This window comes from Mixophyes fleayi, chromosome 10 (genome assembly GCF_038048845.1).
Source record: "Mixophyes fleayi isolate aMixFle1 chromosome 10, aMixFle1.hap1, whole genome shotgun sequence".
Lineage (NCBI taxonomy): Eukaryota > Metazoa > Chordata > Amphibia > Anura > Limnodynastidae > Mixophyes > Mixophyes fleayi.
Genome location: NC_134411.1, coordinates 8520819 through 8664997, shown reverse-complemented (window position 1 = coordinate 8664997; position 144179 = coordinate 8520819). Strand labels below are relative to the sequence as shown.

The 144179-nt window shown below is 39.8% G+C and overlaps 2 protein-coding genes across 4 annotated transcripts; both read right to left on the bottom strand.

Annotated features, from left to right (window-relative positions):
• Positions 1–961: 961 nt before the first annotated feature.
• PHRF1 (PHD and ring finger domains 1) lies at positions 962–56861 on the bottom strand. Of its 2 annotated transcripts, XM_075187816.1 has the most exons (21): positions 56749–56853; positions 49129–49236; positions 41808–41925; positions 39084–39167; positions 37504–37721; positions 37102–37185; positions 36566–36687; positions 31878–31972; positions 30609–30775; positions 29860–29992; positions 29432–29484; positions 28456–28643; positions 27922–28041; positions 27589–27743; positions 12842–15582; positions 10224–10491; positions 9573–9880; positions 9187–9364; positions 3764–3831; positions 2405–2533; positions 962–1670 (listed from the first exon to the last, which is right to left on the bottom strand). In XM_075187816.1, exons 3-21 carry the CDS (start codon positions 41899–41901, stop codon positions 1521–1523), a joined length of 5355 nt encoding a protein of 1784 aa, XP_075043917.1. In that variant the 5' UTR covers positions 41902–41925; positions 49129–49236; positions 56749–56853; the 3' UTR covers positions 962–1520. The 2 variants fall into 2 exon arrangements, with proteins under 2 accessions (XP_075043917.1, XP_075043916.1); XM_075187815.1 differs by lacking the exon at positions 49129–49236 and having other exon boundaries at positions 56749–56861.
• Positions 56862–87299: 30438 nt separating this feature from the next.
• Positions 87300–135688, bottom strand: RASSF7 (Ras association domain family member 7). Of its 2 annotated transcripts, XM_075187813.1 has the most exons (7): positions 135496–135688; positions 108806–108888; positions 101128–101324; positions 96832–97721; positions 91497–91665; positions 89977–90072; positions 87300–88420 (listed from the first exon to the last, which is right to left on the bottom strand). In XM_075187813.1, exons 3-7 carry the CDS (start codon positions 101228–101230, stop codon positions 88389–88391), a joined length of 1290 nt encoding a protein of 429 aa, XP_075043914.1. In that variant the 5' UTR covers positions 101231–101324; positions 108806–108888; positions 135496–135688; the 3' UTR covers positions 87300–88388. The 2 variants fall into 2 exon arrangements, with proteins under 2 accessions (XP_075043914.1, XP_075043915.1); XM_075187814.1 differs by lacking the exon at positions 108806–108888.
• Between the last annotated feature and the right edge of the window lie 8491 nt (positions 135689–144179).

Below are 144179 nucleotides of genomic sequence, written 5' to 3'. Positions count from 1 at the left end.
TTCGGCTTACTTTTTCTTTTTCAGATTAAATCATTAGTGTGTCAATTACTCTGTACGTTATGAGGCTGTGTGACTATTTCAGGGTTCTAGGTTAGAGGATTTTGAAACTAACAAAGTTATTCTCTATTGTGAAACCTTTGGAATAAATAACTCTTTAGCTTACAAATTGCAGAGTAATTGTCCACCTTTATCTAAATGTATTTTAATTTCAATTGATTCCACTATGAATACCTTGTAACTGTTCATATATTAAGCATAGAGTTAAAATGTTCAGTGATGTGCCACTGCTCTTAGAAAATCAGGTAAAAGGGATTCTGAAACAGGTGAAAAAGCTCAAATTGCAAGCTATAGCATGTCCGCTATTCTTGCACCACTTGTCATGTCTCGGTGTGTGAATCCACCAATCTGTAGAGACCACTTTGTGAGTTTGTCTTTAAATTATGTAATTACTCTAAAGTTCATGCTCTACGGAACTGAAAATTACACGTTAGTAATATGTTCCCAATCAATACCATTTAATTGCCCCTAAATCCAGTCTACGAAATCAGTTAGTGACTGAGGAAGGATCTCCCTGGCTAGAAAAAAATCCCCCAAGAACCACCTGTTCTTGAAGAGGTTATTCACCTTTGATCAACATCACACCATTTAAAATTAGCCACTTAGGCAGACTATTATTAGACTAGATCAGAGTTTCCCAAACCCAGTCCTCAGGGCTCCCCAACAGTGCAGGTTTTCCATATCTCCTTGCTGGAGCACAGGTGTATTCATTACTGACTGACACATTGTAACAGATCCACAGGTGGTCCTAATTATGTCACATGTGATCCGGAAAACCTGCACTGTTAGGGAGCCCTGAGGACTGGGTTTGGGAAACCCTGGACTAGATCCATTACATAGAAAACTTGAATAATTTTGCAGAGTGAAATAACATTGACAATTAAAACAAAGAAACATCCATAGAAACAATTAAAATTAACTTTATAAATTGTCCTTTATACATATATCATTGTCAAAGGACAAATCTTAATTCCAGAACATTTTCTTCAATCGCTCTGATAACGAAACGCTGTGTCCCCTTTCTCAGTTCAACACCAATGAAAAGTGTACTCATAGCCAACAAAAATGTTTGTGACAATTTTTTCTGTGTATACTTTAGTTAACATTGAGACTACAAAGGGATAGGATAACAGCTCTCACAATGATCCCAGTTTTAATGACAAGTGTGTAATCTTTCCCGAACTTCCTCCATGCCTTTGTCCAGGGAGAACTTCTGCGAAAAAATTATGAAATGAACACTGGCAGAGTGGTGTACAGTATATGGCAAAACTGTTGAAGACTGTCAACTAAAAATTCAAGATGAATAATTCCGTAAAAAAAAAACAAAAAGAAAATGTTGTGTCTTTAAAGATGGACATCATCCTCTTACTGTGCAATGTATCCACTGCAAGCAGGGAGCATAAACAGATGAACTCCATTGTAGGTTGTCTGAGTCTACTTAGTCATTTCTGAAAATATTTTCATCATATTGGTGATTCACGCCCCAAGTCATGTTCCTCAAACACTCCAGATTTCTTTTGTTTATTTCTTACGTGTTTGTACTTGTCCACATACCCTTTGACCAAGTTGACAACTTTAACTGGGTTGATTTCTCCACTCTTGCTGTGGCAGATCTACATGAGATAAAGCAAACAATAAATGCATAGATAAGAATATCATCCAATAAATGAAAGAGTCCAACTAAGTGCCGTTCTGATGCCGAAGTCAAGAATTTGGGGACTGTATGACAAAGGGGTAACAGTGCCCACACAAATATGTATGGATGCAAGTTGCATGCATCCGAAAGATGCAAATGCTAGGAACTACTGTTCAAAATACTGGTTGACAGCAGTACAGACTTATTTCAGAAGAGGAGTTTGCCGATATTGTGGGAGGCAGTGATCTACATAACAGTCCTCATTTTCAGTGTAATGATGTGGGGAGGGGAATGAAGTCAAAGACAGAGGCGCAAGGTCCCCCCCAACAACACAGTAGTAGTAGTAGTAGTAGTAGTAGTAGTAGTAGTAGTAGTAGTAGTAGTAGTAGTAGTAGTAATGTGAGGTTCCTGTCAGACTAGAGCAAAAAGATTGTGGGGTCAAATGCTGTTCTATATGAAACAAATGAACTTGCATAGAAACATACATCCAACATGCCTTATATTTCACAGATTTGGACCATAATGAACCAAAAGAGTTCTGACAATATTAAAATAATATCAAATACACTGATAATAAAGTGTATAATATCAGCTGTATCATTAGATCATCTTTTTCTGCATATTTACCCATTTGTGAATGGTAAAAGGCAGTATCGCATCCCCTTCGAGAGTAATCTGAGCTACAGAATAGGACCTTAATTCTAAACTCACCTTCTGCACAGCTTTGCGCAGGATCTCTTTGTATTCATCCTTTGTGATTTCCCTCTTCTGGTAAAATGGTTTGATCGCCAGCTTGACCTCTTCCACTGCTCGTTCCTGCATGTGGAGTTTCTTCATGTACTGGAAAGGAAAACCACAGCAAACATATTGCTAAGCAGGGAACCACTACCAGATAAACTAAATCACTATTCACAAACTTGAAGTACAGTAGTCGACTATGTTATAAGTCACTTTGTCAAGTTAAAGTGACAACAATAATGAAACAATGCAAAGAATGAAGGAGATCTTTAAAAGGTTTATTAAATGCCAAAATTAAACAAAAACAAAATCAGACATGAATCATGGAGGTAGAATACATTGATTCCACAGTAGCTCTGTTAAAAAGTATTGAAGTTTCTTAAGTCTTTAGGACAGTGTCCTGATGAGATCTCCTAAAGGTAAAAAAGCAGATTCTGAAGGAGTTTGAGTTAATGGGACTGGCCCTGCCCCTTGTGTGAACCAGTCTGCACTGCATTTCTAAACAGCAAGTCTGCAAAGCTGTCACTCAAGCTCTGCCTGTTTAGCTAGACAAGAACCTTCTTCCTAACATAGTTACCTGAGAACAGGAATGAAAATAGAGTATTGTGGCTCACAGTCTTAGAGTCTACAATGCCTGCTTCAGGCTATACTACACTGAGAAGAAGTTTTTCTACGGAGGATATTATTTCAATGCAAGCCTGTGTCATGATCAAAAAAAAAAATCTAAGACAAAGCATTGACTCAAAGGGCTGCTATAAAAAGAGGTTACCCAGAAGTCTATTCTCTAGAAAAAGAAGTCTACATCCATACAGTCGCTATGTAGTAGCTTAAAGGTTTTAATAACTTTTCGCTTTATGTCTGCGAGACAGTTTCTACGGCACTTCATACGGTGACCAGAAAAGTTTATTCTGCACTTAAAAGTCCTTACAAACACAAAACAGCCTAGATGGCTATTCTATGTCAGCAGTAGGCTGTGTAACTACCAAACAGAAAAGGACTGACAAAAAGGGATGCAAAGTAAATAGCATTACCCAAAAGTTACAAGGTGACAGCAACAAACAGGAACCAAGTAACCATTAAGCTTAAAGTTTGCTGCCAGAGTTTTGGCATCTTTCCAAAAATGTATATGAATACTTAATTATAGCAGCATGTTAAATCCCCTTTGCCGCTATAGTACTTTGTTTTAAAATTCTGCTTTCTTAAATAAAATGTCCAAGGTTTGCCCAAAAGTGGAAGCAGTACTAGTGAGAGGAGAAAGGGGATTTGGGGTTAAACATCAATGATACTAATGTGCTGTGATAGTTATACTTCCCATGTACAATGGTCTCTTACCTCTTCATTCTTAATATTCTCTGCTTTTTTAGATTTTGTTTTTGCTTTTGCTTTTCCTTTACCTTCACCTAGAAAATAAAACAAAACAAAAAAAAGAACATGACAAAGTATAACCAAGAAGGCATATAAAAGTTAGCAAAGACTCAATTATACCAGAATCAGCTATTTCCCACTACACTTCTACAACTTGCAGAAGTCGTCTAATATTGCTTCCACAAAGCTTTCCATACATTTTATAAAGGAAATACATCAGCAAGACAATTGTAGTTCAGGTTCATACGATTTCTTACTTTTATTTATAAGAATGCCCTCCTCTGGCTGGCATCCAGAACAGGGGTTTACATTTAGTAGAACAGAGTACGTTTAGTGAGACACCTGTTTGTGTTGTGCACATTCTATATAGGTTTTGGTGGAACATGGTGTATAAAAACAGACAATGATGTTCCTTTAAAAAGTTATCGCGTCTGAAGCATATGTAACGGAGGCACAAACATGTGCCAGCACACACTCATATGACTGGAGCAAGTCCTAGCAACACCCCCTCTCTGCTGGCCAATCAAAGCCAGACTGAAAAAGATTGGAGAGAGAGACGGAAGGCAAAAGAGGGTGCTGAGAGAGGTGTGGGGAGAAAGAAATAAATCTATTATACAGTTAGAGGTTAATTAAAGTCAAAGAAAAACTATAATAAAACCAAAAAGAGTAAGTTACAGGAGAAAAAAAATGAAAGATTCTAGTCAGATTAGAGAGTCTGACAGCAGGAAGTAGCAAATAGTGAATATAAGAGAACGTTTGTAGTTAAAGAGAGGGAATCAGAAATAGAGGAGTGACAGGCAGTGAGGTAGTGCAACAGAGGAATCATAGTACACAAAGAGAGAACGAGACAAAGGAAAGCACTAGAGGGAGAGCGACGGAGGATAAGGGGAGAAATATAAAGGTGATAAAAGAGAAAGAAATTGTTAATGCAAGAGAAGCAGAAAGTAAAGTAAGGGAGAGAAGCGTGCAAGAGAGTGAGTGAGGGAGCGTAAAAGTGGCAGTAAGCTAGATTCTGAAAGCAGGACTAGACCACAGTAGAAGGCAAAGTTAGAGCAGAGAATTCAGGGAGTAGAAGCAAATGATTACAAAGATCCAGGATGCTATGTGAGATTCCAGCGATGGCTGCAGAAGCTGCGGCGACCAATTTAAGGCGTCTAGAGTATCACCCTGCAAGAAAGTCAACCCCGGCGAGGGAACAATGGCACAAACATCTTTTAACTATCTAGGTGTATGACTGGATCCAATAAGTGGTACTACCATATACATTAAAATGTTTATATAATCATATGTCCGGACCAGGTGAGGACTCTATTTACACATTTGGACACTGGTAATTAGGGATAAGATGTGGACAGCAAATAGTTTTCTGCAACAAGATACTGAGGGTACCATACTAGTGGTCCCTATAGTGACAACTGATTAAGTAACTGGATATTGCCTAAAATTCACACGCAGCTGGGACATATTGTTAAGAAGTTAAATAATGTAAGGATCTACGTTTACAAAAACCCACAGTGAGTATAAATAGAAAAAAAAAAGGGATTGATGCCTATGCTATCCCACAGTGAGTATATTAAAATTTCTTAAGATCCATCTTCCGCATAATAACCTAAGCCCCTGACCCTTCAGTTATACTGTGCAGAGTGTGAAATTTTAAAAATATTTTCTTAACTTTTGACAGGAAAGTTACATATTAATATTAAATTTGTTACTGTATGAAACTGTTTGTAAATAAGTTCTTCTAAATAATTACAGAAAAAACAAGAATATTGAACCTGTAATAGTTCTGGTGTAGAAAAGTTGAACTGTAGAGCTCTCTCAATCGTTTTAAATCATAGAAAGTCTATTCATATTCAAGAGAATACTGTTACAGCAGAACTGTTAATTAACTGGGTATTTAAAAATATGAAATTTCAGTATTCATATTAAAGCCCAAACATAAGATTGCTCTAAGCCTATTTAAATGTAATTGTCCATGCTTAAGCCCTCTATCCAAAACTCCCCACACCCCTTTTACTAATAAAGCTACCACTCGGCAATCTTGTCCTGCTGTCTTGCTCTGTCTGGGGCCCACCTATCACTGTGGTTTAAATTGTTGGCTCTCATGCTAAAAGGAGCATTCATCGCAGAGAAGGACTTCCTACAGTGCTACAAAAGTGTAACTTATTTTTGACAATAAGGAATCTTTGCATTTTAATTATTTAATAACCCTTTTTATGTTTGGACGTTTCTCTAATTGAGATAAAACGGGTCTCATTTTAGCAAACAAAGTAAGACTGCTCAGAATTAGTGAAGAGGTCACGTATTAGAGAGGTAATGGCTTATGCTGAGAAAAGTCACCCTAAGGCACATGTGATAATGAACTGAATTAAGGGTGTCCAAATTTCCATTCAGTTTCCCTGAGCCTTCCTGATAATGCAATTATCCTTTGTGTGACATTTGCTTAAAAGGGAATCAACACATCAGCATGCGTGTACATATGGCATAAATGTGGGTTTGTGAATACAAAATAAATCATCGCAAACGGAAATATCACAGGAGTACATGGAGTGTCAACAACAAATCCTGGATGACAAGATGTTCTGGAATTTGGTCAGCCCTACCCGCTGTCAGTTAAGTAAAGAAAAAAGACAAAAAAATGTTTCATACACTGCTTGGCCAAAAGTATGTGCTTATTGAACATCTCATTACAAAACAGTGGACATTACTATGACGTTGGTCCTGGGGCCACTCCCTTTTAATATATTTATTAATGAACTTGGTGATGGTTTAGAGAGTAAAGTTTCCAATTTTGCAGATGACACCAAACACTGTAAGGTAATAAAATCAGAGCAAGATGTAGTTTCTCTACAGAGGGACTTAAACCTCATATTCCATTTGGCTGCCCAATCCTCCAGTTTAACATAGGTAAATGTAAGGCATTGCAATTAGGGATCAATTTTAGGGGAATGTATAATGGGAAAGGATTTGGGAGTACTCATAGACACAGTCGACTTAGCAATAGTGCCCCATGTCAAGCAGCATCTGCAAGGGCAAATAAAGTATTGGCATGCAGAAAAAGGGGCATAGATGCAAGGGAAGACAGTGTAATTTTGCCACTGTATAAATTGTTGGCAAGACCTCATCTTGAATATGGAGTACAGCTCTGGGCATCACTTTATAGAAAAGATATTTTGAAGCTAAAAAGGGTTCAGAGAAGAGCGACAAAATTGATAAAGGGTATGGAGTCATTAAGTTATGAGGAAAGGTTAGCCAGTTTAGGCACGTTTATTTTAGAAAAGAGTTGTCTAAGAGGAGATATGATTACTATGTACAAATACATTAAGGGTCAATACAGAGAGCTTTCATGGGAACTTTTTAACCCCAAGGACTATACACAGGACACCCGGACACCCACTAAGGTTAGAGGAGAGGAAGTTTCACAACCAGCAAAGGAAGGGGTTCTTTACAGTAAGAGCAGTCAAGATATGAAATTCACTGTCAGGGAAGATTGTGATGGCAGATTCAATTGATATGTTTAAGAAAGGTTTACAAATTTTTAGCGGAAAAGTGTATCCAGGGATATGACTGTTAATTAAAATGAAGGATAGTAGTGGATAAAGGGGGAAAAAAAAACAAAAACAAAAAAAACCTGCAATATTGGGTCTGGAGAGATTTTTCCCGATTGAAACAGATTGGTGGTTGCTTAATCTGGATCAATTTAAAAAATAAGTGAGAGATCGCAGAAGTTCCAAATTGGTTGAACTTGATGGACTGGTGTCTTTTTTCAACCTCATCAACTATGTTTCTCTGTATACCACTATTCTGTTTCATAAAATTACTAAGATACCTACAAGACATGGTGCAGACAATAGAAGAGCAATGACTCCAAACAAACTTCACTTATATCTTCGCTATACAAGTATATATACACATTACAAACATAGCTCTTTTATTTCTCCTTAATAATATCAACTATTTGAACATTTATCATCCAATACTGCATAAGAGGAGATCATGAGATAATGATCTAAGGAATTAGTACCAATATTATAATTATCTTAGTTTATTGCGGATATTAGAATTCCAAACCACCTCAACTTGAATCGTAGATATGTAAGAGAACCGCTTTTTATAAGTATTATACATATAAGAAGGTATATTATCACACTCAGCAGATTGTTTTTAATCGCGAATACTTACACATTTTAACAATTCACCGTTTTGATTTTCTTTCTTGATACTGACAACATTTTAAATAGATAATAAAGGATTGTTTTTAATCTAGAAAGGGGATAGGACTAAATGGACTATTGTGGAACACAGTAAAACGGAAAAATTTGAATATCACTTGTTACAGTGCACTGTATTAATTTAACTCGTGTGTTTTGATTATTGATTTCAGATAAGTAGTAGCACCTCCCTTAGATATACATATGTCAATAACGCTCTCTAAACAACCATTTAAATTTAAGGGACATAACAATATGATTGTTTGCATTGGTATACAGAGGGATCTGGTTCGGCAAAAATATATATCTCTTCTCTTTCACAAAATTCTAAGAACACAATTCTCTAGAATGTCATTGTATGCTGTAGCATTAAGATTTCCCTTCACTGAAACGAAGGGACCCGCCAACCTCATGCTCCTCCTCCACCAAACTTTAAAATTGGCAGTACGTATTCTGGTAGGAATCATCCGCCAAACCCAGATTGGTCTGTCAGATGGTGAAGCATGATTCGTCACTCCAGATAATGCGTTTACACCGCTGCACTGTACAGACGGTGTGCTTTACACCACTCCAATCAACGCTTGGCATTGCGCATGGTGATCCTAGGCTTGTGTGCAGCTGCTTGGCCGTGGAAACCCAATTCCAAATGAGAACAAACAGATCAGATGTTAATGTTGCTTCCACAGGCAGTTGGAATAGTGGTAACCTGTGACAGTGCCACGTTGAAAGTCACCAAGCTCTTTCATTTGCTAGTATTGCTTGTCTGTGGAGATTACATGGCTGTATATTTGAATTTCCCTGTTAACAATGGGTGTGGCTAAAATGGACCAACACACTAATTAGAAGGGGTGTCCACATACTTTTGGCCACGTAGTGTACATTAAGGGTCTTCACATACAATATTAGGAATTCAAAACGATCTTTAATCTTTTAAAATGTTATGCTTGATAGCAGTGGTCAAAGTTGAAATTTAGAAGTGGCGGCATGGAAAAGGTAAGTGAATGCAATTTGATAGTTATACAATGAAGGCAGTATAAGAAGCAAAATGACATACTATATATACCTGCCCATGTCGACCACTGATTGGTAGACAAGTCAAGACTTAATCACAACTTTGCATACATCCAATAGGATTGGAGATCAGGAGGCATCTTCAAACATTAGACAATTAAATCTCACCTGTGTTTGCTGCTTGAATCTTAGGTTCGTTCGTTGTCGCCAGACTGCCAGTTTTTGGTGTCTGGCTAATCATTGTTCTGCTACTTTGGACTACAGAGGGCACTGCAGGCTCACTCATAGGGGCATAGGAAGGAAAGATTGGTGGGAGAGGTAATGGAGGCAGGGTCTGTGGGAATACCTGTGCAAAGATAGGACAGGAGAATAGTCAGACCTTATAGAGCAATACAGTGTAGAAAAAATTGTTTCTTAGCTGCTGCCAAAAGGATTATTCCACATTCCATTATATTATAGTCCCTCTCAAGCTTATCAGTTCTTGCCATCCCTCAAAATATTTAGGTTGGACAAGATTTCAGTCTAGTCTACAGGACATTAAAAGATTTAAGTACCTGAAGAGGTGTATCTATTGCATTCCAAGGGATCTGACCGCCCTCATTCAATGACCTGTCCCCAGCAGGGGCTACAAGTGTGTTAGGATTATCCACAACAAGGGTTGAGTGGCTTTCTCCAGCATTCCGTGAACCCTGACTCACTGACTGTAGCACAGAGCCCTGCAAGCAGGTGTCAGAGGGACTCCAGGTATGTGGACTGGAAGCCTCACTTGATGGGTCAGGTTGATCACTGGATGCTTGATTAGCTGTATATTTGGGTGAGGCTGGCCAACCCTCATCCTGCTGAGCATTGTAGAAGGGTGATGCTTTAATAGAAAGATACACAATTGTTCAAGTTACAATTTTGATACAACAGACATAATAAAGACATATTGACAAAATATAGGCGACTGGACATGTGGCACCAGTCAAAACCAAACGAAAACACAAATTACAATAAATCATATACGATCATAAACTACTGTAAGCTGCAACAAAATTACTTCTGCATTGTACACTATTCCACACTTAAATTCTGTGTTATGCTAGATTTTCACATTGCTAATAGAAAACACTAAAGCATCAAACAAATCAAGATTTCTCAAATTATGGTGTACAAGGATAATATTCTTATGGGCACGGAATGACTTCACAAATCAAAGTACTTACATATAGATTCGTCTGGGCTGTCGTCCTTCTCAGAATCTTTATGGTGCAGGTTCCAGGTGACTCTCTTTATCTGAGGTTTTGATTTTTCCACGGGAGTAGTTTCAATTTCTCTATCATCATCATCAGACTTGCCTACCTCCACTATGGAGCTACTATTTTTTGTGGTCTTTTCATCAATATGATTTCCTGCTTCTTCGTCAACTGAATTCTCATCATCTTGGATAAATGGTATGGCTGCCTTTTTAGAGAAGTTAATTATAGTTGGCTCCTAGAATGTAAAAAAAAAAAAATATGTTCGATTCCTGATCTGCATTATGGGGTCATATATATTAGCTGACCCTAAATATAATTAAAAAAAGTAAAAAGCTTGAGGTTTTTCCAAGTGTGTATTAAATAAAAGGGTTGTTGGGTTTTCCAGGACAGTCCCCTTATTCCACTCAAAATCTTTATATTCCAATGCTTATCTTCACAGGATGTAGACTGTAGCTCCTGGCAGGGAGCATCACCCAAATACAGTGCTCCGGGTGCCGACAGGCACAGATTGGGAAACATTCGTCTGCTCGGCTGACCGAGAGCAGCCGTCACAAGTGACCGCTTCTGCATAATGCAGGGAGGTCACGTTGTCATGGACAATCTAATCAGGGAAGGAGGAGGAGAGCTCCTTCCTCTGCGTGGACTCCAGCGGCATGTAAGGAGATACAATAGCATTTCGGGAGATCTGTTGGCACGTATGGGACATGTAGATGGGTCTGATGGCATGTATGAGGAATGTGGGTAGATCTCATGGGATATGGAGATGCTGATTGGCATGTAAGGGACAAATGGGTAGGTCTGATGGCGGGCAGCACAGTGGCCAAGTGGTTAGCACTTCTGCCTTACAGCACTGGGGTCATGAGTTTGTATGTTCTCCCCGTGTTTGCATGGGTTTCCACCAGGTGCTCCAGTTTCCTCCCACACTCCAAAGACATAGTGGTAGGTTAATTGGCTGCTGACAAATTGACCCTAGTCTGTGTGTGTGTCTGTGTGTGTTAGGGAATTTAGACTGTAAGCCCCAATGGGGCAGGGACTGATGTGAGCGAGTTCTCTGTACAGCGCTGCGGAATTAGTGACGCTATATAAATAAATGGTGATGATGATGTAAGAGGCATGTGGTGAAATCTAGTGGTAAGTGGGGAGGTCTGGTTGGTATTTGGAGAGGTCTGAATTGCATGTGGGAAGATCGGAAGATCCGACAGGCATGTTGGTAGATGTGATGGCATGTGGAGAGGCTGATGTGCAAGTAAAGAGGTCAGAGGTCAATGTGAAGAGGTATGCAGGACATGTTGGCCATTTATGACTTTTTTTTATCCCCACCTTAACAGTTCCCTCCACAGCGATTTTGGATGCAGAAGCAGCGCGAGCTAATGTGAAGAAACTATATGAGTCCCTTTGAACCCTCCTCTACTTCACACAGCAGAGGTAAGAGCTGTGCCGATTATTCTGAACATTCTGACAATGTTGGATATCTTCTCTGTTGCTTAGCAAGATATTGCAAATTATGTTAGATTTTCAATGTGTGTGTGTGTGTGTGTGTGTGTGTGTGTGTGTGTGTGTGTGTGTGTGTGTGTGTGTGTGTGTGTGTGTGTGTGTGTGTGTGTGTGCGCAGTATGTATGAGCATGTTTATACTGTGCATATGTATATGCACACATATAAAAAGGTAAACTTGGCTCTTTGCCGTATCTATAAATATTATTTGGCTCTTGGTCTCTGACTGGTTGGCCACCCCTGTACTAGAAGAAGCTCCATATTTTCCTAAGTACACCATTTTTATACCTAGTCTTGCGAAAGATGGCCACAAAAGCACCTAAATTGGCCCAAAACTATGGTAAATGCGGTCCCAAGATGGCATCTATCGGCCGGCTTGTATTTGGAAGATCCCATCAGTAATCATAGCAGAACAGAACAGCAGGTGTGTGGCCAGTATAAGCAAGGTAACTGCAAAAATATGCTTCAACACAGTGCCAGAGACTATACAAAATAATCCTTCAAAAACCTTACAAGTGCTTGTCAACAGGATCCTTAAAATTGTGGCACAAAGGATCTGAACATGGACTTGCTTAAACAATCTAAAAAACTCTCAGTAGGTCGAACCAGTGATCTAACAGCTCACTTATGAATTAGTTTTTATGGGAATGGAAACAGATTTGTAATACATGTGGCAAGGACATTTTTGACAGTAAAGATTCATTTATAATTGTCTATTTTATCAATGGTACTATGGAAACAGGATTAGGATGTTTAAATAGTCATTAGAACAAAAATAGTTAATAGATTATAACTATTTCTATATAGTTCTGAAGTTATAAAAACAAAGAGTTTGTACATATAATTAAAAATTGGTCCTACATCAACCTATGAAATCCATGTAAAATGCAGTCCCATTAGAAATTAGTTTCGATCTATATCATCGCAGTTCGTTTATTTATTTGTATATAGTTTGTGTGTGTTTTGGGTGCCCAGACAGCCAAGCTAGCAAACTGTATAACGAACACAACCAAGATGGCAATGTAATATTATTCCATAGAAACTTCTCCCCAAAGACCAATATTTTTAATGTTTGTTAAACCATATTATTTACCGTATAATCATCTTCTCTTTTCATCAATATAGCCTCTTCAAGATCCACGTCATCTGGGCTGGCAGCTCCCACTGAGCACACATCATCTGAAAGGTCATCTAGCAGAAGGTCATCTAAATGGGATGGTGACCACTGAAGATCATCTGCTTCTTTTTTAACTTGCAGAAGAGCAACTGGCTGGGGATCTTCTTCGTGAGAGCAAGATTGCGGACTATGAGACTTTGGACTAGGAGGTTCTGTGCCTGTAGACAACGGAGAAGCTGGAGGACTAACCAGAGACGAAGCAGGCATGTCATTTAAAGGAGAAGTATTTTTTGGTGACGGTGATTCTTGGATATTCTCACTCCCGTCCTCTGGGAGCAAGGAATCCAAAAGGGATGGTGACCATGGAGGGCTTTTTATTTCCATCTTAATCCCCTCATCATGATCGGATAACTCTACATCTTTTTCTTCTTCAATTGAAACCTCTCTTTCCAAGTAAAGTAATGGTTCTCTTTCCTGTACTTCCTCTGTCGGTACTATAAGCGGAGACTTGGTCTCTGGTGTACTTGGGGGACAATCCGTTTTAAAGCTAACTGTACATGTTATAGTTGTATCATTGTTATTTGGGGATAGCACAATGTGTCTAGTTATTTCCTGGTCTCTAACATGAGACATTTTTTTCTTTGATTTGTGAGCCTTGTACTCCTTGGTCATTTGTGGCGATTTTGATCTTTGCTTCCCCCGATCGTCCTTGGGTTTCTTTTTCTCTTTTGTCCTAAAGTTCCCTTCTTTGCTGGAACAAGTTTTTTCAGTTTTGTGTTTTCGCTTTTTCTCTTTTTCAGGACTAACAGAACGACCAACTGATTCAATCCTCGCATCTCGTTTCTTTTTCTTCTTTTTCTTACTGTTGTATGTCCTGTGGGAAGAGCTGCTATGACTGCTTGATCTGGACCGCTTTCTTTCCCTGGACTCTGAGAGCTTTCTTTTTTTCTCTTTCTTTTTCTCTTTCTGACGCTTTTTCTTAGAACGCTCACAACTTCCAGAGCTTGACCTGTCACTATGTGCTCTCTTTCCCTTGTGCGACTTTGTCTTGTATTTTCTTTCCTTTTCTCTATCCTCCACAGATCTAGAAGCAGATCTTGATTCTCGATCTCTCGAGTGGGTTCTGGACCTAGAACTCGAGCACACCTTCAATTCTGCCTCAACTGCAGGCTTTTTTTTGGGTGGTTCAATGCTATGGCTAGTGAACAAAGAGAGAGTTTCTGAAGGGTCCTCGGTCTCCCACACAACTCTATTAGTTGTGCTACTCTGGTGAAAAGTCCTGTTTGGAGGACTGTCTGGTTCAGATTTAACAGAAATTTTGTGCTGATTGTCTACATCAAAATGAAAGCCACGGGTGCCTCCTGACTTCAGGTCAGAAGTAATTTTTAATCCAGACAATGAACATGCTGTTCTAAAATCTGCATGGTCAGCCTTCTCTTCCTTAATGACTTCCTGTTTTATCTCCTTCTCCAATTTAATAAAAGATGAAAGCAGAGGGCTTACACTCACTGGACTTTTAGTCTCATCTGCTTCTTTGTTGCTAGGCGACAGTCCAGAAAAGTCAGGTCCAAGTTTACACAAACCCACTTTACTTGAGTGGGTAGTGAATTTAAAGCTGCGAAATGCTCCCACTTTCACTCCAGTAGACTGAGTTGTACGAGCTGTCTCTGTGGATGAGGTGGGTAGAGGGGGAGTAGCAGGCCTTTCTGGACTGCTACTGTGAGACCCTGAATCGGAGCCTGTTGGTTCAAAAGGATCATAAATTTCGTTTTTAACAGTTTTCTCTCTCTTGATGGTGGTGGAATATAGAGGTGTAACCTTTTGTTGGGCTTTATCTTCTGTAGTATGGAAGGGGTCCTTTGCACTAGGACTGAATTGTCTACAGGAATTACTAGAACTCCCGCTGATTGTAATCCGAAGTCCACCTCCCCCCGAATCAGATGAACCCACATTCCTTGAGCTGTTGGGATAAAGAGGTGTTTTGCTACTGTTTGAGGCTGAATGACTAGAGGAAATCCCACCACAGTGTCTTGAGTGTACTTGAGACTCTTGGCGCGTGTTTTTTTCTGTTGCAGTCAATCTGCCTAACTGCTTACTCTCCCCTCGCCCAGTTAGCCGATTCATGCTTGGCCTTGGAGGACTGGAATTTGCACTGCTGCTGGCTAAGGATTCCAAGCGTTTACTAGCTTCATTAACAGGACTATCTGTCTCTCGTTTTATCTTTGGTATCCGGGGGAATTCAGAAATGTCCAGTCTTTTTGCAGGTGGCTTGCATGGAAGCTTGCTTTCCTGTTTCTTGTGAGGTGTGTGATCATCTGAGCTGAGAGACTCGTGCTTGTGAAAAGTCCCATTGAAACGTGGTGGCTCTGCAAACTTTGAATTTAAACGACCAGCTGATGACTGCACTTGTACAACCCTCGGAGTAAAAGCATTCTTTAGTCTGAACGCAGACATCCCAGACATTGAAGTGTTGAGCACAGATAATCTATCCATGCCTCTAGAAGAGGATGATGATGATGATGGAGGTGGTGAAGGTAAAGGGGAGAGAGAGTATAAACCAGACAAAGGAAAACTAGGCTGTGATTGCTGTTCAGTGGGTTTCCATGTATTAATCGAGGAGGTGGTTGTTGGGGATCCTGAGTGAGACGGGCTTGGTACAATGACACTAGCTGGAGGTACCTCTTCCCCAGATGTGGATCTCTGTGAGGTTGCTTCACCTATACAACAATTAAAAGACAGAGAATATGTTTTTATATTTTGGTCACTACATTAAGGAAATTTATAGCAGAGCTAATCTAATAATACAACTTTTCATACATTAGGACATGGAATATTGGCTCACATATAGAGATGAATTAACCACATTTGAGACACGTAAGCCAGAATGTCTGGAATAAAACTATTTGTCATCTCTGGTGTATAACTGGTTTTCACATACTCCTCTACAAACACATGCATTACGGTTTAATATATCTCAACATTATTTCTACTCTGTGCCCTAACTGCTAGTGATAGAGGCACACATAACACTACTAGTAAAATGGATTAAGGATTGCTGTCAGGTTTCTTGTACATTGCTAGTATTTTATGTTCCAACAAATATATTTTCTTTTTTACACCAATCACTTTGCTGTTACGAAAACTCATTATTGAGATGATAAAGTGTAAAATTCTACTGCCCAAAAATGACTTCAGAAGGTTTTATTACTGTAGCTTCTCAGGCATGTGTGTTATATTCATATTATATAAACAGGTAGAAAGAAATTCACCCTCTTGGATTTCAGTTAATTTAAAATATCTGTCACAAGGACTATTTTCATTTAATGGTGCTGTGAAAGACGCCTGTTCCACATAAACAAAACTAATAAACTACGATGAAGAATAATGAAGATTTTATTTTAAATGGCTGTCTCCTAAGCATTGCATAGCTAGCAAATACTGTACAAGTAAGGATTATGAAGGCTACTTACTGACACTGATAAAAGAGGATATGCATGTTTGAGCAGTCTAGTTCCATTCAGACAATGTCTCATTGGCTGTTATGATTTTAGAGCAGATATGCACCATTGAGCACAGTTCGCAAAGGAGGGTAAAACAGGGTTCTAAGCTATAACTATTTATGGTAGAACTAATCCTCAAGTAAAGACTTAGGGGTATATTTACTAAACTGCAGTTTTGAAAGAGTGGAGATGCCGCTTATAGCAACCAGATTCTAGCTGTCATTTTTTAGAATGTACTAAATAAAAGGATAATTAGAATCCGATTGGTTGCTATAGGCAACATCTCCACTTTTTCAAGCCTGTAGTTTAGTAAATCTAGCCCCTATTGCAAACTTGAACTGCTGCTAATGAAACCAAGAGGTTTATTTGTTATTTACCAAGTTCCAAATGTTTTTTCTACTTTATCATCATAAACACATCCTACCATTTTTCATGATAATTTGGACAAGGGAATTTTGTTATTTTGCATCTTACAAATAATTTGACAACTTTCATATTGATTGCTTAACAGAGATCATTCATGTTAACACAAAATACGAAAGTGTAAAAGTAAAAAGTAATATTATTCCTATAACATCTTTAAGCTATAAAACATGTTAAAGTAAATTAAAGGAAGGAACAATTAAAAAAAAAAAAGACAAAAGAAAGGGGTTCCCATGATCAAACGGCTTTGGGGAGTTACTTCTAGCATGTAAACAGTAGGTCTGCAGTGGCTCACTTTTACTCATGTGCAACGCCTCACGGAGTTGTTAAAAGAATATATCAGTTTTAAAAGGAAATTATAAGATATCAATCTTAGGGGCATATTCAATTCCGATCCCGATCCGCCGGATCGCGCCGAACGGCCGCAAACCTAATCCGCGGTACCGCAATAACATGGATTTTCGTTCGCAGCTTATAGGGCTGCGTACGAAAATCCGCGTTATTGCGGTACCGTATTACCGGCAGTACTGCGCATTTTCCGCAGTAACGCGCGTTACCGCGGATCGGATCTGAATATGCCCCTTAATGTTATGTTTTCTTTTACTTACTTTCTATAACCATTCAGTGAAGTAGAATTCCAGCAGAGCTTCCCCATATCATGCTCATACAACCAATGGGATTAAGCCATAATAAAGTGGACTGGTGGCCTACACAAATTCACTAAGACCTAGTGTCATCATATTGTGCATCGGTGATTTCACCAATTCCTGACATGCAAAATACTGGTTGGGACATCAAAATAGGCAACGGGTACACTTTAAAGCACTACTAAACCTAAAATACGATATTCACCTGCTGTAGCATTTTTTTACATCATGGAATAAAACATAGATTTATTCAGGAATGCTTACCACTGATCAATCCAAAATTCTCAAGAGGTATTAGAAAAAAAAGAAAGAAAAAAAAAAAACAAACAAAAAAAACCACTCACTCTAAAGTTTTTTCTAATTACAAACAAAAGAAAAACAGTCAGCAATTGATTGAATAAGTATTCAACCCTTTGTTCCAGGGTTTAATTAGGTGTATATTAGCAATCAGTTGTCTTCAGAGGTCACATAATTAATTGATTGGAGTCTACCTGTGTACAACAACATTGTTTCAATTGATTTCAAAATAAATACACCTGTCTGTGAGAGGTCCCACAGTTGATTTAGTAGAATGCCAAACAAAAGATTCATCATGAAGATAAAAATATTCAAATCTAAGAAAATATAATTGAAAAGTACCAAATCAAAGGAAGGATATAATTTCAATGACCTCATATCCCCAGATCAAGTGAAGTCCATCATAAAGAAAAGGAGAGAATATGACAACTGTGAATCTGCTTAGAATTTGGCAACGGTGGGGAAAATGGTCCACGAAACAATAACTTGAACATATCACAAATATGTGCTTTAAGGGAGGGTGGCAAAAAGAAAACGGATATTAAATTTCACCTAGAGTTTGCCAGACAGTATGTGGGAAACTTGCATACAAAGTGGAGGAAGATTCTATGCCCCAAGTGAACTTTTTTGGCCTCAGTGCGAGAAGCCTACTGTTGGGTACGAGATAAAATCTTTAAAATTGAAGTTCATGGTTCGTACTAAACTATGAATATACAGATAAGGACATAAGAATGCATCATCGATTATTACTATGTAAAGTCCATGACCATATAACTTTTACTTTTCTTTTGTATTTATTTAGACATTTATATTGTTAGCTGTAGCTCTACTGCCATCTACTTTCTATGGTCATGATTTATTTTATTTGAAAGGAAATATCAGTGACAAGAAATGTAAGATGGAACTATTGTGTTAAAAAGGATCCATCAGTAAAACCAGAACCTCAGAAGAACATTGAAAGCAACCTTGTGTTTGTTGTATGCATAGACCTCTTTTTTGACAACTTGGTAAATAAGCATATTTTTGAAGCCAGTTTCAGCCTTCCGGTCAACATGTCGAGTCTCCCTTGCTAGGAGAACCAGGACAAAACTACATTTATTTCCAACTTCATCTCCCTCCACAATCCTTCCCACCCTCTCATCTCGGCCAATGACCACTGCCGCACCGGCCATCTTGCAACTACGTCTCATTCCCATCTCCACGACTTCTCCCGTGCTGTTCTTCACATCTGAAACACTATTAGACTCGCCTCAAGTGCTTCAAAGCTTCCTAAAAATTCACTTGTTCACCAAAGCCTACCAGACCTCCACCTAGTTACACTCTCACCCCTTACCAACTTCCCCTCTATGTGGCACCCTCTCGAACTACTCCAACCGCTCCCCCATAGAATGTAAGCTCCCATTTGTAGGTCCCTCTTTCCTCTTGATTCCTCCACCGCCATTTCTCTCGTTTCCGATCCTGTTTTTTTTCGTACAGGTTTCTCTCCTCCTCTCATCTGCTTTTGCAGTTGTAAACCTCTTTTATTCCTTCTGCTTTGTCTGTACCTAATGATAACATTTGCAATCAGATACAGATGCCCCCCTTGTAACCTGCCTTGAGCAAAACTGCTTGTATTACATTCTCTAGTTTTTGTTATACCACTTGTACTATGTTACTCTCTGTTTTCCTTGTCACTTGTGCTATGTAATGTTACTTGAGCGGTTTTAACCTTATTGCACCACTGCTCGGTACGGCACTGTCGCACCCCTATAATTGCCCTATAGTTGAATGTTAATAATACTTTTCATCATCCCAAGAACTCGATCGCTAAAGTAAAGCCCCAAGGCGGTGGGATACTTTTCAATATATAAGGCACAATGTATGAAGCAAGATATAGACAAATCTTGGAAGCAAAATCTCTTGTAGTCTTGCAGCAGTGACCTAGGACTTGGGAAAAGATCTAATGACCTAAAAAAGCCACATTATAATGATGTAAATAAAACACACCAATGTCCTGAAAACCATCCAATGTCCTGAAGTGGTCCAGTAAATAACCAGTCCTTAACCACATCGAGGATTTGTGGAATGATTTGAAAATTACTATTCACAAGTGGTGCCTAGGAAACCTGAATGAACATGAGCAAACCTGCATAGAAGAATGGGCAAAGCTTGTGTCAGCACATAGCTAAATAGAACCACAGTGGTAATTGAGGATAAAAGTGCTTCTGCAAAGCAAAATATCAAGGTGGTACATACCTATGTAATATATCGTCACTTTAATTTTTAATAAGTATGGAAAAGTTTTAGAAGGTTTTTTATTCTTTGAAATTGCAAGTATTGGATATTAAGTTTTGTGCTTAATCAGTAGTAAAATTCCATTTTAAGTCCATGATGTAAAAGAAAAAAAAAATACCAACTAGGTGAATACTTTTTATAGCTACTGTATAAACTAATAACAATGTTCCCATACCTAAATTTACACTGCGTTAACATCCTCCGTCATTAGCCATTTTCTAAAAGTGATTGACTGCAGTGGCCTTCAGTAGGATTATTATTAACAAAGAATATCCTTTATATAAGATGTAAGGTCAAAGATCTTCAGTTCTGATAAGCTTCCAGACACTTTTCTGTACATTCCCTGAGGAAGCCCCCGATGGAGGGGTGAAACGCGTTGGTCCTATACGTATTATTTTTTGTACAAGAAGAGGACCCTTCACCTATATGCTTTTAAATATTTTATAGCGCTGTGGCAAGTTCCGGCTGTCCGAAACCGGAAGTGCGGGATTTGGAACGCAGGCTTGCGTTCCAAAGCATCTTAATTAAAGGTAGAGCCATTGAAACTCACTACCATCGGCGGTGCACCGTCTCCGGAAAGAGAAAGCACTCATTTATAGCCCTGGAGGGCTCCACGGACTCTGGTACCTCTGAGAAAGACTTTATGACCGTTACCAAGGTACATTTTTTCTCTACCTTTCCATTTTCTTTTTTGTGATACACATTTGCATTACCATATTCTTTTTTAACTACAGTGTATACGATTTCACCATATGTACCTACCTGGATTTTTTTTATTTTTTTTCTGACCTATATTTTGGATTCAGTTTGGATTTATTTTCATTGTTTATTACTATTTTTATGTTTTGTTTTTTATTTTATTTTTTACATTAACCACTGGGATGTATCCATTTTCCCCTTTTTTTGTACCAAGCCAAAACAAATCTTTTTTGGTTATTTACTTAAGTGTTTTCTTTTTGTATATTACCATCTATGTTGAGAATTGTTGTATTCTGTTTTTATTGTGTTGCTGCTATTTCTAGCGCCGTGGGTCAACATTGTGTAATTTTTTTTATCTGTTTAAACTGGGAAGTTTTGGAATTAGTCCCACTCAGACCCACTTTGGCAGCTCTATACATATCTTTAGAGCAGCGCTGTTATCCCTATAATCCTTTTTTATCCTGATAAGCTTCAGAATTTTTTACATATCTATCTTTAAATGCCATAAAGCAATTTGCATTTTAGGTTTGGTGGTTGTCCTTTAAAGGGTTGCCGGCTCTTGCAAATCGAGAGGCATATTTGCATACAGCTTGTTACCTACACAACATGAAGACAGCCATTTAATTAAAAGCAACAATGGAAATATACTTCTTGGTTTTACTATAACAATGACCTATAGAAAAGCTAAGCTCTAAGTGAAGGTATATTGTTGATTTATTCAGCAAGAACAGCTCTACCAAACACACTGCTTTTACCATAAGTAATGCTTCAGCCATTTAACTGAGGCCCTAGGAATCAGTGTACAACAGCTTGTTGAACCGGCAAGCGCTGTATCAGTGGTCTTCAGACTCTACTTAAACACAAGGCTTTACAAAATAATTAAGCAGTTATTTTCTGAGCAAAAAGCTCAAATGTATGTCCGAAAGATCAATTTAGTTGTTAAATGTAAATTACTAATAAAAAAAATATTCTATTCTGTGTGTACTCAGCTAATACGGCTGACATTATATTTAAACAGTAGGATGAGCGGGGTGTTTACTAACTGGCCATGATCAAAAAATGAACGTCATACCTTTAAAAAAAAAAAAAAAAAAAGGACTACACCTAAAACTAAAACTATAGCATGGTTAGGAGCATTCTTTATCGAGACTCACGGCTGATGTTACTCCTTGATTCTCCAGGTGTGAGAAGCCTCCAATGGTCTCATACAGATTGTACCCAGGTTTCCCTTGCCCACACTCCGCACATGTTTTAAGGTGTTTTTTGGTACTAAATATAATGTGATGTTCAGCACAGTGCACCTATGTACAAAATGTTTCAAACAGTGTGAAAAAGGAAGATTTTTACTCACCGTAAAATTGATTTCTCTTACTCCATTGGGGGATACTGCAAGACACTGGGGTATAGTAGTGGGACTAGGAGTTTAGGCACTTAACTTATTTGATCTTCATTCTCCTCCCTTACTATGCCCCTCCTCTCCTGCGGATACCTCAGTTCTGACTAACCAAGCGTATTAGAAAAGGGAGCCCTATAGGGCAAAGAATATAAGTATAAAATACACACAACAGAACTATTTACAGAGCAAGAGAGGGTGCGTAGTGTCCCCCAATGGGGTAAGAGAAATTGATTTTATGGCAAGTAAAAATCTTCTGTTCTCTTTCCTACCATACCAAAGCTGCCTCTAAGGGAGGGAACGGCTGCAGGAGGAGGAGGAAGAGGAGGAGGAAAGGCCAGAACCACGATTTCCTGATTTAAGTGGAACCTTGACACAACCTTCGGAACAAAGGAGGGCTTGGTGCGAAAAACCACTATCTTCGTGGAAAATTGGGAAAAGAGAAGTGCAGCAGATCGCTGCTAGTTCTGATACTCTACGAGCGAATGGAGCACCAGGTTGAGGTCCCAAGGCTCATCCGGATGAACAAAGGGGGGGGGGGGGGGTTTGCTGCACATGAAGAACCCCCTGCAGGAAGGTCTGAACATCCCTGACGGTCGCCAGCTTTCGCTGAAAATAATTGGAGTGCCGAGGCCTTACCCCAGACGGAGAGTCCCTTATCTAGGCCGGCCTGCAGAAAAGCCAACAACTTAGGAAGGCTAAACCTGAATGTGTGGAAACCCTGGGCCTCGCACCAAAGGATGTATGACTTCCAAACTCGATGATATATGGCTGAGGAAGACAATTTCCTGGCCTTGATAAGAGTACCAATGACCTCTAGTGAAAATCCCTTGGCCTTGAGAATCAAGGTCTCAATAGCCATGCTGACAAAGTTAGTAGATTTAAATCGTGGCAGTGATGGGGACCTTGAACAAGAAGATCCGGTTGCATTGGCAGTCGGAAGGGGGGACCCCCTGCCAGTGTCAGAATGTCTGAAAACCAAGCCCTTCCTGGCCAATGAGGGGCTACCAGAATTGCGGAAACCCTCTCTTTTTAACTTTTTCAGTACCTGCAAAAGCATGGGTATTGGTGGAAACAGGTACACTAGCCAGACTTGCCATGGAACATGGCGTCCGTGAAAAGCGCTTGAGGGTCTCAAGACTGTGAGTAGTACAGGGGAACCTCATGGTTTAGTCTGGATGCCATGAGATCGATCTCTGGCATGCCCCAGCGTTCTAATAGGAGGGCAAAGACTCGCTTGCTGAGAGACCATTCGCCCGGGTGAACCCTCTGCCTGCTGAGGAAGTTGGCCTCCCAATTCTCCTCCCTGGGATGTAAACGGCTGACATCTGGGGTACGTGGCGCTCCGCCCATACCCTGATCTTGGCTGTTTCCCGCATGGTCCCTACACCGCGAGTTCCCCCTTGGTGATTTAGATATGCCACGGCCGTGGCATGGTCCGACTGAACTTGAAGAGGCTTCCCTGCCAGAAACCTCTGAGCTTGCATCAATGTCCTGTACACCGCCCTGAGTTCTAGGACGGTGATCGAGAGTGTGGCCTCTGTTGGGGGGACCAGAGGCCCTGAAATCTCAGTTACTGTGTTACTTCTCCTCAGCCTAGCAGACTGGCGTCTGTCGCAACTAAGGTCCATGGGCTGGTCCAGATTTTGTCTGGATAGCCATCACGCTAGGGAAAGACGAGTGGGAATTGACAAGCAAATGATCTGTCTGTCTAAATGCTCCTGAGATTCCGACCACTTTCGAAGAATCTCCTGTTGAAGAGGGAGTGAGCGTAATTGTGCGAAGGGCACGGCTTCAAACACTGAAACCATTGTTCCTAAGCATTTCATGCAGCTGAGGAGAGATACCTCTTTCTGCATAAGTTCTGGTTCTGCGCAAGAGAGCAAGAATCTTGTTTTCCAGTAGACTCTGTGGGTCACTGTGTCGAACATGAAACCCAGGAAGCGCATGTGCTGAGCCGGAATGAAGGATTGTTTGGGTAAATTCAAAATCCACCCGTGAAACGATTTCTTGTTTTGTCACATCCAGACCACTAGAGATGCAGACGGTGCTTTTAGAAGGAGATCATCTAGATAGGGAACTATTGTGAACCCCGTCTGCTGCAGGAGCCCCGCCATGATCTTTGTGAACACTCGGGGAGCGGTTGCTAGGCCGAACTGTAGTGCTCTGAACTGGTAATGGGAGCTTCCCACCGCAAAGCAGAGAAGGCAATGGTGCCCCCCTCCATATAGGAATGTGCAGGTAGGCATCCTTGATGCCTATGGAGGTCAGAAACTCCCTCTGCTCCATTCCGGAGATTACAGTCTGAGGGACTCCATTTTGAACTTTTGAGTTCTTACCTGCTTGTTCAGAGACTGCAAATTTGAAATTGGACGTAATGATCCGTCCTGTTTTGGCACTAGGAAGAGCCTGGAGTAAAATCCCTGACCTCTTTCCTGTGTTGGAACGGAAACAATAACACCGGACGCCAGCAAATTCAGAATTGCTTTCTGACGTGCACTGCACCTGACGGGACAAAGGGGGGTTGCTGTGGTGAAGAATCTTCATGGTGGAAACTGAACAAGGTCTATGACATAGCGCCGGGACACAATTCCTTGTGTCCAAACATCCGTGCTGGATGTTCGCCACTGGCTCTGGAAACGAGGAATGCATGCCCCCACCACAGATTCACGAGGGGAAAGACTGTCACGTTGCGGGCTTATCGATCGGTCTTGAGGCCCCTCTCCCAACAGCACCCCTGCCTCTGCTATAACTTCCCCTGGGGGCAGAGGACTGGCCTCTCGACGGGGTGCCCCGGCCTCGGCCAAAGGAACGAAGACGTCCCTGTCGAGGTCTACTGGAACGTATGGGAAGAGTTTTGCTCTTTCCTCTTGTAGCCACCTGAATGACCGTCTCACTCTGATGCGAAGAGTTGGAGACGGAGGCAAACCCTCTAGAGTTCGCTTTGAATCAGCATCTGCTGTCCAAGAGCGTAACCATAAGGTAAGAAGAGCAGCGATAATGAGGGCAGAGAAACTGGCATTGACAGACACAGCTACATGCCCTACATAATCAGAATTGTCAAAGATATGTTCGGCTAGAGAAAGAATTCCTGCGTGTGGGGTGTCTTCTTGGATATCCTTAACCAGCAGGTCTTGTTAGCCCAAGCAACCGCCATAGTGGGTCTAAACATACTGCCTGCCGCAACGTAAGCTGAACGGAGGAGGGCCTGATCGCACATTTAGTCAGTGGGATCCTTTAGTGCAACCCACTCCTGAGTCAGAATAGCCGAAGAGGAAGAAAACCGTGCCACAGGAGTGTCCACCCTAGGGGAAGCTTCCCATTTAATGGAGTCTTCTGGCGGAAGCGGGTAAAAAGATCTAAATTTACCCAGCATCATAAACTGCTCATTTGGCCTCTGCCGTGCGTTAGATACCATCTCTATCATTTGAGGGGATGGAGGAAAAGCAGCCACCTGCGCCTTAGCCTTTTTAAAAAGGGAGAACCCTGAAGGGGCCATGGGTTCGGGTTCAGCAAACCCTAGAGAATGTCTGATACCCAGAATAAGGTTATCTACATTCTGGGTGGGGGAAGAATCTACTGAGCGAAGTGAGTCATCCTCCTGCAGATGAAAGTCTACCTGACCTTCCTCTTCTGAGAAATGGCCAGAGTCTTGACCGCGGCTCTGAGATGCATCAGAGATGATTCTCTTAGCCCTGTGTGAAGCTGTAACTGACCCATAGCCTATAGAGGGTCTCAGCTTAATTAAATCTATGCCCCTATAGCTCGTCTCTAGGGGTATTGCCGTCAGAGGTGCCAGGAAGGAAGACTGAGCTGCCTCTTACCTGCGTCGGGACCCAGAGTGAACAGAGCTGAAGTCCTATTCACTCCTCTGGGTCTTGAGATCCACGCTTCACCTAAATGAAAAATGAAATAAAAACCTGAAAAATAACCTAACACTAATACAAGTATAGGCAGGATCCTATACCAAAGTGACCTATCTCCTAAGGCACTTAAAAAAAAATGAGGTATCCACAGGAGAGGAGGGGCATAGTAGCAGAGGAGAGTAAAGATCAAAGAAGTTGATAAGTGCCTAAACTCCTAGTCCCACTACTATACCCCCCGATGTATCGCAGTGCCCCCCAATGGTAGGAAAGAGAAAGACAGAAATAAAGAACTTACCCTGGTGGCGTATTGCAAATGGGGCAGCCAGTGGGGTTATGTCACCACACCTTTTGGTTTCCGATCGCAGGAATGGTAGTAGGCAGTACTGGAAGGTGCCCATTCCTTACTAGCCAGGGTGAAGGGGCCACAGCAGCAAACCCAGGAAGGTCTGGAGGTGGTTGGTAATCTCAGTTCAGAGACAGTAAAGTGGCGGCACCCAAAGACCGCTTACCTTAGCGTTTTGACTACTGTACCCCGGTGCCGCGGGCAAGAGAGAGAGTAGCACTGCAAGAGCCTCTTCTGTTAGCGCCTCCTGGATTCAAATTAATTCAGAAGATGCCTCCTAGGATGTTCGGGAGACCACGCAAGTTCTGACTCTTACAGCCAATTGTAACTTTGACCCCCAGATAATCAAGTCCTGGAAAATATTCTGGGCTGGGAAATTAAATCTTTAAATCTTCCGGCCAAACTTTAGTGTAGCCGACCCTGGCAGCATGGGACCTGGGAGAAAAAGGATACAGCCCACCTGCCACTTTGTGTACTTAAAATTAAGAGCAGGGTCCAGGCTGATTCATGCAAGATAAGTAAATGAACATGGACCTGTTAAAAAGACAAGGGAAGGGGTTGTATTATCCTCTGACAGAATGCGCATTTATAGAACTGTGAGTAACAACTATCTCTGAGCAATAAACCTCACCATTACTAACTACTCTGTCCGTACAAGATACCTATGCTGTGATCTACAGATAAGAGGCAACACACTCATCCATATCCCAGGTTGCCCTGGGGTGAACCCAGCTTCCCCAGTCAATGCTCTGGCTGCTGGGCTAATCCAAACTAAGCTGTCAAGAGGAACTATCCCTACTCACCATAGAGGGCTACATACCATCCAGGAGCAAACCGTTCCAGGTGCAGCAGTCTAGTGATGGCTCAGACTATTCTGCTACAATTGGAAGTATCATGTTTACACCAACATTCAGTAAAGGTGGCCAGCAAATCGCAGGTTACCGACCAAAGAGAAACTGCAAGACAACACGTAAAACCCTTCCCCCGAGAGTGTGGCCAAGTAAGCTCATGATTTCCTATATACTAATCACTTTATACTAATCCCACAGCTGAAGCTGATGTACCCTCCCAGTGCAAGAGTAATTCCCATGCACTGGGAAGTACACAGGGAAGTTGTATCGACAAAGGCGAGGTTGATGTACAGAAGACCACAGTGGGACCATTGAAGGCTTCATGAAACTGGTGGCTCAGGTGAACAACACATCAGAGGTAAGTGAATACCAGATTTAACACAGGTCTGCAACAAGCACAAAATACATGCTAGATTAAGTGATTTCTTACCGGATTGTTTAGCTGTTAAAGATCCATCCCTGCTAATAACAATATCAGAACCCTTCATCATTAGCATGCTCTGTCCAGACAGTATGCTTCCTAGAAGATCCGGCACAGGTTCTGCCACCGCCACTGAGCCAGGGGCTACAGGAGCCGCTCCACCCCTGCATGATATAAAAAATTTTTTTTTAAAAAAGGCACAGAATAAATTATCAGGTTATCTCATCGGATGCAATACAGTGCATGCATTTACATGCTCAAGCAAATAAATTTTCTCTGCAGTAGGCAACATATAATCATCATCATATCATATATCCCAACTTGGTTCTTTTTCCCTCTTACCGTGAGAGAGACACAGAGATAGGCCTAGCAACAGGCTGATGGGATCTCAAGGCGGAACGAGATAAAACTCTGCGCTTAGCGGTGAGTGGAGATGAGGGATTACTGGCATGACCCTCGTTACTGTAAAACATGGAAATGTTACAATTAAGTAGAAACCAACGTATTCTTAGTTTCCAGAACGGATTGTCTCAAAGTGTTGAAATTACCATTGGAATGACACATTTCTCTAACCTGAAGCAAGCATTTCTACACCATGCAACATATAGCAAGCACACACAAAGACACAAGGTTAACCTAGTGACCCCATTGGACTGCATGCTGTTTCCTAGATCTTCTAAACTCTTTGACCCTAATGTACGATGAACAGTTATATATCTACAGTATCATCCCTTCTTTACTGTAGTTGCCAGGTTTACTGGCGAACTATTTTTCCAATACAAAGCAAGAACACAGAAAGCTCTTGTTTGAGTGACTTGGCCAACCATGATAGTCTATAACAGTGTCAGTATGTACAACAGAGTGTGAGGAGTTTACCTGTCAAATGGATCTAAGTCATAAGAGTTTCCAAACACAGACAGAGTGGTAGCTCCAATGTCACGTCTCATGGAGCCCAATGTCTGTTCAGGTGCCCTCTGTATACGAGGTAATGAAGACCCCCGGGATGGTTTGCACAGACCAAGCGATTTTGCGATGCGCCTATGAGAAGTGGGAGTTTTTCTAAACTGAAAAGAGAAGACACATATTCAAACACACATTAACAATCCCGAGAGTCACATATGTACAAGTCTTGATTCTTAATGAGCGTACGAACTAGTTACAGGACATTTCAGCTTTCAACCACAGAGTGTTTAATACAATATCTCAATGAACTGACAAGGGCTGTATATAAAACCACAGAGTCCATGCCAGTGACAGTGCCTGAAAGGTAAATATACAAAATGGGGATAGGGGACATAGGGAGAACAAAGTATGGACAGCCAATAGGCACTTGGATGTATTTAGCTTGGACTGCAGTGTAAATGCATAATCTGCAGAAGGCCCGTCCTAAACTCTGGATTTATGGTCAGACATAAACTTGACTAGTAAAATAAAAGGTCACATTTCTCTGCTTTTCTATTACTGTAAAACAGTGTCCTGATGTTATCATTTTTATCAGATTATGGGTCTGACCATGAGAGTTATCAGCAAAGTCTGATTTAACTATCTATTCGCAATATTAAATAATAACAAAATTCAAATACTTTATATTTTATTGAAAGAAATATATTTATCATATATATTTAATGAAAGTCATGTTTGAATACAAGCACACACAGCAATGAAGGAAAGATGTACAATAGGGGAATGATTATCCCACAAAACTCTTCACTATAGAAGTTCCAGCCAGAGTTCAACATTCATTAACATAACTGCATGGGAACATGATCGGAATCTCGCTCTCCACGTGCATTCCTCACACCCGTCACATGAAGGACACAAGCACAATATTAGTTGGTATTAAGACACTCACTGTTTGCAGTTTCCGTCCCTTTCGTCTCTTAAAGCGCCGTCTGCGCCGCTTTCCTAATGAAAATGCAACAGGAAAATGATTACAAGTGGTGAAAGTTGCCAATAGTGTATACATATGATAGGAAAGGATTTTTTTGTAGAGTGTACTTGTATTGTTTTGAATGTACATTTTCAGTAGTACATTTTGTTTAAAATACTGTCTCTTTGAAAAAAACGATTTAATTATCCACGGTGTTTCGCCAATTGCCTCCGGAACATTCACAGAAAAATCTGCGATGTTGGGTACTGTAGTACCTGGAAATGCTTGTCATCATAACAGAGATTTTTGGTGGCAGAACTGAATCCCCCACCCCCCTCCCCTCAAGACATATACACCAAAAATTATCTATTGTTAGCGCAACGTGCTGTTCCTCCCCCCATGACACCCACCAGTTTTCCTTTTCCTCCTAGTGGTGGCCACACGAGGTGTCAGATTTCGCTGGTAGACAGCACTGTTGAGTCCAGCCACAACCGCCTCAATGGTTTCATCAAGAAGAGATGACATCAAGTACCTGGGAACATTCTAGGAATAAATAGAACAGGTTATAGAACCAAGGTGCAGAACTATAGCTAAAAATGTAATTCTCACCAAGGACCAGAGCTCAAATGGCTAACGCACAAAATGGATTTAAAACAATAAAAAAAATAATTGTAACCACAACAGTCTTTTAAACCATTTAAAAGTCCACCTGCTGCCTACACAGTAGAAGCAGACACTTTGTAGGCTGAACCAAAATTCAGGAGAATGCACTATGACAGACTGGTTTTTAATAAGTATTTATTTCTCATTATTTTGAATGCAATTTATGTCCATATGTTCCAGTGAGCCGTTCAAGAACAAAAAGAGACTGACTTCAAATCTTTGCTTATTTCCCCTTTAAATAACTTAATGTGTTCTTTCTACTGTATTTCCTCTTCACTCATGAACTAGGTTTTAACTGTTCTTAAAACCTGTCGCTATAAAATCATAAGCAGCGCCTTCTTTGGCCAAAATTGTACTTTGCTGGTTCAATCCACCATTATACTCCTTCACTATATAATATCACAGAAGTGAAGGGAAATTAAAACAAATAAATTAATTCTACAAAAAAACATAATCCATGTAACCCTGAAACAATTTCTCCATGGGCAACCCTTACCTGGACATTGTGTGCTGTGGTGCGGATCCTGTTTACATTGGCCCTCACCCTCTCACTTTGCCTGGTGCGAGCAATGGCACGAGTCCTCACCACATTGGTCCTCAGCTGGCTTGTGGTGGGAACTACATCTGCCAGCAGACCTGACACTTCTTCCTCACTCACTTCATCTGTAGTGACAAGAAAACATAAACAAGTAAAAAAAATAACATTGTAATGTATAGGGAGTAATATTATATGTATAGTTTAAGAAAATATATAATGACTTTCTACTGGATAGATACATACACATTTTAAATACACATACATATTTTTTTACTGTACCCAATCCAGCTACAGAGAGACCAAATCAGTAGCAATGTTTTATTATTGACAGTACCGATCAGTGTTGCATAAAAAAAAATTGTAGCAGTAATATTAAAGGTTCTCGACCACCCAGAATTCAAAACTAAATACCAATGTGTCCTTATTGACTGTAGCTGTAATGGCAAGTATTTTTTACTGACACCAATTTCCAGCATCGGCCATTTGTTCCAACCTTATATTTGAAAAGCGTCTAAGGATAGACTGATCTAACATTTATGTTCTTCCATGCTCTGACTCGCCACAAACAGCAGAATACTACTCTTTGTTGTACAAACTTATATTACCCTCCAGTCTTAGCTGTTCACTCACTGTGGTTTTTTTTTACCTATAAATACCAACATCAACCTAACATTTTGATTGGCTGCTTCTCTGGCCCTGGACCACTGAGAGCTGGTCAGTAATTCTGGAAAGCTGCTTACATGGGGCACTAAAGGATATAATTGTTGTCCACTGCACAAGAAGATTCGCGCCACGCAGTATTGATGATGGAGTATGTGCCCTTATTTGTCATGTTTCTGATGACAGCCTTGCCACAGAGAACATTAGAACACAACCTATTTACAAAACCATATTTGGAAATTCAAACATGAGGCTTCAATACAATTAAAATTTAGTTATAGGACAAATCATAAAAATTTCAGACCTACAAAAATAGATCTTAAAATAATCCCCTGCTTGACAGTTGTGCAATTAACATGAATAAAACTTTAAATGTTAATGAAAATAAAGGTCTATTGCTCTATCTGATCTGCAATTTCACCAATAGCTGAGACCGAGCAATTACACACAATTATAGATAGTAAAATTCCTACTACATCTGTCAGAATATTATTCTACGCATCTACAACTGTTGTAAAGTTTAAGCATATGTCCAAGTATTAGTGTGCCTAGCCACATTATAATTACCATTCTCTGGACGATTAATAGCAGCACATTCTGGACAGAACCACTCATCCACAGGAATAGCGTTCAGAGCAGGTGTCAGACATTCCATGTGGTACCTAAAGTAAGCATTACAGGAATAATGTTACACATCCTTATACATGCGAGAAAGGAATACATTATAATTATAGCTGTGCTCCAAACTTCAGAATGACTTTTTAGGCATAGTACTTGAATGGTGAGAATATCTGTTCAATTAATTGTGAAAAATATCATCAATAGCACGTTCAGAATATGTGAAAGAATATTGTCTGCTACAGGTCAATAAATTAATGACATCCTTCCACACAAACGAAAACAATTGAGCTGCAATTGTCTCAGTCACTATTTCTTCTGTCTGCACGTAAGAAATCACCTACATCATAGCTACTATGTCTTCTCTTAAGTCACTGCATACAATTCAAGCGGCTACACACTTTGGCAGCTTTGCTCTACAAAAACCAGCAGCATAAGTTTATTCAGTTAGTGCATCAACTGTTATACATGTCCGCGTTCTAGGTTCTTTATCGTTGGATTGCCAAGGTGGATGAAACATAGTACATTTATAAATCCTAACTTGTGTGATTAGGTTGTATCCAGCATTAGATCCCTATGTAGGTACAGCGTCGACGATAAAATGGACGCAAGATAATAAATTAGGTTATTGCCACTGTTATACCTTCATTGTCACCATCCAGGCTTCTACTCTAGTCTAGGTCTCATATCTGTTGTCTATGTTTCACGTCTGCCCACACTCCGTCCTCCTCTTTTTCCCGGTTTTGTCTTAGGCGGAATGTTTTTTTTAGGTCATGCGATTTGTTCTGTTAATCATCATCATTTATTTATTTATATAGCACCAGCAGATTCCGCAGCACTTTACAATTGGAAACAAACAGTAAGAAAAACAATACTGGGTAATACATACAGAGAAGAGGGCCCTGCTCGCAAGCTTATAGTCTATTAGATAATGTTCGATACAAAAGGTAAGTGCTACATCATATTGAATATTTGTCCAGCTAGAATGCAAAGGTTACAAACTATTTAGTAGGCTCTATGCTCAGTCACACAACTATGTTGGTCAGAGGGTTGTTGTCATGTGTTAGCTGTGTAGAGGGTGGTAATAGGGTAACCTAGGGAGATTAAGGGGGTGGCAGAGAAATATAAGCTTGTCTGAAGAGGTGGGTTTTCAGAGAACGCTTGAAGGTGTGAAGACCAGAGGAAAGTCTTATTGTGCAACGGAGGGAATTCCCTAAAGTGGGTGCAGCCCAAAAAAAGTGCTGTAACCGAGAATGAAAGTAATATGAGTGGCATAGACGCAGATCTTGTGCAGAGAATGGGAAGGTGTCTAACATGTCACGCAAAAAAAAACAACCCATACACTATATGGACAAAAGGATTTTGTAATACCTGTTAATTATTGAATTGAGGTGTTTCAATCCGATCCGTTGCCAGAGGTGTATAAAATCAAGCACCTAGCCATGCAGTATCCATTTGCAAACATTTGTGATACAAAATGGGTCATTCTGAAGAGCTCAGTGACTTCAAGCGCAGTACTGTGATAGGATGCCACCTTTGCTATAAGACGGTTTGTGAAATTTCATCCCAGCTGTATGTCCCACAGTCAACTGAAAGTGATATTATCAGAAAGTGGAAGCGTTTAGGAACAACAGGAACTCAGCCACAAAAGGGAAGACCACGTAAAATCACAGAGCAGGGTCAACGAAAACTTAGGCTCATGGTGTGTAAAATTTGCCAATGCTCTGCTGATTCCATAGCTGAAGAGTTCCGAACTTCCACTGGCATTAATGTAAGCACAAAAACTGCTCGGCGGCAGCTGCATGCAAGCCTCACATCACCAAGACCAGTGCCAGGCGTCGGATGGAGTGGGGTAAAGCACACCGTCACTGGACTGTGGAGCAGTGGAAATGTGTTCTGTGGAGTGATGAATCACAATTCTCTATTTGGCAGTCAGATGGGCGATTCTGGGTTTGGCCAGATGCCAAGAAAACGTTACCTGCCTGACTTCATTATGCCAACTGTGAAGTGTGGTAGAGGAGGGATAAATGGTAAGGGGCTGTTTTTCAGTGTCTGGGCTAGGCCTCTTACCTCCAGTGAAGGGCAATCTTAATGCATCAGCATACCAAGTCATTTCAGACAATGCATTGTGGCAACAGTTTGGGGAAGGCCCTTTTCTATTCCAACATGACTGTGCCCCATTGCACAAAGCAAGCACTACAAAGACATGGTTTGATGAGCTCCATGAGGAAGAACTTGACTGGTCCACACAGGTCAACCCCATCGAGTACCTTTGGGATGAATTGGAACGTAGATTGCGAGCCAGGCCTCCTCGTCCAACATCAGTGCCTACAGAATGAATGGGCACAAATTCCCACAGAAAAACGAGAACTATGAAAAATCTCAGATAGAAAACTCCATTCCTCAAACAAAAGGCCAAGTATGATTTCCAAACCCTTATAATAAACACAGGGAGAAGCGTGCTTTTGGTCCTGCAGCCAAAACTTCAAGCAAAGATCCAAATGGTATGTACTCTCATTATGAGCTGTATGCAGTTTTGGAGCAAAGAGTTATGGCGATTATTATCAAAGATTGTCACTGTCCACCAGTCTCTCATACACCTGTTTCACTGGGTATTCCCATTTACTGCAGGTCATAAGATCAGCTGAAGATTATAGATGGTACTGTAACTTTTACTGTAAAAAAACAAATTTACAGGAGCTGTATTAAGTAGCAAAATAGGTGGTGGGGTGGTGCAGTGATCGTCTCCCCCAAGAAATTAACACTATGCCCAATCAGGTGCACATCACAGCCAGCATCATGGCAACGCGGTTAACGCATGGGTCTTCGGGTGCAGTGTGAATGAATGCCGGCATACTAGAAGAGAAGCAAATGGAAAAGTGTATTTTGAATGCAGGAAATATGGCATTGCACAGCTTCCAGGATCAAGTACAATATAGTATCGGGTGGTAGTGCATGGTGGGGATGTTAACTCATGTACAGAAAGGATTGGAGGCCCAGGAACACCATGAAGGTTGACATGGAGCTGGATAGCGAGTTGGAAATTGTGAACCACAAAGCTTCCTGGATTACGTCTTTATCAGGATATCATCCAGATATATGACAATCATGACTCCCTGGATGCCTATGAACTTGGTGAAAATCTGAGAATCTGACAACAAATCGAAAGGGAGCACCCTTGAGGAAGAGCAGGTTTTAACTCTATATGGGGTATATGAAGGATTCTGGTTATCCAAATTTACGCCAGGAATCCACAGTCCCTGATAGCATGAATCACCATCTGAAGCATTGCCATCATGAATTGCTCCTTCACAAAGAATGTTGAGGGCCTTCAGATTCAAAACAGGTCAGAAGGAGCCATCCTGCTTGGTTACCAGGAGGAGATTGGAGTAGAAACCCCAACCATCCTGATGATCCAGGGTGGTTGGGTGATCCCTGCTTTTTAACTTAACATTTTAGTATCTGTTTCTGACCATAAGTGTTCTTTGTTTCATTCCATTTACACTAGGACCTGAGAACATGCTGCAATCGTTCATGTTTGTTTTTAATAGCATAAACAAAGCACTGCACCAAAAACTGATATAAGTGGTTACAGATGACCACAGCATCCATCAGCCCTTGAATGGCCAAGTGAAAAGCATTTCTACACTCAGGGGTAGATTTGCTAAATCTTCTAAAAATTAAAAGTGTAAATGCCTATAGAAAACAATCCGATTCTAGTTATGGTGTTCTAGAATATACTATATAAATGATAGATAGAGGGTTCAGAAAATATACCCCGAGTCTCTAGGAACCAGAAAGAAGAGGGGAAAAAAACCAAAAACAAAACAGCAGCGATGGAACTTCAAAACTTGTCCGATAACTCAAAACGACAGAGAGCACCCAGGCTCTTTAGCCAAGGTTATTGAGCTGTCTGTAATGGGAGGGACCAGCAATATTGTAGGGGTGCACAGTTTGCCCAAACCCTTTCCCACCATCGGCGTTAATGGGTTTACTTGATTAAATATTACATCTTGCCATTAATTTTAAAGCTACACTACCACCTGGTCAAATTTTTACATTTAAATAAAATCAACATTGAGCTTTTGACAATAGCAGCTTAAACTTTTACCTGAAATAAGACAAAATATACATATACACACACACACACCAAAGTTCTCTACAACATTTATAAGGCCATATACCCTAGATGAGATTTTAAATTTATATTTCCATAGACAGAAAAAAACACATTGAAGCCGATACAGACATGTAATATACACTGGTTCGCTTTATTTATTCACTCGGCAGCATTACAATCAAATCTATCTCCTACATCTGTAACCAGACGAGAACTACCCTCTGTCCTCCACTTTTGGTCTCCCCAATTCACATTACTGATAAATGATATTATTGTATCATCTCACATTACGCCATGTCCCCCTGGCTCCTCATGTCTCTGCATGTAAGCTTTGTCAAGCAGGGCCCTCTTTACCCGTCGTAATATTCACACCTCTTTGTCCACCCATCTGTTCTTGTACTTTGTTTGTACAATCTTACTGGATGTTTTGTTTCCATGCTTTATGTGTATTTTGTGGTCTTACAGTGTAAATACAAAGTTACACACACACACACACACACACACACACAGCACTTACCCAGCATCGCAGCCATCACAAAGCAACAGGCGGTCTTCGCGGTCACTGCGTCCACAAACTTCACAGTTTGTAGAATCGTCCTCTATCACCACTGTCTCTCCCGCTTTGTTTTGTACAGGAACCTATGTCAAGCACAGAAAGTCAGCAATCTGTATATTAACATTACTACAGTAGTATAATCATATTATAGAATATAATACCCAAATATATGTCCATATTTATATTCACGGACAAGCAACACCATGAACAACAATAGAGATGATGATGTAGCTGCAGTTATCAATTAAATAAAGTAGTATCCCAATTTAATTTCTAAGCTTGACCATTTTAATAGTAAAAAATATAAACATTACATTTTAAACATAACACAAGCATCTACAACAGTCTGGAACACAGACACTAATATATATATATATATATATATATATATATATATATATATATATATATATATATAAAATATACACACACACACACACATATACATATACACACCTCTCCCAATATTATGTGTTAAATTGGATAAACACACTCACCTTCTTTAGGATCTCGCCACCATAGTGTGCACGGATGTGAATGCAGGTGAATGTGATTCTGTCCACAGGGCATGAATTGGCATTCTATGGGAAAACGTGGAGAGACGACAAAAACCAGGACAAAGATGCGCATTATTAAAGGTCTACTTCTGGAAAGTTACATGGCAGTAGAAGTACTAGAATATAGAGAAGAAATATTCTCACGCATTCAAAGACCGTAATCCCAGTTATATCAATCAGAAATCATATTCACACACGGAATAATTAATAATGACCACACTAGATATATTTCACTTTAAGCAGAATCAGACGAAATTAATTAGGCCTCACATTTTTCCAAGTATTCTCAGGCTTTATGTATACAGTTTTGCTCATCTAGAGGTTTTACACAACGTTACTAACCTTTGACCACTCTAAGATGCAGTCCAGACAAAAGTAATGGTTGCAGTTTTCTGGAGTCCCTACAACCTGGTCTCTGAAACCATTCAAACAGATAGGACATTTTTCCGTCTCCTCATCTGAGCTCTGACCGTCGTTCAAATCCGCCGAGTACCGAGTGGGGTCTGAGCTTCCCAATGGTAGGTCTTCCTCATCTTCATCATCAGAGTCTTCCTCAGAACCTAACAGAATAAAAAAGTTTAATAATACCCATTCCAAACAGCCACTTGGTAAGAGACCGAGTGAAATAAAGCACATATATGCCATGCACTCAGTAAAAAACAAACAATCATGAGCACAGCTAAATTATTACACAGGCATCAAAGAGATTATCGATTCAAAATTGTATTTTTCAAAGAAACCAAAATAATCCAAACTAAAACGAACCATGTGACCCATTCCATGTGATTCTTGCCATTGTATAGAATTTGGAATGCGAGTGACGTTATCTCAGGGTGTCAACGACAGCTGATTGGCTGCAACCACATGTCTAGTCAGCCACCATTAATACTCTGGAGTTTGATATGAAATGTCGACATTCGAAAAGTCGACAGTCATAATGTCTACATGTTCATAAGGTCAAGATAGTTAAAATATTGACATGTAAAATATGGACAGGGTTGTAAAGACAACAGTCAAAATGTTGAAATAAATCACTAGATTTAAAACTGCAATACATGTAAAGAACAAATAAATGCATGCCCCCTCCTAAACAGATTAATAACCAACCCTAGTGCTGCCAGCCTTGTACCAGCAAAATTGAGTGGACAAAAAACCATGGGTTTCCCCGGATTTTACTATTACCAGCACTATAGCAGGTATTTTGCTTTTACTTGCCCAAATGAATGTGCAGAAAAGTGGCCTGTATCTTATAGTCTGGATGGAAACACTGGTGTGGTCAACACAGAATGCCGATTTGTAGATGAACACCACTCAAGTGACAGAATGATGAGGCAGGAATTCAGCTATTTCCCATAACTCAGTGGAAGGGGATATATTTTAAATGATTTAAACCTTAAGAGCCCAATCGTGCATTATGTACTGGAAAGTCTTATGGTAGGTCTCCTGCTTTATGCAGTTACCATGTTAACTAAATTAACTGAAATAATACCCACATGTACTGTAGGATCAGATGAACAAACTTAATACAAAACAAAAATAGCTCTTCCCTCTACAGTATACTAAAGAGGTTGTTTAGCTAGTCAGACTGCTATCCCGCATCAGGAAACATATTATCTGCAAATTTTAGACAAAACAATAAAAATGTGTCTAGCCATAAGGGAGAATAATGCAAGGCATAACTACCTGTGCCTAATATAGTACAAAAGTGCCTTGCAGTGACTGACATAGTGAAAATGCAAGACACTTGAAACACAAAGGTTAATGCTCACATTTAAGATGCCCTTTGCTAACTATGTCGAATGTGAAGCATCACAACAAATCCACAATACTGCAACATACAAAATGTGGTAGTGATCACAAAGAGAACAAATTCCAGATAAAAACAGTGCCTTGATTTCTGACATGTTTATTTTGACACTCACCAGATCCATCTTCCTCCTCACCGTCTTCTTCATCCAAATCCTCCTCCTCTTCACCATCCGATTCACCAGATTCCCCAACATTTTCTACCACCGGCAAAGCAGAAAAAAGTTTTAAAAAGCACACATAATATAACATACTAAAAAGTATACTTATTTGTAGCTTAGCATTTGCTTATTCCACAAGACCACAAGCATACTGCAATAACGTCAGGATCCATAGTAAAAGTGTAAAAATAAAGTAGTTATTTAGTAAAGATCACGTCATATGAATGAAGGGCAGGAGTACTGCATATAAAAAAGGAAGCAGATGAACGAAGGGGCAACTTTACAATGTACTTAAACAAAAACTATTTTCCTTTAAATTAGGCAAAGTGACTATAGAAATTGGTGGTAGTTACTTAATCGACTACATAAACCCTGACCCCAGTTAGGCCTACATGACAACACTGATGCAGGACATACCGGTACTCTCTTCCCCCGACAGCTTGGAAAAGAGACTTGAGACAAATGGGGCATGAAGAGCCCGTCGGCCCGAAATGATGTCAGTACAGAGGGCGACACTGACATTCCTGCTATTACAGTTCTTATTTAAAGAGGCGGCGGATGTACCGGCGGTACAATGGTTTTGTTTTGTTTTTTCACAAACCATTGTACCGCCGGTACATCCGCCGCCTCTTTAAATAAGAACTGTAATAGCAGGAATGACAGTGTCGCCCTCTGTACTGACATCATTTCGGGCCGACGGGCTCTTCATGCCCCATTTGTCTCAAGTCTCTTTTCCAAGCTGTCGGGGGAAGAGAGTACCGGTATGTCCTCCATCAGTGTTGTCATGTAGGCCTAATTGGGGTCGGGGTTTGGCACATATGTGTGTGTGTGTGTGTGTGTGTGTGTGTGTATGTGTGTGTGTGTGTGTACACGAATACCTTCCACAGTTCTCGAGGTAAAGCTGCCAAATCTTATAGTTATTTAGTATCGAAGAAGTAACCTATTAGATCATAAAGCCGCTGTGCGACAAATATTGAAAACATTATTTCTTGGTTGTAAACAATTGTTTGACTGCTGGAAGTAAACCTCACCACAACACGACATGACGACAATGCGACAAAGCAACAAATCTTATTTTCTAAATAGCATTTTTGGTCTATCTACCAAATAATTTGCGAATATATAAAAACTGCTACACATTACAAATCTGACTCACGCAAAGCCGGGTGATCCTGCTAGTACAGAAATAAAATAAAAAGTGACCACCACTAAAAAACTAGGGCAGAGCCCTTACAGCACGCCCTACTCCAAAGGCACTTGCATTAAAATGAAGATAGCTCCCATGGGAGGGGCAGAGTAGGGGAGAAGCTGGCTTTCAATTTAAAGTTTTAAAGTGCCCTTGCTCCAATTCCACCTACTATACCCTAATATCACAGTATCCCCCAATGGCATGACAGAGAGAGAGAGATTTTATATAGATCCTAATTTCTGTGAGCATGTTAGTCAGATTGCACAGCTAATCATTTAGTACAGCTCCATTATTTGAGTTCTCTCAATTTCCTTCAACTCTTTCTACAATACAATGAGTTGGAAAATGGCCTAATGGCAACGAATTCCAGGTGACAGAAAGCAGGGACAACCCCTCAATGTGCTCAGGGATACAATGCAAGACTGTTTTAAATTATCCTGTGTGTCGTATAACTGAGCAAAGAAAAATAATAATAATAATAATAATAATATTATATTATTATTATTACATTGTTTCAACAAACAGGATCATTTATAAAAATAATTCAACCAAAAATGCTAACTTTTGTGCAGTTTTACACGCACAAACTATACAACTCTGATACAAATATAATCCACACTTTGATGCTGGTGTCTTCTTAAGTAGCTCTCTATGCACACATTTGAAGTAATAAACACTTTTGTATTACTTAAGAAAAAAACAAGTTCACTTCAGATTTATTTTGTCATAAATAGGCAGAAAAAAAAGCATTAGTATATTTTAGTCTGATTACAGTTTCAATACATAGTTATATTGATATACTTCATATGTTTGTAAGGAATTACAGTTAGCTGGGTAAAGGACATAACACTTCTCATACATATCGGTAAGAACTACATTTACTCAATAGAGGACTGCATGTGTAACAGCTAACGCGTTCTACAAAGGCATGAAAGACTTAGTATACAATTTACCAACAAGTTTTCTTTAAAAGTAGAAACAATGAACATGTGTAATGAGCTACCTAAAGTAATTATTACTAATGTATGGATTCATCTCTCTAACAACAAAATAAATAATTTAAGCACATGTAGTTATTAATCTATATCACTATAAATAAATCATCACTAGGGTTACTAGGCTTTATGGAACTTATTGCCATCTTTGTACATGATCTCCAGCAGAATACATGATACTATGCACAGCAATTGTGTAATGTTCATGTAATTATTCATAACGCAACACCCAAACAAATCAAAATAATTCTACCCAATAAGAGTTTTTGTAAGGGGAGCAGGATATGCAGACTAAATACGAGGGTGTGCTGCAGACCCAAAGTGCAGAACAATGAAATGGGTGTAATCTAGGACATAAAAAATATAACACATGCAAATATTTGTACTTAATTTTTAACAAATACATTTTTCTAGTAAACACTTTCAAGTTTTCAAGGGTGTTGAACTTGTTTATTTAAGATCGCTGTGTCGGCAGTGTTATAAAGTTGGCTTTACCGTCATCGCTTGCAAGAAAGGGCCCTTGTCGGCGGCTTTTCCCCTGTGTAGTGTTCCTGTTTATCAGTTGATCCTGATTCTCCTCATCCTCCATTGCTCTGCATCAGTAGACCGTCCACTGTAAAGAATACAGTCAGTTACTACGAGAAGCCTGTAGAATAATATATACTCTTTTTCTTTTGACATAAGGTGCAAGCTCACATGGCTGAGTCCTCTCTACTCTATGTCTAATGTCTGTCCATCCACCTGGTTTGCCCCTGTGATGTCCTATGCTGTTTACTCATACACACATAATTCATTTTTTATTTTTTTTGTGCCATCTGTAATTGCTGGAGTATTGCTAACACTTTTGTACCATGTCTGCTATGATGCTTAATTTTATTTATTATTACACTTGTGTATTTATGTATTTGTATGCAGACTGTCCTGCACTGTGGAATCTGCCACACCTAATAAGCAATCATGATTAAAACTGGTAATAAATCATTTTCAATCTTTCCTATTCATAGCAAAAACAAAATGTAAGCATAAAAGCTCATTTTCTACATCCTACCAACCTCTGCATTTTTTCTGCATGTAATAGGTACAAAAGAGGAGAGACGTAAAAGTACCACGGTGGTCTGAGATGTTAGATTAAAAAGGGAAGATAAGAGAATCCAGCATGGGTAGGAGCTATCCTCCAACAGATTTAAAGTGCCATGGCTCCAATTCCACCTACTACATTGTCGCAGTGTCCCCCCTAGTGGCAGGAAAGAGAAATAGCAGAGCAAAGCGTCTATAAACAAAGTGAGAGCAGGACTCCACTACTTCCTACTTACCTTGAACTACGAGCCACCAAAGCTTCAGCCTATTGAGCTAAAAAGGTATATGTCTTACATAAGCCCTTTCTAAGAGTTTACATTCATCTGTTTCCTGGGCTCTTACTCCAAGACAGATCTGGCAGTTCTTGCCACCATACCAACAGCCAAACCAGTTTTTGGAGCCACCTTGGACCAATCACAGCAGGTGTTACTAATCTGAACAATCAGCCAATACTATACAGTTACAATTTAGCAGAAAATTAAGTAATAGGGGGGAATTCGATTCCCCCCGAAGTACCGCCGGGTTTAAACTATTACCGTTATTACGGTAGTTTTAACGCAGCTTTCTGAGCTGCGAGCAAATAGTCGGCCTTAGAACTACCGTAACAACGGTAATTACGCACACCATTACCGTAATAACAGTAATAATGCGCAGGCCACGTTACTTTTAACAGTAACGCGGCCAATTGAATATGCCCCATAATGTCATTATATTTCAATAATAAAGCTTTGCTGCTTCCAAGTGGCTATATTTGAAATTACAGTGCTATTTTCTCTAAAGAAAAAAAAAATAGAACTTCATTCCAGAGAACCTTATATCTCATTTTTACTCCATAGAAAATAAATAATTCCTGTCAATCAAGAACGGACATCTGAATGATACATACAACATATTTTAAAAGATTAAAATTTCCCCACAACTAATCCTATACTGAGCACAATGTAAAACTCAATAGGGAGACTGAAGTCCACCTATCTTTGGACTTGAGATTTTCCATGCAAGTGTTCTACGACACTTCTCTTACGCAAATGATTCGGAAATAAATTCCTGGCAAGATGCCTAAAGGAAAGAAAATCGTAGCTGAAGTAGTATCCAGCTATTTCACAACAGTATCAAAAAGACCACCATACGTGGTTCAAGAGAGAAGAGATCAGAATCCCCATGTGCTCACACAGAATCTCACTGGGTAGATGAATAATATGTCCCTATAAATTGAATTTTCAAATTTTATTGCATAAGAAAATAAATGCCACTAACGATGCATTCTGAGGTGCAACACGTGATGCATACTTTGAAAGCAGAGATCACTTCTATTGGGGAGAGAACAGCCCAAGTAGAGAAAAAGGTTGATGAAGTGGCCTTGTACCAACACAAAGTAGAACAAGAACTACTCCAAATCCATAAAGACATCTCTCAGCTCCAAGGAGGTCAGGAAGACCAAAGACAATAGAGCCAGATAGAACTACCTAAGAATAAGAAGCATACCTATAACTACACAAACACTTTGCCCAAGATCCCAAGACTCATCTCAACTAAGATGTAATGCTCAGAATTCACTATTATAGTGCTAAAGGCTCAAGAAGAGCCAAGGAAGAATGAAATTGACAACTTTTGACAGCTTCACTCTACAGATCTTCCAGGACATTTCCCCACCACATTAGCTAAAAAGAAGGAACTTAAAGAGATTCACCTGGCAAACTGAATAACCTCTAATGTACCCTACACAACATTTATGCTCCCAATCAAAATCAACAGATATTTTGAGAAATTTGGATGGTAGGAGACTTGAATGTAGTAAGGAGTGGCTCTTTGGATAGATTTACCCCGGTGACCAAAACTTCGGACAAAACAGACATCCAAAAACCTAAGTCTCATTTATTATCTAGAGATCACATATATTACTTGATTGTTCCAAACAATAAATCTGATCCTACTCAGACAACATTAAAACAAAATGCAGTAATTGTTCACCCAACAGTCTTGTCGGATCACAAACCTATTACAGAAGATCTTCATGATTTAGCACCTCGACCTCTTACCATCATCGGGTGCATTAATGGAAAAAGATTACAGCCATCAAATTCAACATCTCCTTACCAAGTACTCTGAACTAAACAATCGCCCTGACATCTCTCCTACTGGTCTGCTCATAAAGAGGCTTTAAGGGGACACTTGATAAAAAAATAATTGGCAAAAATATTTCTGCTGTGATCTTGTCGCCGACAAAAAACGTTCCAAGAGTTTCATGGCCTTGACTTCAGAAACTGCCGGAATCAAAGATTTTCGGACAGGTATACTTGGTTTATACGCCGGTGCTTCAGCACTAATAATAAATACAGACACTCCCTCGGATAGTAATAACATTCAAAATGGTACAAGACAAGGGAGTTCATTGTCATCCCTGGTTAATGAATCCTTCAGCTGTGATTATAAGACCCTCACCAGACATACATGGGGTGTAGGTGGGACACGATAATTCCAAAATGTCACTACTTGCAGACAATATCCAGCTAACAGACAACCTAGAATCTGCCCCCCTAACCCCTATAACGTCATGCAGAGATAGAGATTTCTGTCTACAAATATAATTACTCCAATGCTATGCTCAGTGATGTTTTCTCTCAACAAAACAAGAATGTTTAAACTAACTTTACTTTGAAGTGGCAATAAAAAAATAAAAAAAAGTAGTAGTAGTACTTGGGGATATTTATAACATCTACCTAGGACCGACCAACCATACCTGGAATGCCCCCAATCTTTTCTAAACTACAGGCTAAACTGTCGTTCCCTTATAAATGTCATGGCTGGTCAGGATCATAGCAATAAAAATTTAAGTTTTTTCCCAAAATTGCTCTATTTATTCCAGACCCTCACAGTTATGTTTGGAATCGTCCTCTTGAAGAAATCGCAAGTGTGCGATGAAACGCGTCAGGGAAAAGATAATTGTTGTTTATTAACACTTATTGGTCCCGTAGATACACAATTCATCTCCTTATTGCTCTTCTATAAAAAAAAAATTGCCGGCAATACAGATTAGTGGGATAGAACACTGGATCACGTGAACGGAGCAGAGATCCAAGCCTTGTCAGGAACAAGGACTGAGACACAAAGTTACAGTGTACCATGGAGATTCGCCAGCACAGTAGCTGCATTTTTATATTTGCTAAAAGGTGACTCACTGAATTGGACAGACTGGCTTTGTAGGTTTTGATATAAGAATAGAAGTGCGATCAGCTGTGGTTACTACCTGAGTTTCTGACATTGTGCTAAACAAAAAAAAAAAAAAAACATACAAGTTGGGACAGTAATACAAATATAGGAGATAACTAAGGAAATGTGTTGCTTAGTTTTATTCAATAGGACCCGTGTCCTGTTAAGGACACAGGTCCTATTAAGAAGGAGACCCCAACAACGTTTATTCTATTACGATTGACCACCAGTTATACAGATATATGGTTATAGCCGATCTTGACTTTTAAGCAGATCAGTGCACTGGCCGAAAGCATACTTTTTATATATATATTTCAATCTATATATATGTTGTACATCTCATCGAATACATTTTCTATTTTTGCTTATTTTATTTACATTTTTTTGCAATTTATATGTGATAAGTTTTATCTGATATTTTTTATAGGTATCTTGCTCTGCATGTAATAAAGGTGTTATATGTTTTTAATTCCACAAACTCATTATTCAAGATAATATTGTCCCATTTGCCAGCGCTATTGTGGTGTTCGTGTTTGCCTCACAGTAAGAGTACCATTTTCTATATTTGATAACAAAAAGCATTAATAAAATGTGTGTGGAATGGCAGACCCTTTAATGACTTTCAACATTAATCCATAGACAAATCTAGAAATACGTGGAAGAAGTTTTCATGACCTCCAATCATTTTCATTGGCCTCCCAATGCACACAAATAGAGGCTACCTTACCTCTGCTTAGATATTGAAACTAAATATTTAATTTTACTATCCTTATTACCCCCATATGGTTACATGAAAAAAGGATGAAGATCTTCTTTGTCCAAAGTACTGATCACAATACACCAATAGACCACGCAGCCGTCCCTCCTCTGTGTAACAACACAGGTCCCCCCCCCCCCCCCCAGGCATGTCTACAACCCGCTCTGCCCAGTGGATCTCTGCAGGACTTTTGTATGTAACTGATATGGTAGAGCAAAAGCAGTTTATCACTTCCTAATATCCTACATCCAAATTAAACATTTCCTAGCCTCTCTTCCACCAGAACATACTCCGAGAGACCCATCATGTTTTGAACAAATTGGTCTCAGATCTCCCACACGCAAATGCACAATTTCAATGGTTTATTAATTGACTCGCTTAATATATCCTAAAGTCATGAGAGAGAATTGGAGAGACATAGATCCGACTCCAGGTGACAATGGATCGGAGGAGATTATAGAGGGCATAACTAAGAGCTAAAAACACTCTGGAGAGATTAAACAAGATGTTACCTACTTCTAACTAGAGGAACTGTGGTCACAGAGGGATATTTCTTCACATATGTTGGACCTGCCCTCGGATCTTCTGGAATAAAACACAATCCATTCTGAACTCTATGCTTGAAGCTCATGTACAAAAACATCCCTGGACCTTTCTTTTGTGTTACCCTTTTAATTCTGCATTGTACTATGAGAGACTTTTTATGTCTGTAGAGAGACCATGACTTTTCTTACTTTGCACGTTTCCCATTTTAAAACTTTATTAAAATTATGGCTTATTGTCCAGTCTCGTTGAGGTATATTCAGTTCACAGGAAAATTACACTTGCTTATGGCCGCTCTTCTTCCATGTTACTGTGAAAGACAAAGGGCTAGATTTACTAAGCTGCGGGTTTAAAAAAGAGGGGATGTTGCCTATAGCAACCAATCAGATTCTAGCTGTCATTTTGTAGAAAGTACTAAATAAATGAAAGCTAGAATCTGATTGGTTGCTATAGGCAACATCCCCACTTTTTCAAACCCGCAGCTTAGTAAATCTAGCCCAAAATGTCCTATATCCTGCATAAAGCCTCATAGCCAAAAACGGAAAAAATTCTATGCTGCTAGAAATCCTTGAGGCTCTTAGATCCTCAAGAACGGAGCGCAACACAGAACTTTCTCCGATTTCCTCAACCATGTGAATATTCTTATAGTATCCCCTCCTTTTTTTTATATATTCACTGCCCCACCTATTAATATTGGTACCCAACTATGATACCACATTCCCTGTGCCTTAATCTATGCAACAGCCTACTGTTAGAGAAAAATTTGGTTGCACAACAGTTATTGGTTATGTACTTTTACAGAAAGAAAATAAAAAGTTATGGTGGTCAAGGAATCAAGGAGAATTTAGAAGCAAAAAGTGGCCTTTAGATTTAGCCATCATCAAGTCATTAACCACTTTATTCAGCGCAGCCAATGTAGAATTCAATAAAGGTGAAAAGTACCAAAGAAGGAAAAATTACAGATAAAAATGGGACAAGCACAGTATACAACGATGACCGGTTTGTGAAGGGATAGGGTGGTGTAAACAGGTGGTAGAGTGGAAAGAGAGAGCCTTCATTAACATTTGCAGAATCAAATGAAGAGAAAAGTACTATAGGGCAGCATGGTGGCTTAGTGGTTAGCACTTCTGCCTTACAGCGCTGGGACCATGAGTTCAATTCCCGACCATGGCCTTATCTGTGTGGAGTTTGTATGTTCGCCCCGTGTTTGTGTGGGTTTCCTCCCACATTCCAAAACATACTAGTAGGTTAATTGGCTGCTATCAAAATTGACCCTAGTCTCTGTGTGTGTATAAGGGGATTTAGACTGTAATCTCTAATGGGGCAGGGACTGATGTAAATGAGTTCTCTGTACAGTGCCGCGTAATCAGTGGCGCTATATAAATAAATGGGGATGATGATGACATAGGGTGCAGGAAAAGAATTGTCAAGTTGTTGCTTGGGGAAAAGGATACCATTTAACATCAGCTCTTGTAATTATTAGCCTTGACTATATAAGCCTAAATGCACCCCCTATCAGTTATAGAGAATGAGGCACTGTGAGTAAAGCCACCAATTCAGTGTTGTTGCCAGGTGGGGGGTTAGGCAGGCACTGGGTTACAGACTACAGCAAGGGAAGAGAAATCAGGAGACAGTTAAAGGGCTTCGGGTGAGCTGAGGTGCAGTGGTGTGTGTTTGGAGGTGTCTAGCGCTAGGAGTGCTACATTCACAATACTAGAAAACAAAACAGAAAAAAAAAAAGCTACATTTCTTTGGCCTTTCCTGGGAAATAAAATAAAGTTTTTAAAATATCATCATCATTTATTTATATAGCGCCACTTTTTTCGCAGCGCTGTACAGAGAACTCACTCACATCAGTCCCTGTCCCCATTGGAGCTTACAGTCTAAATTCCCTAACACACACACACACACACACACACACACACACACACACACACACACACACACACACACACACAGACAGACAGACAGGGAGAGACTAGGGTCAATTTAGATAGCAGCCAATTAACCTACCGGTATGTTTTTGGAGCGTGGGAGGAAACCGGAGCACCCGGAGGAAACCCACACAAACACAGGGAGAACATACAAGCTCCACACAGATAAGGCCATGGTCGGGAATCAAACTCATGACCCCAGTGCTGTGAGGCAGAAGTGCTGACCACTAGGCCACTGTGCATGCAATGAAAGAACACAAAATGTAATTTGAAAATAAAATAAAAGCTCATGTACCTTTTAAAATTGATTGTGCCTGAGACCTTCGTTAAAGCCTTCCTTGAGTAAAGGATACTGGGTTAGTGTGAAAGCAGGTAGCACAGTGACCACAAGAGCCAATGACCCCTGGGTTACCAGGTGTTTGTCAAGCAGTTGATATGCAGACGTGTCTACAACACATGTAAAACGGATTCAAAACCATAGTGTTCTCAAGCACTTGTGATGAGAAATAAAATAGAAAATCCCCACCCATGTCAAAAAAAGGCCATTACTAACAAGAGGTGTCACTCCATAGCATACCACATTGTCTGCACTACAATAGTGGCAAATGCAGGTTATCTGGGGCACAAAATATATGTTTATCATCTGAAAAATAGAAATACAGTATAAAGACAGAATGGAAAAAAAATTATACAAAAGATAATAAGCAGGGAATAATAATATTTTTGATATAGTATTAATTTAAGTGTAAATAGGTTCTATAGTCAGATTTTATGATAAAATATATATATATATTTATTTTTTCACCTTACTTGGGGTAAATTTTCACATTGGTCAAAATAAGTACAAGCTACAATCCATAATTGTAAAACCCCTAAAACGGTGCTAAAAGTAAGACCATGAAATAAAAAATAAAATCTTAACGGCGAGGTACTAAACCAAAAATTATATTACTCTGACTAGGGAAAATTTAAGTGAATATAATGACTGATCAGTTACTAAATGTCCTTATAGATGTGTAGATAGTCGGACACAACATATATATTATACACATAATATATATATATATATATATATATATATATATATATATATATATTACATAATATATACGACATGGCAAAAGATAAAATCAAAAGTGGTTCAATCGTAAAAAAAAAACAATAATCATTTAAAAATGTCCCTGTACAACAAGATTCATCATTACAGTCATCGATAATAATTCTCAGAACTCATCTGAAATGACACCAAGGGGTCACATTTTAAGTCAATAATTATTTTGCATGTTCTCACACAAAAAAAATCCCCATTCATTAGGTTGTGTATGATGAAGGGGGAAAACAAAGCAAAATTACAGTCTAGTGACCCAGCTATTGTTTAGTTTGGCCACACATGTAGTTGGCTAAATCAGACAAGATATAGCCATTAGCCTGTCGGGTTAAGTGCCTGATTCAATTATGTTGTCCTTCCAGCCTATTAGTGCTGTTCAAAGATAACCGCATACACAGGCCAAAAATGTTCATCTAAGCATCATATTTCCATTATAATAGTCCTGTTCAGTTATATAGTAACATTCTCTGGCATTGTGGTCATTTGAGACCAAACACACGGTTGTATCTGGCCAAATACCCAATATCGGGTGTGTATTACATTGTGTGTCACCAGCTTTACAGACTCCACAATTCACTTTCAGGAACATACAGTTCAAGGCCACATGGTAGATAAACAAATAAAACAAGAGTTGGGTAGATGCATCTACTACCAAAACTGTTTGGGGGGCAGAGAAGGTGTCAAGGTGCCAAATGAGAGATGATGGATGGTGACTACTTGCCAGTAGTTGGCACGACTGTACTAAGAGGCTTGAATTCTAACACGCCCCCTGTATTCATCAGGGACCCCCACAAGGAGGTATGGGCTCTGCTGCATGGGACGTGCAGGTCGCTGTTCTCAAAGTCAGTCACTGGTGAAGCAGGTACGTGAATATAGAGATGTCAGACAGTGCAGGGTCAAAAACCAGGCGGGACTGTGGTACCAAATCAACAGCTGTCAAGAGGGGTCAGGAGAAGCCAAACAATCAGCGTCATCAGAATCAGGATCCAGGAGAGAAGTAAAATGCCAAGCCGAAGTCACAACCGAAGATTCAATCCAAGTTTGGGAACAGGAGAGAGGAACTGGACACAGGAGCAGGCGAGTAAATGCTGGAGCTAGAAGGGACCTGATACACTGGCATCCTAATGGTGCCAGACCCTCCTTTATATAGAGGACTTCTAATTGATGCTTTTACGGTCAATGACGTCACTGACCGCCGACACAAACAGAGAATCATGTCCCATTGCTTAGTGACGGGACGCACATGCGCGGAAGATGGCCAAGTGGAAGTTGCGTTCCGTTGCTAAGCAGCAGGACGTGCCCAGCCAAGAGAGAGAGGCGCGTCCATCCCGGGGTAGATGCAGGGACAGCGCCTGACAGAAGGTACTCGATTCTGAAACCACAAAAGTTATAAATTAATGGGAAAATACCCATGAAAAACAGGGTTATTTTTCCCCTTTTTCTATAAGCGTTCAGTAAGGCAGATGGGGAATAATGTATTACGTATAATCCCCATTTGCATATACCATATTTCCCCATGTATAAGGCACTCCCATGTATAAGACGCACCTTACTTTTGGCCCCGAAATTTGGAAAAAAAATATTACGGTAGCTGTCAAAAAAGGCAGGGAGAGTGTAATGGTCCGGCTGCTCTGATAGTGATCAGAGCAGCCGGGCAGCACACTCTCCCTGCAATCGCTGCCACTGTGCCTCTGTCCCCCTCCTCCTGGATCCCCGCTGACACTCTCTGTCTGTCCCCGCCTGCTGGATCCCCGCTGACACTCTGGCTTCTGCATCCCCGCTGACACGCTGCCTGTCCCCCGCCTGCTGGATCGCGCTGACACTCTGCCTTCTGCATCCCCGCTGACTGTCCCCGCCTGCTGGATCGCGCTGACACTCTGCCTTCTGCATCCCCGCTGACTGTCCCCGCCAGTTGGATCGCGCTGACACTCTGCCTTCTGCATCCCCGCTGCCTTTCCCCGCCTGCTGGATCGCGCTAACACTCTGCCTTCTGCATCCCCGCTGCCTTTCCCCGCCTGCTGGATCGCGCTGACACGCTGCCTGTCCCCATCCTACTGGATCACCCCCCCCCCCCCTCCGCTGCCCCTGTAACGCTACCCCTGTATAAGACGCACCCAGGTTTTGGACCCAAAATTTTTGAGAAAAAAGTGCGTCTTATACATGGGGAAAAACGGTATTAATAGTTCAAATTATGTCAGGCACTCGCCTGACATAATGTGAACTATCCGCCATAAACTCCAGGGGAACATTGCTTCATACATTCTCCAGGAAATGCTTGTTTCATTAATTTTTGAGGAAAGCATCACTTATCATAAGACAACCCTTATTTTAATCAGCAAAGATGACTAAACAAAAAAAAAAAGATTAGTAGTTTTAAAAGAAATAAAAATAAATCAAATTTCGGCTGCGTAAAAGTGGTAGGAGTACTTTAATAAAAGCAGACAATGCAAAACGACAAGCATATGTTACGCTATATATTATTTCCCCAAAAATTATAATTTAAATCCAAAAATAAGAAGGAAATGAAAGCAAACTCCCCGTCAGCTTTTATCAAACAAATCAGTACTTTTACAGCAAAATTAATAACATATGTATACAGCATACAAAGCAATTGCTCAGCATAGATATTCTTCTCACCCAAAATTGTAAATAAATAGATCAAGGAGATTTATGGATGGTGGGAGGACTCACCCAACTGGTCACAGTGATGTCATAGTAGCCAATATTATAAAATAGATTCCAGGGACGCTCTGCTTCAGAGCACATAAGCATGTCACATGCAAGTCTTGGATCACTGCAATCCCCATATCATCATGTATCTTCAATCTGACTCGAACATATATCTTTGCATTTTAAATACTCTTTATTAAATATCAACTTATAAAGCTTTGAAAATAAGAATAGCTGATCAGAATCATGTCTATGAGATATGAGGAATTGTATTGTGCAATTTGCCAATATTGAAAGAAAAGGACATTTCTGGCAACTATTTGATGGGGGTTTCTTCTATTCTCTACATCAGACACATGCAGTGATCTCATCACTCTTGACAGGAATAATCCAAGTTATAAGCCCAGTAACACATGGCAAAGTCATATCTTAAATGGTTTTAAATGGAATAACATATGCTACGCGAGTTACTTAGCTAATGTGTAACACCTATTAGATAATTCCTGCTTCAATAGGTCAAGCATAGTTTATTTATGGATTTTCTTGGAACCCCGAGCACTATGGAAGCTGCATCCTCCATGATCCCCCTCTCCTCTTAAACAAGAGGCCCTGGCCAGCTGCCAGCCCATCTGAGCTGAAAAAGCATACAAGATGTTAGTTCTGGGAGGTTCAGTTACTCAAGCAACATCTCCTCGTAGGTACCTATTGTTCTAGGCAAGGGACAGGTAGTCTGAAGCCAACCCAACAGCTGATCTAGGGAATTCTGGGTCAAGAAGGTATCAGACCCTTTGGGACTAACAGCCAATCCACGGAACCCATATATCCAAGCTCTACCCTAGGTGGATCTATAGAGAGGGGGAATTTAGCTCCATTTAAGAAGGGGGGGGGGACCTTGGATGTGCTATTGCTGATGCTTAATATCAGGATGGTGGAGCTCTGGCTTCTGTTAGGTTCAGCTATTATGTACTATTGGTACTGACTTTCGGAAGACCAGGAATCCCCAACACCCGAGATTGCTGGAGCAAGCAGATTTGGGAAGGGGTCCTATCAGGCTGATACGGGAATCTGCAGCTTCATACACTGTGGGAGTAAGGGTCGTTTTGAAAGACTGGCGACTTACCTCACTGTTATTTAATTATTGTAGCCATTTTCAATACTACTATTACACTGTATTAGACTCTACTAAACATACAGTTGCATATTTCTTATTTGCCTTGCCTGTGTGATCCAAGAACCCTAAGGGACCAGGATTATCCCATTAGCTCAGGCTTTAATATCATGGCTCTTGAAAAAAGCAGTTTGGAAAGTTGTGGTTTTCTGATTAGGAAACCATTGTAATGAAATAATGATATTCCTGGGGCTCCCCACTTTGCCTTACAGCCTATACTGAAAATGTGTGTAAATTTGCACGTTTGTGATTGCCTACCACTCATATCTGCCTTCCTTGCTCCTCCACCACCATTTTAAAGTGGCATGCAGAATTTGTTATTTCTGTATCACAGAACTGACAGAGCCCTGGGAAAAACAGCTCCATAGAGCGACCCCAAGGGCTCCAGCTGGGAGCACTAAGTTTCTCTCTTATAAGAATGTATTGAAATTCCACATATAAGCGTTTAACAGCTTCATGTCAGCTTTTCAGTGCTACATAGACAATAAGAGAGAAAAACAAAAATATTAAAATGTTCTGCAAAATGCTAGTATTTTAAAGCTCTATAGTACATCAGTTTTAGGGTAATGGTCAAACAAGGGATTTAAAGAATGGTGTTTCATTGCTAAACCAATAATACATAGTAGTGAATGCAGACTCTGAACTAGAGTAAGTATGGTCTACAATTTCTTGCTCTGTCCATTACAACAGTCAACCTTTAAATGCTCATGTGACCTTATCCTTAGGAATGAAATATTTGTAAAAGCCTTGTTTCTTCCTCATAACACCTGTTCTCCATTCCCTTCCCTGGCTGCCTATGAAATGAAAAATTTGTTTCAAGATTGACTTACTGGCATTCAAAGTAATACATAACCAGGGTCCTAAGGTCCAAAAGCAGCTTTTGAATCCTTATACTTCCACACTTCGACCTGCAGATGGCTCAATATTTTAATTTTACAATTTGTAATTTCTGGAGCTCGCTGCCTCGCACAGTCTGAAAGGCCCCCAATCTACCACTCAAGACTTATACACTACAGAAAATTACTGCACGTGTTTTCTATAATGATTTTACCAATGGCATGCAGATTTATGTGTATACACCTACACAATTTACCTTCAGATCTGTGCTCTTCATCTCTCATAACCATCTGCTGAAAAGATTGTGACTCGTCACACTCTATATAGATCTGCCTACACTGCTAGTAGTGAGTGCATACACACTTCCATATTTGACCGACATTGTTCCATCGTTGATCGGGATTTTTACAAAGTCAGACGATATGATGTGCTTTCGGACGACAAAACATGATCGCGGGATCGTACACACTAATGAGGTATCTTACCAAACGGTTGTTTATCGTGTGATCAGCGTGATAACTGGATAAAAATCCTGTACTGTGTACCCAGCTCAAGTATTTCATTAATCACACTTTATTTTCTAAAATCCCAAATGCTTAGCTATCTTTTCTGAACTCTTTAAACTTTATAACGCAAGTTATTTGAGCCCTATTGAGAGAAAAGCGCTATATTATTAAACATATTGTCTTCTGTGTGCTTAAAGAGTTAACAAACAGCTCCCTTTATCCAACCCCTGGCTGATGACTGACTGTTCACAAAGAAAAGCACTGGAAAAGATTGTATTTAACGAAAAGAATTATGCAGTATAAACATCCTTTTGTTTAAATTATGTATTTGGGCATGCACAAAGCCTCACATATACCAAACCAAAGTCATAGACTATATAATACAAAGGATAGATATGATTATACTGAATGTAAGAACCAAACAGTTATGAACCTGTGAAGGGTTTTATACTTAAAAAGGACCTGTTCATACATTTTGTGGGTTTATACCCTGTGGACCCTATCAATCTGCTGGGAAAAACAACATGTAGCACTGCCTCACATATTAATAAGATACTGAAAAAGAATACAGCATAGCAGAGGGATGTGTTCGCATGTGATGCACACAATACACATTTAATTTATCTTGATGGCTCTGAACATTTTACAAATATAGGTAGTACTCTACATCATCATCATTTATTTATATAGCGCCACTAATTCCGCAGCAATGTACAGAGAACTCATTCACATCAGTCCCTGCCCCATTGGGGCTTACAGTCTAAATTCCCTAACACACACAAAGAGACAGAGAGGGAGAGACTAGGGTCAATTTTGATAGCAGCCAATTAATCTACTTGTATGTTTTTGGAGTGTGGGAGGAAACCGGAGCACCCGGAGGAAACCCACGCAAACATGGCGAGAACATACAAACTCCACACAGATAAGACCATGGACGTGAATTGAACTCATGACCCCCAGTGCTGTAAGGCAGAAGTGCTAACCACTTAGCCACCGTGTTGCCCTCTACATGCATTCACTGTGCTTTACAAATAGCCAGTTTTGTATAACTAAGATATTTGTACTATGGCAACATGTATGTACAAGATGTAGATAGAAGATAACTATAAATTACACTTGAAAACCTGTGGCTCTGCAGATACTGTGGAACTACAAGTCCCAGCTAGTCTAAGCTTGATTTAGAGAGGAGTACTTCTCCAAACAATCAACAAAGTAACCTAGCACACCAGTACAGGACATCCTTGCTGGCCTAAAGTCAGCAAATTATATTAAGTATTAGAATATATATATATATATATATATATATATATATATATATATATATATATATATATATATATATATTAGACTGTGTTAAGATAAGGACGTCCTAAAACTCCAGCAAGACAGGGATTAATGTTATACACTCTGAGTGATCTCGCTGAGGCGCTGATATGTGACGACATACTAATTAGGAGCAGAAACCACATAGCTGTCTGAGGGTGAGAGGTTAATGGACTTCACCCCGAGCAGTGCTGCCTTGAAGGGGTGACGAACTAGTATAACTGACGTCACCACACCGGCGGTCTCTGCCCGTGACGTCACGCTGCACACGTTTGACGGGTCTTACATCACACTGTCACTCACCCTCCGGGGTCTTCTCACTGCATATTTCGTTTGATGGGCCCAACAGTGACAATCAGCGTCCGGAAACCACCAACACTAGGGGATCTGCTTCCGGGGTCACAGCTGGAGGTGGTGACATCATGCTAGCAGTACGGCCCGCCTTGGTCTGACGTCACGCCGCTTGGTAAGGTTCCCCGGTTACCATGGAGACGGAGAGGGCGGGTAAAGGGTCTGTGAGGATCATACCAAGTGCGGAGTAAGGAAGGGGAGAACTGAGCGGATGTACCTGCGCTTAGCAAACCTCAGTGATCACACATGTCAGTACTCGCTTCAGAGTAGGCGTATTGTCAGTTATCTATGTATTAATAGCATATAATGTCATGCGGATACTATGGAATAAACCAGTGTTGGCTAACCTGTGACACTCCAGGTGTTTGTGAAACTACAATTCCCAGCATGCTTTGCCAATATATAGCAGCTGATTGCTGGAAGGGTATCCTGGGACTTGTAGTTTCACAACACCTGAAGTGTCACAGGTTAGCTAACACTGGAATAAACTATTCGTAAATTGTCACCCTGGTTACGGCACACGTGACTTCTTGTTCCTGAGAAAGCAAACTGCAGCGCAGCACTTGTCTCCTACACACTGTGGAGGCAGCTATGTAGTGATTTAGCCATTGCTATTGAGAATGCAGCCCATTGCTTTACTTGGGAATTCAGATATCATTGAGGCATGAGTCACATTTGCTAGTTTGCAAATGCTAAGGAAGTGTTAATTATGTTTAAATTGATATAACCATTATCAGCGGTTGGTGGGTTTCTCCTTTAAACGAGAGTGCAGAACAGCATCTATAGCAGTGTTGGCTAACCTGTGACACTCCAGGTGTTGTGAAACTACAAGTCCCAGCATGCTTTGCCATTATATAGCAGCTTATTGATGGAAGGGTGTGCTAGGACTTGTAGTTTCACAACACCTGGAGTGTCACAGGTTAGCCAACACTGATCTATAGTAATATTTGTGAAATGTAATAAGCGAGGCTTGCTTAGGACAAAAGGCAATTAGTGACAAATATGGGCAGGGAATGATACAATGTTATCATTCAGCATAGGCCCAATTGGTTCACAGACTATTCACGCCAGAAAGAACCTGTCCTGTTCTGTGAAGCTAAACACTGCTCTCTGTGGCACACACTGCACTTCAAAAAAATAAACATTTAACTGGCGGTGTTTATTTAGTGAAAGCATCCCATGCTTGGTACAGTGACATTTGGTGGTAGAGAAGGGATCACCTAGCCCTTACCACCAAGAGTAGGCACAATACCTACAGCAGTTTGCGAATCAACTATGCCTGTCCTGTTCTCAGGGGCTCAAAGATATGGGAGCCACTGAGGTTGTCCGCCTCATGGTCCTGATTATTTTGGAACAATTTCTGTTCAAAGTAGCTCCAGAGATATGGGATCGGGTGGCAGGCAAGAAGCCAGTTAGTCTTGAGCAAGTAGCCAGTCTGGCAGTCTATTTGTCCAACCAGCCTCGCCTAAGATACACTCCAGGATCTGACAACCACCTTAGTGGAAGAGTTGTCCTGAGCCGCAATTATTCAGCCGGCAAACCTCACAATGCAGTGATGGCAGACAGACCAAACCTATGGACCTCCTCTTGTTGAGGCAGCCAGCACAAAACCACAACTCAATCACCTGATGGATCACCAATGTGCTTCCAATGCCAAGAACCTGTGAATTATTGTAATGATGAACACCAGTTCCTAGAAGTGACCATATCAACAAGATGGGATATCAGATGGGTGCTTCTTAGTGAACTGGGGTCTAGTTCTATCTTGCACTTGATGTCCATGAGCATAGGAGTGGATCTGCTCTTGGGTCTAGTGGGACTGGTACTAGGACCTTCTGTTCTACATGTAGCTCTCAGGAATGTCGATTGTAACCTGTGCTACATAAAGATTGGAGAAGGTTAGCTCCGTCAAGCTCCATAAATGTTCACTTACCTATTCTACATAGTTGATGATGGGGTCCTGGTGTGAGTTAAATTTCCTTTTCCAGCTCTCTCGGACTCAATCCAGTGTTCCTCAGACCTTTAGGCCATATAGCAACATGAATGAGGAGAGGCTGGGGGATTCCTGCTGTACCTTGTGATAAGTAGCTGCTACAAGGATCACTTTGTTAAATATGATTTTTTTGTTAAGGCCTCATAAAGCCTTTGTTCAGCCATTTTATTGTAATTTGCATGGAAATATTATTTGCTAAAAAAGATTATTCATTTTTCTGCTGATTTGCAGTCTTACAAGATGTGAGCCTATGGCCTTGAAGTTAAGCTGACAAAGAGAACACCAAAATAATGTATCAAGATATGAAAACAATAGACATTTTCATATTCAGCTCATAGTATGGGAGCTGTGCCCTTGATGTTGGACATAGCATACCTCTAGCTCCCCTTGAGATAAAAATAATAGGCTCATCTGTCCTTAGAAGGGGAAAGTAAACATCTCAAGAATACGTGAGAAAGTTAATCAGTGGTGCTTCTCATAGACTTGTATGCTAATGACGTAGGATTCATTTATCCAGTAGGCTATAAAAACTTGTATCTTTGTATCAATAAACTAGAGAATATTCCTTGTATACAGAACTTGGTCTGTGTCAATTCTCTCCAGCTGATTGAAGCGCTTCCAGATATACTTGACACCACAGGCAGACTTGGGTCAGAATTTTAGATCTAACAACTTTCAATCTTTCCCTTCTGAGTGGACATACACACACAACAATTGTTTGACCATCCAACTGCAAAGTGATTAGAGCCCAGATTTTTACCATAATGTCTGCATCAGTTCCCCCTGAAATGGGTGCCCATGATGGCTGACTACCACTGGCTGAAACCCCAACTGGCCAAATATGCCCATAAGAGCATGGTCTATATGTTTAACAGGTATGGATACCAGGGCTACCACTTTGTGAAATCTAGGGGTAAAATTGATGTTGATAAACCACTCTCTGGTTCGGCTAGGCTTGGGATAACTGTATCTAACTCTACCCACTGGAACGACTCCGCTATGATTGGCATGGATCATAGGCGATCCTAAAAATCTTCACAAAGTAAGTAATCCCTGGCCTGAAGTTACTATGCGATCTCATATTTGCCAGTATATCAGGTGCACCCTGAGGTCCAGTAGTGCAGTCTTGGTGCCTAAGAAGGCCTGAACCACTGTTTAGCATTAACTACCACCAGTTAAATATGTGTCTGCAACTATCATGGACAGTCATCATGAATAGACAAGTTAGTGGACCAGCTGGGGGGAAACCTGGACTTAAGTAAGGAATGTTGGAAGATACCTTTACAAGGGAGGCTCAGGAGAGAACAGAATTTATCACCCTGATTGGGCTGTTAGATTTCACTGTGATGTCCTTCAGGATGATACATTTTTCCAGCCAGTATCCAGCAGTGCACATACTTACATGGTGACGGGAGTTTATCCAATCTTTATTGCCAGTTCCTGTGCTAGCATAGTCTCTGACCCTGCTGTGAGAGTTTCAAATGTACTGAAAGCTTCACTGATAGCATGTAGGTGTCACCATTTAAAATCATGCTTTCTAACATGGCACAGTTGCTGCCACATTATATAGCATAGTTTTTTGTGTCACCACCACCAGCAGAAAGATGATGTTGCTGGACTTGAACCGCAAACTATGGGATAAAGCAGTGCAGCCTCGGAAAGCATTTTTTTATATGCTTCGATTAAAGAGATACTTATCTACTACCTATCATTTATAGTCCAACAGACAAATGGAACGAGTACACCCGACCTTGAAGCAGTATCTCAGAACATATATCAATATTGAGCAAGATATCAGCTCTCGGCTATGCCCAGGATCCTACATTGGTTCTTCTAATATCTTAAAGAAACTCTCCGCAGGTTTACACAATCTGAGGCAATGAAATATAATAAACAATGTCTCTGAAGCAATGCTGGTGCTGGTTTATACAGTACAAGTTAACCCGTGCATGATACTCATGCATTCTAGTCAAATCAAGCTACTTAAGGTGTTAAAAAGGTTCTTGTCATGCATTTGGGCCTAGCCCAGGCCTCCTCAGGGGAAGAGCGTTACTTCCCGACGCAAGTGCCCTTTTTTAACGTGGTTTTGTCCACATGTCACCACCTCATCATTTTTCTACATCACCTCATCCTTCATCTTCATCGCCACATCCTTCATCAAGCTACTTAAGGTGTTAAAAACTCCCCACTGTCACCCCCGGCAACCACCAACCACTCCCAACTGTCACTTTTCCTTCAAGAAATATATAGGTCAGTGTATAACTCTGCCCAGCAGGTGGTGTTGCAGCTTGTTGTTTTTTTTTTCACACACGCCACTAGGCATTTATATAGTATTTATACAGTATGAGGCAATGCAATATAATAAACAATGTCTCTGAAGCAATGCTGGTCCAGATTTACAAAGAGTCCAGTAATCACCGTGAAGCCCCACAGAAGAGCAAAAGATAGTTACCACAGTCCGTGCCTGGAGATTATGAGTAGAGCTATGTATGAATAGCATGTAGATGCAGACCAGAAAACAGGAGACAAGTAGAAGCAGAGCCAGGAACAAGCAGACTTTTATGATACAATCGAGGAATCAAGAGTCCGATATAAGCAGAGCCAGGAGCCAGCAGACTTGTATTATGCAATCCAGGTATCGGGAAACAAATTTATGCAGAGCCAGGAACAACAGATGCAAGGTCAAGAACAAATAGAACACAGGCAAGAATCAGGAAGCTACCATGTCCAATGCTATCACCAGCAATGAGTGTATGACAGGTGAGGGTTTAAATAATGAAGTCTTCCAATCAGCTTACAGAGGAAGACACAGTTGAGGTGCATAGCAGATAGAGTATCCAGAAGCATGCAAATCAGATATAATCAGTACTTTTTAGCATGATATCTAGTTCCCTCCCAGTTCCCCAAAATTTCCCACTGTGGGAATTGTATCCTAGATAAAAGGTAGAACCCGGGGGCTTTCAGGAAATTGAAGTTAACAATACCGGCTGGGTATTATGGTTGCTCTTGGACTAGTCAGAAGCAGAACAGCAATAGGAGCATCCCTTTAATTTTGTCATTATCTATCTCTGTATGGGTCTTGTGGAGGTATGTGTCTGCCAAAAGCAGGGTGACATCAAGCTTGACCATTGCCATGGCAACAGAAGGAAACTAGAAGCAGATTCCAGGTATGGCTTGCTAAGCCATGGGCCTATGAGTTGAACATATGCTTGTTTGCATAGCATAAATGTCATAAATGGTATGACTTCTCTCTGTGTATGTCCCTATGCAGAGTTGCACACATCCATACTTGCGCTTGCTTGCACTTGCAGATGGGCGACTCGGGAGGGAAAGTGTGTTCTAACATAGGCTGAGTACAGTATTGTTTTGTTTGTTGAATTGCGAGCTGATGCAGAACAGAACGCAGATGTAGCTACGCCTTTTACAGCAGTATACTTTGCACCAGTCAAGGTGGTGCAAATACACAGTGATGATGATTGCCAGCACAAGCTAACCTCTTTGGGCTGGCTGATTGCGATTTCTACTCTGAGGCTACTAGGTGCTTTCTTCATTGCTTGTGTATATATTACAGGATTGTACAAACTATTTAAAAAATGTATTTTTGCTAATTTAATGCATACACAAGAAGGAAGATTATATCTGCTGTATTATATGAAGCCCAATAACAAATGTGTGTTTCTCTATGACAACAATGTTTTGTGCTTACGATCTGATTCTGTTGGTCAGTGTAAGTATGCCTGCCATAAACCTGGTGCATATGCTACAGCTGCATGTGTGTGCATTTTTAGGATGTATATTGCGCCCAAGTTGTGTTCAACTCTGCATCAGTACCCTTATGTTGTACAGTTTTCCCTGTCTGTATGATATTGCTATTTGAAATGCAGCCAAACCATAGTCGTAATGAGGGTGGTGCGATCACTCACTCTCAATAGGAGATAATGTCTATATTAGTAATAATAGTCTGTATTAAATATGGGGGAACTGTTTAAGCTATTAATTTGATTTAGGGACTCATGGGGAAATATATATTTTTTTTAAATGGGAATGTTATTAATTTAATGTTGGGGCTGCAGGCACTGGGGGAATATGGTTTATTAAATGGGAATGCTATTAATTTAGTATTAGGGCTGGTTGGGAAGAAGAAGGCTTAATTATCATGAGGGCTATTAATTTAATGTCAGTCCTGTATGGGTGGGGATCGGCATATTTATGAAATGTTATTGCTATCAATTAATTTCTGGGGCTGTCTGGGTGGAAGACAGGTGGAAGGAGACTTGTTTATTAAATAAAAAAAGCTACTATTATAATGTCCAGCTGGTTGAGGGGAAAGGAAACGTAGATTGTTTACTCACTGCTCAGCTTTCCAGGAGGTGAATAACAACTATTTATTTTCCAAACAGGTCTCCAACATTCCAGGATGACCAAGCAGCTACTGAGCTTAAGACACCAGCAGTAGCGCCAGATAGTCAAAGTGAGAAGAACAGGTATGTGAGTGCAGCAGAGGGTTCGAGAATGGTCTTGTGTTTGTAAATGGCTAGGCATATTCCCACCGTAGGATGGCTACACCTCCCCGACGGGACGCCACCAGTGAAAGGCAGCATCTACTGCCACTAACATTCAGGTGCGCGGCAGTGTTCTCTGTAGCCCAGGGCACTAAAATATCTACAAAAGTGGAAGCTGCTCAAATCAATTTATAGGCCATAACAGGTGCTGAAAGGGTGGGGTTATCCTGCAAGGAACATACACACAACATTTTTTCCCCCAGCACACTGCTATAGCCAGCAACAGATCTGCCATTTCTACTGTAGATAAAAATGCAAAAGTCTTTGTTGCACACATTTGCAAATGTATGTTTAAGCCATCCTGCCACGCCAAGGCGCTTTTGCTAATAGGATGGTCCTACTCTAAACAATGAGAGTCCCTATATTTGGGCCATACATATGTGTTTTTAAATTGAGAGCTAACTTACCAAAGAGGTACCCCAGAAGCCTCCAAATAGCAATCCAATGTCAGCACTCCCCCTCAGCTACTGACACCAACATGCCTCTCAGACAAATACAAAAGTGGAAGCTGCTCAAATCAATTCTCTGTAGCCCAGGGCACTAAAATATCTAGTTACCACTCAGAACCAATCTAATGTTGTCATTAAATGTGCTATAGCCATTTCAGTTATTTGTAATAATTAAAACATTGGTTTATTTTTAAAGATATTTTCCTAGGTGCTAATTTGTACCCACAACTGGCAGTACTCTTAGACAGCCACGAAAGCCCAGCTGTACTGATTTAGTGTTGGAATTGTTCTAGGTTAAATCTAAGAGCTAGATGTAGTTGACACTGCCAAAGAGCCCTGTTATTGTGACGCAGTGTTTGTGGGTTTAGTCTAAGCAGCAAGTATACTGTGTCATTTAGTATTTGGGTTGATGGAATGTTTATGAACACAGTAGTATACTGTGGGAGGTTTTGTAGCATGTATAATGATGTTAATATTGACAGTAGGGAGCATTTTTTGTGTATTGTTTAGTGGTCTGTGTTTGGAGATATTTATAGTGAAACTTCTACAGGTGCTGCTGCGCAAAGTAATGTGTGAGAGTTTACAGGTGTGTCCAGGGCCTTTAGTTTACCATACAATGGATGCACAAGTTAATGTGAGATAGTTTACAGATAAAATACATAGAATAATATTAAATTGTTTGTTTAAGGGTGCTTCTGTACTGTAGACAGTGAGGGCATAGTGTAATGTGGGTTTATTAAGGGATGTGAATATGGGCATCAGTGTAGAGAGTATATGGTACAATGTAATATATGCTGTTTAGTGTTGACAGAGGAGGGCATACAGGAATGTGGAGGTTTGGTGGTGTATATACCAGTTACTATAACTAGTAGTCAGCCGTGTTTTTATGTGGGGTTTGATGTGGTTTTAGATAGCACTCCTTGGAGTGGGGGTCATAATGGAATGTATAGTATTTGTATATGCATATCTTCCAACTGTTTCAATTTAGGTGGGACAGTCCCGATTTGAGGGGGTTGTCCCACTGATCAGGACTTTTTTCACAATTCCATGATAATTTGGAAATGTGCCCTGCTATCAGGTGCCTTGTGCACCTACCACTGGACATGTGCATTTAAAGGTGTTTCTAGGGGAATGGAGGAAGGTTGGGGGTAATGGGGCTGCCAATGTCCTCACATTGTCCCGATTTTGATCAGTTGGGAGGTACAGTATGTGATTTAGTGTAGCCAGTCAGGCACATAGTAAAGATGTTGGCACAAAGTGGGGTACAGTGTAATGTGTGGGTATGTGGGTACATTTTACTAGTGCATGGGGGATAGTTTAATGTATAGTTTCAGTGTATTAGAGTATGAAGTGGGGATTTTACCTTGTACTTTAAATTAATGTAGGGATATCAAAATCCTAAAGCATTGCCTGTTGTTGATTATGTTTTTCCTCCAAAGTTCCATGCTCCATTACCTTAGACAATGTTGCTCATGAAGCCTTAGCACGTTTTGAAGTGGTGGTATGGAAATTTAGAAGTGGATGGAATTACATAGTTTTACAATGATGTCAGTAGAAGCGTGGTGGTACCCTACACCAGGCTACTTTGTCCACTGCATATATGTAGACAAAAAAATGAGGATATAGAGCAGCTGCCAAAAAATGGGAGTCTGCTCTCTTTTCATTTCTGAGTAGAAAAGGTACAAATTTATATCACCTTATTTGAATATTAGTTATTAATAAAAAATATTTAATTGCAGTAAGAAATATATAAAAGCATTACATTTATTTAATAATAAATATCAGATCTAAATCCAATGTGAGATGTGCACAATCATAGCTGGGCAAAACAATGTACGAACAAGCTAAAGCAACTGGTGGATTAGTCAATTAAATAATCCAGCAACTGAGTCGCTTAGAGAGTATCATCATCATCATCATCAACATTTATTTATATAGCGCCAGCAAATTCCGTAGAAATCGCGACATTTTAGCCCCGCCCCCGTGAAGTAATGACGCAAAATGCGTAATTTTACAGCAGGGGCGGGGCAAAACGCTGCGATTCCCGGTGAATCGCGGCGTTTCAACAAAATTCTGCCCACTTCACTAGGAAGTGGGCAGATCAGGGAGATTGCCACACTCTCCCGGGAGTCCGGGAGACTCTCGCGAAATGCAGGAGTCTCCCGGATATTTCGGGAGAGTTGGCAAGTATGGTTAAAAGGACATGCCAAGGCTGGTCATTGAAAGAGTTGTAATGTGAGAGGAAGGATTTGTACTGGATAGCTTCTTTAGTATGTGTGGTAGATGGTCCCAAGGGGAAGGCTGGGAAAATGGGGGAAAGGAAAAACCGCTCCGCACTAGACAACAACCAACCTCGCTACTAAGTTAACTTAACTATGTGAGGGGGTGCTAAGGTCATATATATAACATATGGGTTTGAAAGAAAACAGGATCTTGACCTAAGTAGCACTCCAGGTGTATTTTACACCTGGAGTGCTACTTAGGTCAAGATCCTGTTTTCTTTCAAACCCATATGTGTGGTAGATATCACATGTTTGAAATCTTGTGTCTAGTATACAACAATGAATGTTTATAGCCATTTAATTGTACACAGGAATGCTAAAAATATGACCTCAGTAAAACAGTTTGCACAGGGAAAGGACTATCACTGGTATGTGTGACAGGGCAGCTCACAAACCTTGTACGTGCTCTCAGTCACAGCATGCACAGGTACTACATACATACCTGGAGACTAACCAATAATTAATTCCAATGTTCTGCATTGTTCTATCCACTGTAATTTACCTACCAACCTACAGAGGGATGCAGTAGACATAATCCATTTATGAACCTTTCACAGTGTGAGCTGGGAGTGTCCTGCACCACTACATGGACAGTCATTCTGCTATTTATTTAGAAAGGGTCTTCTCACTGTGTAGCAGTGTTTCCATGACTAGGCAAACATGGAACAATTATCATTTAGTAGCTGTAAATGTGTTTTAATTGCAAATAGCATGTCATTAAATGCAAATGTAATGCAATGCAAAATCAGAGATAAATGTTTATAGTCACTGAGTGCTGGCGAAAATCTATACAATATCCCTACTGTTAAAACTACTGCTACCTCCCCTATTACAATTAACTACATAACAAAGGTGTAAATATATCTACGTGTTTCTGAGTTCAATAAAGGTACAGTCAGAGAAAAGGAAAGTCTACGAAATTGTTTCAGGAACACTCCATGCACTAGTCTTTAAAAAAAGAATGTACTACCATTATTAAATTCTGGATGATTGAATTAATATTGCTGCATTGAGTGCAATACCCTTTTTACTTATAAATCTTCTAAGTACAATTGTACCCTACTACTTTTTGTAAATATAAAGCATGCAATACATTTTAGCAAGTAGGGGCCTGATTAATTAAGGATCTTAAATTAAGAAGTTTCTTATTTAAGTCTCCTGGACAAAACCATGTTACAATGTAAGGGGTGCAAATTAGTTTTCTGTTTTGCACATAAGTTAAATACTGACTGTTTTTTCATGTAGCACACAAATATCAACTTTAAATGTCAGTGTACAAATAAGCTATCAAGTATTTTTGTGCCTAAAAGAGAGACCAGAGTTACCATCATTGGAGATTTTGAAAGAATAGACTGTCTCTTTATATCTTGCTTCTATAGGTTGTTGGGGCTAGTAGGACCACACGTGTTGAAATGGATGGAAGGCCTATACAATAACCTGTCAATCTGCATTTAATGGCAGTCTCTTTATACTCATTGACATCAGAAAAGGCAACTGCCAGTGGCCAATTATCTATGGTCATCAAGAACAGGATGTTTGGGAGCCCCTGACATAAAAGCTTGCTACATGGCATGCCACCTCAATAGGATTTGATCATGGAGAGCCTTTCAAATCTTGGTCCTTGCTGTCCTCTGCGGTGTTTCCAGGTATCTGTTTTTGAAATTGCCCTTTATCTGGTCTCAGTTCTGCTGTGGATTTTTAACCAATAGTAGTGATTTCTTTGCTTTTGTTACTGTGTGGCAACCAGCCATTGAAATCTGCCCAAATGACGGTCAACTTGCTTTCTAATTCAGGAATAAAATCTTGAGATATTGCATTATTGCTTGAAGTCTCTGTGTTTCTGCCTGGAGTCCTGACACAACGTTGCAATATAGGTATGGCCCCCCTTTCACATTATCACATCCTCTTTGGGGAGTTACAGTGGAATTTTGGAACTGTGCATTGGAAGATCTCAGCTCAGGGGATCTGACGAAGTCATAACGACGAAACGCGTAGGGCCCAATGAGAGCTGAGATCTGTTACCGGGGCAACCAAACCCGGAAGTGAGAGACCCGCTGTACGGAGCTGAGCCGCTATACTGACCACGAGCGGAGGACTTCTATTTGAATTGAAAAAAACCTTGATGTGCATGTAAATACTTACCAAATGTAAGTTCATTTTATCCTTTGTTTATTAAATATTTCTTAAAGTATCACACTATCGGGGCACCGTTGTCTCTTCTTGTCTCCCTTCTTTATGTGGGATAATTCGGTGAGAAACTTGAAAAGACATAGGAGGCTCTTGCTGATCAAAATGAACACCATTGAGATGCTTCTGTGAAAATGACTTTAACATTTGGACTTGTAGCTTGCAAGTTATCGTTTATTATGATTATTCTCATTCTGTTTTTACATTTCAGCTATTAGCTGCTTTCAACTATTCACATTGTTTACCATATATGCATATTGGCACTTGGTACCTGTTATTTTACTTACCGTCCTATTTGCGCCTTATCCCGATTTTTTTGCTTCAAAATATGAGCAGTACCTGGCATGCTGTGGCACAGAATTACTGCTCTGAACATTTTAACAGGTATTCTATCTATCTGGCTTATGATGTTCAAAATGCAAAATAGAAGTTGGTCAGCATCAAAATGGAACATACAGCAATATATAACTGCAGGTAACACTACAAATATATAGAGCACACTTACGCCTACTAGTTGTGCAACACCATGATCTTGTCACGACTCTGAATGATTTTGTAGATCCCTTGCTTCTGCCAGGATTATTATTATTATTATCCTTTATTTGTTAGGCGCCACAAGGTTTCCGCAGCGCCGTACACAGTACAAACAGTAGACTAAACAGGGTAAAACAGTACAAACCAATAAACAAAAATACCAATACTTCAGAAACTCCAGGCTGGCTGATGTAGTAAACAAGGAGCACAAGAACGGTAAGGAGACAGGAGGGAAGAGGGCCCTGCTCATGTGAGCTTACATCCTAAGGGAGGGAAAACAGACCGGCACAGGGGGAGCCAGATAAGGCAAGGGGAGAGCGAGTGGAGTTTGTGAAGGGGTTATGTGGATGGGACCCAGGAGTGCGGAGTCTAACGGGTAGGAGGTCTTCACCAGGGATCCCCGCAAGGGAATATGGTCTGCGCTGCTCCTGTCCCGCAGGTCGCCGTCTCCCAGACAAGTACTGGCAGAAGGTAGTGGAGGTTAGGACACAATGTATAAATGAAACAATTATATATTTACAAGTTAAGATTCATGGCTCACAAGCATCACTGATAATGATAACACTGGAAGATAGTAGCTGTAAGCTGGGGTGTGCTGCAACGTAATATCTTGACTATTCATATAAGTGAGATGAGAAGATTATATATATATATATATATATATATACATACACACAACGGCAGGCACTGGACGCACGGCAGGTTGGTCAAGAAGAAGAGATGAATCACAATATGCTACTTCATGGTTGGTAACCCTTGACAACTGCAGGAGATGAGTAGAATAATAGTTCAACGCAGAGGATGATGAATAGAGAATGCTAGATCCAATAAAGTAACACACGGCAGAGGAATGTGAATCACTGGTACAGCCACAGTCCGAACAGAGTAATAATATAGAACTAGCTGATCCGAAAATGAAGATGATTCAACGTAGCAGGTGAGTTACTGGCATAGCAATAATACTTATAGTAGAAAGACAAAGGCGTTGAACTCGTAGATTCTACAGATAACAATCCCAAATGACTAGGATGATACAAGAACGTCAAACAGTTCGTTACCTAGACGTAGAGGAGGAATGAAGTACATCTAAGCCGTGCGTGGAATTACAGGTGACAAGTAACACAGCAGTAGATCCAATAGTAAAGCCACAGCAGTGTTGAGCCGGCCTGGTATAGATGAGAAACTTGAGCTGTGGAAATAGACAAGGTGCAGCAAACAGTTCACGATAATCACACAGCGTGCAGGCTAGAAGCGGAGTGAAGTTTCAGCTGAGCCAAGTGTGGAACTACAGATGACAGGTAACTTGGCAGTAGATCTCACCGAGCAGTGATAATGATGTTGAGCCAGTTGAATAAAGATGGGAAGCTTGAGTTGTAATAATAGACACAGGTGCAGCAAGCAGTTCCCAATGATAGTTCAGCATGCAGGTAACAGCGGAGAGAAGTTTCAGCTGGATACAGACAGCAATGAACGATAGGGAGATCACACTATGGAAGCCAAATCCTAGTACTGAGAAAGTAACACGAAGAACAGGCACTGAGCAGAGACCATGGGAGGTTTAAATAATAGTCCAGAACCAATGAGAATCGGGAGGAGGTCCAGATCCAGGTAACAAGGAACACCTGAGTAAAAGTGATGTCATCAGAACCAGGAGTAAGTTCAATCACCGTATACAAGAGGAAAGTCACAACGCTGATACCTGTCTATGGGACCGGCGTGTGACAGATCTATTTTTCCAGGCACATTTGCTTCCTAAGACTTAATCCACACATACTATATAAGTAGACTATCGCAGATGTACATCCGCTTCCTTGAGAAAGTCCCTAGACTTGGGATAAAACGCATTGGTCAAACTTTAAGTCATGGCATTGATCTTGACTGATCAGCCACTGCTGATTGTCCGTCATACTAATTACCCACAAGCTCAAAAATTTTGTGGATGCGCAAATCCCTCTGGCAATGGTCACGGCCAACTGAATTACTCACTGCCTGTTTTCTGATGGGACAGTTCGTCAAAGATATAATTTGTTCTATTACGGAAATTCTGCTTGAAAATTATGACAGACAAAAAGTGATATAATGCAGTACGAGGCTAAGTGCTTAGCACTTCTGCCTCACAGCACTGGGGTCATGAGTTCAATTCCCGAACATGGCCTTATCTGTGTGGAGTTTGTATGTTCTCCTCGTGTTTGCGTGGGTTTCCTCCGGGTGTTCTGGTTTCCTCCCACACTCCAAAAACATACTGGTAGGTTAATTGGCTGCTATCAAAATTGACCCTAGTCTCTGTCTGTCTGTGTGTGTTAGGGAATTTAGACTGTAAGCTCCAATGGGGCAGGGACTGATGTGAATGAGTTTTCTGTACAGCGCTGCGGAATCAGTGGCGCTATATAAATAAATGATGATGATGATGATGAACTCCAAAATTTACAACTGAATAATCAGGAAATTGCTTGCAGAATGCTAGAATTGGTGCACAATATAAAATGCTGCTTGAACATTTTAAAAACTTTGTTGCGTCCTGTTCTCCCTCCCAATGCACAGCTACTTTTTTTAGATTTATTTTATTTCAAAAGACTTGGGAAATTCATGAAAAATGAATTGCTATTTTTGAAACCCTGAATTTGAAATAGATCTGATTTGTCTTTGTTGTGACGGATGGTTCACCAGCAGTGATTGGACACAGATCTGGTTAGTGCAGTCTTTTTTAAACAGGAACAAGTGAATATTTTGGCTTACTTCCAATACCGCTTACATCAAGAACATCTTTGTGCTCAAAGGACAGGAAGAAATTGTATGAAGAGTGTAATGGACACAGTAATTAAAGTTGTGAATTATATTCAGCATAATGCTATGAATCATCATTGTGTAGAGTTATTGAAAGAAAAAACTATTTTAATGATGTTGTGTTCTTTGCAAATGTGTGTTGAGTCAAGCATGAAAAAGTATATGTAGTGTTCTGTAACTGTATCTCTGATCTCCAATCTAAGATTTCCATTGCCACAAAAGAAATGCTAAACACGTATTCTATAATCGGCAAGGAAAAATGTCAATGCGACTAACGTTTTCTAACTGATATTACTTTAGATATGAACAGCGTCGGACTGGCCCACCGGGATACCGGAAAAATCACCGGTGGGCCCCGCTGCCTCGCGGCCACATCCCCTTTTAAAAGTGGAGCTGCCCCTTGGGGCCCGTTGTCCCTACTAGGGAGCCCGCTGTCCTCCTCCACGTCCCCCTTGCTTCAAATGTGATCGCAGCTGCGATCATGTGACCCACCCCCTCCCCTACCCCTGTCAGCTGATTGCCTGATGGATGCCTAGACATACATTTATGCAGAAGAGATAGAAAAGGCGATCCATCCTTTTTTTTAAAAAAAAAACATACCTGGTTGGTCATAAAAGACCATGGTGAAGCAATATCTATATGTGAGGTATAGGTGAGGTCTCTTAGTCCTGATTGTCTTGACTTTTAGCGGAAGTGCTAAGTACATTAAGTGTTATATAATTATGTTGCATCATCCTGTATGCTTTTGTTGATACTGCAGGTGAGGTCTCTTAGTCCTGATTGTCTTGACAATGTGCTGGGGGATTTTTCGGAGTGTTTCTTTTCTTGATAGCCTCCTTTCTAGCACCTGCTGTACACTTAAATAAATGGATTCATCATCAATTTATATAGCACCACTAATTCTGCAACGCTGTACAGAGAACTCATTCACATCAGTCCCTACAATCTAAATCTCCTAACATACACACCCAGACCGAGAGACTAAGGGCAATTTAATAGCAGCCAATTAACCTACCAGTATGTTTTTGGAGTGTGGGAGGAAACCAGAGCACCCGGCGAAAACCCACGCAAACACAGGTAGAACATACAAACTCCACACAGTTAAGGCCATGGTCAGGAATCAAACACATGACCCCAGTGCTGTGAGGCAGAAGTGCTAACCAGTAAGCCATCGTGCTGCCCACCATTTTTTGTATTATGGTCTATTAAGCTGGTATTAAATCTGCAGCTGATAGGAAGTGTTAGTCTTTCTATTGCCATTTTGGATACACTTGGGATATCTCAGTGTAAGTTAAATTTCAATAAAAAATACATGAATATGTGACCTCAGCATATCGACTATCAGTGATTAGATAGGACCATTCTATAGCAGGAGCACCATGATACTCTGACTGGCTTATATTTGCAAATGTGTGCAACTAAGATTCCTGCATTTTACGTTCAAATATAATAGCAGCTGTTTTATTGGTTCACAGCAGTGTGCTGGGGGACTACTTTTTATTTATTTTCTAGATAACCCTTTCAATTTCTAGTATCTGGTGTAAACTTATAGCTTGATTGAAAAACTTCCCTTTGCTATATTATTGTCTTGACCTTAAACAGAAGTGCTGACTGTCCAGTGTTACATAAGTATTGCAGTTGTCAGTGTTGACGATGCACTGCCACCTGTAGACAGTATTGTTGTGGATCCTCACATACACTGGTCAAACTAGATTTATGTCCTGCAGATTAACATTAATCAATATCAGGTTCTTAAATAACAATTGCTAGGCAATAGAACCATTGGCTCATCTGCTAAGTCTGCACACTAGGTAGGGTTCTGCATATTAGATTTGGCACCAAAGATTGCTCTGCATATTATAAAATAGGCACCAGCTATGGTATATTATATTGTGCGGCATACAAAGCTCTATAAATTAGACTTGGCACTAGATATCTGCATGTCATACCATTTTTCGGCTTTGTATAGTTGGCACCCGGCATGCCCTTTATAAAAGGTACCATACATGGGTTAGCTTTACAAACTTGGCACCAGATAAGGCTCAGCATATTACATCTGGCACCAGTTATGGATTAGCTAACGATTGATAGATTTGTCAACCATGCTTATACTGTACCTCCATCATGTTTCGGCTTTTTTAGCCTTTCTCAATGTTGTGGTAACTGGGTGCTTGTAATGACAGCAAAATAAGTCAGTAGTAGGTGAAGAAAATACATATTTTTATTGTGTGACAATTGCAAAAATCATGGAGTCTTGATGTTGCAGATGGAACATGACAAAATAAAACACAATGCAAGAAAAGCAGGGTATAAATAACACTCAGTCCAGGTACTGCAGGACATAAAGAAACACAGTTCAGAGATGCTGAACTGCAGCCAGGGCCAAATCGTGACTATCTTTTCCTTCACTTCCTGGTTCATTTAAACTGTGTACTCATGTGATCTCTTGCTTCATTCCAGTCATCTGATTACAGATGATTACTGAGACATGACAAACCCTCTCAGCTATTTCAACCCCATTCCGTGCAGTAATCACTGTCAGAGTGGGAAGTCTTGCCTGCTCTAGCTTTCCCTGTTATTTGCTGCATTACTGTATAACTTAATTTTGTCTCTTGATTTGAACCTGTGCTTCTGGCCCCGACTCCGGCTTATCTCGTTTGGAACCTGTGCCTATGACCCCCACTGCGGTCTATTGTTTGGAGCCTGTGCATGTGGGACCTCAACCTTCAGCCTGATTCCGACTCTGCTTGTGTCTTCTGATTTGGTGCCTACCTCCTGATATCTTTTCCCAGCTAGTCACGTCAGGTGGCAGTTAGAAGGCTGTGAACTGCGGGCTCCCGGCAGAAAGGTCCATACCAAACTTTTAATCCTAATCCTTCAATTTGAAGCATGCCAGGTACAGCCATGGGGACTAGGTGTGCCCCTAGCTATACAAACTTGTTCATGAGCAAGAGGAAGGAACACTCCATATGGTCAGAACATAGCTATGGAGCAAACCTGACTCTAGAAAAGATTAATTTGTGATGTACTCTTCATTTGGAGAAGGACAGAGGAATCTTTCCTTGAGTTTATAGGATATTTAAATAGGAATAACCATGATTTAAAAATCCCCAAGTAGTTTATCAGAAAATCCCTACATTAGTGTGAAACAATATGGATTTCCAGGACGTATTTTCATATAGTCTTGGCGGGTGCACCCAGACACTGATATACAAAGATACAAAAAAATTGGTTTATTGGTTATAAAACAATAAAGCCACTAAATTGAGGCTTAACAAATAGTTTCCACTAGGTCATATTCTTCTAGTGTTATAAAAGAATCCTATCCTATATTCCTCTAGATTGAATAGTACCGTCAATATAGGTAAGTGTTACAGTATCCTCTCTATAGTCTATTACCTTGATCGTCCCCAGAACTACAATAGACCGGAATCTCTCACATATACCCACGATCACAGGCAGATAGCTGCTGCCCTTTATCTAACAGCCTGTCCAAGCAAAGATGTTATAGTAGAGTTTATAGTAAAGTGATAGCGATCGCTATCACTTTACTTTCAGGTTCTGACACAGTCTATTCACTGTGCATGCGTGGCCAATAGGCCTAAAAACAATCAGTGATAGGAGGGAGAAGATCCCTCTCTGGTGATGCTCTCCTCATAGGCTATACATGCGAAAGCCATCATCAACTAAGCTTTTTGGAGCTTGGTAAATTGGTCAACACAACAATCCCCATTGATAACTATGGGGACTGTAGTATTCTGCTATAGCTAGCCTAATGCAGGAAATATCTGATATCTCCTATATTAGGCTTTTGTTACATAGCCTGGATACTAAAATATGCCCAAACCAAGCAGAAACAGTTTAAAACTTCATAAATAGACCCCTAAAATAATCATGTTTTTTGTGTGGTAATTCTCACTCAAATGTGACGAGGCTGAAGTTTGCTTCTTATTTAGAAAACTTTTATTTTTACAGGATTAAATCAAGTTGGATTACTGATTTGACATTAGATTAACACTAAAGGGTGTCCCTTACACAATTTGAAATTGTATTTAGCCTGGCCCAACATGGGTTAGAGCATGAAATCAGGTGGCAAAGTGGGTACAGGTCAGCGACAGACCTAGAATATTTTTTTAGGCAGTGACAATCTGTGCTCCTCCCCCTTTCTTTCGCTATTAGCTTTGACTAGGCAAAGCAAATAGCGAAACGCGCGTCGACGGATGCCGCGATCGCTGCTCTGGCACTTTCAATCTTTGTGAAATTGTAATCCTCAATTCTAAATAACTAAAGCAGAAAGTATTTAATTAGTTGTTGGTCGATTTGCCCTGTATATTGCTAGGGCATGTTAGCGCTGGTTGAGATAAAGGGAGGCACATCGGCTTATATAAGACGTTAGTTAATTAACATTAACCTCTCAGTGGGTTAATCCCAATAACGGCCCCGAAGGTGGAGGTTTTGTGATACCTAACCAGTCTACATTCATGATATTAGAATGTGGATAGGAGACTTAGCGTCATTAGATAAAGAGAACCTGAACATAAGGGGAATTATCTCTACAACAGCATTATAGGGCATAAATTCCAGTCCAGAATCTGCAGATTTTAGTGGGCAATGTTAGGAATTTAATTAGCCCATCAAGTTGCTATTAACAACGACCAGCAGTGTTAATCTTTATGTTCTTATTGTATTAAAGAGGATGATCTATTTACGTGTTGAAAGGTTATGAAATAATACCTATACTTGTTATAAATGGCACACAACCTGGTACAGTAGATCAGTATAATAAACAATCCAGAGCAGCGTCGCGGCCAGACAATTAATTATTGTCTTTTTTAACAGTATTTACATTAAATCCAGTGTGTGTTTCAATTGCAACTTTTAATATTTCGCTACTAGATCTCTTAATAAAATATATAATAAAGATTTATTCAACAGAATTTATTACATTTAAATACAATACATTGTTTTCTTTCCATTTCGAGTGCCCCATATGGTCATTCTTCTCTTTTTCTTCCAGTTCTTGTTGTTACAGATAATGCTGCTCGCCCACACTGTTTGAGTTACATGGCGCATCTAGACAATAATTTTACCAGGGCGATTTAGTCCCTCTCCCCTTTTTGACAGCTAAGGCTGCCGGCGGCTGCACACTATGTGCTGGTCCGTTCGGCAGACAGGTGCTGCTCTAATTATTTTAAAATCACAATTGGGCAGAACAGCCGGGCAGCACACTCTCCCTAACTGTCTCTGCCAAACGGACCTGCACATAGTGACCAGCCGCCGGCAGCAAGCCCCTGCTAGGGTGGGGGGGGGGCGACTGCCCTGATCGCCTCCCACCCTGTGGATCCGCCACTGTTGTGTTAAAACACAATCAGAGCGGCAGGACAGGATTCCCTGCCTGCCTATCACCTGCCGGAAACATTAATATAGTGAGCTGCACTGCTGCAACTGGAAGCCCACTGCTGCTAGGGGGGCACTTGACCTTTTGGTACAGATACCATTTTGAATAAGTAGCTGTAGTTTTGCAAGAGTTAAACCTCATTAGGCCAGGCAAAATACGAGTGGGCTGTATGTAACGGACCACCCTGTGTAGATTCCCACTATCAAATTTGTGGCCCCAGGTGATTTAACTTTTGCAAAACTACAGCTACTTATTTAAAATGATCAGAATGGTATCTGTGCCCACTTTGCCACCTGATTTCACACCCCAAACTTTGTTGGGCCAGGCGAAATACAAGTGGGTTGTATGTAACTGGCCACCCTCTGTGGACTCCCACTATCAAATGTGTGGCCCAATGGAATTTAACCCTTGTAAAACTACTACTTACTCAAAGTGGGATCTGTTCATGTTAGGCCAGGAAAACTACAATTGCAATCTGTGTAAGGTGGCCCCTTTGGTATTAATCTAATGTTAAATCAGTAATACAACTTGATTTAATTCTTTAAAAATAAAGTTTTCTGAATAAGAAACTGGAGCATGATAAAGAAGCTAACTTCAGCCTTGTTGAATGTGTTTGTTTATCCCTCATAAGCACCACTGCCAGAATGATTGTCAGAAAGCTTTTGTTTATTCTTATTTTACTAAATATTTGTCGAGGCGCTCACAAATTATCTTATAACAAAAACAATTCAGTGTCTGAAGTTAAAAAACCACAACAAAATAAACTAACGTTCGAATCTCGATAATAGTAATAACATCCTGGGGGGGTAAATGTATCAAGCTGAGAGTTTTCCGGCTGGGTTTGAAAAGTGGAGATGTTGCCTATAGCAACCAATCAGATTCTAGCTATCATTTTGTAGAATGTAGTAAAGAAATGATAGCTACAATCTGATTGGCTTTTCAAACCCGCCGGTAAACTTTCAGCTTGATACATTTACCCCCTGCTGTCTTTTCTAAATGACGGATTGTGAGTATTGACAGCAGCGAAACCGCACTGTAAAACAAATCGCCTATTAGCCCGGCTCCCACAAGGTGCTGTGTGCCTTCCAATGACACCACAGCTGCCCCTGTCACACCAGGCGAAAGTATTTGTCTTTCATTGTCCCGCGCTCCTGGATCACGCCCCCCCTGAGTAAAACCACGCCCACCAACGTCACACAGCTTCTGGGGTACGTGCGCATTGACACAGTACTTATGGCACAAATGCCGAACCACTGGCTTGGAAACTTCCATCTAAATGGAGGGATCTATTTTCAGAATTCATAAAATCACCCGTGGAGCATCCATCATATTAAGACCTGAGTGTGCAGTTGCTATGTTTGTGATAAATCAACGTCTAGCTAGATGCTACCGTGTCTGAGGTGGAGGATTCTTTAATCGGCCCACATTGAGGGCAATCAGGTCACACCTATGGGTGGGGTGAGCATTGGTACACTCCTCACAGTAAGACGTGCAGAAACGAACGCGCCGCACCTCATCCAACAGGATGGGAGTGGGTTGAGTGGGTCCGACACGCCCTCTTCAACCCTGATTGGTTACTTGGAAAATGGAGGCGGTGAGGTTAGGTGGAAGTCTGTAGTCTGATTGGAAGATGAGCTATAGAGGCAGAAGGGCGGATGAAGCTGTTGTGGGCGGCAGGTGGTGTGGGCAGGGCTCTTCCAGCTGCAACTTACAGTCTGTTTGATGCATCCCAGTCTACATAACTTTCAGCTTTAATTCCACTGTGATATCTCTGTAATCAGAAACATTGCTATATAGGCGAGTTCAAGTGAGTAGTATTATATGTATTTGAAAATATTTTCATTGAATTTGATCCTTTGTGGCATGCATTTTTATATTCTTTATCTGTATATATGTTTTTTATATTGTTATATATTTTGATAGACAACACTTGATACTATTATAGTTATTACATTTGTAATTCCCCAATATTTAGATGTAAAATGGTATTATTGCATTTCCTGTTCAAAAGGTTCTCCTGTGCTGCACACACCATTTCTTAAAACATGCTCATGCCCTATATAGGTTACAATATATATCTATAGAAAATGTGTATTACTGCATGTTTTAGTCATACGCAAACGACAAAGTTAGTTACAGCTAATATTCGCAGAACTCACAAGTGTTGAATAATTATGAATGTATAGTGTGATTTTTTTTTTTTTTTATTTCACTGTCAACTTTTCACTTTGCTTTCTAGGAACACTTAGTATTGATAATAGCTGTGTATCATATCTATCTTTATTAAGAAAAGAAAGTTTATATCATGATTGAAGTGAGAGTTAAGCATAGACCCACTCAGGAAAAAACCAAGCGGATTCCTGTCATGTCTATAATGAATGTATATGTTGCCTGGCATGGTGTCAAGCCCCCTGCAGTGGAATGTGGGAGTTTCCAGTAGGCTCTGTAAAATGAAAGCGTCTGCAGAAGTCTGGATACAGTATCAGTGTATGGAATGTGTGTTTGAGAATTGCTATATACAGACCTGCTAGCTGTCACTGACTGACTATATGTGGTGGGTGCAGCAGTCCTATAACACTATTCTGCTAATCTGCAAGAGATGTACCTCAAGTGTACTTGCATCATGGAGAAAAAGCGTCTTTAGAACACATTACACTACTTTGTCATGCTATCTATGCAGGTACACCAAACTTATCAGAGTGAGAACCATTGCAATTTGTGTGTGCAGAAATATGTGTAATATATGCCCTTCTATTCCTTTTACATTTGTATACTGTATTGGGATGTAAGACGCTGATAATCAAATATTCTTTGCAGTTAAACTGTGAAAACAAATACAAGTCCGTATTTACTTGAGGGGCGTGAGCCGATGTCAGCAAATGCATAGGGCTCCCATAATTTATTATTCCTAAACGGCAACACCTAGGTGATATGAGGTTTGTTCAGGCCATAATGTCCACTATCTGCTTCCTTGTGGATGGCAGTTATAGCAAACTCCTTATTTATCATGTTAGGTACACACTATAAAATTTTTCTCCCAATGCATGTCGGTTCATGTATACACACTATACACATTTTACAAGATTTGCCTTCAGATCTATGCTCTTCCATCTGTTTTAACTATTGACTAAAAAAAAGATTGTGACTCTGCACACTCCATAGAGATCTATGGACACTGCTGGTAGCCACTGCAGAATTAGAAAGACATCGTTCAATGAGATATTTAGTCCTGTTTAAAAATCAAATCAAACAATAAGTTCATTGCTGGAGAGTACACAGCTGAAAAACCTGTAGTGTGTACCCACCTCACTCCTTATAAGGACATTGAGGGGCAGATTCAATTGGCTGCGCTTTATTACTGTTTATCTGGTAAGAAGTAACACTTTTGCTCTGAAGGGCCACAACAAGTACAAAGAGAAAAAAAACCCTGAAACTTACCAGCACTACCAAAACCAACTTCTCTTTGTAAGTAATGTTTTGAGCTGATTTTTACTTCGATTTAGAGGTCGGAAGTTAACATTTTTGTTGACTACAACTCTTTGAATTTCAAATGAAAGCAGACTTCTTTTTCTGCCTCACAGAACTGCATCAGTTTCTCCTTGTATCCCCTGCGCTGTGTACGTTACTGCTGTCTGTGTGAACACAATAGGTGGAGTGACATGGAGAGCAATGGATCTTTCTGCCATGCTATTTTTTCTAGTGGTTTTTTATAGTTCTGCTTGGAACACAGCTCAAGTTAACTGCTGGTGTGGAGGTTTGAGACACCACTTTTTTAGGAAGTGATTTGTTAGGGGAGACAAAACTGCATTTTTTTCTGAAGTTGAGTGGATAGAAACGATTTGACAGTTTTTAATCGGATACCCACTTGTAACAGATGTCTGTTGCCAGGGTTTCACAAACCTCGTCCTCAGGGCTTCTAACAGTGCAGGGCTTCCAGGTGACAAATTTAAATGAATTTGTACAACTGTGTAACTGTTACAATGTGTCAGTCAGTAATGTATACACCTGTGCTCCAGCAAGGAGATATAGAAAACCTGCACTGTCCTAGGGCCCTTAGGACTGGGTTTGAGAAACCTGCCCACTGGTAGTCATAGCAGTAGTGACTTGCAGAGGTGTCCAAACTCAGTCCTCAAGGGCTACCAACAGTTCATGTTTTCAGGATTTCTTTAATCATGCACAGGTGAGTTAATCTATTTGGTCAGTAATTGTCCCACCTGTTTCTACAGAAAGAAATCCAGAAAACATGACCTGTTGCTAGCCCTTGAGGACTGCGTTTGGACACCTCTGTTGCAGAGTGTGCTACTCATGGGTTGCAATGCATCAAGCCATGCAGGTAGAGCCCTGGGTGCGTGTTTACCTGGAATCCTTCTTAAAGAATCCAGTGAAAGTAAAATCCTATCAATGAATAATTGTAATACGCATCTTACAGGTCTGGTTATTTTAGTGTATAACTGCAGTAATGCATATTTTAAAATCACATAACACTTAGCAACCATATGAAATCTAACATGCAATTCTTTTCCCCCATTGGATAACTTTTTTTGCGGCCTTGATTACCGATAGTCAATCCACAGTACTTCAGATTTATCTTGCCTTTTAATGAACAAATTACTTGTCTCTTTCCTTGAGTTATAGATTGAGTTAAGTTGTATTAACTGCTGGAGTATATCATTGTCCCATGTCTGCTCATATTTAGTCATTTAGTTCAATGAGATCACTATGGACGAACTTATTTATGAATTGGTTTAAATTTAAGTTCACTGTTGAGTGTCTGGATAGGTTTAATAAGAGCATGAGTGAGTACTGGGTTCTTCTCACAGTTAAGGAATATTTTTAAATGGTGCCAACAGAATTATATTTACAGTTCATAACAATAATTACCCTTTGCTAGCATCTTAATTAGCAGGTTTGAACAGGCAAAGTGTTAAAGATCCAATAACTGGACTAATTTTATAATGAACATGCTGGCATTTGGAAACATCTCATTTGAAGAACCTCTTTAATAGGAATAATTAATATTTCCAGAAAAAATAACCTGCTGACAGGGTTAACCTCAATAAAAGGTATTTTGGTAAATGACCGGGAAGCTGCCCAGTGAATATATTTTGTCACTGGAGTGACCCAGATCTGAGATTTTTTATAGAAGTACCGTATTGTCCTTTATATAAAAACACATCAGCTGTAATTTACAGAACTTGTTTATGGACTATAGGGGGAATGAAAAAAAACCAAACAAAATCCTTTCAACATGTCACGTGACCTCATTACTTTCTAAATATAATTATATAGTTTATGTAATATTTTACATATTTAAGTTACTTGTATAAAATAAGAACATATTTAGTTATACTCAAATTAATGTTTTAAGATAAAATACTTGTTTGGTGACAGTTAACTTTATGCTATGGTGATGAGCAGGCATTCTAGTATTTAAAAAAAACAACCAAAACACTGCCACTATAACTTTGGTAACTGTGTTTTACTTGGTCAACCTGATCCCCGAGACACATTTAATCAATCAAAAACTGCAAGTGTAGAATTGTTCTTACTGTTGAATTTCAATAGACGAGAAAATATTTAACGTAATGGGTTAAAATGAAAAGTTACTTTCTCCTTGCTGTATATAAGGATGCGTGGTTAAATGTTTATTCAGTATTTGTTTTATAGGTTTGCTGTTGCAGGAATCTGCACTCTTGGATCTATATCTGTTGAAAGCTGAAGTTTCCTACGAAAATAACAAGAGACGATCTGCAGCCAAGTATTTTACGGTCCCTAGTCAAGAGGAGACCATCCAGATGCAGGTGAGCCACTGACTAACGCACATTGCGCTGCTCCAAGAATGCCACTGTGCGTGTGACAGCGGCTAACCAGCCTCTTGGAATGACGCCAACCCCTCCAATATACTGGAGCCTGTTCAAGTGATTGCATTCGGCATATTTTTATTAAGACTTTATACTTATGTTGTTGTCCCTGTGTAAACTTACTTTTTGCTAGAGGTTTTTGATATACAACTTGCAGAAATAGTGCTCACTTACTGAAAGTTTTACGGTAACTGTGTTATGAATATATATGAAGCTTATAAGGCAATTTAACTTTCTTGTTGAAGAATATTCCCACCCAACACAAAAATTACTAAGATGTTTATGTAGTCTCCTGAATCAGCAGGTCCAACAATGTCTGGAACTGTCAAAGTTGTATATCAAAAACCTCTAGCAAAAAGTAACCCACCTCTTCCTTAAAGCCTTCCAGTCCCCCACCTAATTGACCTCATGCCCTCCTTCCTGTCCCCCTCCTACCTCCCTCCTTGTCATTCTCCCCCCCCCCCCCCCCCCCTCTCAGTTCTCCCCCTTTCCTCCTCCTACCATTGCGTCTGTCCGTCCTACCCTCACCTTAGATTGTATGCTCCTTTGAGCAGGGCCTCCTGTTCTCCACCACCTTAACTCTGCTCTCCAGCTCCTTGTCTTTCCGTGAGGTCCTCCTGCCCTTCTACCCCGCTGGGCGCTCTCACCTCTAATCTAGATGTACCTTTAGCTTCCGAGTTACTGTGCTTTTTGTTAACTGTACTGTGCTGCCTCACCCTTTATCACGTTCTGTCTGTCCCTGTACGGTGCTACGGATACCTAGTGGCGTCCTATAAATAAAAATTAATAATCAGTAGGAAAGGTTGTTTATCCCACATATTCCTAGTGGCTGTATTAAGACCTTTTCAGTCATCAACATGGAATGTGAGGTCAGCATTATACAAGTGACTTGCAACAGTTCTAATTATTCAAGAAATTTGACAGCCAAGTACAGAAGACTGTACACCAAAACCAGTCACACATGGAAAAATTGAATGGCAGGACCAAGTATAAATTTGCAACACTGGCGTTTTGCATTTGCATGTGTCACTGAGTTCTGTTACTGAGAAGGTGATCGCACAGACTGGGCACTAAAGATAGTTTTGTCACTAGATGATTTGATCCATCCTTTTCAGGCCTGGGCATCACTACAGAACCTTGCAAGCTGCAATAATGTTGGTTACCTAATATGCACCGATCAGCCACAACATTAAAACCACCTGCCTAATATGGTGTAGGTCCTGCTTGTGCCACCAAAACAGCTCTGACCTATCAAGGCATGGTCTCCACAAGACATCTGAAGATGCCCTGTGGTATCTGACACCAAGACGTTGGCAGAAGATCCCTTCCGTCCTGTAAATTTGTGGGGTCTCCGTGGCTCTGATTTGTTTTTTCAGCACATCCCACAGATGCTCGATTGGATTGAGATCTGGGAAATTGGAAAATTGGATGCCAATTCAACAACTTGAACTGTCATGTTCCTCAAACCATATCTTGAATAATGTTTGCACTGTGCCAGGGTGCATTATCCTGCTGAAAGAGGCCACTGTACTTGGTCTGCAACAATGTTTAGGTAGGTGGTTCGTCAATGTAACTTCCACATGAATGCCAGAACACAAGGTTTCAGAGCAGAACAATGCCTCTGCCAGCTCGCCTTCTTCCCTTAGTACTTCCTGGTGCCAACTTTCCCCAGGTAAACGACACACACACTCGGCCGCCCACGTGATGTAAATGAAAATGATTCATCAGATCGTGCCACCTTATTCCATGGTCTAGTTCTGGTGCTCATGTTCCCATTCGGCAGTGGACAGGGGTCAGCATGGGAACTCTGGCGGGTCTGCAGCTACACGGCAAGCTGCAATACCCTTTTAGTTCTGACACCTTTCTATCATAGCCAGCATTAACTTAAACAATTTGTGCTACAGTAGGGTGTTCTGTGGGATTGGACCAGCCGGGCTAGTCTTCGCTCCCCAGTTGCATCAATGAACCTTGGGTGACCATTACTCTGTCGCTGGTTCTTTGGTTGTCCTTCCTTGTACCAATTTTGATAGGTACTAACTACTGCCTACCAGAAACACCCCACAAGTCCTGCCGTTATGGAGATGTTCTGACCCAGTTGTCTAGCCACCACGATTTGGCCCTTGTCAAAGTCACTCAGATCCTTACTCTTGACAATTTTTCTTGCTTCCAACACATCAACTTAAAGGACTGACTGTTCACTTGTTGCCTAATATATTCCACCCCTTGCCAGGTGCCATTGTAACAAGATAATGAATGTTATTCACTTCACTTGTTCGTAGTTTTAATGTTGCGGCCGATTGGTGTAAATGCAGAGTCTGTGGCCAGAGTACATAACTTACCAGACCCCCCCGTTTTGTTTTTCATTTGTGTTTTTACCAATTCAATAAAATGTACATGATCGATCACATTTGATTTGTGTTTTTACTTGAGGGCTTCTTGCCCTTTTTAAAGTTAGTCAGTTTCTCAATGTGTATAAAACAATTTTTAGTAATTGTGTAATATCACTTTAAATTGGAAGATGTGATTTAAGAGAGTTCATAAATGTATTCTTAGTTATGCTTCTACAGTGGTGTGACTAGAAAAAGTTACTGCTCCTTACACAGAAAAATAAGGTGTAGCTATAAAGCAAACTTGCAGCATATAATGGTAAGCGTATGGAACCTCAAAGTCTGCAGAGCCACATTGGTGCCAACTATATTTACCTTCTACTGACCCACTATTTTATGAATCGGCAGGAGGTGACTTCACTATTCAGGTGGTGATTTCATCTGCCTCACCCTCACAGCAGTTATTGGCCAATTACCCATGCAGGACAGGAACATGTGTAGCTATTTCATTGTAAAAAAAAAAAAAAATATAGGGTAGCACTCCTAAGTACAAAATGGAATGGAACCCCAATCCTTAAGTGGGTGTGTCCTAGTATTTCTATGTTTCTTGCAATTACTTTCATGTTCACTATGACAAAACTGACACGTTTCATACCGGTCATTGATTTTGAACTTCCTACCCCAGTGTGCATATATTTATTGCATAGAATTGAGCTATATCTATTCATCCCAGTAAAAAAAGGGAGTGGAGGGTGGATTAAATCTCCAGCAAATGCTGCTGATTTTCTCATTAACTTAAACTTGCTGTGTGAGTAATATGTTGGGGGCCCTCTTTAAAATGATCAAATTATTCATATTCATTACCTGACCTTGCCATCCATTTTAGCCATGTTTTAAATTTTAAAATATTAAACTCTACAGTGTTCACTTTAAAATGGACCTTTCGTCATAACCGGTATGTGTGTTATCAAAATAAGAGTCGTGCACTCAATGAATAATACCATTTTGGATATCTTACAATTACAATAAAAGTACAATAGTAAGGTGTTTATCTTGATTTTTCACTGGGACACTTATTTTGAAGTAACATTAGTGAAACAATCACTTATACTAGCAACTGATGTTTATAGATGTGGTTATAAGAAATGCATTTAAACTCAGAAGTTCCCTCACTGCCTGATATGTACATTCCAAATTCCTGTCGCACTGGCTGCGTTTGTTTAGCTATTAAAACACCACTCCTGTGATACTGCCCTTTACAACAAACATTTACACATAATGTTTAGAAAAAAATTACAGGCTAAAAGAAGAAATAAATAAAACAAACAAACATCCAAGCTCTATACAACAAACAGGAAGTGAATTACCTGGTTTGTTTATGCTGGGATATAAAGGCTTTTTCCTCTGTAGTTTAAAGTTTGTAACAAAAATAGTGGTAATATGGTTTGCCCCTCATGTCTTTAAGACCTCCATGTTCAGGGCCAGGGACATTGATCCAGTGAGTAAGAGGTGTTCAGCAATTCCATATGTAAGAACATTTGTTTGTATGCCATCAGAGCTGAGAAACCAGTGGCAACTTGTATCCAAAATCCTTTAGTGTGCCGTATAAACCACCTATACTTTTTCTGCTCTAACACCTTCAGACTTTGAACGCAGTATATGCAAAATGGATTTCAGTAGGTACTCTGACAGCAGAGAAAGTGATGCACAGTTATTTTATTATGTAAGAGTTTGAGGTCACCTCGCACGATAAGGTGGAGCTGAATAAAAGTTCTGTGGTTCATAGGTGACATGCATGAACCAAAGAATATTCTACTCCGCACTTGGTTATTACTTCATCATTGATCTTCTTTAAAGCAGGTTTTCCTCTTTAAATCCTTTTGTCTAACCAGAATCTCAAATATATATACAAAGAGTAAAAATAACAGTTTAACAGAGAAACTGGTTTTCACAAAAATACAAAAGATCAATAGGTAATTAACTACTCATCGAGTTGCAATGCATATTCAGAGCCAGAACATTTCCATTTTGTACAAAACATAAGGGGGGAGGACTCGGAACCAATTATCATGGACCGCAGAGATGGGAGGACTAAGAATACAAAGAATGAGTAAAATCCAGGGCAAACGAGCCAGAGAGCCAATTCCTAGGGAGCTGTGAGAAAGGGAGTTATGGGTTGTGAGTTAGCTGCACTGTGGGAAACTTGGGGAGAAAGCAACCAAATATTCACCAGATTCCTTGAACTCCACCCAACTGAACATGAAAACTGAATATTTATCTGGCTTACCATGTCGTCCCTTCACAGAAGTCCACCTAGTGAAACCGCTCGCTTATCAAAGAAGGAGGAGACGGTGAACGCCAGTGAACTGGTATGACCGCACTTGCAGAGTTATTCAGGCGTTTCTGTAATGGCTTTTTTAATATTTGGAAATCAGGATTCTGGTGTGGGAGAATAATCAGAAACCTGGGTCTACAGGGGTTGTGTGGCCAACAATTATCTCTGACTCCTGAGTTTTGTATGGCATATTGAATGTCTTTCCATGTGACTGTTCATTTATATGGCCACGCTACGGTCTCATTAATAACCATTATTTACAATGGAGGTGGTTACTCCATACATTTATCATGCTTCCTGCTTGACTGACTCACCATATTAAATGTTTAAAGGTGTTGTAACCAGAAAGATTTTCTTTAATTGTGGGTAGAAAGGAATGCATATGCTATATAGTTTTGCTATCCCACTGTACAAGCTATATGTAAACTTGGAGTGGCATTTTTCCTGATTGTCTGCGTATACATTTTTTAGGATCTTGGCACACCTGGCTGCACCACATCCCCTCCCACAGTGTCATACCTGTAAGTCAATACAGTTCTTGTGAGAGAACAACATTCAGGGATGATAATTAAGACTACCAGAAAGAAACAAAAGGGTACATTTTTTTTTATTATTTAAATACTCCAATTATGTAAAAATGTACACTTATTTTGAAGGGATGAACAAGTTTGTTGAGACAAACATGTTCTCACTCCATGTCAATTGCATGCGATATATTCATATTAAAAGTTTAGAAATGATTCCCTTATACACATGTAGAAAAAGATGTATAATACAAAATATAAACATTTGATATATACATTTATAATATTTATATTTGACATAAAATTGCAAGTCCATAATAATGTCCATAATATGGTCGGGCTTCACTATTTATTCTTTAAGTCCATGCTGTGTCATGGGAAGGTACCACTGTAAGAAATATACAAAGAGGTCATTAATAGTGATAAAGAGGGTATGAAACAAATTCTGTTGCCACTATAGAAAGTCTTTGCTAGGTCTTGGGCAAGGAACAATTGCAAATATGACATCACCAAAAATCAAACCTATGCAGATTTAATTGTACTTAAATTGCATTCATTGCCTCATGTATTGTGGCCAGCCAATTTGTGGGCTGGACTAATATTTAGAGACTACAGGCCTGATTCATTAAGGAAAGTTAAGTAAAAAATTGAGTAAGTAGACTTCTGGACAAAACCATGTAACAATGCAAGGGGTGCAAATTCGTTTTCTATTTTGCACACAAGTTAAATACTGACTTTTTTCATATAGCACACATATCAACTTTAAATTAGAGGAACAAATAAGCAATCACGTATTTGTGTGCTACATGAAAAAAAAACAGCCAGTATTTAACTTATGTGCAAAATAGAAAACTAATTTGCACCCCTTTCATTGTAACATGGTTTTGTCCAGAAGACTAATTGCTTAATTTTATATTCAACTTTCCTTAAATAATCAGGCCCTACATTCTTAAGCTCTGTAGACTACATCTCATTTGCTGCCCTTTTCTCTCTCATGTCTGTTTCCTTCTATGCAAACGATTGAGGAAATGGAGATGGAGGCTGCTAAATAATGGACGAGGGGGGGCTGTTGTATTTATGTGATAGGTGGTGGACTGCCGGTTTGAGCTACCATAAGCCCTTAAAAGTACTTTATTTCTTACATTATAAGTGCATGGCCCTGGTGATTCTTCTTTTAACTATCTACATCCAGGACAGGGGGACAATTTACACAATAGGGTGAGGGTACTGTCAAAGTGCCCAGAGTTTGCTTAATAGCATACATTTTATGATTGTATTATCCCAATTCTTGCATTTGATCCATTGTAGCTTTGTCATTTCTGTAAGCGCCTATCCCTCATCTTTAATAGGCAACTTTGTGGTGTTTTTTTCTTTTTGGATTATTGGGGACAAGGACCTGTCTATTGGACAGTGATATTAATGTGGCTAGTGCAGACTTTATAGCACGTCTTGGTGCAACCTTGTTTAAAAAGGTCTTTATACTGCCAGATGATGGTTAATCCTATATTATACTACTATATTATTTTGCATTGGACCCAGATTTGCTGGATTATACAAACAAGATGCCGATATGGAGTACTGATGTACATCATGAAAGGTCAGCTACAGGTAGATAGAGAACAGGTAAACAAAGGTCAACTAGTGAACAGGGTGCTGTGAATGGTCTCAATTACACAGAGGTTTTACATGAATGTTCCAATTTTCATTGTGATTTTGAATAAGGTCAGTAGAAGTCTCTTGTGTGCTTTTTATAAACCGTTCCAGGTAAATTTTGTTTTTTAAAGAGCAATGACTTTTTTTCCTGAATGTCACAATTGAGGTAGACCCAGGAACCACCCATTCTGAGGCATGCATGAGAAAGCAGTTTGATATACATGCAGAAAGCACCCACCACCAAGAAAGCAAGAAGCAGTGTGCAGAGAGGGAAGCGTCACACATACACACCCTCTGGGCTCCGGCTGGAGAGCAGAGCGTTCTGCAAGTTACGAGGGTGTCCCGGTAGATTGTTGGAAGGCAGTCGTGGCAGGGAGTCTGTGAGACCTGTAGTAAAAAGCGACAATGGAGAGTTGCAACCTTAGAATATGCTTCTATGTGCACAGCTAAGGAGGATACGTCTAATAAAGTGCACAGATAAAACTAGGTTTGCTTTCATTTTGCAAACAGAATTACAATTTGACAAATCCGATTTGTTGCTGTGTGTTAAACTGGGTACACATCAATACAATTTATTGTGCAGATCACACAATTCACAACAGTCTGTGAGGATATTGCAATCCACGGTCATGTTTTATTGTACCAAAACACAGTGAATTTGATCTGGTTTTCTAAACTTCCTAAAAATCATGATCAATGATGTCTGGCAGATATCTGTAGAGTGTGTCCAAAGTTGCAATCATTTCAGCAGATAGTTGAGAGAGATGAAGATCACAGATCTGATGGTAAATTGTGTCGGTGTGTACACAAGAATCTGCATTTTTAATCAGGACTTTCAATCGTTGGTGAAATCGTTACAAAAATTGCATCTCAAGTAAGGCTGGGTACACACTACAGAAAGTTTATACCAATGCGGTATTGTTAACAATTTTACAAACGACTAAGAAAGAAAAAAAAAAAAGTCCCTATCAGCATGCCGATTCCTTTGTACACACTATACACCTTTTACCTTCAGATCTGTGCTCTTCATCTGTCATAACCATCGGCTGAAAATACTGTGACTCTACACACTCAATAGAGACCTATGGACACTCGTTCGTGAGTACACACACACACTGTAGAGTTGAAACGTTGAACGAGATTTTTAGTTCAGTTTAAAAATCAAACAAAACAATGTGCTTTGGAACAATAATAGTTAAATCATTGGGAGCGTACACCCTTATGTGATAACAAGCCAAAAACGGACGTTTATCATGTGATTATCCCGATAAGCGGTTGAAAACCCTCTAGTGTGTACCCAGCTTAACAGAACCTTTACTGTGTAATAAATGTCCCCTTCCTGAACTAGCATACTCCACTAAAATAAACTAATTTATGAACAACCACCTCTCATACAGAAGGGCCTATTCACACACAGTTCATTGTGGTTTGTATTGCATATATAAACTGTTCATTGGATTTAGATTGTAGTTGTGTAAACACAGAAAAGAGCCCAATCACACTTCTGCTTGCCACCCTTTCAAACCTAGGAGTCGGCTGTACATGGGAGTTAGAATACTAGTCAGAGTATTAAAACCAACCTGTAGCCAATAGTAAACTAGCTTACAGTAGGTACGCACACCCTAATGAATTGTGCCTATAATTAATATGCGTATTATAATATAGACCAGATTCATTTTCTCAGTAACAACATTGGTTTTGACATTGTCTAAGACCTGAATTGCTAGATGTTTAATATTAGATAAAATTGAAAGTAATTAAAACCGGTGTAATGTAAGTATGTTGTTCTTTGATTGTAGCTGCACTTGTACCTCTACTCCTGTGCTGCTCTTCAAAGTGCATGCTGGTGGGATCTGACAGAGACTCGTCATCTGGTCGCAGTTGGCCATTTGTGATGGTGGAACCTGTTTGTAGGATGAACTGTTGGAGGTTGCACTGTCTGAGGTCTTTATTGAGCTCCTCCAGCTCCTGATTTTTGACCTGTAGAGACAGACATGAGAATCCATTGTTGCCAATATCCATTATTATTCACATTAAAATAACTTATTTCAATTTGCGGTCTTCGGGCCAGATTCATTAAAGAAAGTAAAGCAAAAAAAAAAATTTTTTTTTTTAACTTTGAACCTTGGTAAAACCATGTCACATTGGAGGGGGAGGTAAATTTAAAATGTGGGGACTGAGTTCTAGTTGGGTAGGGCATGTCCTAGTTTAACTTTAAATTTCAGTGTAAAAATAAAGCTATCAAGTATCTGTGCTACATAAAACTGGCAGAATTTAATTTATGTGCAAAATAATAAACTAATTTGCACCCCTTGTATTGTAACATTGTCCAGGAGAACACTTTTTTTGCCTTACTTTCCTTAATGAATCAGGCTCCTTGTATGTAGTCCTAGTGAAGATTCAACAATGCCGTTTGGTTTTCTAAACTAGTACCCAACTAATTCCAGCCTTGTTATTGGTGCTCAAGTGGTGATGGCAATAATAACTGCTCAGGCAGAAATCCTTCTGTTTAGGTAGTGGAAGGCTGCTCAACAACATTTAATTTGCACTTCTTAGGGAGGAGTGCTTACCAACGCCAGACAATTTTATAAGATTGACTTAGTGAAGAGGCAGGGTTCTACGAGGTGGCACAAGCCACCAAAATTGAAATGTTTAGGTAAAAACCATGTTGGTAAAATTACATTGTGTGTTAACCTGACATTCCACTTTAATTCTCATAGAACAGAAAGTATCACACCACACACTCTATTACAAAGTGCGGCTTCCTTTCTCACACTATTAAGACGATCCTGATGGGATCAGATACAGATGAAAGGGCTGAGACTGGAAATCACGTGTCGTGTATGAATCAACCAATCCACACTCCTGAGAAGCAGTTCCCGATTAATGTGACAAGTTGCTGCAGAGGAGTGAACTACAGCAAGGTGGACGTGTTTATTGAAATATAAACACTCCAGTTATTGCATGTGTATTATTTAGCTCCCTAATACGCAGCCTCTGCTTTACATGAATATAAAATAATGGCTTTACTTGCTCTTTATCAAACCAGCTGTCAGACAGATGGAAAAGTTTCTGCATAGACATAAGTCAAAACCATGATATTAAAAGAATATTTACATCTTCAATTAAACATGTAAAATTAAGTTTACTTTAACCTGCTAAATGTGTTTTCTGAATTTCATACGTGCCTATTTGACAAATGCCAAGCACTTCAACAAGCTGCAACACTGTTCCACCTTTCTGCTTATTCGTCAAATGCAATGCCATCCTGTATCCTGCATATGAGGAAATGTATAAGAACGGGGACTACATAATCTCATACTTGTCAACTCTCCCGGAATATCCGGGAGACTCCCGCATTTCACGAGAGTCTCCCGGACTCCCGGGAGAGTGTGGCAATCTCCCTGATCTGCCCACTTCCTAGTGAAGTGGGTAGAATTAGGTTCAAAACACTGCGAATCACCGGGATTCATTACGTCATGGGGGTGGGGCCAAAATGGCGCCATTTTCCGAGTCCCGCACCCTGCACGCCCACCTTCCCCGGATCATATTTGCCATAAGTTGGCAAGTATGCATAATCTGTTTCAGGTGTACAGTAACAGGGAAAAAAAATATCTTTCATAAGTTGTAGTATTGTTGTGTGTGGAAAGCAGTGAAGGAGGCCAGAGCAGATCGGATACATAAGAAAGTATATTAACTAGGTAAAAAGCAATGAGAGTTGTACGAAAGGTGCCTTTTAAAATGGGTTTGTGCATTCATGTGCAGCACGGCGGCTTAGTGGTTAGCACTTCTGCCTCACAGCACTGGGGTCGTGAATTCAATTCCTGACCATGGCCTTATCTGTGAGGAGTTTGTATGTTCTGCCCGTGGGTTTCCTCCTTCGGATGCTCCGGTTTCCTCCCACACTCCTAAAACATACTAGTAGGTTAATTGACTACTATTAAATTGACCTTAGTCTCTCTGGCTCTCTGTGTATGTTATGGAATTTAGACTGTAAGCTTCAGTGGGGCAGGGACTGATGTGAGCGAGTTCTCTGTACAGCGCTGCGAAATTAGTGGCGCTATATTAATAAATAAATGATGATGATTCATGATCCATAATGTTGAATAAAAACAAATGTGTCTGTATGAGTTTTAGAACCATAAATCTACAATGTTTGTACATAAAAAATGGGAACAGTTACTGGTGAAGTCAGTAACTGAACCAGCACCGGATTTACCATACAGATTAGTGATGGCAGAGAAATGGGAAATTCTTAGTTTTTGTGTTGGTGTCTACACTGCACAAATTCAAATTCAATATGTTTCCATTAAACATAGGGTATACTATGGAAGGTCCATCAACCAACCTCACATTGATTCACGTATGTGTCCAAACCAGTCAGCAGGACTGTTGTCAGTGCTGGCAGCTGATATATTCTCTAATAGACTCCTACGTGATTGGGTTGCACGTTACTCTGGCCAAACGACCAGATTTACCTGTAAATGAGCTGTCTACAGGCAATGTCAGAGTTTGTAGTGTGGAAATATAAGAATCACTGGAAGACACAAAGCATTTTTCCAAGCAGTGAAAGGCAACATAAACTAATAGGTGAGTGTATAGAACTATATAAATTATAGGAGTGATATGGAGAGAAATAGGACATACTAAACTAGTCATACAAGTTATTTAATTAAGGAAAAATAGGATTATACACAGCCAGAGACTGTACTTGAACCAGTTCCTATAACAGTCGCTTACCTTATATAAAGCTTATGGATACTGTGGACCTGCAGCAATTGCTAAAGTGCCCATACCTGCTGTAATATTGCTGGCTGTACTGGGAAATTAGCTTGACTTCACAGCATGATTTAAGATGTTTATCATAGTTATCTGGTATGCCCATAAACCTAGTTGCTGGGTGACCTCTATTAGCCAAGCGGCAAGATCGCAGCATGATTGTGGGCAGCATGGTGGCTAAGTGGTTAGCACTTCTGCCTCACAGCACTGGGGTCACGAGTTCGATTCCCAACCATGGCCTTATCTATGTGGAGTTTGTATATTCCACCCGTGTTTGCGTGGGTCTCAGTTTCCAACCACTCCAAAAACATACTGGTAGGTTAGTTGGCTGCTATTAAATTCCCCTTAGTCTCTCTCGGTCTGTGTGTATATATTAGGGGATTTAGATTGTAAGCTCCAAAGGGGCAGGGACTGATGTGAGTGAGTTCTCTGTACAGCGCTGCGGAATTAGTGGCGCTATATAAATAGATGATGATGATGATGATGATGATGAATGGCTAGCTTTAGCCTCTTTACAAAAAACTGCATGCCCAGAGAGTTACTATAATAGGTCAGCAGCAGCTGATGACCCTTAGCTCTATTCTGCAAGTTACAAAAATAAAAAAAGTGAATGAATTTGATTCACTTTGTCTTTTTTTTTTTTTTTTTAATAGCTATAGAAAGTATGAACGTCACAGACACAGAAAGGTGTATTCTATAGAAGTGGCTAAAAAAAATTAAAAAAAACTTAAACCCCAATCCTATGGAAAGATTAAAATGTTTTTATATTGTTCTTGTGGGCACTGTAGTTAGCATCACTGCCTCACCGTACTGGGGCTGTTGGTTCTAGTCCATCAAGGGCACTATCCATGTGGAGTTTGTATGTTCTCCCCATGTTCACTTGGGTTTCCTGTGTGTGTGTGCACCAGTTTCCCCCCCACACTCCCCCCAAAAATACTGGTATGTTAACTGGCTCTGAACGAAACGGTCCTGTGTGTGTGTGTGATACAGATTGTAGACTAATCTCCACTGGGGCATGAACACGTCAATGAGTAAACATTGTCTGTAAAGTGCTGCGCAATATGTTGGAGCTGTACAAATAAAGGTTAATAAATAATATAGGGCGTTATTTCAGAATAAGATAGATCTGTTCATTTCTAAAGATTCCACTAGAGGGCGTCATTGAGTTTTAAAAAGCAAAATGTAGGTTTTAAAAAGAGAAGATGCCTTTGTTGTTAAAACAGAATTCTCTGTTATAAATAAAGCAGAGATTGTTTGTTTGTTTTTACTTTTAGTACTATGTGTGATTGATCCATTGATTTTATTTAGTTTGTTAATATGATTCATATATAACTAATATTCCTTCACCTGCATTGTAGTGGGAATAAAGTCATTCTATTGTATGACGTAAATAATTCACAGAAATAAAAGCAAAATGCTATATCTTGGAGCACAAAAGTATATCTATAAAATCTGATTAACTTTGAAAAATATCTTTTATTATAAGACAAACATTCAAAACAGTCAACACTAATGCAAACCTCATAAACAAACAGTCTATAAATAAAGTGTACACTATACAATAATACCACAGTAATCATGTTTATTATTGGGAAAAACATTTTGACCTGTTAAAATGTATCATTATATGAGCCATATCTCTATAATATAAAAGAGAACTGCCAGCCTCCACTCCTAGCAATGGATGCATGGAAATTGGGGAATAAGTGTCACAGATTACATAAGAAGTTATGGATTTGTGTGCGCTTAGTTTTTTCCTAAACAGGCATTACAGTTAAAACAACAGACATAGCCGCTGATACCAGGTAGAACCACAATATGGGAACATTTTAATTTCTAATCATTTCTATGTGTTTAGAGATGGAAAATGTAATTTTAAGGTGTTTTTTGCTTTTCTGTTTTCTAACAAAATCTGATATTTATCGATATAAAATCATCATTGTGATTCAATTTCTGAATATAGTTATTGTGGTGGAAGTTTTTTTTTAATTTATTTATTGTCCATTCCTAGATTACTAGCTCTTATTTTGTAGAGCTAACATTACAATAACCTTGATTTTAAGGTCACAGATTTCAACTACTCAACTACTCAACTACTAAACCCATTAACAATCACTTATGCACAACTTTTCCCTCTATATTCTGGTTGAGCACATCCTGTGTTATTTCGTCTGGTTATAGCATAGTCTGCTTTTCTTTTTGCCCAGTGATGTAGTTTGTGAACAAACAACCACCAGAAGTTCAAGATGCAGCAGATCTACTCTGCTCTCATGGACATTAAACAAAGAAATAGCCTTATAGTAAGCAGTTGTGACCTCACATGCCTAACCCAAGCCTGGTGCTCCTACATGTGAGCAGTAAGCCTACCTCTATGTTCCTCCTGGCCTCCGCACAGGCCCATTCCACGTTAGACAGATTGTGCTCCAATTCTTGGCTCTGTCCATTCTTTGATTCCAGTTCCTTTCTCATTTTAGCCACCATTTCTTCAATTTCAGTTTGACTAGGTTCCCCCGAAAGTCTCTTTGAAGCCTCCTTCTGTATTTCCTGCTCCAGAGCTTGAGTCCTTTCACTCAACTCTTTGATCTTAATGGTGTAATCCTCCATTTTAGCCCTTAAGTTTCTCATTTTTTCCTGCTTTTTCTGCTCATCTGCTCTTTCTCTTTCCAGTTCATCCAACCAAAACATTTCCTCTCCCAGCTCGGCATCATTTCGACGAATAAGTCTTTCTAAGAAAGCTACCTCCTCCTCCTCATCAGGTCCACCAGCCCTGCCTCTCTCCCATGTTTGGAAGTCCTTGCCTAAAGAGCCGTTTTGCATTTCCAATGTCTTGAGATGTTCTTGTTGTTGTAGCACCAGCTTGAATAGATCCTCTTTGCTGGGCTGTCTAGGGGCAACATCTTTAACAACTGTACCATTCAGCTGTTTCTGCCTGTGCTTCAGCAAAACGTCACTTGAGCTCATAGGTCCTAGATTAAAAGTTAAAGACTTTTTAGGTTCTTTTGACCTTGTGACCTCTGTACATACTGTCCGGGGGTTCAGAGGCAAGCTGGACCTAACAAAACTTCTTTCTGGAGGGGAGGAAACACTGTCTGACGATGGGCGTTCAGCTAAACTCGGTCCTGTTCGCCTCAATATAAAATGGACATCGTTGGCGTATTGTCCACTCTTGACTAGGAATTCCAAAGGTCTCTCATGAGGCAGAAGCTGCCTTTCTTTATCCCGTAGTGTTTGGATGAGGACATAACGTCCTGTCTGACCTATAACAACAATGATCAAGTAGAATTAAAATTCAAACAAACCAACACTCAAAAGAAAACAAGCCCTACAAATATTTCTGGCCACCAACAAGTTTGCAAATACAGTTGGAGAAGAGATTAGGGGTGGGATATTCTATGAGAGGTAGGGTGTAAAATTATCTTTAAATACACAGTTTCAAAATTATACATAATTGTATTAGATCAACAGTAGTGTACAATGCTCAAACAATGATTATGCAGATGGACACGGCAACAAATTATCTACTATATAAATGCCTAGTGGCGTGTGTGTGGGAAAAAAAAAAACCAAGCTGCTGGGCAGAGTTATACACTGAAACATGAAGAGGATAGGAAGAATTGTGTATTGGAAGGCACTCAGCGATCTACTTGTTAAAAATAAAACTTGTACTTTATTAATATACTTAAAATATACCTCCTAATTGAATAGCGAAATATTAAAGTGACTAAAGTGAATTAAAATAGCAAATTAAATTGCTATGCCCTGCTACTTGTTATCAATATATATAAAAAGCTAATCAGTATATAATAGTCACTCCTCTTCTAATTATATTTGACTGCCTAAGATACCATTGCAACTGAAAATGTATGCTGTGTGTACTGAGGTTATCTTTATTGGAACCAATGGTCATATGATTATAGTTGACACAATTTATAAGGTAATGAGCTTATATGTTGACTCAAACCTCTGATGATGTAAGGAGCATTTTATTATATAAGTATATTCTCATGTTTATATAAGCTCACACTAAGTTGAATATTGATATATGTTATTATTAAGTAGTATTTCTGGGGCTAAAAGGAACTCTGACTAATGTTGATTAGTTTGTATAATCTAGTAATCCTTTGTCCCTGTAATATACTACTGAACTGCTAACAAACAGGCGCTTGATATGTCTGTAGTTCTCCTACTAATATTGATAGTGCCGTTTGTGCAGTCCTGCATACACACACTAGTGAACTGCTACCAATCAAGCACCTGATATATCTGTTAGTTCACCTACTAAATAGCGGTAGTGCCGTTTGGCAATCATACACACACACATACATTTAGATTAATAAATGACCCATACAAGGGTGAGTGATAGTTAGGTTAATACAGGTAGCAAGGAGTGAATATTTGCAGCAACAGGGTAAACGCCAACGCGCGTTTCGCTACATGCTTTTTCAAGGCCTTGTGGCGTTTACCCTGTTGCTGCAAATATTCACTCCTTGCTACCTGTATTAACCTAACTATCACTCACCCTTGTATGGGTCATTTATTAATCTAAATGTATGTGTGTGTGTATGATTGCCAAACGGCACTACCGCTATTTAGTAGGTGAACTAACAGATATATCAGGTGCTTGATTGGTAGCAGTTCACTAGTGTGTGTATGCAGGACTGCACAAACGGCACTATCAATATTAGTAGGAGAACTAGACATATCAAGCGCCTGTTTGTTAGCAGTTCAGTAGTATATTACAGGGACAAAGGATTACTAGATTATACAAACTAATCAACATTAGTCAGAGTTCCTTTTAGCCCCAGAAATACTACTTAATAATAACATATATCAATATTCAACTTAGTGTGAGCTTATATAAACATGAGAATATACTTATATAATAAAATGCTCCTTACATCATCAGAGGTTTGAGTCAACATATAAGCTCATTACCTTATAAATTGTGTCAACTATAATCATATGACCATTGGTTCCAATAAAGATAACCTCAGTACACACAGCATACATTTTCAGTTGCAATGGTATCTTAGGCAGTCAAATATAATTAGAAGAGGAGTGACTATTATATACTGATTAGCTTTTTATATATATTGATAACAAGTAGCAGGGCATAGCAATTTAATTTGCTATTTTAATTCACTTTAGTCACTTTAATATTTCGCTATTCAATTAGGAGGTATATTTTAAGTATATTAATAAAGTACAAGTTTTATTTTTAACAAGTAGATCGCTGAGTGCCTTCCAATACACAATTCTTCCTATCCTCTTCATGTTTCAATAATAGCTATTTGTGTAATAGTGCACCACCCAGTAAACTATTCTAACATTTGTAATTATATTTTGATACTGGAATAGCGATACCTAGTGCAGTGGTACCCTCCTTGTAGTAAATAGAGTTATACACTGACCTATATATTTCTTGAAGGAGAAGTGACAGTTGGGAGTGGTTGGTGGTTGCCAGGGTGACAGTGGGGAGTTTTTAACACCTTAAGTACCTTGATGAAGGATGTGGCGATGAAGATGAAGGATGAGGTGATGGAGAAAAATGATGAGGTGGTGACATGTGGACAAAACCACGTTAAAAAAGGGCGCTTGCGTCGGGAAGTAACGCTCTTCCCCTGATGAGGCCTGGGCTAGGCCCAAATGCATGACAAGAACCTTTTTAACACCTTAAGTAGCTTGATTTGACTAGAATGCATGAGTATCATGCACGGGTTAACTTGTGTTTCATAAGTACCCACTCTTGGGCTCAAATCCTCCTGAACCCCACTACATATACGGGTTGATGAACAGTGGCTTTTTATGCATGGAAAAATGCAGAGCATGTACACAGACTTAAGCATATTGGATGGTAGAATATAGATGAGAGGAAGTAGATTGAGCCCCAATGTGATCAATGCAGTAGCCAATAAAATTCATTTGTGGCACACATTTAAAACAACCATTTCCACAAAGTCTAAGGTGACTACACACTAGTGAACTTCCCAGCTTTGTTGCATTTTTACATGCATGGATAACAAAAATGGATCCAAGATCTTTAATGAAAATGCAACATCTATACGCACTTCTCTTACGAAAACAGGAGATAGATTAGACACAGACATCCTAAGCTCATCTGTTTAGACATGTTCCCAATAGGTAAAAAAAAATTGCTTTGTTAATGGTAATGCCTTTTTGTTGAGTGCACACAGCTGAATGCACAGACAAAGCTGTTGTAATGGAAGAGTATGTTATCAACCCAATTTTGGTTTTTGAACAGGAAATGCTATAACTTGTCTTTAAGTTCCACTACTTTTTATCAAGCATATATTTACTCTAAATACCACATATTCCAAAATTATCAATTAATTATACACATAGAAAAATAAAAAACTAATCTAAAATTTGGTATTCGTTAAAGAATGATCACATAGAAAACACTGTCCAAACATCCGGGTCAAGTTGTATTAAAATCAGATCTATCTTGTCCCGTTTCTAACCAGATGAGGGAAAACTAAAAGGGATCCATTTTGTAATGAAAATATATTGAATAGCTGTCTAAGAAAAAACAAAAGATTTTTGCTATTCTGTTATTAAGTTTATACCATCTAAGCAAATCCCGGTCTCATCATCTGGTTTATGAAAGGTTTCTCATTGACAGATAATTCAACATGCACTCACCTATGGCCTGGGCTAGGGCGATGACCACATCCTGACAGGATGTTCGCTCATTAACCCCACAAACTACTCGCTGTACCCCATCCACCCACACTTTTAACTCCATGCTGAAGACCAGTAACAGGAGCACAGGAGGAGGCTGGTTGAAGGGAAAGTCTGTCTGGTTAGTATCTCCTCATCACAATTCACACGATATAATCCTAGAGAAAAAGACAAGACAAAAATAAATAAAGAGGTCACCAATGTGCAGTCTTAAGTATTAAAACTGTTTAGTACACATAGTACAACACAGAACATGGATTGTTTATAATCATTTTGGGTCCAGTGTGTAATCTTCCGAGTCTGCTGATGTTTTGTTGTTGTTTTGATTGGCTAGGAATCAGTAACATCACTGAGGATAATCATGACCAATATTTCTGAGGCCTGACTAATATTTAAAGAGTCCTAATTACTCAATGGGCTGCCCCATACAAAAAAAAGAAAAGTATTTATATTGTAAGCAATCCAATTACCATTGTTTGTAGTAATTTGCCATGATAATTATGTACTTGAAAGCCTGTTTCCATTTTCATGAATATTGGTTGACTACTACAAAATGGCTGCCTACACTGTATATAGTGAAATGTGCACTTTAATGAAACTTGCTTGAGCTGCTTTGTGTGTCAGTCCAGGAGACCATATTCATCATAACATGTATACAGCCAAATACAATCTAAGGAATGTCAACATACCAGCAGAGTTACAGGTGCAACGTCACCAGTGTGACTGATACAGGAGCGCGTTTATAAAAAGAATAGCCTCAGAAGTGGTGGAATAGAACATGGCTGCCACTCCCCAAAATGGGAGAAAACACAGGTGAGTCAGAACCTAAGAATCCCAAGACATGACATGCAAATCACGCAATGGAATATTTATATCCACACCACACAATCTCTACCTAATTAACAGGAAAAACACAGGACAAGTCATTCAATGTCTAACGAATGCTGCATAACAAGTTTAGTGTTTACATAAGGTGTTTTCACCACAGGACAGAACATATGTTACAGTATAGTGCTAGGACATGCACGTGGAATATCAGTTGTGTGTACAAATACTATTCATACAGGTATACACTACAGGAATAACTATGGCAAAAGGAAATACAGTAATTCTGCCACATATTCACTTGAGTATGTGATAATATAGATGGATGTCACATATTGTATACAACAATTAGTCACAACATTAAAAATCACTGAAGTGAAGTGAATAATATCCCACCCCTTGACAGGTGTCAATGTAACAAGATATTAAAGAGCAAGTGAACAGTCAGTTCTTGAAGTTGATGGGTTGGAAGCAAGACAAATAGGCAAGTGTAAGGATCTGAGGGACTTTGTCAGAGCATCTCCAATATGATAGGTCTTGTGGGGCGTTCCCTGTATGCAGTGGTTAGTATCTACCAAAAGTGGTCCAAGAAAGGACAGGGTCATAAGCACCGAAGGCTCATTGATGTGCATGTGGAGCAAAGGCTAGTCCCACAGAAGAACTACTGTAGCACAAATTGCTGAAAACGTTAATGCTGGGTATGACAGAGAGGTGTCAGAACACACAGTGTATTGCAGCTTGCTGCATAGCCTCAGACTGGTTAGAGCAGGCTTGGCTAACCTGTGGAACTCCAGGTGTTGTGAAACTAGAAGCCCCAGCATGCTTTGCCAATATATAGCAGCTAATTGCTGGAAGGGTATGCTGGGACTTGTAATATCACAACACCTGGAGTGTCACATGTTAGCCAAGCCTGTGTTAGAGTGTCCATGCTGACCCCAGTCCATCGCTGAAAGCGCCTACAATAGGCACATGAGCGACTGAACTGTACCATAGAGAATGGAAAAAGGTGGCTTGGTCTGATGAATCTTGTTTTCTTTTACAACATATGGACGGCTGGGTGTGTGCGAGTAGTTTACATGGAAAAGAGATGGCACCAAGATGCACTATGGGAAGGAAGCAGTGTGATGCTCTGAGCAATGTTCAGCTTGGATCCTGGTATTTATGTGGATGTTACTTTGACACATACCACCTACCTAAACATTTTTGAAGACCAAGTAGACCCCTTCATTGCAATGGTATTTCCTGCTGGCAGTGGACTCTTTCAGCAGGATAATGCACCCTGTCACACTGCAAAAATCAAATCAGGAATGGTTTGAGGAACATGACAAAGTTGTAAAGGTTTTGACTTGGCCTTCAAATTCCTCAGATCTCCAAATTTCCCAACATACACACACACACACACACACACACACACAGAGAGAGAGAGAGAGAGAGAGAGAGAGAGACTAAGGTAAATGTAATAGTAGCCATTTAACCTATTAGTATGTTTTTGGAGTGTGGGAGGAAACCGGAGCACCCGGAGGAAACCCACGCAAACAGAGGGAGAACATACAAACTCCACAAGATATGGCCATGGTCGGGAATTGAACTCAAGACTGTGAGGCAGAAGTGCAAATCACTAAGCAACCGTGCTGACCTCATTGAGCATCTGTGTGATGTGCTGAAAAAACAAGTCCATGCCATGGAGGCTCCACCTCGCAGCTTACAGGACTTAGAGGTTCTGCTGCCAACATGTCAGATATCACAGGAAACCTTCAGAGGTCTTTTGGAGTCCATGAGTCAACCGGTCAGAGCTGTTTTGGTTGCAAGAGGGGAACCTACACAATATTAGGCAGGTGGTTTTAATGTTGTGGCTGATCGGTTTATACCCATAACAATCCATATATTTGATCCAGACAAAATTAACTAAACCCTCGTCTGTATATTTAAAATGAAGACTGGTCACATAGGGCTTTCCTGCATATCTGCAATTCTAGCTCTTATAAGCAGTAACTCTGTGCCTTAATAAATTTCCAAGTATTTAGTGAATATACAGCCCATGCAAGATTTAACAATAGCATCTCGGCAACCATTTAAGTTTGTTAAACTTGTTAAGAAGCTGTAGAGATCAGTCAATGTGATTAAATTCAGAAAACATCAATCACTGCACTGTTTATACTCATGACAGATTCTCGCAGGCTCATCAGTAACTATTGTTCCAATAGAGGGTTTAACGGCATGGATATGACCAAAGTAGTTTAGCCATAGTGGATGTTTCGTTAAAGGGGTCATACACTTATACTTTGTTTAATTGTATTTATTCAGGCAACTCTTGAACAAAGGTATATACCTATATACAGTGATTGTAAATCTCCAGTTTGACGCAATGAGGCTCTATTACTATTCCAAGTAATTACAAAATCTTTATTTAACGCTGTAAAAGTAGTATCACTCAGACGTGTATCTGTTTTGTAGATCTTGTCCCCAGAACAAAGTGTATTCTACACTTATTTGCCAGCTCTTCCAAAAATGCCCTATTGCTGACGCCTGAAGACAGGTTTTAGAAGAACCGTTTAAATGATGTACTCAAGTGAGCAAATCAGACACATGAGATGTACACATTTTAACTAGCCATGAATGAAAGCCATACTTGCCTATGTAAGCTGGAACCCTTTGGTAGATGCCGGCGAGAGGCACAGACAAGCGGGTCATTTTGGCCCAGCCCCTTGCGATGAAACGGACATTATTGTGGGGGGTGGGGCCAAAATTACGCAATTCACGGCAATCATCATTAATGAGGTGCCCATCCTGCCCACTTCACTAGGAAGCGGGCAGGATGCAGGAGAATTGCCCGCTTGTCCGGGAGACCTACTTGGAATTCGGGCAAGCTTGAAAGCATGGTCCTCACCTCCTTACGTGTTTGGTAATACTCAGTCTTGATTTATGACTGTGTTTGTTCTCAAATGTAAAGCCCTGCAGAGTAAGCTGACTCCAGTGGTCAAAGTGGGGATATATATGGTGGTATACCATACCACCAATCAGGGCCGGGTTAACCATAGGGCTAACTGGGCTCCATTCCCTTAATCCGGCCATACCACCACTTATAAATTTCCAATTCAACCACTGGCTGTGCAGTTTGTCTCTGTATAACATTCTAATAGTCAGAGAAGCAGCATTATTATTGCTCATAATGCAATGGACAAAAAGGTAACATCCTCTTTACACAACTCCTAGCAAAACTATTTGCATGACCCACCCTCTCTGTACTTGTACTTCACCTCCTCTCCTAGGATCTCCCAGAGGAGAGAAAAAAAAATTAACAAGTATGATCTTTAGGCATATGAAATAATGGTGTGGGGCATACTAAAAATTGTCAGGTTGATAGGCAAGCCTGGCTAAAAGGCATTAGTGCAAATAGTTTAACATAGATGAAAAGGATCTAAACAATTAGAATCTTCTGAAGCAATGAAGGGGTTAAATGTCTTTAGCAACACACAAAATTATGAATGGCGTGATTTACATATGGAAATGACAAAAACAATGTGAAGAATGCAGACATGCCTAGTTTAACGGTAATGTATCTTGTGAGGTCATCACAATTATTTGTTTTTTATTTTTAAACACTGCTGCAGCAAGAATCAAATCCTTCGAATTAATTGTCCAGGCATTTTGTCTACTAAGGATTAGCGTAGTGAGTACACATTCAACTCTACATCTCTTCTCCTGATCCAGAATCTAAGATTTCTCCCAGGCTGCCCCCCTCCCCCCACTGGAACAACCTCCCACGCTCTATCCGACTGTCCCCTAATCTGTGCACCTTCAAACGGGCACTTAAAACTCCTCTGTTCCTTAGAGCCTACCAGCCATCCTCCTAACAATCACTCCGTGCTTGTTCTCCTCACCTCTCTCTTCCCTTGTCCCGTTACTCGCTCCTCTTGCGCTAGATCTCCTCCACTGACTCCCCATTCTGTCTGCTTGCCCTCCTTTTAGGATGTAAGCTCTTACAGAGCAGGACCCTCTTCCCTCCTGTCTCTATATCTATTCTTCTGCTCCAACTTCACTGTACTAGATATGTTTGGAGCTTCTGAAGTTCTGCTATTTTTCGTTTATTGTTCTGTGCTATTCTACCCTTTATGGTCCACTGTTGTATTTTTGTACAGCGCCCTATAAATAAAGGATAATAATAATAAAAATTAATAATAATAATAATAATAATAATAATACTGTTCTAGGATTAGGTTTCTGTCTCAAAAAGAAAGAGTACATGGTGTGCATACTAAAGATGGTCACAGACCATGTTATTAGCTTGTGTGACGTGATCATTCCTTCTTAATCCGATAGTTTATTAAAAAAAATTGCAACTTCTATGCTGTAATTGAAAATATATCTAAATCGTATATATAAAGCCAATTGTTTATTAATCAAATGTGAAAAACGTGTGCAACAGGTCCCATATAATGAGCACATGTGGAAGGTAAACTATGCAATCGTTGCACTGGTTAGTTGCCGACATTTGGACATAACCATCATGGAAAGTTTAGCCACGTGAAGTCTATACATTAGAGATAGTGTAGTATGTAGAAAACCACACTCAACATTACCATATGACTATATTGCTACTGGTAATAAATCTTAATTTATCCTGCATGTGGTATAATTGGCCTCTGAATTTTGACCTGTCTGCTTGATGGTCATCATGATCAATCATGGTGGCTGATGGACACAGAGACGAAGGAGGACCAGTGGCAGTAGCACTAGTGATGGGACAATCATCTGTCACATCATACACTAGTGACTATATGTCTGATCCAAACTAGGTGGGTACAGGGGACAATAGCTACTGCATCCTCAGTGACAGAAGGGGGGAGGAGGATGCCCTTTAAAATATTACTAGTAGCCCATAGTTATATCCCTGTTGAGAATTGCAGTCAGCACGTAATATTAGAGAGTTTGTGTTGTGCAGTAAATCCATTTTAAAGGTACAAGGATGTTGCTGGAAACTGAAGCCTCCAGGGACAATCACGAAGGATACATTTTGCAGGAATAAGCCAGGTGGGCAGTATTTGTTCACTAATAGTCCACCATTCACAAACACCAACATTAAAACATATTCACCATCATTAAATGCATGGAGGAAGGGACTATTGACATTAGTGTCTGTTCTCAAAATAGATGTGTGTTGCCTGGCATGCATCTTCGCTACAAACAGTAATCTTGAGTGAGAAGCTGTTTAAACCCATTATACTTGCTCAGAGCAGGGAAGTGCCTTTTGAGAAAGATCATCAGGTGCAAGAAGATTACTTCACAGATAGTTTGCCTCACAGAATTACTCTTAATAGCACATGGCCATCAGACATCATGCTCAGATTCAAATAATATTTCTTTATAATCAATTATTGTACTGATGTACATAACACATGATTACCATTAGCAAATAAGAGTGGATTTCAATGTCAAAAGACTAAGCACAACCAGTCCACAGAGGTGGTATTAGCTGGACATTGAATATATTCCAGGGCTCAAGTCCAAAACAGTGAATTTTATTTATTAATATGACTGTCAGCTGCCATGCAGTCATCTCTGCATATGTAAATTAAATGTTTATCCATCTCATACACGCAGCAGAGGAAGCCATTTTATTGGCTTAACCAATATTCAGCCTCTCCCTGGGAACAAGTCACAGGTTCTAAGTGAATTCATAGGCAGCATTCTCATTAATATTAGTCCAGTCCAGAACATTTCTGTCTGCATTGTATTATGAGGATAGATAATTTCAAACATTCACCAAAGGCTCTCTAATAAAACACTTCAAGTCCTTTTAAAAAATTAGATATATGTACAACTTGTAAAAAATTAGATATATGCACAACTAATGTTTCAGTGTAATGTGCCTTTAGAACATCTCATTCCCCACTGAAAAATACAACTAAAAAGGCATGTTCACTAGTTCATTGTAGAAATAATATAAACTCTATATTTTACTTTCCTGAGATAATTCTACTATTTACTGCAATTACTGGAGATCATCTTTAAATATATCCACTTGAGGATGTTTTAGCCTAAATATCAGTTTTGTTTTTAATAACTTTTCCGAAAATTAATTTATTTCACATTAGAGAAAATAAATACAATTTGTATATAGTTTAATGTATACATAGCTTGACTACATTTTGTCATCACAGAAGACCCCAAAATGTACAAGGCCCAAAACAAAGACAGTAGTAAAAAATAAAAAAAAATGAAAATGTTTTTTTTTTTTTGGTTTTTCTTAAAGGGAAGTATGATCAAAAAAACTGGCTTTAATATTGTATCTTTTTTAATATCAACTATAAAATTAGCTTGGCAATTATGTTTTTTTTAGAACATATCATGTTTGATTAAATGTGTTCTATAGAAGAAGATTTTATTTTAATTCTAAGATTTTTTTTTACATTTAAAGTAGAGATATCACTGTTGCATTTACGATTTAAATTAAATTCCTTGTATTTAAGACTAAAAGCCTGGTGCTCTACAGGTTTGTTAATAGCTTTTTAATTATATTACTTAGAGATTGTAGTTACCTTAGTTTTCTTCAGTGTGAATAACTCTACAACATTGGTGGCATATGCAGCAATAATACTTCTTTTTTAGTTGACACTATTACATTTAAATATACATTTCCATAAAAATAGGGACATGCTGAGAAAGTCCTTTCTTATTACTAAAAAGCACTTATAATACAGCAGTAACAAAACTACCAATTCAGATGATTCAACTCAATTACAAGAGAGGATACTTCCACTTAAAATGTTTTGGTTAATAATTATTACATGAAACATAGTTACAATGTACATACCTTTCTCAGTAGAGATTCCTGGGATATTTCACAAGGGTGAGTCACCTGTTCTATGATACTGTTACACGTACCCGCGACTTGTACTGCAGGAAGTAGAGTTAAGATTTTCAGACAGGAGTTTGCAGAAGAGTTGACCAATTTTCTGACATTTGCTTTCATTGGCCAATTAATCATAGATAACTATATAAATATAGTTCTTGGGGGGTTTTTTTCCCCCAGACAGGAAAATCAGCTTTATAGCAAGAATATAATCTGCTACCATACTGTCTGTAAACAGACTGAAGTGTCCTCTTGCAAAGCTCAGTTTTATAAAGTTACCACCCTCAGCTTCTCTCTCTCCCCCTCCCCAGTTTCAGTATAAACGGGAGTGGCTGCTGGACTTGTAGAACCTGCCTGGTCTTAGACAAATAGGATAGTATGCTGGCCAGAGGACAGTAATAATAGGTTATCAGCAATTATCTATATACTAGAAGACTCGTAGATCAGCAAAATGTGTACAAAACATAGGTATAATACGTTTTATAACAGGATAATGGAGTCTACAGGCTAAAGATTAGCATTAACCTTACTTATGTGGTGGCATGAAAGGTATGCAGCACCTTGCAATATAAATGGCAATTGTGGGTTTTAAAATGGAAGAAAATAACAGAAACAAGGCTTCTGTCTTTATGAGCTTACAATCTAGTCCAGGCCTGTCCAACCTGCGGGCCTCCAGATGTTGTGAAACTACAAGTCCCAGCATGCCCTTCCAGCTATCAACAGGTTGTCTACTGGCAAAGCATGCTGGGGCTTGTAGTTTCACAACACCTGGAGGGCCGCAGGTTGGACAGGCCTGATCTAGTCCATGATAAGTTTATTGCATGAGCAGACAACCTGTGGCGCCCTCTAGTTGTGAAACTACAGCATATACCACCAGCTCCAGCTCGCCTCAAACACACAACTAAGGTAGTTTATCTAGGATAAACATTGCCTCGAAAAATGCGGTCACAATTTCATAGGAAGATATCCAAAGTGTGTCAGGAATAACACTGACATTATCCACAACATTAACACAAATATAGTCAATGGGCTTAGACATACTATACCTGTGCAGTTTGTGTATTCACATGCTGAAAGGGTTATATAAAAGCTGCACCAGAAATCCTCCTTCAAACAAACCAACTCTTTAATTATCGCCTGTTGAAAGTTTACTTTAACTGTTGTGAAAACAGGGTCAATAACCGAGCTCTGTTTTATTGTCCAATGATCGTTATGACTGGTGATTAACTTTTTTGGTGCTGGAATCTCAGGGTTAAAAAGGTACAGTCTCATCTAGTGTGTTAAGTTGATAAGAAACCTTTACAACAAAGCTTTCAACTTATACATATCACCTTGTAGGATGTAGTTTGGTTCTTACAATTGTACTACTAATTAATGGATGAATCTCTCCCTCGTATTACTACTGGCTTGTATGTAATCTGCATAAAGAAACATTATGACCACTAGCTAGAATAGTGACTGTTGACACATTTGCATATCTAGGGTAAGAACAGCCAATGAGACCTACATGGTTATGGAAATAGCCAATTTGTCAGAACCCAGCTGGTGTTAAGTGATCATTAGGGAGACCTGCCAATATACTGCTAGGGCATTACATGACAGATGCCTCCATGGACACCAACCAGGAACAATGAAGATGTGATCAACTTTCACCTACTCCCATGGACTGCCTGCCTTGCATTACAATAGGTTATGAAGCTTCTCGGGTATCACTCTGCAGGTGAATCCTCTAGGACAGTATCTCCCAACACAATGATTTCATATAGAAGTAATTGTAATACTAGATCTATCTAGCAGAGGGGTTTTTAATATTTTAGGTCTGTCCCAGATAGATTTGCAGTCAGTTTTCGGGGTCTTGATGTGAATAAAATGATACATTTCGGTATCATACTGTGGGATACAATAAGATCATAAATACTTACTAAATTAAACAGTGACCCATTTTTTGGGATGCAGACTCCATTCCTCTATCATGGAAGTAAAAAGTGAAGGCCTAACATAGCAATATATGAAGTCACCATAATTGGGGACTAATGAAGCCAGCAATACATGGGCGATTTTGTTGGCCAGTTTGTCTGAAAAACAACAAACAAATCAGTCTGGACTTTTACTGTTCCTTTTGGGAAATAAAATCCAAACCATTAGCAAAAGTACATTATTCTGAGTTTGTGCACATGTGTGTGAATTATTTCCGGACCACACTAATTGGACCTGGTAATCAGACCAGTAATTGGTTGAGTTTTTATAGACGGATACGATGCAGTGGCGCTGTTAGAGCTACACTGACAGGGGAGTGTGGGAATATATTGGCACAGAATTTTTTAATCTGGATCTCATCAGGGCATTTGGCGATCAGACCAAATGACCAGGGCCCTGATTCATTAAGGATCTTAAATGAAGAGGTATCCTTCCTATTTCAGTCCCCTGGACAAAACCATGTTCCAATGCAAGGGGTGCAAATTAGTATTCTGTTTTGCACATAAGTTAAATACTGACTGTTTTCTCATGTAGTACACAAATACTTGATAGCTTATATGTGCACTGAAATTTAAAGTTGATATTTGTGTGCTACATGTAAAAACAGTCAGTATTTAACTTATGTGCAAAACAGAAAACTAATTTGCACCCCTTGCATTGGAACATGGTTTTGTCCAGGAGACTGAAATAAGATGCCTCTTCATTTAAGATCCTTAATGAATCAGGCCCCAGATTATAACATCATTTATGCTTTAGAGAAAACTAAACTGTTCTAGTGAAAGATACATTGGTCATTTTTCTCCTAGTAGTATCATGTGACATTGAGTCTTATCTAACAAAAGACATTAGCCCTAGCACTGAACAATGTGCTTCCATTGGCTGTCTGAATGGGTTCAGGTGAGTGTACGGTATGTGATTTATAGTTACTACACAGCAGGAGCCATCTCCTCTACAACAATACCCCTGTGCGGATATGGAACACTCCATTAGCAAACAATAACAGAATACCGTTTGAGCACAACCAACACTTGGAGAGGAAATACTAAGTGGATTCTACATTCAGCATATCTTAAAGCGCTACGGAATTTGCTGGCGCTATATAAATAAATGTTGATGATGATGATCTTCCCATTAGTAAAAAAAAACATTTGTGGCCAACACTGCAGAAAATATACAAGACACAAAGCACACACACAAAAAGTGTAACCCCTCTAACATTAATACTTTGTTGCACCTGGAACAGTGCTGCCTAAAAATGACAATGTACATATGGCCAATGTTGCAATAGTTTATCACAGGAGATTAAAAAAAGGATACATGTTTTATTTTCAACAAGTACCAGCCAATCAGGTGCATGCATTATATAACTATTATATAAGAAAGTAATGATGTCATGTTATCTCAAGTAGGTTTGGTAGGGTCACTGGCATTTCTACAAATCAGTATAAAATGTCTGTCAGTCTAAGTCTTTGTTTAAGCAGGTTATGTACAGAGATGCATTTGACTGAATAGATAGTAAGTGCCAACATTTTATGTGTTTATGCTATGGCTAAATTCCAAATCCTCTTTGTAGAGTGCCAAATTAATATGAATTTCACCTAAGATGAACTTTTACAGTGGCGACGTTTAGGATAATTTACCAAAGTAATTCTGGAAGCTGCTTACTACAGTGCCACAATGACTAGGTAGTGAAACCTCAGGATTGCCCAGCAGGCCTATACAGGCATCATGCTGCAGGACCTGCAGTCTTAGTTCTGCCAATCATCTGCAGGGGTGAGCTCGTGTTGTGTAAATCAGTAAAACAAGGGCCAATAAGTGGCCCCATCTTTCAATGCATAGTGATGCAACGTGTGTAACCACCAGTCCGATCTTCAAAGTCTTGCAATGTGTCAGATAAGCCAAGAATGCTATTTTGGTAAGCATGCAGGTTGTATTTTTATAATACACAAGTTTATTATATGTAGAAACTCCTGTAAATATTTAGAAGACACTTTGCTTTTATCTAGGTCATCAAAATTCAATCTGTCTACTGCCTCAGTGACTTCTAAAATGTATATAACTTACAGTAGGGAATGTGTGTGTAGGTATACTATTCAGTTGTGGCATCATGGAATGATTCCAGGTTATACTGAATCTATTAGGGTGGAGTGACGGGGCAACACAAATTGGGTCTCTTATGCACTTTGTTTGCTTGCGCCTTCACCTATGATCACAGATCCCCTATTTTAAAGCTGAAAGACCACTATCTTAAGAGCTTTTATTAATATCCCCCTCCCTTAGGCTGGAGCTCTAAACGCTGCTACAAGCAGCCATTCCCCCCCCCCCCCCCCAAGGCTCAGCCAATTCTGAACCAGCAAATCAGCTTAACCACTTTTAAATGGTGTCAGTGGAAGGGAAATCACTCACAAACCAGGACAATTTGTTGACTGAAGTCTCAGATTGGTCTTCCTGCTCACACACCCCCCCCCTACCATCCTGGTTCTTGCCCGGGGAACGGAGGAGCCTTGGGAACTAGGGGGTTGGCAAGTAAAATCTTTTCCGTAGATGGTGGTGCAGCTTTGAGAACGCAACTCATCTCTCCCTCGTATACTGAACAGTTCTATAGTTTTGTACAGTGAAGGGATGACAGAGTAAAATTGTTGTGTCTCCTTAGGCTACATCCATAGGGGCGTTGATTTTACTTAAATAAAACATTTAAAAAAAAAAAAAAAAATGTACTGATGCTACAGATGTGCTCTGAAACACCTCCCTACTCACTTGAATGGAATTTGCAAAAAGCTCACAAACAATTATGCATAATAAGGCTTTTTTGTTTTTCAGAAAATACCAGGTACAGACATCAAAATTGAGGATGGACTTATTTCCAAACTCTTCAACATGAAAAAAGCCCTATAGCATTTGTCACTCAAGGAGTTAAGAAAAAACAAACAAAAATAACACCTATCTGGACATAGCCCAAGAGGATGTGCAGACAGTCACTGACAGCCCGGGTCCAACTATAGCAGTACGGTACTACAAAATATATAATACCATCTATGTTTACTAGTTAGAGGCTCTCTCTATAGACAGTGAAAGCCATGATCAGTACAAAGGCGCTGGTTTTCAACAAACAGAATGTTTTTACAAAGGTCCTTAATTACTCAGCAAATACTAATTAGAGCAACAAATAAACTATTTGGATTGCAAGTGCTATTGAGGCACATTAGACCTAATTAATTTTGTAAATAATGCCCAACAGGAAGGAAATCTATTTTTGCTTTTAGCCTTTACAAACGATAGCTGGGATATAAAAACACAAAAGATGTACACAATGCAGTTGCACAGGTTCACATCTTGCCAGAAAAGTAATTGCCTCCTTATATCAGATACACCTGTAAGCTGTTAACAAACAGCCTCAAATCAACTTCATTTTTTTTTCTATAAAGATACTGAACTAAGGCTTATGTGCATATTTACTCAGTCAATAGATACATTTACATACAATTTCTCTCTGTGGCAATTACTACAATCCTTTTCAAAGTCACTGTAGCATTGTAAGTAGGTTATTTAGTTGTCAGCGGGATATATCGAGGTCAATTGTGCATTGATGTAACTTCAGGTGAAACAGACACAAGCAATGCACCATTTTCAGTAATAAAGCAGTTTTAATAAAAAAAAAATACATTTATGCATTCTTGTATTAACTGCAAGGCTAACACGACTGAACTTTTCCTCAACGTTGAGATCACCAACATCAGCATGGTGGCCTAGCGGTTAGCACTCCTGCCTGACAGCACTGGGGTCATAAGTTCAATTCCCGACCATGGCATCTGTGTTGAGTTTGTATGTTCTCCCCGTGTTTGCGTGGGTTTCCTCCGGGTGCTCCGGTTTCCTCCCACACTCCAAAAACATACTGGTAGGTTAATTGGCTGCTAACAAAATTGACCCTAGTCTGTCTGTCTGTGTCTGTCTCTGTATGTGGGTGTATGTTAGGGAATTTAGACTGTAAGCCCCAATGGGGCAGGGGCTGATGTGAGCGAGTTCTCTGTACATCGCTGCGGAATTAGTGGCGCTATATAAATAAATGGTAATATTATTATTAATAATAATAATAATAATAATAATAATAATAATAACCCTCATGCAATAAAAAATGTGTAATAAAGAATACTTATACCATAGTGTGTTCTCTGTATTTTACTGTAGAGCAAGTCATATTTATGAAATGTTACATTTACGACAGCAGTCTTATCTACAATGCTTTACAGCACAGGGGCACTATGGGTGCTTGAGCCCCCACCCCAATATTTGTGCCAACATTACCACTAAATATGCCTATTCTATGCATGTTATGTGTCAGTCATATGGGAGGGGAGTAATGAGAACACCCCTAAGCATTTTAAAAAGTTATCTCCTATGATTCAGAGGACGTTGTACATTAGATGAAGATCTACAGCATTTACTGTGCCAAGGCAAACCGTTCAAACGAATGTTTGGTATCACAGTTGGTGGTAGCGTTAGTTACTTGGAGAAACAGAAAGTTATGACAAGTGTGAATATCTGAACAAGTATAGGTTGCAGTGCAGACAAATCAAGAATGGCGATACACTATAGGCACACATGTAAGCTGCTGAATGCAGAACCCTTAACCCAATTCATTGCTCCCTGCAAGAGCAGAGTGGTCACGAAGGTAAAACCAATCATTATGGATTTATAAAAGCCAAAACATTTACTGAATCACTGTACAGAATAAGCGCACACTCATTGAATTATACCTATTACATACGGCATTATAAATATTTTAAAATAATGCATCATTTACACACCATTAACAAACATGAATGATAACACTGCTAAAAGAATTAATGACAGAAAGACAAATTGGTGTGGGATTCTGCAAGGTTCTACACAGGATGCGCCCTTTACAGGGGCAAACGCAGGATTTGTAATGGGGTGTTTCCACACTACGCCGCCAGTGGGCGTGACAAGCATGCATGGGGGTGTAGCTATAATTTTAGACAATGCTTGGCTGCTCTCCAGCTCTTCCTATCCCCATAACATACATGGGCAATGCTGCGTGCACTACTGTTAGGTGCACACAGCTCTCCCTTTTCGAGCTGAGCCGTGTGAAGCTGGGGCAGGACCCAGCCACCTGGATTATACAGTGCCCCAGGCTTGAAGGGGGGTTTCCAGGCACTAGGAAACCTACCCTCGGTTTGCCTATGCTTTAAAACAGTTTATAGCGTTAGGTAAAAAAAATAATAGCTATCTTATACTACTTTGTTGATTGAAAAAGCATCTTTATTTTGTATATAGGTACAAAAAACACATTCAAGTGTACTGCTTCACAGCGCAGCTGTAGGTTAAGCTGCGAGACATGATCATTCATACTTTTAGTACAATACATGATATAAGGTACAAGATATGACATCCTACACTATACATCAAGTACTGCACTAGCCATGCATCACTTAAACACAACTGTTTGAAACAAGCAATGGTTATGAGGAGGAGGTAGGCGACAGGCGTAGGAGGGGGGAGATCACAGGCCCAAAGCTTTATTATACATCTGCAAAACGTAACCTATTTTCCTACTCTTTTTCTAGCATCTTGCTTTGCAATGTGTTGTGAGACTTATATTTATTACATTTATTTAATTTACGGAGGCATAAAGAGAGGACGATGATAAAGACTGATACACAGGTACAAAAGTAGATAAAATACAACAAAATACTAATTACAATACTCTATAACACAACAGTAGCATTGTGTTGATTGCTAATAAATTGTGTTTGACTGTTGCCATGCTGGTCCATTGATAACGTCTGCAATGCTGGAACATCTCCAGGGTGTCATTGTGTGAACAGAAACTTCCTGTGAGCTCATCATCTGTCAACACCACAGTGCTTCCAGGTCATGTGACCTGGCCATGGCATATAATGCCGATGATCACCTGACCAGAACAAGCAGTATAGTCAACACTGCAGCAGTCAGTCACTGTGTATTGTACACACAATATATTACAAACATGCACTGTGCATTGTACAACAAGCATGAAAACCCAGCATAAACTTATGTAATCTCAGCTCTGTTCCGTATTGGATTTTCCGCATAGAGCATTAGTTATATGTATAGTAACGGTAATTAAACTCTACGCTGTTTTGTTTTTGTGTACAATTGCAATCAACCAGTCTCTGGCTTTAAATAGGAAATGTATTTATTATACCTGTCTCTAACTTTTATTTTTGCCTCCTCTCTAATAACCACCACTCATTCTATCATCCTAACATCTTGTATGCGGCTAACCACCCATGCCATTCTCTTACACAACTAATCAGACTTACTCCAGCCTTCGTATCTTTAAGTGCTCTCTGAGAGCCCACCTTCTACTATACTCCCACCTACACTACACACACACTGGTACACCCTCACAACTCTGCCAATTGCCACTGAGCCACACTCTTGTCCCAGCTCTGCCCTTTTCCCATAAGATTACAAGCTCTCTCACAAGCAGGACCCTTGCTAGTCCTTTTTTTTTTTTTCACATTTGCATTTATTTTGTCTCACTTGTATGATTTCCCCACTGTCCAACACTGCAGTGCCTTACACATCAATGGTAATAATTATGAGAATAATAATAATAATAAAAAAATATTTGCCCAACAAAAGCAGAAGAGAAACAGCATAAACCTACTATGGTGCACCAGTCACCTATGCATCATGTGGGCAGCCATATTGTGGGTTCAATTCATCATCATCGTCACCATTTATTTATATAGCGCCACTAATTCCGCAGCGCTGTACAGAGAACTCATTCACAACAGAATTGTTAAGACCCCTCCTCAATGTAAATGTGATCATTGCAAGTCCCTCTCTTATACTCATGTATTTAGATCCTACTGTTCTGAGGGCCAGAAGATGCCCATCCGAGATAGATCATAGAATGCTGTATAAAATGTTCTTTCCTTGATTACCGTACTTTCTGCTACAAGGTCATTTGGAGGTCAACTTCCAGGGAGGCAAAGAGCGGCTCCGAAGCTGCTCAAGATGATTCTCAAAGCAGTGTGAGGAAATGAGCCTGCAGCTTATTGACTGTTTGTATTGGGGCTCCTGGCGGTCTGCTCAGGCGTTCGGCAGGTGGTAGTATAAAGACAAATGACTATAGGGATTTCATTTCATCGGTCCAGTGCTACAGACAAGATCCCCACCCTCTAATTGCAATTATATTTAAATGTGTCCAAGTCATAGTTTTAACTTATAATAAATAATGTACTATGGTCAAAATATGAAATAAGAATGTAATGCATGGGCTACACAGTGGCCTAGTGGTTAGCACTTCTGCCTCACATCACTGGGGTCATGAGTTCAATCCCAAGACCATGGCCTTATCTGTGTGGAGTTTGTATGTTCTCCCTGTGTTTACGTGGGTTTCCTCTGGGTGCTGCGGAATTATTGGCGCTATATAAATAGATGATGCGTTGGCCTCTTATTTTAAATATTGATGTTCTTCCATATTCCCATGCAGTCTATCAATACAAAAAGAACTAATGTCAGGAGTGCTTCAGTGCTGCACTTAGTTCCTAGGAGAATGCAGCCTTCATTCATTAGCAGGTAGTATCATTTGTCATTAGCTCCTAATGTATTAAGCCCATATTATCCTGAATATAGGATCAGACCAGAAAGTGTTTTCCTCTATTGCGCAAAGGTGACAGGTGCAATTAAGTGCAGGTCCTGCCTGTCATGTACATAACATCTGACGTTGATATGATCCTTTTAGGTATCTACTACCCATTCCAATAGAATCTCTCTCAAATAAAAATATGTAGCTTACCACTCTTAAAGACAATACACCCCCTTCCATCCACATCATATTCCTTCCCTATACCAACCCTAACCATCTTCATCTCACTCCTATAATCCTCCACCCTTAAAGTCCATTCTCTATGTTCGCTCTAACTACTCAAACCCATTTGCTCCCTAACTCAGCATCATCCCTGCTCACTCACTCAACCCCCTTTCTTCATGCAATTGCATCAATCATAATTGTCCTCTCTACATGTCCTCTATAGCCATCCTGTCATCCTCATCTCCCTGCCCCATCATCTCCCTTTCATCATTCTAATCCTGAAAATTACCCACTCCCTCCACATAGTCATCATTAACTCCTTCATCCTCATTTTTTAACCCCTCAAATATGCATCACTATTAACCCTCTTGTCATTCGATCATTAATTCCCTATGCCCCTCACTCAGCCCTTCACTGCTCCTCCTTTACTCAGAGGGGAAGTGATCATACATCAGTTCCCTCTCAGCAAGTTTAAATGTGGTGTTCTAGAATACAGGGCCATGTGTCCGTTAGATTCCAGTGGCAGCAACCAGATCATAATTACAGAGCTCTCTGCTGCCACTCAGGGCAGGACACGGCTCCAGAGGAGTAAGGTGCAAGGGCCAATGTTATTGTCTTGTCTGTTGCGTTCAAAGCTTTCCGGCATCATTTAGTGGGTTGAAAGGCAGTGAAATTCATCCCAACAAGAGCTAAATGAGCACTCCCATACAACGCCATTATATTTTGAATGCACATTGAACATTTCAGAATGCTGCAGACAATGCTGAACTTGCCGCAAAGCATATGGAACACTTGTCAGAACGTGCGTGTGTGGACTACCGGTATCATAGTGCATTTAAGGACTGCAAGACTTCATCTTTGTTTCAGGAATGCATGTCAATAGAAACAGAGTGAAATTAATTGTTCTTTATTTAAATCATAGTATTTGAAAGTTAAGATGCTGGCAGCACTCAGGAATAATAGTATGGAAAGGTAATATTGCTAATTGGGACTAATCTTAGCCCTCTCTGGTCTAAGACAATTTCCTCTATTGCCAACCCTGTATAAACTCTTAAGTGACTGAGCGAGTCTGACATCTTTGCGCTCTGTGCAAATCGAGGGGGTGGCAGAGAGGGTAAAAGAGCTGAGGCGTGTGCCGAGTTCAGGTATAGTAGCATGCCTTAAGGTGAAAGCTAATAGTCCAATCTGAAAGCGAAGTCACCAGTATGAGTAAACACAGCACTTGGCAAGAGAAGTGCTCTCCTGCAGCCACAGGAGTCACTTCTAGAAACAGTGCTAGGTTACAACTAAACACACACAGGTCCTTTGTGCTACGTGTTGATACTGTTAACTTGTTCTCACTTTTGGACTATAGGAAATCTTAAGCTAGATAAGACACAACATGCGAGTTCATTTGTTAGTAAACTTGAACATATGATTGTGCACAAAAGCTGTCAGACCCGTTGTACTGAGAGAGTAATGCTGGGCCGGGTGTTATCTTTACAGTATTCTTCCTTTTACTCACAGTTTCAAATCACATCCACGTGACAATTCTTTCTTTCAAACTTGCCAATCAGACGCACTGAGTTAAAGGAGAACGGCCTATGAAATACAAATGCCTCTTTATGTGCATCAAAAAAATATGAGCAATCATTTTCCTTGCTCGACTAAACAAAATTATTTAACTACAGCTTCCAGCAAGGCTAGCCAACCAGTATAAGTATGAGAGCAAGCCAAGTGTTCAGGTATAACTTTCCATTGTCACATATAGTTTAATGTCCAGACTTTCGACCATCGTGTCACTACACACACTGACCCGACTTTCGGACGAGTGGTCGTATGTCGGCTGGTTGAGCCGATTATTGGACGAAAACCATGTAGTGTGTACCCAGCTTTAGTTTTAAAGAAAACTTGAAATAAATCAAACCGTGTCATAGCTAAATGGATCAATAAAAAAACCAAAAAAAACCAAACACAAAATACAGTCTCTGATTATTCAAAATTACTGTGCACATTCCACATCCCAAAAAGTGAAATTTGGTCTGATGACGGAGAGGTGAATACGCTCCACTCATCAAACAAATTCAAGTAGTCATCTATAAACATCTTTAAGCTGTTTCTTCTGCAGTTTACTTTGATAATGGAAATTGAGTTTTAAAAGTCTCACTACTGTTAGGAAGGAGTTAAAGTAAAGTAGAGTTGTACATTTTTTTTCCCTTTATCTCCATCCACCTAGTGATAACCTCAGGGAAATGATTAACATTCCTGGGTCCTCTCCAGTCTTCCTCCCTTTCCATCTACTGGTTCTCCTTTGACTCTGGTCTCTTGAAACTAATAAAACTGGAATCTCACATGAACAGACCCAAAGGAAACAATAAAAAAATACTGCAATGGATACAATGGAAAGAGCTCCACAAACCCACCGATATGCAAAAAGCAAACATTCTAATTCAATGACATGTTTAAAGGGATAACATGCAGAAAGTGACTTGTGTTTTGTGGGTGTCATTTCCATATTACATGCTTGTCAGCATCTCAAATAACTAAAGAGGACAATTTAAAAATAGGGTAAACAGAGGCACAGCAGCCAACTTTTAAAAATTATTCATTATTGGGTATGTTTTAATGACCCCCACATGACCTCTAAATGTCATACATAGACATGGTTAGCGGCAGTACAAATATTGGGGGGGCGCTCAAGTACCCACAGATCTGGATGAACAGAGGTACTTTCATTGGCACTCACAAATACGTACACACGTGCGTCCAGCCAAGCAGATATCCAACCAACCTATCATGACAACCCTACTGTCAGGAAGATCAGTGCACACTACTAAAATAACATTTGTTGGATATGGGTATATTACACTTAGGTGCCAAACATATGTACAGAGGGAACAAAATAAGCACCATCGAGAATAAACGAGTGATTTGAGTCCAAAAGTAAGAAAGAGTCTTTGAAAGACAAGTAGGCAAGTAGAAGCAGATGCTGTCAAACACATGGACCATTGCTGCCTACTTGGCCCTAGCACAGAGCGGTAGAAGCTCTTTTGAATTTAGCCCCACACACGCACTGATCAAATTGGAGTTCACATTGTATCTGGTGAATGTTCATTGGAGGATTGCACACATACCAGTCATCATTCACCCTTAAAGTAATGCCGATAACGATCCAATTATTCTAGAACAAGATGCTCATTTTAGGACCACACCCCCAGTGATATTGCAGGGTGTCCGGCCAGCTTAACAGTTATTATATAAGTCTTGTTGAAACTCATGTCTGGGCACTTTACGCCTCCATCTACTTTTCCATATCATGTATCCAATATATCAGGCAAACAGCCACTCCTGTCATATATTATCTGACCTACACTGACTTGCAGAAGTGCCTGGTTGGGGCAGTCACAGTACTTGCAGAGCCCGGTCTCCACTGCTGCTGCAGTGATGGAATAAAGCTAAAACAACCCTGGTATAAGATATGTGACCAGCTATGGAACAACAATCCTGTAAAGAATGGAACCAACCTCTTATGCAGGTTACTAAGAGGAACTAACTTCTTATGTATTAGATCACTGTCCACTGCAGTATTGTACAGAACTATTACATTCAGACATATATGGACATTTCTAGTAATGAGGACCATGCTCATAAAAGCTCACAATCCAAAACTTAATGGTCAATGACATCTTTGCATGAATTGAGCAGTTAACAAGTATTCACAGGACACTTGCTTTTTTTTTTGCTGGTTTCTTTACAAACGAGTTATTACCATAAATTATATAAAATCCATGGGTTATATAATTTGTGAAGAACTATCATTGGAACTGCAATATTGGCTGAGCTACCTCCTTCCTAACAGGAGATAAATAAAATCAGCAGATGGATAGAAGATTCCTTTTTCCATTGCAGAAGAACTGTACCTAGTTCTGAATGCCAATCTCATCATCATCATTATTTATTTATATAGCGTCACAGATTCCGCAGCACTGTACAGAGAACTCACTCACATCAGTCCTTACCCCTTTGGAGCTTACAGTCTAAATTCCCTAACAAACTCACACACACACACAGACAGACAGACAGACACACAGACACTAGACACTAGGGTCAATTTTGAAAGCAGCCAATCAACCTACTATTATTATTATTATCGTTTATTTGTAAGGCGCCACAAGGTTTCCGCAGCACCGTACATGGTACAAACAGTAGACTATACAGGGTAAAACAGTACAGAACAATAAACACAAAGTACCAGTACTTCAGAAACTCCAGGCAGGCAGATACAGTAGAGACGGAGCGGAAGAACAGGTCTGGAGACAGGAGGGAAGAGGGCCCTGCTCATTCGAGCTTACATCCTAAGGGAGGGTAAACAAAGTCAGGCACAAAAGGGAGCCAGTGTAGCAACAGGGAGAGAGAAAGGGGGCCAGGGGAGAACCAGAAGAGGTGAGAGGTTAAGTGGATGGTTGGTAGGCCTTAAGGAACAGGTGAGTTTTAAGTGCCCGCTTGAAGGAGCACAGATTGGGTGAGAGACGAATGGAGCGAGGGAGGTAGTTCCAGTGAAGGGGGGCAACCTACTAGTATGTTTTTAGAGTGTGGGAGGAAACCGGAGCACCCGGAGGAAAGCCACGCAAACACGGGGAGAACATACAAACTCCACACAGATAAGGCCATGATTGGGAATTGAGCTCATAACCCCAGTGCTGTGAGGCAGACGTGTTAACCACTAGGCCACTGTGCTGCCCACGAAGAAGAAAAAAAAAAAAAAAACAGCACTACTTCCCTTAGCTAACCTATTCCTGCAGGCCTAGCCAGATAAACATTGCATTTCTGACATTGATAGAATCACATTATGATTTACGGGCTTTGCACATTCTACAGGTAAACTGAACTAGATAATCGCAGTGACACTGCAGGCAGAATAACCCAGCCCTTCCTCTCAAAACAATGGATCTTTTATCACAGTGCCAGAGGGTGTTACCTGTATTTTGGCAGAAGAGAGATTGTCAGTTCTTTGCTACACATTTACCTTAGACACAGATGAAGAGGGACGTTGGTCACAAACCATCCAAAGGCTATAGTGCAATCAACCACAGAATGAATATCTGTATCTAAAAAATGCATATTCACTCTTCAGCTGTAAAACTGCCACACAAGTTATTTTTAGTGTCATAACACTGAGTTAGGAGGGGGAGGTTCATAAAGTAGGTAAGGATGCATATAATGTATATATATGTATGCATATAATGGAGCTTATAATGGGGACATGTTATCTTTTGACCTTCAATCCATACAGAATACTGCGGCTCGGCTCATCTTCCTCTCCCACCGCACCTCTTCTGCTTCTCCTCTGCGTAAATCCCTTCATTAGCTCCCTATCCGTTTCAGAATTCAGTTCAAACTCCTTACCCACATTTACAAAGCTCTTACCAACACTTCTCCCCTTTACATCTCTGACCTTGTCTCAAGGTACATACCTACCTGGCCACTCCGCTTCGCCTCTGACCTCGCCTCCAAGACTTCTGCCATGCTGCCCCTAATCTTTGGAACCCTACCAGGTCTAACTCGACTCTCCCCCAACCTTTAGTCCTTCAAACGCTCACTCAAAGCTCACATTTTCAAGCCTGCCTATCCTACCACCTCCTAACCTTTATATCCATCACCTCTTCTTCCTCGTCTGCCATCTAAATTTTTTAGTTGGTCCTACTGTCTCTCACCACCCCTCCCTCTAGAATGTAACCCCTCGCTGGTGGGGTCCTCTCTACCTATTATCCCACCTCTATCTCCTGTCCCTCGTACGTCCCATCACGTCTTTTGCTGCACGCTGTGCGAGTCCCCATAGCATTACTCGCACTCATGTGTGCTGCTGACATGTATTAACTCATCTTTTTGTGACTTGCTTCTGTATTCGGCGCTACGGAATCTGTGGCGCCTTATAAATAAAACAATAATAATAACCCACCAAAATCGCGTAAGCAGCAGGCGCCCACATGGAAAAATGCTTTATTATTAAAATAAAGTAATTTTTATGGTTGTGTTTTTAAAATTACACAGACACTAAATAAGTATATATAATAGATAGATAGATAGATAGATAGATAGAGATAGATATACACCCCCAGATCCCCTTAGGTGTTCTCATGACTATCAGGTACTATTATCATGAGATTCTAATGCATGCAAGTCCATTTTTACATTTATTGCTGTGCTAGGCATTTGCCTATTTGCCCATTGTGCACCTCAAATGCACCTGCCCCCCCTGTCAAACACCTCTTCTTACAGAGATGCGTATGCTGGTAAATACCAATTTGCCAAAACAGACAGTGAAAAGTACATAAATGAACAGTGCTGCCCTATGCATCTGCTGACATTGTACATACAGTCCTGAATCTCAGCTAGAGAAAAATAAAAATAAGGGACCTGCCGTGTGGATATATTATCCGTATACCTCAACCTATAAACAGATAAATCTCTAAGGCCCTGGTTTGGTGCATTACAGCCCCCAATTGGCATCATTGTGTTACGACTGACAACAGGAACAAATTCTACATTGTAGGTTAGAGCGACAGTTGTAATAAAATGTCTAATAATGGTGGGAACGTAACAGTCGTATTCAGTAACATGACTTTTTTTCTCTTAGACATATCATTATATGATCTCTCTGGTGGGCTTCAATAAAAGGACAACACCCCCAAAGCAAGAAAGTTTCTCAGCAAGACCAACTATGGGAATCCTATTGTTATTTTAATGAGGCCGATACTGATTTAGGATTAAGCTTTCACCCTATTGTGATGTCCCTTGCCATTACTGATCTCAAGTGACATGTGTTGTTTTTTTTTAATCAAAAGGGAAAGTTGAATAGAAAAGTACCATAAATAAATGTGACTTGCTATGTGGGAACGCAGCAATCTAAGATCAGTTAACTGGGCTACTTCATATATGTACTGAATACAACCTTCTTTGTTTCTTAGGAGAGGACTGGGAACAAAGTATTGCTTCTTAAATGATCTGAGATGGGATGCATGGTTTCAATCAAATGTAAACCATTGTACTGAAAGTGTTCACCAGCAGATAAGACTCAGCCCATCTAGTCTTCTGCTTCTTGTCTGCTAAAACCATGTCCTGTTCTTATCAGATATTTTTCTTTCACTCTACTTCAACTATTTTCTTAATTTGGCTTCAAGAAGTATCCCTCCCCCCACCCCCTTCACCCAAATATTCTCACCGCCTGCCAGGCTGGGCCTTCCTGGCTCATATTGTACCTGACACTAAAAAGGGTCTTTTGTGTGTAGGGGGGATGACGAAGACAATGCTCTTCCCAGCCACTGTCAGGAAAACTATTAATTCAGCAAGAGATGAATGAGTACTATTGTATTACCAACATCTACTACAAAACCATATCAGACGTAACATATACAGCACATTATCTGCTCTGAGAGAGTCTGAAACCTGAGATCAGCAAACATTAGAAGATAAAACTTATGAATCATATGTCAATTTGATAGTTTCATCAGTACTTTTCAAATTGTTCATTCGAAAATGAAAATATACCCCATTTAAAAAGGTATATTTTGTGGTATTGTATCTAAAGTGGATTTCTAACCATGTAATATTCTGCATCAACACATACACTATTTTCAAGACTTAAATAAAGATATCCAATGATTTCCTTTGGTGAGCGACCACTTGTATTTTGTTGCCCAGCATTCATTAACAGAAATGTGTACCTAACCATGCCCTGCAAGAATATCTTTTACCCAAGGGTGATTTTCTAGTTAAAAGCTAAAGCTAGGTTCACACTACACGGTTTTCGTCCAATAATCGGCTCAAACAGCTGACATACGACCGCTCGTTCAAAAGTCGGGTCAGTGTGTGCAGTGACACGATGGTCGAAAGTCTGCCCAAATGGACAATTGTCGCCTCATTTGGTTGGTCGTACCGTTTAATATTTTTGTTCCAATCTCGTTTCCGCTGTGTAGTGTGTATAAACTTCCGACCGATCCACAACAGTGAGTAAGAAATTACAGTCATTGCTCACGACAACATGGCTGTAAAAAGTCACTAAAGGGACGTCCGCTCTTCCCTTTATCGTCCTAAACAAGGCTAGTGTGTATGCGGTCCATGGACCGAGCGATCGGAACATCGATCGCATGTAAAATCGCTCGGCATAAAAAGTTGGTCGAAATTTCTGTAGTGTGTACCCAGCTTAATAGGTAAATACATTTGATTAAAAAAGTTCTGGTTGGAGATATATATATATATATCTATCTCACACACACACACACACACACAAACACACCACTGATCTTATCTTTACAGAACATACACCAGGCTGATAAGAAAGACTGAGCTTGGAAGGTCACTCCCTCCCCCCTGACCAAGATGAAAAAGACCTATTAACCATTAAACCAGCCCTTGTGAATGAAGGACACGCACTTGGCAATGAATCAAATCATCCACGGGTGCAAAATACACATGTTTGTAGATTTACGGTATGAGTAATTACTGCAATTTCATATCAACTGTAAAAGTAACTTAATAGTAGTGTATATCTCTCATATTATATATAATATATCTTTCTACTGATCACCATTTCTTGTTTATCTAAGAGAAAAGACTACAATGTATTTTGATTTTTTTGTGTTCTTGAAAAACAAATGGTAAAACACACAGCAAAAATAAAGACATTGCTGTAATATACAGGATTACATAATGCAAGCTCTGGAAATACCTACATAGCAGTCGCTTTGCACTCTTTTTTATTTTATTTTTATTTATTTTTATCAGTAGAGGACAGGGGGTGCTTGTGGCATATTATTAAGTCCATTTACAATTTCAAGGACCTCCTGGAGGACAAATAAATCCCCCCAAATCTACAATAAAGACATATTTTATGCCATAAACACACAACAATCTAGAATATAAACATATTTGCTTAATTATGTGATAACAGTGAGTAATAAAAATCAATTTTCACTTGTTTTCCTTACATCAGACATACTTAGCGCTGCACCGATAACCCTAAAAGAATTGTACACTATATAAAAGGTTTCACCACTGAGGGTGTATGTGTAGGGGAGGTGTGCCTAACTAGCATCGGTTGTACAAGAGGTCAGAGTCTGCCTCATACTGACAATTATTGATCAAGACTTACTGGGTAATCACCTCTGATACACTATATGAGTGAGAAGATAAACCAAGTAGTCACACATTTCCCAATTCTCCATTTATGCTTTTTTGCCCATTAAACTGCAAGTAAATGGACTATCACATTGATTTCAGAGACCATGTACTTCTGTGCAAAATAGCAGCGGCAGTAGCAGTCCTGCCTGAGCGTTCATCTGCTTTCAATATCTCGGCAACAGAGGGCAAGTTTACAATTCATCAGTAACACCGATAGACATACCTCCCAACATTGACCTCTTTGCCTCTGTGGGCCGTGCCTAGCACTTCTGAGGCCCCGTTCTCTACTCCACTCCCAACTAAACCATTTCATTGTTGTGCGCGCACCCAGCCACAGAATTTCGCCCAACTTTCCCACCAGTCGGGACAAAGCTGTCCTAATCAGGATGATGGGACATAGCTCTCAAATCGGGATGGTTTGCAGGTACACAGAGATACGAAACAGTACTGAACCCCTAATGCAGACATGCCCAAATTCAGTCCTCAAGAGCTACCAACAGTTCATGTTTTCAGGATTTTTTTAATCACGCACAGGTGAGTGTTAATCTATTTGGCTGGGTCAGTAATTATCCCACCTGTTCCTACAGACAGAAATCCTGAAAACATGACCTGTTGGCAGCTCTTGAAGACTGGGTCTGAGTACCTCTGCACTAGCGCACATTGGAATATTCTCATGTTCTGATGAACAAATGTTTACAACCAAATGACATTTACAGCCAACAGCTCAGTCAGTGCAGCGATTTATTGTTAGCCATTAATCTAGGCCTTTGTTCTCCACATAATACCTTCTGTTATCTCTCAAGAACAGGCATCATATAGCAGTGTGATTGGTTGATAAAATTAACCTAGGTTGTACAAAACGTATCTTTATTTGACAAGTGCCAATAATAATAATAAAAAATAATAAACTCCATTATGGGATATTCCCACAGCATATGCAAGAAAAAAAAAATTACAGTGGAGACAAGTAATAAAGTGTGAGTGCTATGTGACTGGGTCAGAGTGGGACTCAGTGAAGCACCTGCATGTAGAGAGCCTCATTCAGTGCATCAGAGCACATCATGATGAAAGGCTAGGAGGCTGCTAGCTCTATAAAGAGTTTTGGCTTTGATCTGCAGGTGTGACGATGGGTAAAGGAGGAGAACTGATGAAAGGAGAATACAAGGGAGTGACAATATTAGCTATTTTACTTCCAATGAAGTCCAAATACCTATATTATATATATTTTGGTTAAGAAACTCGCTTGTAAACACACCTGTCTTCCTGGTCCACCTGTTATTTCTCATTGTATGACTAAACCAAGACAGTCATCCAGATTTCCCCTTCCCTCCAGCAGTTTTATTAGTTCCCTAGTCTAACATTCAGAAATGATGTATATCAGAGGTAGGCAACCTGTGGTTCTACAAGGTCCAGTAGGCCCCGTCAGGTATGCTGGGAATTGTAGTTCCACAGTAGCTGGACACAGATGTGAAACAAAATTACTGTAGAGCGCATAGCGGAATATTCTACTTTCCAGGTCATCACGCATCAAGTTTCTGAAATAATCACCAAAAGTTAAAAGCAGTCTGTCTAATGATATGGAAAATTATTTTACCTCCCCACTGCCCCCCTTTTCTCATATAATTTTCCCCATACACAAAAACATAAGGAATATCCCAGGAGTCTATTTCACAATTATAATCCTTACCCTATCTGCAACTTTCAGCCATTTACATTCTATACAGTACAGTGTATATAGTAATTAGCTGTCCTGCAGTTCCCGTCATCTTCAATGATGGACCATGTGCAGTCCTAAGTCCCAGCATCGCCAGAGCATTGTCTGCACAACATCACCGGTTGTAAACAAAGTAGCTCTAAAGGATTCCCAGAGATGATGGTTTCCTTTATTTTGTCATCACTAATCATTCATAAAGTCATCAGAATACACCAATAACCTTCTTTTTGATTTGGGGAGCAGACAGCTGCCACTACCTCTTCCGTGCTTATATCTTGTATACTTTTGGAATATTTCCCCCCTGCCCCCATTAACTTCAGACTAACTATTTATCTTGAGAATATACAAATTTTCACAAACATTGTCTCATAGATGTACTTTCATATGTAATGAAAATGTTCTATTCCTCCCCTTTCTGTGCTGGACCCAATGAGGAATTTATCAAGTAACCGTCACATGAGTTTTCTGGAAGGCAGCAGGTGTCATTTTCAATTGGCCACTTAGACATCCTAGAAGCAGTGCGCTGCGGGCAATACTATATATCCAGAGTACCACAAGAAGTCTACAGGTTGCATGTGAAGGATAGTTAAAGAGCTAAGCTCTCAGGGATAGCATTGATTAGTTTGTCAGATGGTTACAGGTTCCAGACAATGATGTCAAAGCATTAAAATATTGACACAAAGATCCAGGGTATGGCTAGACGAGGTAATCTGAGTTATACTATAAACCTGAATCTCAATAAGTGGACTTTTAAATGCAACAGGAATCAGCAGTAAGGTCGTCATACATTCCAATAGGCATTTATCAGAACATTAATTGGTGGAGTGGTGCAATATGAATAGAGAGGGATCACAATGCTATTGGGGTGTCAGCACAATAAACTTTCTGGGGTTCTGACATTGTTTCCCCTGCAATTTTGATCACTATATCTTTTGTCTATGAAGATGGTCATGGAAAATTGTGAGATAAAAACTTGCCCAACAGTTATATTCTGATCTGCAAGAGCCTTGAAAATAATTCAAGAACGTATCTCTATTGATAAAACTGCTCAGTGATGATCCATATTCAACAGCAGGGAGAATATTTTCTGTTGTACTTTAAAGTGGAACAATTAACTAACCTTTATCCAACATTCCTCTCCCCAAATTAGCTGAACATTGGTGCTCCATGCCAGGAACCACCACAGGTCAACATCCCACAATGCTTCGTATCCCACTGTTGGTAAGCAGGAGCAGTTCAGATTCACATAGTTTTGTGATCGTTTCTAGCACAAGATTTGTCCAGTCAGCACCTGTGGTAGAGACTGACAGCACTGTTTTATGGTATAAATCTTCCATAGTTTCACCCCTTGCAAGACCAAGTTCTCCTGAGCTGCCTAGATTCCTGGCATTGAACCACCTACAGTCCTGAAAGTTGTTTGGTGATGTTGGATGAACATTTTAAGTTGAGTTACTCTTCATCTAACAGGCTCTCAAAACACATGTAGTTCAGACAAATTTATAGGAGAATATTATTCCAACAAATAGTCTACTTTCACAGCAATTTTAAGGGTCCAGAGCTTGGCACCCACTAGTTTGTTTAAAACCATTCTAGAAGAGTTCTACAGTGCTTACACTGCATCTTCTTCCTGGCACAAAGTAACGTAACAACACAGCTTCCTATAGACAGTCACATGCAAAACAAACCACCAAGATACACACCAATAACTATATTAAACAAGGTACAACATGGTTGAAAGGAAGGACAGAGGTTTTAAGAATGGCTGGGTCCCCAATTTTCTCCCATGTGGAGAAAATGTCTTACCATATTGCTGGCACAAGATGACTTTACCATGTAAAATTGTAATTGTATGGCTGCTTAATTTAAGAAAATAAATAAATGGAGGTATGATTGGTCAGGAGAATCTGGCAAAGTGATGCCGCTCGTCCAGTCCCCTTCTGGTGGTCCAGTGAGAAGAGTCCTGCCATCTTTGATTGCAGCACTTTGGTCCCAGAGTCGGGGAACAGTGGCCTTCTAATAATGCTGGATGATTTTAATGAACCTGGGTGGCACACTGCCTCCTGCGAGTCCCAGCAACGAGCAAAGAGGTGCTGCAGCGGCTACGCACTACCCTGAAGTGTTAGCGCTCCATCTGCCAGTGAAGGAGCCTGGTGCTGGCAGTGATACTCTACTATAAATAACACCACTTTGGTGCACAATTGACATTCACAATTGGTGTGGCCGGTTTGGACAAACGTTGCCAGTAGACGTTGTTGGCAACAAGTCATTACGGACAATAAGCAAAACCCCATAAAATCCGGTGAACGACGGGTGGCACAGTCAGCCAATCCTGTCACATATGGAGAAGGGGCAATATAAAGCGTTTTGCTTCTAATTCTTATGTAGTTTTAGGTATAGTATCATACTGTATTTCAATATTCTTTTTGTATCCCATTTTATGTACACATTTTTAGTTTAGTGCTGCTGAATTGTGTTTCCCTTTCTGTATAGATTTGATGTTTAAATTCTGTGAAATATAAATAAAGAGGATGTCCTAAACAAATGATAACGAGCACCTGTGCTGTTAAAGTTAATGACACTTAAGTGAGGTTTACAAACAAGCACAACACAAATTTTGCACCAGATACTAGAACCAACCAACATTGTTATACCCTGTTAAAAAAAACTAATTTCAAATTCCAAAACCGCAGGCAATAACGCAGATTATAGATGGGAGAAAAACTGGTTTCCATGTCTTTGAAGTGGGAGGGTTAGCTCATAAAGGAATGCTAAGAATTCATACTGTGCCTAGCTCTGCCAGCCTCACTGTTGTGAGTCAAGAGAGAGGGAGATGGATAAGGAATTGTTAATCCAGCAAGACTGATGTAGGTCAGCACATTGAGGCACAAGTCATGCTACATGGGTTCCAAAGTTTACTTGACACCCGCTGAATGTAAACCACTGCAGTAGGATTATTATCATCATCATCATCATTTCCTTATATTGTGCCAGCATATTCTATAGTACTTTACAATTGGGAACAAATGCAGTAATAACATTAGACAAGATATTAACAGAGAGAACAGGGCCCTGCTTGCAAGCTTACAGCCTATAGGAGATTAGTAGTTTGATACATGATGTGAAGTGTCACATTGTGTATTGGTACAGCCAGATTGCAAAGGCAAAAAGTGCTTAGTGGGCTATACGATCCAATCACATGGCAATGTCAGCATGGGGGTTCAGAGGGCTGTTTCAGTATAGCAGTATAGATAGAGAACATATGTAAGTGTTATGTGAACTGTGTAGATTGGTGATAATCAGGTAGAATAGCCTAGGGAGGTTAAGAGTGATTCAGGAATTTGATAAGATTGCATGAAAAGGTTAGTTTTAGGGAACGCCTTGAATGTTTGAAAGATTTGGAAGCTAGAGGGATGTCTTGTTGTGCAAAGGTGGGCAATGCACAGAGTGGATGCAGGCCACACACAGGCCTGTCATCACTGAACCAGTTTTAATAAGTTATTAAATAAATATTGCGGCACTGACCAGCCATACACACGATAGCAAATGTCAATGCTGTCAATCACAGAGTCTATTTTGCACAACATTTCTGTGACCATCCAAATCCTGCTACAAGGATCTAAGAAAAATCTCTGGAATATGCGTTTATCTCACACAAGACACTGCTTAAACTCTGTACAAGATATACGTCTCCATCCACACGTTACCTGCTGCCATTCCCAGTTACATGATTTTTTCGGGCTGCACCCACTTTCTTCATACTTTATTCAGACTTTTCCCTAGTTTCTAAAAACCTTCAAGTGTTCCCTGGAAACTTCAGACAACTTTATCAAATTCCCAAACCACCATCTTAACCTTCCTAAAATAACTGACCCCATTACCACCCACCTACACTTTTCTAGCAAAACTTACATTAACTTGACTTCACAAAACATTGGCACTACACATTTGTGACAAGTCACCTTTGGTGACCTTGGATGGATTCTGCCAGAAATATGACAACGTCCAGTGAGCAGCCAATATAGTATTTCTTGAGTATACAAAGCAATTTTGACATTTTTAACATTGCAAAGTTAGCCTTTGCAATTCAACATCCACAGCAAATCATCAAGTACTACTACTAAATATTGTTCTTTGTTTACTGCCCCTTTAACAAGCACAGGTCCCACAAAATTAATAAATATGGAGTAATATCTGTGCAGTTTTATACAAGTAGCATGAAAATTCATCTCATAAAAAAGTAGCTTTAAAAACTTATAACCTCTTGAAACAGACACACCATCACATCCGGATAGAGAATATAATACAGTTCTCAATGACGCCAAGCATCTCTGCACATTGCTACTTCCAGCTATAAATAATGGTTTTGTAATACTATACACTTTGATTCTTATAATAAACGTTCTTCCCTATTCCTAATAACAAATATGTCATGTTTGTACAGTTAATCATGCAGCCTTTTAGTGAAGTACAGGAATCATAATCAGTAGGCAGAAAAAGAAGAATTTTGACCTGAGCAGCTGGCAAATTGATCACATGACCACACACTATTATGGCAGGTAACCAGGCTGAAACATGTACAGGTGAAACAAGCATACTAGATTGTCGTGTGCTCTTTAAACATCAGAGAAGGATGCACCACAGAAAAAAATACATTAATGCAATATGAATACATTTTAGACATTGTATTATACTGAGCCTTGCTTTGTGGCCAGGGTTAAAAATTGCTTTGGAGATACACGAAGAATACCTTTTTAATATGAACCACAATCACTCTGCCTAATGCTGAAATTTAAAAGCTAATGTAATCAGCCTGCTTGCATTAGCCTTAACATACAACTTTTTCCTGTACATATATACAAAAAGGTGTATTGTATATAATTTTACAAAGTGGTGCAGATATTGATGCAATGCATGTTATATACTACAAATCTGCCTTTCCATAAGTGTACCAGACAGAGAGCAACCAACTTTAGAAACTTGCGTCCACCAGCTGTCACTGAGATGCAAACAGTGGTCAAAAGAAACAATAGAAAGGAAAAGAGCACAATGTGAAATTATGTTCAGGTGTATATTACACACACACACACACACACACACACAACAATCACTCATCGACCAACTGTCAAAAGCTGACCCAGGAGGATTTTCAGCAAGATCACTAATCATTTTTCTTGAGGTCAAAATCAGCCACTTTACAAACAAAATCATTCTGTACTGGTCGTACCAACAGGAATATCTGTTCAACCACTTTTAGACTAAACTGACCTGACAGTCCTCTGCTTGTACACCCACAATGAACTGGTCAAACACATGGATCTGCTCACATGTGGCCAGCTTACAACAAGGACACAAAATGGAAATCTAAATAATATCAGATACTGTACAGTATTTTTTCCTTCCCCCATAGAGTTTTAGTTTTGAACAAGCCATTAAAACATATTCCTATAAAATATAAATTGTATTGATTGACCATTGTATGTAAAATATTACTAAAGATGTGTCAGGACATTTCATTATTATATCTGCCAAGCAAGCAGACTATATTTACACCACATCCATTCAATGTTTGTTTTTCTGGATTACTCCAATATCCCAAAAAAAAACAAAAACAAACAACACAAAAATCATGGTTTGCTGTAAATCAACAGGACCAATGGAATTACTGAATTTCTTACTTGGACATACAAGTCTGGTATATTTTCTAAAGTTTATTGCTTAAAATGTTTTAAGCACCCCTGGTCCACCATAACACAATATACATGCCTTCATTATGCTATATTATTAGTAATTATACTACAGTATGAAACAAGACACCTGTTTTTATCACAGTCATCTTAACGTTAAAAAAACAGGAGCTATTCACATACAGAAGTAACTTTGACAGTAACAGCAGGTTTAGAACTAAGAAGGGAACAACGCAGTTTGCAGCTTTAACCAAATAGACGGTGAAAGTGACACCAATCCTGTCTGGCTTACCTGGTAAGAGCACAAAACCCAGATTGGAGTCCTGTTTGGAATATATATGAAGCAGGAACAGAACAATCCAGTTGAAGTGTCACTACTGTTCCCCTGCACCTTAGCCAGGCTGTGCTGATCAGCTGATCCTTCCCCCACCCGGACTATTCTGCACTGAGAGCCAGGCAGGAACCTGCAGCACATCACACTGCTCTGATTGGCCAGCCCCCGGCCTCCTGTTCACTCCCATACCAACCTGAACCTATCTAATTCCTAAGGCACTACCTCTGTGTACAGGTGTAGGTGGGGTTAGGTGTCATGGACTAGGTGATGTAATTCTGTGAAGTGCCTAGGTGTGTTTAACTCACTCCTGTCCAGGTAAAACGAATGACATCACTTTCCTAAATAGAATATTCAAATTTTACAAATAGTGCTCATACATTGTATACACTCATACATTTTAAATACGTAATTACTAACTATAAATGTATAGAGAACACTGCAGCCCAGCAGGATATCTGGGCATTATATAAATAAAACCATAATAGTTTATAATTTTCCTTACATTACAATGATAAAAAATAATAGAAAGTTGTGTGCCTACATAAAATAATACAATCCAAGCTAAAGGGAGATACTGAGAAACATAATATATATGCCTATATTTTTTGTGTCTCCTTACACTGCAACTTTAAGAGTTTGTATAAAAACAAACATAAACATTCCACTACTGGCTGTAAAGGTCATAGTGGTGACAATGACGAACACGGGAGCAGAGCTATTGAGAACTTAAACCATTCAGAGTCAGACTCACGTAGACAGCGAATTTACTAAACTGTGGGTTTGAAAAAGTGAAGATGTTACCTATAGCAACCAATCAGATTCTAGCTGTCATTTTGTAGAATATACTAAATAAACGATAACTAGAATCTGATTGGTTGCTATAGGCAATATCTCCAATTTTTCAAACCAGCAATTTAGTAAATATACCCCTAAGTCTGATCTGCTTTATCAAATTAATCGACCGAGTTTCAGCAGAGGGCAAACTTAGTTTTGGTATATATTAAAGTGGCAGGTTCAAACAGTTCACTATGAGGTAGTTCGACAGTAAAATGAGTAAAAAAAAAAAGCGTTGGAGAATGTGTGGCATGGTTTATATTAATTTTAGAATATTTGGACAATTAACCATGTGTGCGTTCATAAATTGGCTCCCTTCTATGAAAAATGTAAAAACTGTTTTTATATGTCTGTATCTATATATATATATATATATATATATATATATATATATATTGGGTGTATTGCTATAGTTTACACGTGATACTGCCTCTGCGTACCTTGAACCAACACCTATTGCCATATTTTTTCATTAAAATACTTTTTTCAGTAAATATTCATTTAAAGTCAAGGAATATCCCTGGAAATCAGTGACAGTTGCCATTTATGTTACGGTATGCAGGCTTACAGCATGCTCCTGAATGTATTACATTACAGTATGTGTACTTTATATGTGTAATGATTTACACGCCTGTAAAGTCTTACTTTTTAACTTATCACCCATCATCATGTGACTATTGCTAATAGACATACACAGATACCCTTGATTTATATTTGAAGTCAGTAGACAACCTTCAAATAAGTTATAAGAGAAAAATTGTCTAGTATTCCACGAATGAAAATGTTTGGTAGGATAAACATCAGGAACTAATTAAATAAAGTTAATTTAGCACAAAATGAAAAACTGCATACTAGACAAAAAAATCAACAAGGAGAGTAATTTAAATATATTTATCATCAATTATTTATATAGCACTCACATCAGTCTCTGCCCCAATAAAGCTTACAGTTCAAATTCCTTAACACACACAGACTAGGGTCAATTTGATAGCAGCCAATTAACCTACCAGTATGTTTTTTGGAGTGTGGGAGGAAGCCCATGCAAACACATGGAGAACACAAACTCCACACAACTTAGGCCATGGCTGGGAATTGAACTAATGACCCCCAGTGCTATGAGGCAGCAATGCTAACCACTAAGCCACCATGCTGCACGCACATCATCATCATCATCATTTATTTATATAGCGCCAACATATTCTGTAGCGCACATATACACACACACACACAAAATGTTTCTTTCCTTATACTGTATACGCTATAGGGAGATAAGCAACCTAGGTCTCTTCACTTCTTATTAAACTACAAGTACTCCAGATCCAGCTTACAGGGAACTGTAGCTTCACAGCAGCCTAAGAGTCACAGGTTGCCAAAGTCTTTTACTGTGTATACAATTTGCTGATGCCATCTAATAAAAGAACTACAGAATGTTAAAGTAAGCATGATATTTTAACCAACAACGGTTTATGGTTGTTTTCTAGCATACAAGTAGAGAATAGTCAAACCATCAATTTATTCAGCTATTTCCCTCCTATAATATGAATATTTCTTCACAATCCCATTAACCCTTTATCTCTTTTCTTACCGGGTCAGATGATAAATAGAACTTGATCCTTTAGTATCAGAGAAAAAGTCTTCTAGATTCTGTGCTGACTCTGGGGTCTAATTCCGCAGTGCTAGCCAGCATCCCACTTGTTACTCACTGTGGTGGGTGGGCATCCCTTGATACGAGAGGGCTTGTGGTTGCCACGGACACCTAGTATTTAAAAAAGAAGATTGTGACCAATCACAAAAGCTGTGAGTTTGTGTTTGTGTGGGGGGCTGCGGAGAGGATAGATGAGAGTGGAGGATGGTGAGGGGGCATTGTGAGAGGGGGGGTTAGGGTAAAGGTCCTGCAAACCACACTCATCAATACAGGACTAGAAGAGAATGTGGTGAGAGATGACTGGATTGAATAAATAAGAATCTTTCCTCTAACTTGTACAACAAATCCCTAAAATTTTCATTTTACCCAGAGACAGAACAGAGCTGTAAAACTTAATAATAATATACAAAGTGAATATGTCTATGTTTTTATTTACACGATACAAACTTTTGAAAGCAGTGAAGCAGTTGACTTATGTAGTACAATAGTGACATGAACTATGGAAAACTGCATCTGCATACAAAGTACATAGTAGCGTCATGAAGCCATGTATTATAAGGGTTAATATATTGCCCGAATGTAAATTTGGAGGACATAACAAGCTCTCATATAGTTTTGCACTGTTTAAGCAGTTGGCCTACAGCTATATTACTTTATATAATCACAAACATTATGGTTGACTTGTAATATCTCTATAGTTTATACAGGTTACAACACAATCTCATCTAACAGACCAAAATAAAAATATAAAAATCTAAAGGGAAGCAAGAGGTATGAGCAATTAGTGATTACATTTGTGATACATTTATATGCACAGTCTCATGAACAGAGTGATGCCTTGGCAGTACTTATGCACTATAGTAACAGGATGATTAGACAGTCCATTGGGTATATACTCATATCTGCACTTATACTCTACCACAATATGCAGTATATGCCTCTAAGCTCTACTTCTTGTAACAGTCAGAGACAAAGGCACAGAACAATTTTTGTTATGTTTTTTAAACTGGTTTCTGCTTTCAGACAGCTCTTATTTATTTGACATGTCTTCCTTGAACTTTTACTAAATACATCTCTTAACTTGTGTGGATACTCTTTTAAGCTCCTCACCTGTTGTCCTTCCATAGATCACAGATCATCTGTGCACTGGATACAACATTATCTATAGAGCCCAGGGGCGCACGCAGGATTGTTCCCCCCCTGACCCCCCAAAAACAAAAAACACGAGAGAGCTGCTGCGCATGCGCGGGCTATCGGCGGCGCTGTCAAAGAAGCGGACGCTTCTTTGACAGCGCCGTGGCTGCTGTATAGGACAGTGCCGCTATGGCGGCCACTTAGTTAGCGCAGGGGGGGGGGTTTCTGGAGACTCAGAAACCCCCCCTGCGTGCGCCACTGGAGCCTTTCAGTGTCATATCCAAGAGCAAGAAAATAATAAAATATAAAAACAACTTTTAATGGCTTATATAAATCAGAAAAATAAAGCAACGTATTAAGTAAAACTGACAAGGAGGCATACAAAACAATACATTAAATTCATCTACATGTGGAAAACCCCTTTAAGGATATTTTTTGCAACTATATACTATATAGATGCTATCTGTGGCTCAGGGGCTGGGGGGCAGGGGGGCATTTGCCCCACAGGCCAGTCCCATAGTGAGCTACCTTGGCCTGGATCACTGGGCTATCCGCAAAATTTCACCTTAAAATGTTCCTAATAGGCTGTTGAACCGAGCAACCCCCCCTCCTCCCCCCCGGACTAAAATTTGCCAGCCAGTCCTATGACACTCAGTTGTGACCATGGGGCTGTTGTGTGCTTTCATGATGGTGTCCTAAACAGCACTCATAGGCAAAGGGTTACAATAGTGACACTATAATCAATGATTATTTTTTACTATTTTCTACTAAAAAAACATTATTTCTACTGTATTTTAAGGTGTATTTGACCAGGGTCAGAGCACATGATTGTATCCATTCTTCATCATCTGTTATGTCTCCAGTCTGGAATTGAGTGGAGGAAGAACAAGCTATGGCCAATCACATTGGAATGTTCACAGCAGTACAGAACTGCTTATTTACCAACATCGCATTCATTCAGATGCAAAAATTTGCACCGGACCACAGCAACCAATAAACTATTAACTGGTATCTGTCTAGTGCAAGTTAGACAATGGAAGAAAGTGCCTGACTGGTTGCTGTGGTCTAGTGAACATTTTGTACCTAAATGCAAGTTTAGTAAATGAATCATAGAGTATTTCAGAAGGTCAGTGTGTCCAAAATCATAGTAGTAGGTTAATTGGCCACTATCAAATTGACCCTAGTCTCTGTGTGTGTGTGTGTGTGTGTGTGTGTGTGTGTGTTAGGGAATTTAGATTGTAAGCTCCAATGGGGCAGGAACTGATGTGAGTGAGTTCTCTGTACAGCGCTGCGGAATTAGTTGTGCTATATAATTAGCTGCTGCTGCTGATGATGATAGTTTGTGGGAGACAGGGGCCTGTCATGTTGGGACAGCGCATCAAATAGGAGGCTGTCCCGGCGATTACTCTTTTCTAATGAAGACTTATCAGTTGCCATTTGCGTTAAACAGCGCAGGGAGAGGAGTCCAGAGATCCCTCTCTTGCGATGCTCTCCCCATAGGATTGAATGATTGAATCTTCAGATGGCACAAGCATTCAGGGTCAAGCTCCGAAAAACAAAGCTCCTTCTACATTTAGCAAATTGCCAGTGCAATATTTTCCTAATTCCTGGTTCCTGGTCATCACAGTTGCTGTTGTTTTACTGCTTCATTCCGTCTGCTGTATACAGACCTCAACCCTTCATGTGAAATCAGCTTCATCCTGGTTGCTGCTTCAATCCTCCTGCTGTATACAGATCTCCACCATGTATCCTCTGAGGGAATTCAGCCACATCCTGCAGCTGTGTTATGGACTTCTCTGTGTGAGTTCAACTTCAACTTGCTGGCTGTTATATGAACTGCAAACCAATAACCCTCTGTGTGAATTCAGCTGCTTCATCTAGTTGCTGTTATATGAACTGCGAACCAATAACCCTCTGCGTGAATTCAGCTGCTTCATCTAGTTGCTGTTATATGAACTGCAAACCAGTAACCCTTCGTGTGAATTCAGCTGCTTCATTTTGTTGTTGTTACTACATGAACTGCAAACCAATAACCTTCTGTGAGAATTCAGCTGCTTCATCTAGTTGCTGTTATATGAACGGCAAACCGTTAACCCTTTGTGTGAATTCAGCCGCTTCATCTTGCTGTTATGTGAACTGCAAACCATTAACCCTTCGTGTGAATTCAGCTTCATTCTGCCTGCTGAAATAAATACTTTGGTTATTTATTCCTCGTGTGGATTCAACTTCATTCCAACTGCTTGTGTACAGATTCCAGCTGTTATCTTCGGTGTGGTCCCTCATCCCAGTTTTCACTACACTCCTGCCACAGCTAGTCCCAGGAGTCCTGAGACAGATTCCAGAAACCCTATTGCTGTGACACCAGGATCATCTGTTTCTACAGATTAGGTTTTGCAGACTTGGTCTATGATGTTGTCAACGAATAATACATCCTGTGAGAATTTAAGCTCTCATTCCATAAGTCACCTTGTTAATTGATAAATGTTGTTTATTCACTGGGGAAGCTATTTACTTCATACAACTTTGATAAAGCAAAGCTGTTTTTGGAGCCATGAATTCCTTTGTCATAGTTATCTTTTTTTGGCCACCATAAAAAATTTTTTCCCATGTAAAACATAATTTTAGCTGCATCATGGAGTAAGAAGTGATCAATGCAAAAGAGTTGTATAGTCTCAGAGGTCTTAATTAAATCAGTTTTTGCCTAGTTGATTTCTAAAAGACATAATGCATGTTCCTTGTATCCTAAATCGCACCTCGGAAGATTAATGAATGAATATACGTGCACTCAAAACTCACCTCTTTCTCAAAGCCTACCACCCATCCACTTAACCCCTATTTCCTCCGCTCATTCTCCCCTCTCTCCCATTGCCTCAACCGGCTCCTCTTGTGCCTGGTCTGTCAACCCTCCCTTAGGATGTAAGCTCGAATGAGCAGGGCCCTCTCCCCTCCTGTCTCCTCACCTGTTCTTCTGCTCCATGCTTATTGCAGCAGCCTGCCTCGAGTTTCTGAAGTATTGGTATTTTTGTTTCTTGTTCTGTACTGTTTCACCCTGTATAGTCTACTGTTTGTACTGTTCTGTACTGTACTGTTTGTACTACGGCGCTGCGGAAATCTTGTGGCGCCTAACAAATAAATGATAATAATAATAATATACTTTTGATCTCTAAAGTGTTTTTTTGCATGGCTGCCAGATCAATTATTGTGTCCCCTGGTCTAAGGAGTGTATCTTTTATTAAACTGGCACGTATTTGTGCCATATATTTGTGCATTTGCTGTTACTAATATTAGCCAGTCAGCTGACGGCAGACTTTGGTTAAAATTGGTGAAAATTGGGACATTTATGAAGGGATCATTAGAAAATAGACTGGAAACTACTGGTAAAAGATTGTTAATGCTTTAAATAATAACATTGGAGCAAAAACAGCTCAAAATGACAATTTTTTTTACCTATTTTCCACAATGTTTAATTAAATCTAGATCGAAAACTAAAACCTTTTGCATTTTTTTTGCAAGCCGAAACACGAACACTGTTTAGAACCAACGCCGCCTTTGAAACCAAAACAGGAGGGCCAGCGCACATCTCTAATATTAGGGGACTAATAACATTTATCATTTTTAGGGGACTAATAAGATGTAAATATTCATTGTTCCCAATGTATTAAAAAGCAAAATCAGGGCAAAATTACTACATACTCCATCCAAATCTACCAAACCATACCCACATTCCTATGAAGCCACATAGGCTTAGTCCACACCTCTTTTAGGTAGCAAAAATTGGGGCATCAATGCCACAGTCAGCACTATTGGGAAGTATGAACATAAAAAAATATATTTTTTCCAAACCTGTATATGTGACTGCAACAATCCCTGTTGATTGGCACACGGGGTTACTGTGTTGTGTTAATAATGTATTGGCAACATGTTCTACCAAATATCCAGCTGTACAGCTGGGAAGAGAGACCTTTGAGTAGTCAAAAATAAATAAAACAGCGCTGCAAAAGCTCTATTCACAAAATCAAAAAAAGAAAAGAAAAAACAGTAGAATCAAAGAGCTGCAAACATTCGATTTTTATATAAGTCAATTCTTTAATAGAAATTCATTCTACCATACATAAAAACAGTTCAGTACTTTCTACAAAAAAGATCTAGAAACATATTCAAAGTATCTCTAAAAAAAATATATAGTCTTGAAGTGCACTCCCTATAACAATAAAACTATTACAATTGCCAGGAGAGTAGAATAATAGTCTAAAATAAATCAATACATTTAGCGCAGATAAGAGTAATCTCCTACATGAAGTATAGATTTTCTCCCATAATGTAGACAGATAAAACATATCGTAAACTCAATATCCCATCAGATTTGATCAGATTCAATCAACAGTTGCTCGTTAGTCAGAGAAATAATTTCAATGAAATGAAATGAATGAAAATACGGAGGTCCTGTTCATAAAGTGTAATACAATTTTTCCTAAACAGGTTTACTGCTATTTGTCCGATTCCATCGGTGTCATTTGGACGAGTTCCCGACAAGTTACGTGATGGAGGATCTCTAGTGTGTACTTTATCGTGTATCGGAGCGCTCCGGTGTTTGCAGTGAAAGACGGATCTGATATCTGGGTGAGTTTCATAATTAAAAACATTGCAGGTCTGCTTGGATTTATACCATTCTCCCAAGATGTGGGTAAGGATTGAACAAGCAGTACTTCTGCTTAATAAAGAGGTTTAGTAGGTTAGCTACACACTGGAGGTTTGTCAGCCAAATATCGGGGTAATCACCTGATAAATGACCGTTAAACACATATCGCATTAGTGTGTATACTTACACAGTCGTTCCAAAGTGCTGATTGTTGTTTCATTTGGTTGGTCGGTCTGTTTAATAAATCTCATTCCAATCACCTTCCGATCATGTAGTGTGTATGCACTTATGATCACGATCTCCATAGAGTTTATAGAGTCATTGTCTTTTCAGCAGATGCCGGCAATGAACATGTCCTGGTCAGGGCCGGACTGGGACTAAAAATCAGCC

Coding starts and splice junctions, on each gene's coding strand:
- PHRF1 (XM_075187815.1), bottom strand. CDS start 41,901: ATGGAGGATGAGGAGAATCAGGATCAACTGATAAACAGGAACACTACA. Junction 10,492..12,841: donor AAAGAGAAGATGATTATACG/GTAAATAATATG, acceptor TTTACATTCTAG/GAGCCAACTATAATTAACTT. Junction 9,365..9,572: donor CAATAGATACACCTCTTCAG/GTACTTAAATCT, acceptor ATCTTTGCACAG/GTATTCCCACAGACCCTGCC.
- RASSF7 (XM_075187813.1), bottom strand. CDS start 101,230: ATGGAGTTAAAAGTGTGGGTGGATGGGGTACAGCGAGTAGTTTGTGGG. Junction 90,073..91,496: donor AGAGCAGCACAGGAGTAGAG/GTACAAGTGCAG, acceptor TTTTTACTACAG/GTCTCACAGACTCCCTGCCA. Junction 88,421..89,976: donor CTCCAGCCGGAGCCCAGAGG/GTGTGTATGTGT, acceptor TATTTCTTACAG/TGGTACCTTCCCATGACACA.